Genomic DNA, 144,179 nt, shown 5'->3' with positions numbered 1-144,179 from the left:
AGAGAGAGGGAAGCAGAATTCCACAGGGAAAAACAAAATGTTCACTGGAAACTACGTATTATATAATCAGCATTTCTTTTATTCCCAAGTCTTCCACAAAGTTAAAAGAGTGATATTACTTTCCAACCCGATCTTTGGATAATTTAAGTACTTCACATTTACAGGGCAAACGCTAATATATCAGGAAAACGGAGTGTGTGTGCACATTAGGTGGTACAAGCCCTTTGTAACTGATAAACAGCCAATGTTGAAAACTTTCTTTGCATTGAATTTAGACCTTAGGAGATAACTGATAAATTTTTCCATTTTCATTTTTTAAAATTCCATTGTGCCTCTTACAGAATTAGTGGGGGGGTGGGAGGAAGTGCTGTGTTCTTCTGCATTTTTTTTTCCCCCATCTGAAAATGCTGGTCGGTTAACAGGCTTCTCCCTCCCTTGGAAAGTTATCTCAAATAGCACAGCGCCCTCTGTCGAGATTCCTGCCACACTGCTTCTCAATGGCCTCTGCAGCCACCTGGGTGGTTTTTAAACATTCTGCAGCCACAGCTCTGCCACAAGTGATAAATTATTGGCTTAAGAAAAGTGCTGTTAGGATTGAACACAAATCATTTGATAAACAAAAGGAGGAAGAGATATAATGGACTCTAAAATCAAGCAGTAAAATTACTTATGGTAAGGTCAATGATTATGTCATTTTCCTCTTTCAAAACAGATTTAATTTGATTTTTCTTAAAAACAGCTTTGTTCCATAGCTGAATTACCAATAATTGTGGCTTTACATGACTTGCCTCAGAAGAAGACAATGAACTAACTCAAATCTAACTAAAGCAACCCAGCAAACAGGGAAAGTGATGATAGACTGTCATGCCAGCCCATAAGGGGAAAACCTAATTTTCTCCAGGCTTACATCACCTTTAGACTGATCTGGGAATGAGCTTAGGAGTCATCAGGTAAGGGGAAGAAGCATTTCAGAAATCAAACTCCTAGAGAACCATTTCTTGGCAAGGATCCTTAACCCTACAGTCCTTGACCCTTTTACTGTTTTTTAAATAACATTCTATGATGGCCCTTGTTGGGTTTTTTTTTTTTTTTTTTAATTTTCAGTAGAAGACTTTGTCCTCCATACAAAGATTAATTTTACTCCCATGTGTAAAAATCAGAACTTCCAAATTTTCTGCCAAGAAAAAAAGAAAATAGAAAATAATCCAAGAGTAATTTCAACCTGGGACCAGTTAGGTCTCTGTGTAAAACAGAGAAAGGGCTTCACCACAGCCTCTCTTACCCTCCTTTTTCTGATTGATCTGTTCCTGGGGCTGGAGACCTCATAAGTAAGATTCCCTCGCAACACAAGACAGATCTCAGGAAATGGCTTCTCTTGCCACTAAAATAGTAAATTGTGGTGGTGCCTCAGCAGTGTTGAATCATTTATGTGCCAGGCATTGGACAGGGGTTGGAGGAACAAAAATAAATAAAACACATTTCCTACCCACAAGGATCTCAGTCAAGCAGGATACAAAGGCAAGGGAACAAAATTAGAATATCACACTGTATACTCAATGATAAAAATATGCACAGAGTGGGAGCAGAGAAAGTTCTAGCAAGACCTGTGAATTCAAAGCAATAATTTGTATTGCACACCTCTAAATTCCTCACTTTTATTCAATGAGGATTTGGGGACCATCTGGATTCCTCTAATACATCTCTGATACATGGTTGCCAAGGAAAGAGCTGGTAATAAATTTATTAACTGAAATATAATTTACTTATAAGTAGAGAGGTATCAAACATAAAAAGCAAGCTACTCAGAAACACAGGAGAGGGAGTTTGAAGCTGAGGAGAGGAGGCTACATCAAATAAAGATGGAGTCAAGGAAAATCCAGACTGAAAAGATCGCTGTGTTTGGCAGTAAAAAGGTCATTGCTGAGTTCAAGACAGCCACTTCAGCAGAGAGATGAATACAAGAAGCCGGCTCAAGGAAAATGTGTGTAAAAAGGAAATAAACACAGCAGGCCAGACACTATTGTAGGTCACTGCAATAGGTGCATTTATTTTAAGTGAAAGCCACTGGAGACAGTACAGGGGAGCGTTTTCCTTGGGGACAATAGCCCTTCCTGTGCCACTTAAGGTAATTGAGCCACTCCACACCTCTAAAATGGGATCATCTCAGCACCTACATCAAAGAACAAGTATGCAGCATAGAGTCAATACTCAGTGTAGAAACTGAAAAGGGGGTCAGAGAAACCACCATATTTCTTCAATTCTAAAACTCCTTTTTAACATTTCTGTAATCAGCCTGCATCATAGTTTAATTGTCAGCATTTTTCCCTCTTAGCAGCACATAATGACTCATCTAACAGTCGATGGCATCTTAGACTTAATAAAATAGTTAGTCCCTAACCCTGGAGCATTTAAGTAACTGGCCTTGCTTTATGCAAATTGGCTTATGAAAAAATGTTAAAGTGAACATTTGCTTAAATATATAAGGGTTTTAAGAAAGTCTCCTGTGTCCTTGCTATTCATACCATGGTTGGCAAACCACGGCAGCAGCATCACCTGGGAGATCAGTAGAAATGCAGAACCTCAGGCCCCCACCCCAAACCGATGGAATCAGAATCCTCGTGTTAACAAGGTCCCCTAGGTAATTTTTGTGCACAATCAAGTCTAAGAAGCACTTCTAGCTTTTTCTCTACTGTTACAGATATCATTGTAATTCAACATTTGGATTCATTCCCTTAACTACTCACCAAAATTTTATTCTTTCATTAAAATATAATGAAAAATTGTGGCTAAGTTGATTCTTTAAAATCTTTTAAGAATTATGATGTATTGGGGGATTATTATAACTATACAGAAATTAAAATCTCTGGAAATCACAGATAATATTGATAACAAAGTTGGAGAGATGGAAAATAGAGTATTAATTTTTTTCCTGTGGCATTGCTGAATTTGGTTTTTATATGATTCACAAATTGACATAATATCTGCACTGTTGACCAAACGAGTCCCAACCAGACGACACTAATTGTGCACAAGGACTGAACTCTTTGGGGCTCCAATTAACCTGGCTTGACCAACCTAGATAAACAATAAGCTGCCAAATATTTGATTGAACATCAGATACGATTAGAAATACTGGATTGTTATGAGATTTTCTCTTTGGCAATATCTACTACAGAAAACATAATCGTTAATGTGGCCTTTTGTGATGTCCTGATTGAATACAATCATGGCCAGAGGTAGCACGGCTTTGATTATCCTATTATTCTCCATGGCAGGTTCAATCAAAAAAGAACGTAAAATTAGGAAGCATAACTCTAAAACAGAATGGCTAATCCTCGGCATACAGGGTCAGGATTGGCTTCCAGAATGCAAATAGCCAGTGTGATGAATGTGAAAAGATTAGCAGTCCAGATAAACCCCTGGACACTGTTACTTTATAGTGCAAATAAATGAGATTTTCTATAATTAATGTAAGTAGAAGGAATTGGATTTGGCCTTTTTTAATCTTCTTGACTTTATTACACTGAGTAGTCACATGTGCCTCCTTCCATAGCCCCCAGGAATCTGACATCCATCCCCAATTTTTTGCTGCAGGGCTAATTTTGCCAGCTGTACAAGACCCAGCCAAGTCCATACAGACTCTCTCACATCCAAGGCCCATCTCTACTCCATGGAAAACATTTGTCCTCTCTCCTTTGCTTTCCTGGGTACAGGCTAATCCCTAGGCAGTAACCCCTCTGCTACCTCCATCGCCAAGCAGTCTATCACTCTCCCTTCAGATTCCCCGGGCAGGAGTCACACCCCTCTTTCCTATGCCTGGCAGCAACAGAGGACACAGAAGAAGCTCTCCAAGCAGTGCTGTTAAAGCCCTGCTTTAGCAGTTCTCCCGTAAACAGATGCTGAGACAAGGTGTCAAGGCGAGTTTGAGGAGATGACCTGAGAAACACTGGTGGAGGAGTGGGAGCTGGGTGTAGTGGGTGCTGTGATGCACTGCCCAGGCCCCTCAGGAGGGAAGGCTGGGGTGTTACCAGAAGAAGCCCAGCTGTCAGCCCTCTTTGGAGATGGCCTTGGCCCATGATCAGGACTCCTTCCAGGTACAACCCACAGCTGGTGATTACTCATTGTGGGGTTATAAACACCTATTGCTCTGGAGCTCTGGAGCTTCCCACAGGGCCAGCTGAGGACTCTATTGGCACTGCATGGTGGCCCAACTTCTCCCTCTGCCACTCTGCTTCCTTCCCTTCCATTTCACAGGTGTTGATCCCAAGAGAACATCCTAAACATCCTGCATGCTCCTTCCTGTAACTACAGGGAAGAGAAGGAAGCCAGTGCAAGGTGTGTTATTGAGCAACTTACCACTGTGGGTAGTTAGAGCTCAATCCCACCTGAAAACTTTGAGAAGCAACATAGAACCTGTGACTCAGAATTATCCCACCCAAGGGGTAAAGGAGCAAAAGAATGTATTGGTTGAAGACATAATTTCCTCACTCAACTGGCCCCGTGCTCAGGCACAGCCGGCTGCAGCTGCCAGAGAAAGCCTTCAGGCAGAAAGTCACAGTGTTGGTGGTTGGGAGCTGGGCTGAAGCACATGGAAGTGAGAAGTGCCAATGGATATGGGTAGTCCCCAAGGGTGCCCGCCTCTAGCCACCTGCTCCCAGTTCGGCCTGAGGGGGATCAGCCTCCCAGACTGGTGACGCCATGGACCCTGAAGGAAAGAGAACCAGATATGAGAGAGCAGTAGAAAATCTACCACGTACTAATGGGATTTGGGTTTGGAACACAAAGAGTGGCCATAAGGCAAACATTTATTTAGTGAATTATATGTGCCAGACACTCTACCTAGCTTACTCACTCATGAACTCGTGTAATCTTCACAAAAATTCTAATTCTATGAGATATTTCTATTTAACAGATAAGAAATGTAAAGTTAAAGGAGGAAAACTTCCCCAAGTTAGTAAGTTAATCCCAAACCTAACACCACGTCCACATTCTCAACCAGAATATAACTATCCCACCTCTCTGGGAGCAAGAAATAGATTTCTCTGAAAAGGGATGTCTTTAGTGAGTCTTGGAAGCAAAGGTCACTGTCCACAATGCTAAACATCATTCACTTTTGTTGGGCTGAATGTTTTGTTGCTGTGTTTATTAGTTTGTTTTGTTTTGAGTCTTCTCTACTAAGAAAGTTAAATTAGACTACACAACAACATATCAGTGTACCTCAAAGCATCCAGCCATCCAGGAATATTTACATATTTGGCATTTAATTAATGCAATTAGCCTAACATAAGCAAGAACTTTGAGAACTGGTCCATTTGCAATCCCCAGTCTTTCCCAACGTACTTACAATCAGAGTTTACATTTACATTTCCAAAGGGGCACCAAAATGCAACAGTTATTAAATGTTGAAAAGCCCACACCAAAAGGCAAACTTTCAAAGAAAGTGATAGAAAGCCAATTGAAAAGTTCTAAAGCCCACAAGGAGAATATAAAAATGCAGGAAGGATAAGAAGTAAAGATTTGATAAATATTTTCTTGAAGAAAACTGTTCTGTGAAACCCTTCCCTCCACCTTGGGAAGTAGGGGGTGCTCATGGTAAACTAACCTCAGGCCTGTTAAAGCAGGAGATTTAGCAGGACCACTTGAGGAGCGGCATTGTGTCCCCTGCTGGTGCCCAGCCAAATAAAGAGGGGTCTAACCCCTGCCCAGGAAATTTAACGGATGAGAGACAAGCTGATGTTTCTTTGCTCATGGAATTTGTGCAGAAAATGAACAGTGGCATCCCATGGGCCAGAGGTGGTCCACGGGCAAGAGACAATTGATATGGCCCCTTCTTGGGTCAAGTCCAACAGGGAAACAGAAAGTAATGAAGGAAACCGCAGCCAGAAGCTGAGGATGCACACTGGCTCCTTAGGGGCTGTGGAAGGAGGCACATGTGACATTAAGACTAGAGATGCATTGGCAGGGACCAGGAGGCTGAAGACAGAGACAGGCTGAGTCCACTGAGAGGTCCATCTGAAGAGCCAGTATGAATAGCTACACAGAGTGTCTGGCAGGTGTGGTTAAACATCTGGCACCGGAGGGCTCAACCTGAGCTAACAGCAGCCCCTGAGTCTCTTTTCCCCTAAGCCTCTCACCTGCCCCCACCCCCACCTCCAGATCCTACAAGCTGAGGTTAGGGAGAAAAGCAAAGCAGAAGAAATGTGAAGAACACGTCCCCTTTTCCCTCCGCAAGTAGCCAGCATGGGAGGTGGGGAGAGGAAGTGTAATACCATGATAAGAACGTAATGGTAGTAGGTAAAATTATTTTATATTTTATATTGTCAGAGTTTTGACTGATTCCCTAGCACTAAGCATTCTAACCGCTAAATTGAGATTGTGTTTGCAACTTAAAACAACTGTGACACTGTCATTACCCCAAAGAAGAGCCACGGGTCGGCCAGACTTTTCATCTAGTGGCAGGCAAAGATTATCCCTACTCAATAAATGCTATAAAGAAGATGGGAGACAACAGTGAAGCTGTGTCTCTATCACAGGCCACATCCACAAGTCATGCCAGTTCAACTTACCAGTTACATACCAACTTGCAAAATTCACACTAACAGTCTCCCCAACTTCAAAGAACTATAGAAATAACCACTACTAAAATACTCAGGAAGGGTAGCTGGGCTTCATTCCCAAATATTACTTTCTTTTGACCTTAAAAAGAGATTCAAACTGCCACTTGTCTAAACTGATGCTGCTTTCAACCACTTCAAGATCTAGAGAATGGACACAAGAAGAAATAGCAGAAGACCAAATCAATTTTCAGACTGAGGATGACAAGCCAAGCCAAGGGAGGATGTCTCTCTCCCTCGGCCAAGGTCCCCGGACTGCAGGTGGTGTGTCAGTCTCCACCAGAAGCTCCGGGGAACAACCTGTTTCTTTCTTCCTCCTCAAGCTTCAGATTGAGAAAATTCTCAAATGTTCTCTCATGGGGAATAATCTAGTGTCAGGACTGGGGTTTTAAAAACATCAAAGAAAAAAAAAGTGAGAAAAAAATGTTTTACGTAGGGCCACTAACCCAGAGGGAAGAGCAGGATGTCAGATGATGGTGAGCTGGTGAGAACAGGAAAGGGGAAAGAGACATCGAGAGTCAAAAGAACAGAAGTAAAAAGTATCAACTCACTTTCAGGGTTTTTATAGACGGAGAGAACATGAGATAGACAGAAAGGCAGAGATTTTAAAAAGGAAATAGACTGAATTCTAGAATACGCATAAGCTACTACAGATCCTCTGTGAAGATTCTAAATGCTCGTCATCCTTTCACTTTGAAATCCTAGTTAATTGACATATCACAGTTCACAGCTTATCAGCTGTTCATTTAATCTGTGAAGAAATGTTAGCTCATGGCTGTTAATGGAGCCCAAACAAATGACACCTCAGAGGCTAATCAACTTGCGGGGGGAGGACATGCTCCCTACCCCACTACAGAAAAATTGCTAACTTCATGACCCCAATAATTATTTTGCAAATCATGGAGTGGTTCTTTGTTATGTGATGCACAAAACCTCACCATTTATCTACATCTAAATCTGGGATATCTGACTACCCTAACCTTGTCTACTAGGAAGAGCATAAATCACAGGCCAAGGAGCCATGAACAGTGAAAGGCACAAAGTTAGGAAAATTTATGGCCTTCCAAAGAAAACCAAGGGACTACTTTTATATATACTGTTTTATTTTTAGATCATCTCCCAGCCACCTTTGCCTTATGGTTTGAATTTTGGGCAAGGCAAGTTTGACACATCTGGTTACTTATAGCTAAAGCTCGTCTTTAAAACAGCACTCCAAAAAAGTGACAAAAACCTCACTGCTCCCAAAAACAAATATTATGTTTCAAAGCACTGTTTTGTCATTAAAAATTTTTTAGAAAGTTAGTCCTTGATCCAGCTAATTGACCTACACACTCATAAAAGATCAGAAGTGGATGATTGGAGGGAATAGTAATAGGTAAAATTATTTTATATTTTAAACTGTCCAAAAAATAATAAACTGTCAAAAGAGAAAAAGGAAACAGATTATGAATATTAAGTGGGAAGGCAAATTGCAGAATTGGAGATACAGTGATTTTTCTTTTTTAAAATAAGTATACACACACACACACACACACACATACACATACATACATATGAGCAGAGAGAGAGAGACTGATAATTGCCTGGAAGAATACTTATTAAACTCTTAATAAAGGTCACCTCTACTGTGTATACGTCTGCATGCTTGGGTTTTGTGCCTTTTTTTAAATAAGCAAGTCATTTTTTCTTTAATTTTTTAAAACTGATGAAAATACTTTTTTTAAAATCTGCTTCTTGAGAGTTGCTAGCATGCAATCTTTGGCAGTTTTTTTTTTTTTTCACTATGGTGATAATAGGACATGCACACAGTTTATAAAGAAAATTAGGCAATTTATTTAAAGCACCTAACACCCCACTTAGCACAGCAGATGCTGTATGATCGGAGACTACTGTTAGTCGTCTCATTGTCTTGTAACATTTTCTAAAACCAAGGATTCAAAATTTAGATTTATATTGAATAATATTTCAAGTTGTCGTTTATTTTCATGTATATATAAAAACCTTTACAAATCAAAGATAAGAATCTTTTAAAAAGTGTTTTCATTAAACAATCTTGCACTGTGTAATAAACCCCATTCATTGTGATTGAGTGTTATAATACTCCGCTCCTCTTGACATTTATTGAATTGTTACCAGCAGATCATTATACAAAATAAAATTTTGGAAACACTGTTTCCCATGTCATAATCCCAACTCAAGTACAGCGAAAATCCATGGTGTGAAAACTGAAGCTCCAAACATTATAACCTAAATGATAGCAGAAGACACAGAGAAAGATGGACACATGGGACATGAGCTCCCTCGTCTTCTCATCCCCATCCCTATATACGCACCAGTGTCTGCAGTCTGCTCACCATGCTTCTTCCTCCATTGCTGGTGGAAGAGTTTTCTCTTCTCAAATCTTGCTTTTTCTCTAAGCAAGACTTTTTAATTATCCTCTACTTTCCATTTCCCTAGTTCTCTTCCTCCTACCTCCCTCAAGATCTTTTTTTTAAAAAACTCTCTTTCAGCCACGTAACCCTCTCAACCTTCTTTTCTATAGCTCTTCCCTGTCACTGCCAACTTTTTCAAGAGAATTAAATGATCTGTACTTTCTTATGCCAATTCACTCCTGAATTTATTGGAGCAAGGCTTTAAACACCCATGCCCAACACTCCCACACCACTTAATAAAGGTTATTGGTGACCTCTGTTGTCAAAATCATTGTACGCTCTCCTGACCTTGCTAGAATTCTGGACCTCTCTGCTGCATGTGACACCACCAGCCTCTTCATTCTCCCTGCAAATCCTATTTCTTGACTTCTCTATCACAGCTTTCTCCTTTCATCTCCCTGAGTGCTTCTTCTCAGTTTTGTGTGCTGACTCAACCCCCTGCCTCTGACCACTCTTTTATGTTGACACTTCCCAAGGAAGTCATTCCAGCCAATGTCAGTGACCCACCAGATTCCCTTTGCTGTTTTAATACACTCTCTCAACAGCCTGCCCCTGCTTCTCTTTAACAAAGGGGCCTATCCCAGGGGGCTGGAGTCCACTTGGCCTGTCTTATACTAAGACCTAGAAGTGTCCGGGAATTAGCATCCCCTAAAAGCATCCCTTAGCCAGTGCAGATGGGGCAGAGTGTAAATACCTTAGCCCCTTGGCCCCAATTGGGACATCTCTGAAGTGGCACCTACACTATCTCCAGAGCTCCCCTTGGGTTTGAGGCAAAGTCAGCCTCTGGAACTTTGCTTAATATTGCATTCTTTGCTTGACTTCCTTCCTTTCCCTGACCCACTTTCCCCCTTCCCTACCTGTCTTGTTTATTAAGTCACTCTTACAGGAATCCTCATCTCTAGAAGTGCTCCTGGGGAACCCAACCAAAGGCAGACATTGGAAATCTTCTCTCTCACTGCTCACTTGCTCTGGGTGATTACCTTCATGTTCACAACTTCATCTCCTACCTAGATGCTGATGACTTCTAAATAGTCGTAGTGAGCCCTAACCTCTCCCTTGAGCTTACACCTGTGTTCTCAGCTGTCTGCTGGAAAACCTCAACCCTGAGTCCACCAGATAACCCAAACCCAGCTCATATCCAAAATTGAACTGATCATCTAGCATGAGCTGCCTCTTTTTGTATCTTCCCTTTATGACTGAATAGCACAAACATCCTCCCATCACACCAGCCAGGAGCCTAGGACTCTCTTCAGGTGTCTCCTTCCCTCACTCTCCACATCTAACTGAGAACAAGTTCTGTCAATTCTAATTCCTTAATACCTGTGTTGTCAATCACCTTATCTCTGTCTCAACTGCTATTGCCTTGGTCAATTAGCTATTTTGTAGATTCTTGCAATGGAGAGATAATATAGTGTAGTGTTATACATTAGAGTGAGGGACAGCTCAGGCTCTGTAGCCACACTGGCGGGTTCAAATCCTGGCTTCCCATGTATTACCTGTGGAATGTTAGGCAAATCACTTAACCTTTATGTGCCTCGATTTCCTTGTCTATAAGAAATGATATAATTATCTATCCCCATAGGACTGTTGTTTGGTTTAAATGTAAATTAACAAAGGTAAAGTGCTTAGAAGAGTGTCTGGTACTTCGTAATTAAAAATATACATATTCATATTATTATTACAGTTGTTATTGTCTTCCAGCTAGTTTATGGAAGCAAGACTAGTTTATGGCAGCAGTGAGGATTGGGAATGAGGTTCTGAGTGTTTCCCAAACCAAGTTGGGAGAGGCCCAGGACCTGGGCCTGGGTGAGTCTCGAAAGCAGGACCTCAGCGAGTCTAACAGAGATCATTCACAGCACCCCTTTAACCTTTCAGGACGATCAGAACGTCCTTAGGAACCACATAAAATTGACACTTTTGTACGTCAAGAAAAGCTGAATTATTGTAATTTCACATGGTGCAATCTGATACTTTAATATAATATGTGGAAATGAGATGTGTTTACTCAAGAAAAACACTATCTTTAAACCTACTTTGTTAAGGACCTTTTAAAAGTGACCCCCTTCAAATAATTTTAATATTTTTCAAAGCCATATTCCTGTAGCCATGTGTCTTTTTTTTTTTTTTTTTGACCAGTAAGGGGATCGCAACCCTCAGCACGGTGTGGTCTGCACCACGCTCAGCCAGTGAGCCCACCGGCCATCCCTATATAGGATCCGAACCCGCGGCCTTGGTGCTCCCAACGCCGCACTCTCCCGAGTGAGCCCCGAGGCCGGCCTCATATGTCATTTTTCATCAAGATCAAGACACTCATTCATCAGCATCATCAGGAAAACTCAGGTCTAAGCTTTTGCTTCTCTAGTCTTCACTGAACAGGTTCCTTGGGTCTCTGCCATGATACCTGTAACCACCAGCTGCTTAATTTTGACTCCTAGATCACAGAGTTTCTCGCTTCTAAACTCGACTTGAACATTAAAATCCTTGATTTTAATCCTTGAGATGTTTCTCCCTGCAGGTGTTCTAAGAAGCTGGTGATAGTGTCTGTTTTCACCAGCATAGCCATATCAGCAGGTTTTCTGGTCCATTTGAATGGTGTATGGCAACGGTGGCAAACGTTGCTGCAGAAATATCTCCATCTCACGAAAAGGGAAGAGTGATCAAAAAGAGCTTCTAGCTGAGTGCGGAAGACGCAGGGCATTCAAACAAGCAGATGTTTTGATTTTGCAAAGACAGTTTAGTTTTCGTCATTATGTCCTATAAGCTCTACCCCAAGTAGGGGAGAGAATCAAAAAATTCAAGTTTAGTTCATGGCTTCTGGTTGACTGTCAGGGAAGGGGAACATGTTTAAATGACTTCCTGTGCAGCATCATTCAGCCTTCTAAACCAGGTCCCTAGACACTCACAGCAGATTCAATAAGAAAAGGCGTTTCAGGAAACTGGAAGAGTAAGCCAGACAAGAGGAACATGTCTAAGGATGACACTAATACACTAAGAGGTAAAGCAAGTTTGTCAAGCGGTAAACAGAGTTAGGGTGAGGAATATTTCCTCCTCCATCTAAGGTACTGATGAGTTGGGCTGGAAAGATAGCCAGGTTAGAAGGGGTAACATTAATGTTAGTGGCCCAACTCCAGTGTCTAAGTAACAACAGCAGATCGAGTGGCAGCAACAAACCCTAAAAGGTTTGGCCTGGTCAGCCCGTGTCCTCAGAAGAAATGGCATCAGTAGAATCCTTGAAGTCACACCATGACATCGGGGGATTGGCTTCACCATGGGAACCCCTGTGGGGAACATGTGCACCACCTGCAGGCCAGGGGGAAAGATGCAGGCAACCCAGAGACCAAGTGTTCCATGTATTCCATGGGGAACACAGAAGACCTTTGTTTTTTTTTAAATCAAAAATAGAAACTTATTAAGGCAATGTGACATAGTGGCATAAAACACTAAACCATTGACAGTGCATTTTTTCAAAAGTGAGCACCAGTGTGTAATCACGTAGCTTCCCCACTAAATCTTTTTTTTTTTTTTTTTTTTTTTAATATATTGTTCTCTGGGTACTTGGTGATCTTTTTTTTTAATTTTATTTTAATTTAATTTAATTTAATTTAATTTCATCTTATTAATATTATTTTTTACATTCTAGGATGTTGTTGCAGAGCAGTTGGGATGGAGGGGGAAACAGGAAGGAAATGGGATGGAAGAAATAGGAAGGAGGAGGGGTGGGATTGAGGCCTGTGGCACCCCCCCTTGTTCTCACACGGGAGACTGGAGGGCTTCCAGCGGTGGCTTGGTCATTGCCAGGCTGCATGCAAATGTCCCAGGGGTGTGGCAAAAGCCCATGCCCCCCACATCCCAGCTCAGGAACCCTGGGGCCCTTCTTGCTGCAGCTTGGTGCTCATCACTGTGCTGGTTGCATGTGTCGGGGGAGCATGGCCAAGACCCTCGAACCCCTACCACCCCAGCTCAGGAGGCCCAGGGCACTTCCTGCAGTGGCTTGGTGGTCACCACTGGGCTGGCTATGGGTGTTGGGGGGTGAATGGCCAAGGCCCAAGACCCCACCACCACCCTGGCTTGGAAGAGCCCAGGGCACTTCCACTAATTCCTATTACTAACAGCTACATAATCCAATCCTAAAGACTGAGTACAATATTCTTTCTACAACACACTGAACAGATTATTGTAGAAGATTTTCTAAATGCACCTCTCTTTTCTGACAGGATGCACAATTCATCAGAAAACCTACAAATGGGATCTTGTGCTTGGCTGATAGTCTCACACCTACCAACAGCCCCAGACCGATGGAGCAGCCAGGGACAGGCCAACTCCACATCTGCCAACAGGGAATTCCTGGAAAGGCTCTGCACTCAAGACAAACCCCCATACCACCCCAGGGAGGGAGACTATTCCAGGACTGGGGAGAGGCTAAAAGAAATTGAACCTAAACTCTTCATCATGAGTGTCCAGGATGGTCTTGGCTCTCCCTGCTGGGCAAGGCCAGCAGACCCTTTAGCTCTTCTTTCTGATGGCCTCACCTACTGGCTGAACCTGGACTGAATGGGCAGCAGCCCAAAAAGCACGCAAGGCCTCATGCTGCTCAGCTGCATCTGAGCCAGATAGTCCCCAAACAAGGAGTGCATCAGCTGCCTTTTCCAGAGCGGAGAGGTTCTTTCGCTGTGCAGACTTCAGATTGCACCAACAGCCTGCTCATTCTCTTTTGGGGTGGGTTTCTGCACCTTGAGGCCCAGGTCCAGCTGCTCCACGTACCAGGCCAAGTCCTGGGCCAGCTGCTCCACCTGGGCCTCAGCACTTAGGGAGCTTCCTCTGAGGCAGCCTTTTCTGAGGCCCTCACACCTCCATTGGCTGGAGAATCAATTCCTGGTTTTCTTCTTTTGCTTCTTCGGGGCTTCGTTGCCTACAGCGCCTAAGGGGTACACTCTGGAGGCGGTGTCACTGCACATGGGCTGCACTGAGCAGAGACAGACAGTGGAAGGATTCAGGGTGCCAAGAACTGGGCCAGGGAGCCAGGGTATGCAGGATGCAGGTGGTACCCAGGCATGGGGCAGCCAGTGCCTCTGAGCAGGAAAACTACAGTCACAAAGACTGTCTTTATCACTGTTTTCTGTTTTACTAATTTCTTCCCCTTCTGATTCAAAGGAGCTCCTAACTCCTACAGTTCCAACATGTGTGCCACACAACACATTGATGTGCCACAAACAGATTGCATGGATGTCAGTAGATTGGTCATCTCAGCCTTCTGGGCAGAACCTGGGCTGCCAGAGCCTGCAGGCCAGTCACCTCTGGCTAGAGTGAACAACTGTCCTGATTTGTCCTTCAGTTTTAAAATTAGAAATGTCCCAGGAAAACCAGGTCCAGTTGGTCACCCTACCTACCTCTGGCCATAAGAGTGTCGATACCCTAATGTGCAAAACAAATATTATCTATATGTTCCAGGACAAGGAAAAGATTGGGAAAATTTGATCTAGTTTATAATGAGACATACAGCATATCAGCTTTAAGGTAAAAAAAAACGTACAAAATCTGTACCCAGACTAGGATCACTCAAAACACAGAGCTTTTCATCTTGCAAGTAAAACTGCTTCTGGGGCTGCCCTGAGGAGCACAGCAGGGCTGGCATGTCCCTATTCCATGCACATGGTAATGCCACTTTTAGGACAGCAGAGAAGCAAGAACCAATAGCCTCCTTGGACAAACACAGAGGAAAAAAGTTTTCCTTAGGATAAGCATAAGAACAGCCCCACAAAACAGGATCTTCTCCCTCCTTTACTGTCTTCTTCTCTCCTCCTACACTGAACCCGAAGCTCTACCAAAGCAGTGGCAGGATGGCCTCAGGTTATGGCTACCAGAGCCATTCACCTACCTTTTCAGTAGCCTGTTTTGTTTGAACTTTATCCCATATGCCCTGCAAGTGTTCAATAATCATTTGATGATTAAATGAATACAAGCAGAAATGAAGAATATTAGATTTTATTGTCCACATGGTAGCTGCGGTATTTTGAATGTCTAACAAAATGCCTGTAAACCACAGCCCAAGAGGATAATTTTTACAAATATTATACAATCCCAAATATTATAATTATCTTCATTCTCATCCAGGTAGCTGATTCTTCCTGTCAACACAGCAAAAAGAATAAAATGGCATGGCATCAAGTCAAAAAAATCAGCACTGCATTTTGAAGATCCCAAGTTCCCTTTACAGATCAGTGGAGCTGGATTCTATCAGAAAGATTTGTGTGATAACAGAGATAACTAATCAATTATGTGGGAATAAATAGAGCTATAAAGAATGTATTATGCTAATGTAACTCATATGTTATTCATAGTAATTGTGATGGTCAATTTTGGGTGTCAATTTGACTAGATTAAGGAATACCTAGAAACCTGGTAGAGCATTATTTTGGGGTGTATCTGTGAGGGTGTTTTCAGAGGAGATTAGCATGTGATCTATCTTCTGGAGCTATATTCTCTCCTGTCCTTGGACATCAGAACTCCAGGCTCCCCGGATGTTGGGTTCTGGGACATACACCAGTGGCACCCCAGGGCTCTCAGGCCTTTGGCGTTGGACTAAGAATTACATCATTGGCTTCCTTGATTCTGAGGCTTTCCAGACTTGGACTGAGCCATGCTACCAGCATCCCAGGGCCTCCAGCTTGCAGACAGCCCTGTTGTGGGACTTCTCAGCCTTCAGGATGGTGTGAGCCAACTCCCCTAATAAATCTCCTCTCATATATCTACATACATATTCTATTGGTTCTGTCTCTGGAGAATTCTGACTAATAGTGTGATCTACCTTGAGGATATTTTTCAGAGAAGTCAGATACAGGACCATGAACCCCCCAGGAGTTCAAAAATGTTTTCCTGTCTGAAATATTAGAATTCCTTCTTATCATTGGTTTTCAACCAGGGGCAATTTTGTTCCCCAGGGGACATTTTGACAATGTCTGGAGACATTTTTGATTGTCACAAATAGGAGTAGGGGGATGCTAATGGCATCTAGTGTGCAAACATCAGAGATGCTGCTAAACATCCTCCCACAACAAAAAATTACCCAGCCCATGTCAATAGCATGGAGGCTGAGAGTCCCTGCCTTATTTTCAGTCACAAGTCTTGATAGCATCCGTCTTCTGCAGTCTTGATTTACTAATGTCATGAGATGGAGAGACTTGTATTCACCAGAATATCTCTTGGTGAGACCACAATATGAGAAAATATTTTTATCAACTGGAATGAAACCAAGACCTCAAGAAAGCAAGTTTAAATAACTACTTTCTTACTAGGAAGTGTGGGACCTATCGACTGGGGAACCTTTTGTTTTACTGGGCGTCTGAATGAGCTGTGCAAGAGGTCAAGCCAAATGCTGCTCAGAAAAGGGCAAGGAAGAAGAAACCCAAGGGGCAAAGCAAACGAGGAAAGAGTTTTGAGGAGAGAAAATCCATTTAAAGGGGATTTTTTAAAAGTTGTTTATGATGGAGTATGTGATACAAATCCCCTCTTCCATCTTTCCTACAAAGTTTTCTACCTTGATCACTGATTATTTTATACAATCACAAAGATTTTTGTTAGTTTGTTTCTGAGTTTGGCATCTAGGTTGGCCCAGAGACTGATCATGGAAATGCTGCAACTGAGCTACAGTGAATATCTCGGCAAAAGTAATATTCTTTAGCACTCACACGAAGGTCTTACTAAATCTTGAACCTCTCCCCTCACTTGGGAAGAGACTCTATCAGCCCTGGAATTATCTTAACTCTGAAAATATTGGAGATTTCTTACAAAGCAAACACTTGCTCCTATGTTACATTTGCACAACTGTTCCAAACGCAAAAGCCAGCAAAAAATGATCCCCTGAATTATAAAAGGGAAAGGCATCCAGGGTGATGAAATGATGTTGCAATTACACCATAACAAAGTAGCACAAAAGGTCAATGCCAGATGGCTACACCACTCCAGAGAGCTGTCGGAGCATAATACAGCTCCAGTACAGCAGGGCTTTGGAAGAGACAACCAGATCCCAGTGCAAGGAGGCTTCAGCCAGAGCTGAAGCCCACGGTGCCTGTCTACCTTCCTAGACTCAACACTGCCAGTCGCTCCCAGCCTGGAGGGCTACCGTCTGAAAAGAAGCAGAAATGGCATCTAAAAGAAGCCAGACAGATGAGACTGATTTTAACATTTCTGTCAAGTTTCACACAAATGTGTTTGCAAGAACAATCTGAGTGGATGTAGTTAAAATAATATATGAAATTTAATACAACTGTTTACAAAGTACATCCAGGCAATAATTGGAGACAGATGTTATCTAGCAGTTCTCACTGTAAGCTTGTCTCTGAGCAAAATCAGTAAGGTGGGTAGGAGGCTGGAGGTCAGAACAGTGGTGACAGCACCTGACACACGTGTCAATAAGCCAGAGAAAACAGTTGCACTCTGATCCTTCTGGAATGTTAACACCACCCCCACCCAGCTGGTAGACCTATGAAAGGAAGGAACCATCTACAATCCCAGGATGGACTTGCAGGGTACAGAGAAATGCATGAGAAGAAGGTAAATGAGGACAGTAGATGAGGGTCTGTTGACTTCCCCTTGGAAGATGTAATTCATACGAACTCAACCACTGACATCGCCTAATAGACTTGAGCAGGTGCAAGAGATTGTTATGTAACTGATTCACCAAGCTAGCTGAGCCCTCAGAGCTGTTCAAGCTAAGAGAGGAAAAGGGGGAATCCTACTAAATAAAAAAAACCTTAAGTCATGAGGTACATTCAGTTGTCAACTTTTAGTTGTCAGTGTATTAATAAGTATGAGCTAAATACATATTTTCTGCCGTTCACTAACCTGAGGCACCGGTTGATCTAGCTAGTTTCATCTTCTAACAACACAGATGAGAGGCTTTACCCACTGAAGGAAGTTTCGAACTTCCTCTGGGGTACTGGTAATACTTAGTCTCACCAGCAGGACGCCCCTGTGCCAGGATGTGGGAGAAATTGCAGGAAGCCACTTCCTCACGTCAGCCAAGTCAGCATCCTGCAGGAAGACTAAAAGGCATGCATACAGAAACATAACTTCAAACCCCAGGAAAACCTGAAATGTAAGAGAGGGTTTTTTAAAAATATATAACAACCTCTCTCAGTGCTAATTGATCATTCTTTTTCAAGCATGAATGCTTCAGTGCTAGAGCTCTCTGTTCATGTGGAATAGAACAAGCAAGTCTGGTTGGTTATTTAAAATTCAAAAAGCTCCTGAGATAGGAAGTTAAAAAGACCTGTGATGCTGCCTGGATCTGAACAAATGCAGTGTACCGCCATAGACCAGCTGTCAGGAGACCTGGGCGCTATGTCTGTGTCTGTCTTTAATTCTGTGAGTTCTGGCCCTTGACTTCCTCACCTGTGAAATGAGGCTGGGATGGTAAATGTTGTATTTCATCTCTTATGAATGCTCTCGTTGACTGGCAGTGGCTACCTGGATGGTTGTTTATGAGAATTTTGAGGCTGAGATTGGGGTTTCAATGGAAGTAGGATTGTGATTGATTAGTGGTGTCTGCAATGCACACAGGAAGTATTGACACACAATCGACCATATGTGCAAGTTCCTTTCTGGGGTTGCAGATCTTTTACATGCTTTAGCATTACTGAATCAGGACAGCTTCCTTCTGGTCTCCATTGTTTCTGATGAGAAGTCAGCTATTAATCTTATTGTGTTCTCTTGTGCATAACAAATTATTTTTCTCTCAAGGGCTTCAAGATTTTCTCTCTTTTAAAAAATTTTTTTCAGTTGTTTTGCAGTATAACTGACATATAACAACTGTATGTACTTAAGGTATACAATGAGATGATTTCATGTACATACACATTTTGAAATGATTACCACAATCAAACTAATTAATGCATCCATCACTTCACATACTCATCATTTTGTGTGTGTGTGGCAAGAATACTTAGATTTACTCTCCTAGCAAATTTCAAGTACACAATGCAGTATTAGTAACTATAGTCATCATACTGCACATTAGATCTTCAGAACTTATTTATCTTGCAACTGAAGGTTTGTACCCTTTGACCATCTCCCCATTTCCTTCACCCACCCCCCAGCCCCTCGCGACTATGATCCTACTCTCTGCTTCTGTGATGTGATGGTTAATTCTAGGTGTCAATTTGATTAGGTTAAAGAATGCTGGGAAACCTAGTACAGCTATCTTTTTAGATGCGTCCGTGAGTGTGTTTCTAGAAGAGATTAGCATGAGAGCCTGAGTGGACTGGGTGAGAAAGATCTGCCCTCAGTGTGGGTGGGAACCATCCAATCCATTGAGGGCCCCAAGAGAACAAAAATGGAAGAAAAAGACAAATCTCTCTCTCTATCCACTGTGGCCAGGGTACACTCTGCTCTCCTGTTCCTGGACATCAGAACTCAAGACTCTTCAACTTTTGGATTCCAGGACCTACACCAATGGCATTATTGAATTCCCTACTTCTGAGGTCTTCAGACTTGGACTGAGTCATGCTACCAGCATACAGTTTGCAGACAGCCTAGCATAGGACTCCTGTTCACAATTGTGAGAGCCAATTACCCTAATAAATTCCCTCTCATATATTTATAAACATATCCTGTTGGTTCTGTCTGTCTGGAGAACCCTGACTAATACATGTGAGGTTGACTTTTTTAGATTTCACTTATAAATGAGATCATACAATATTTGTCTTACTGTGACTGGTTTATTTCACTTAGCATGATGTCCTCCAGTTTTATCCGAGTTATCTCAAATGGAAGTATTTCCTTCTTTTTATAGCTAAATAATAGTCCAGAGTGAGTGTGTGTGTGTGTGTGTGTGTGTGTGTGTGTAACATTTTCTTCATTCATTCATCAACAGATACTTAGGTTGTTTTCATATCTTGGCTATTGTGAATAATGCTGCAATGAACATAGGAGTACAGATACATCTTCAACATACTGATTTCATTTCCTTTGGAAATATACCCAAAAGTGGAATTGCTGCATCATATGATAGTTCTATTTTTAATTTTTTGAAGAACCTCCATACTCTTTCCTCAATGGCTATACTAATTTACATTCCCACCAACACCGTACAAGGTTTCCTTCTCTCCTTACCCTCACCAACACTGATTACCTCCCATCTTAAGATTTTCTCCTTAGTCTTTGACTTTCAGCATTTTTACTATAATATGTCTGGGTATGAATCTCTTCGAATTTATCCTAGAGTTTGCTGAGCTTACTGAATGTGTAGATTAATGATTTTCATCAAATTTGGGAAATTTTCAGCCAAATTTCTTCCTTTTTTTCTCTCTCTCTATCTGGTATTTCTATTACACGTATGTAGGTGTTTTTGTTTTCAACCAAATTTCATTTTTCCTCCCTCTTCTCCCCATCTGGCATTTCTATTACAGATATGTAGGTGTGTTTTCGTGGTGTCTCATATTTCCCTGAGCCTCTCTTCATTTTTCTTTATTCTTTTTTCTGTTCTTCATATTGTACAATCTCTATCAATCTATCTTCAAGTTAACTGATTCTTTCTTCTGCCACTTCAAATCTACTGTTGAGCTGCTCTAGTGAAATTTTCATTTATTTATATTTTTCAACTTCAGAATTTCCATTTTTTTATAATTTCTATCTTTTTATTGATATTCTTTATTCGATGAGACGTTGTTATCATGCCTTCCTTTGCTTCTTTAAGCACGGCTTCCCTCAACTCTTTGGACATATTTATAATGGCTGTTTTGAAGTCTGTTTAACCTGACATCCAAGCCCTCACACAGGGAGTTTCTGTTGCCTGCTTTGAGGGGAGAGGTTTTATTTGGGGGGGGGCTATGTATGGCGCACAGTTTCTTGTTTCTTTGCATGTCTCATAATTTCTTATTGGAAACTGGATATTTTAGGCACATATTTTCACAACTCTGGATACTGATTCTCATGCCCCCTGTCTGGGGCATATTTTTATTATTGTTTGCTTGTTTATTTGTATAGTAACTGGGATAGACTATTCCAGTGAAGTCTATTTCCTTGCCAGAGATGAAGGCTTTAGGATGACAGTGAGTTTAGCAGGGTTCTCCTTGACTCTTTCTCTGATCTCTCCATTAAAATGCCTGCTTCATTGCATATCAAACCCCAGCAGTTAGGCTGCACTAATTACCAGCTGATGCTTCTACTTCAAAAAGTTCATGGAAAAACAGAATGCAAAGATAACACTAATCCACCCATGAACTTTTTGGAGTTCCTTCAATGCAGAGTTTGAAGGAATAAAAAGTGCAGAAAGCCTGCCCCTCCTGGCGAAATACTATATCCCTTGGTCAGGAGCTGAGGGGACAGGGAACTTGTCTTCTTGGCCACACCCACCTGAGGCCAAGAATCTGACAAGCTGATCTGTTAGTTGGGAAGGAAGAAGTCAGTCGTGGCTCAAGTGCCACAGACTCTTGCTGCTCTTACCAAACTTTAGTAGATTTTCTTTCTTGTTTTTTAAATAGAGTTTCTTGAATAAGTGTTTCTTCATTTGCTGTATGTTTTTAGGATAATTTCCAGACTTCAAATGGTTGGGCTTTTTTTTTTATCGGTTTCAGTGGTTATTCTTGTTTCACAGAGGAGCAAGTCTCCGGAACTCCTCACACTGCCATCCCAGAAGTGGTACCTGACAGCTGCCTTCTTATCTTAAAAAGCAAACTTAAATTTGCCGTAGTTGAATACTTAAGCATGTCACCTCTGTCTTTCTTGACTGAATGTCTGATTGTCAGGAACCTGCTGTTATCCAATTTAAATTGACGAGTGAGTAAGTACAGACCTATGCTTATTTTCCATTCTGTAGAAACAATCTGTATCACCTGACGCTCTTAATCTTTGCTGAAACATATTCTGGCAGAACCAGGGAATTCTTGCAGGAACACTTTATTGCATACAAACCACCTCATCTTTTGTAGGATTTTACTGCTGCAGGTAATTCCCAGATTTGGCTCTCTCCAAAATGATTGACAGTTTTAGCCTCAGGAAAAATTCCAAGGAGTCATTCATGGTTTCTTCTACTACTTTGTTTACGAATAAATGTTGATTAAGAAAGCAAATTGCAAAAGTAAAGCTATTTTTCATCCTTTTCAAGCTGCCTTTGAGTCAGAACTACCATGAGGCCAAAAGGTTCTGTGAGTGCATACAAATCAAACACCACAAGGCCAAGGTTAAATAGCATTAACCAATCTGATAGAAATATTCAAATGAATTAAGGACAAGAGCAATGAGACTGGGAAAGGTAATAAAACAATACAGTATCTTCCACTGATTCCTCTATCATTCAGCAGAGAAGCACCCCATATAACAACACAAAACACACTTGCACTATTTCTAAAGGACTTCCAAAATAAGTTTAGACCACCTCCAAACTTTGATTAAAGTGGTAGGAGAATTGTTGAAGACTAGTAACAAACCTGCAGTCAAGTAACAAGGTCACTGTCTGGTCACCACATCCATAGTCCATCCCAACTCTGTGAACAATAGTCTGGGTTCGTTTGCACCGTCAGTAAAATACTCTGGCAGAAAAAACAACCCTGAAATAACTGACAAAAACTAGTAAACACACATTGTAAAGAAACTGTTTAATTCTACTTATTTGATGCCATGTGCTATAGACTGAATGTTTGTGTCCCCGCAGAAGTCATATGTTGAAACCTAATCCAAGATGTGATGGCATTTAGAGATGGGGTCTTTGGGAGGTGATTAGGTCATGAGGGGGAACCGGTATAAATGGGATTGGTGCCATTATAAAGGAGACCCCAGAGAGTTCCCTCGCCCTTCAGCCATGCAGGAGCACAGCAAGAACAGCTGTCTAAGATCCAGGAAGCAGCCCCTCACCAGACACTGAATCTGCTGGCACCTTGATCCTGGACTTCTCAGAACTGTGAGAAATAAATTTCTGCTGTTTAAAAGCCACACAGTCTGTGATATCTTTGTTATAGCAGCCCAAACAAACTGACACCATGTCTATTTCGTTAGGCATATTTGTATTGTTTTGTTTTGTTATTTTAACTTCTCAATATACATTGTAGTTGATTTTCGTGTCCCTTCACCTGTTCCTCTTTCCCCCCTCCCTGTATATCATATCTGTTCACTTCTCTTAACAAGTTCAAGGAATTGTGATTGTCATTAAACATTTGAAGAGAAAGAGGACATTAGGTATTTCACTGGCTTATCTGATCATTGCAAATCACCACAAATTGCAATCTTATGTCTGAAAGGATTACACAACTGCATCATCACACAATAATCCTGCTGGCTTCTTATAGGGCAATTAGTTCTGCTAGTTTCTGCTGTACCAATCAACTTGAACCTGCCTTTTAGCCAATCAAAGAGAAAATGAGAACCAGCCAGCACAGCAGAATCCTATAATCCCCTGCAGAAAAAATCTAGGAGCCAGCCTTTTCTCCATCAACAATAAAAGACTGGTCCTAATTTGAACCTTCCTTGAGAAGCACCATTTCCAGCCTCCCATGAGACTCTAAGTGGGACCCCTACTTCTTCAGAAGGGTTGTGTATGACCCTCTGTATGACTCTCTGTACTTAATGCCTACAAATGCAAAGAATTTGGAGGAGGCATATTTTGAGTTTAGATCCTTCCTTGAACAAATCACTTAACTTTGTTGGTAAATGGAGAGAAAATACCTGTTCCCAGAGTTGTAAAGATTATCAGCAATGCATATAACTCTCCAGGCACATAGGCGTTCAACACATTAGTCACTATCACTGTTCCCCACGGCTTGCAAGGTGTGCCGCTTCTTGACTTTTTGTTTCTTGGCCTCTAATGCTACCTTAGTCCTCACTCAGTAAGATGCCTGCCAGGCTCAGCACTTCTATTTTTCATCCACTTATGTTGCTTCTTTCTATCTTGACAAACATAGGCATATATACTCCTGAATAGCTCTTCTTGGAAAAAGATGATGTGGAGGTGGGCAACCCTCATTTATTTCTTCAAATCTGTGTACGCCCTCATTCTATACCAGACACTAACCCAGGCCCCAGGATGCACAGCAAATCAGATACAGGCCCTGCCCCCAAGGAGCTCCCAGTCTGAGGATGAAACCAAATAATTACATCTTCATATTACGAGAGCTACAAATGAGACGTATGTACGTAGTACAGTTGGAACTCTTACAGATGTTAAAATCTCTGGCTGAGGAGAGGAGACATCTTCACAGACTAGATATTATGGAGCCAAGTTCAAACCTTTTAAGATCCGTTGATACGTGTCCCTCTCTAGCTCCATATCATTTACCTACAAGAACCATCCAGCTGTCCACAGGTGGTTACTCACCTCAAAAGCAATGGGTTCCCAGTCCAGGAGGCCAGCAAGTGCTATCACTCTGCTGCTAGATGACTTTTGGGGGTTGAGATAGTTTGTCATTGTTTTGTCCCTCAGGGTTAAAACACCAGAACTCAAACTTCTGGTAACATCGTCAACCTCAGCTTTCCAAAATATACCCTGCCAAATGGCAGTAGAAATTCTGTTAATTGACCCCCATTTAACCACTTCACCAGATTAACTGACTGTGTTTATTCCCTCTATAGAACAAACTGACAGATGCACACGCATACTGCACAGTCACAGCATGTCAGTGAGTCAGCTACTCCCTGGTACACCCATACACTCTGCTTCCCTTCATAAGTTCGCTGGATGTTTCCCGAGAGTGACTTGTATTTGTTCTCAAACCTGTTTATGCCCTGTGATCTGAATGGGGACGTGGTAGGCAGAAAAATGCCCCACAAGGATGTTCACATCATGATTTCCAGAATCTGTGAATACTTTACCTTACATGGTAACAGGGACCTTGCAAATATGATTAAGGTCAAGGACCTTGAGATGGGGAGATCAGACTGGATTGCCCAGGTGGCCCAATCCAATCACATAAATCTTTAAAAGGTGAGAACCTTTCCTGATTGTCAGTCAGAAATGTGATGGGGAAAGGGCCAGAGAGTTGCAGGCTTAGAAGATGGAGCAAAGAGGCCATAAGCCAAGCAATGCGGGAGCTGGAAAAGGCAGGAGAACAGCTTCTCCCCTGGAGCCTCCAGAAAGGAATGCAGCAGCCCTGCTGATTGATTCCTTGATGTTAACCTAGTGAGACCAAGTCAGACTTCTGAACTACAGGCTATACGATAATAAATTTGTGTTGTTTTAAGCCGTTATATTTGTGGTGATTTGTTACAGCAACAGTAGAAAACCAATACAGGGATTAAAAGCCTCATCCTCTCCACACACACACCCCCACCTTAGCCTGAATCCTGCAGGGTCAGAACTCAGTAGGCAGGCAAGGAATGCCGGTCTCCAGACTGAAGGTTTTTACAGCAGATTTGCTAGATCAAAGCCTGCATACATTTCTAAGGTGGGAATTACAGGGCTGAGGACTAAGTTATGAAGAACAGAAAATTTCAAAACTAGCAGTCATACTTCAGACTCCCCATACTACTGCCTATGAATGTACAAAGAATTTGGAGGAGGCATAGACCGAGTTTAGTTCCTTCCTTGAACAAATCACTTAACTTTGTTGGTAAAATGGGGATTAAAATACCTGCTCCCAGAGTTGTAAAGATTATCAACAATGCGTATAACTCTCCAGGCACATAGGCGTTCAACACATTAGTCACTATCACTGTTCCCCATGGCTTGCAAGGTGTGCTGCTTCCAGACTTTTTGTTTCTTGGCCTGTAATGCTACATTAGTCCTCACTCAGGAAGATGCCTGCCACTCGCAGAGATTCAATTTTTTATTCACATACTTTGCCTCATTTGATCTTGACAATACCTGGAGAGGTAGGCAGAGTAAACTTTACTGTTTTATAGAGGTAGAAGCTGAAGTGTGGAGAGATGAAGTGATTTGCAGACTGCGATTAAGCAGTCAAGAAAAGTCACGAAAGCAAACTCTGACTCCTCCTCCTCCAGTACCCGTTCCACTCTCTCCACCTGACGTCCTCTGATCCTGTCTCTGGCTTCCATATGCACTGTGGTTCTTTCTGTTTGTGTGGCTTCTCAGCAAGCCCCTTAGTGCTGTTTTGTCTGAGGCAGTGTCACGATGTTCTTTTTCCCACACCTCTCACAGTGACAGCCTTACTCTTACTCCCTGTGCAGTATCTAACAAGCTGTCTTTCCCACAGCCATCCACTACACTCATCCTCCCACCTGTGTTGTGCAGCAAAAGCCCTAAGTCCAGGTTGGTAGACAGCATCCAGGTTTAGAGTCATGCACTTGCTGTAGGTTGGCAGTAGTGGTCAGGGCCGATAAGAATTTTCAAGACATTTACAGCGTCTGCCCCATAAATAAATGTGATTGTCACCCCAATCACTCCACAGATCTATGGACTAGATATGTGTTTTGCTGCCTCAGTCTCCCCAAAGGGGATCACTTTTCAGGATGCCATTAGAAATATGGTCCAAAGGTACCCAGCACAAGGTTTGATGGCTAACTTTTGGTCTTGCCTCTCTGGATGAAGTCTCCGTGTTTCAAAACTTCAGCACTGTGTTGTAAACATATGTGAGTATATATCTTATTCTTAGAGATATCCAGTTGTAAAGCTTCTCTTTTTTTAAGGGATGGATTTTTATTGGTTATCCAGGTAAATATTTTTAGTTACAACTCACAGTATGCTTTAATTTTCTGATTCATGGGGTGAGAGAAGAGAATGTGTCCAAAGAAATGTGTTCTTAGATGGTGCCTAAAATTTTTAGATGCACCCATGGGGTTTTTTGTTTTTGTTTCTGTTTTTGTTTTTCTATTTATTTATTTTTGATTATACATATTTATGGAGTACAGAGTTGACGATCAGTATTAGTGTACAGTATGTGATGATCAAATCAATATTATCAGCAAGTTCATCATTACAAATCATAATTATTCTTTGTGTCCCTTACCCAATTACTCCCTAACCCCTTCCCCCTTCCTCTTTCCAACCTCTAGTAACTACAGGTCTGTTCTCTCCTTCTAAAAGCCCAATGTTTTATTGTGATCTTTCTTTTTCTTTCTTTTTTTCTTAGTTCTCCACTTATGAGTGAGAACATACAGTACTTCTCTTTCTGTGTCTGGCTTATTTCACTTAACATAATTTTCTCCAAGCTCATCCTTGTTGCTGCAAATGGCAGAATTTCATTCTTCTTTATGGCTGAGTAGTATTGCACTGTGTATATATGCCACATTTTCTTTATCCAGTCATCTGTCAATGGACATTGAGGTTGGAAACTCACAAAGATTGCTCTTATGTACTCCTATAGCCAATCCTGAAAAGTTCTCCTTCTCAAGGTTTATGGAGCTCACAAGAACTCTGTACTGGGAAAGAGAAGAGAATCTGTACCAGCAAGTCCACCTGTCTGAGGCACTTGGTCCTCCTGCTTTCACAGACCTCCTTGGGGAAGGTAAAGAGAGAGGAGAGAAGAGTGGGGGACACGCCTAAAAAAATCACACAGCAAATAAGTGACAAAACTGGGATCCAAGCTCAGATTTGATGTGCTCCAAAGCCCATGCTCCTTCACCCACCCGATGCTACTCAGAGGTGTCTAAACTACATCAAAGAGGACTGATTATATCACAACTTATTGGTCATTAACTACAGCTATATTAACGTATGACAGTAGTTCTCAACAGGGAGCAATTTTGCCCTCCAGAGACATTTGGTAATGTCTGGAGACATTCTTGGTTATCACAACCATGGGAGATGCTATTGGCAACTAGTGGGTAGAGGCCAGGGACGCTGCTAAACATCTTATGCACAGGACAGTCCCCACAACAAAGAATTATCTGGCTCAAAGTGCCAGTAGAGCCGAAGTTGAAAAACCCTAACCTGTAAGGTTCAATCTCAACACTGACAACCCACCAGCCTTACTTCATTTATTTAACTTCTTTTTGTTGTTGCTCCTACATTTCTGAAAAACTGGCCAGAGGACTCAGTACCACATCATTGCTAATAAAAATTATAACAGTTAACATTTACTGTGTAATAATCAGTTCAGGGTAGTTAATGTATCAATCACCTCATGCATTTATCATTTCTTTGTGGAGAAAACAGTCAAACCTCTCCTCTAGCTATAACATAATCTACGAAACTTAACTGTTAACCATAGTCACCCTACTGTGCATCAGAACATCAGGACTTATTTCTCCTATCTAATTATTGTTTTGTACCCATTGGCCAACTCCTCCTGTTTTCCCTCCCCCTATTATAACTCATTTCAACTAATCAGCAGACTGACCAGTTTTCAGGGCAAACAGTTAGGAGTTGCTTTTTAGTTTTCATCCACATTATATCTGTTGCTTTTAACTAGCTATGAAAAGTTAATTCCCACATCTAGATCAGTAACCAAAACTGAAAGCAGTAAAGATAATCACTTTCTCTACACTCTGATGGCATCCTCATGTTTGCTATAAATTTCTTCAAAATTTACTTCGAATAAGTCATTATTTCCTATTCTTATATAGGATGTGATGAAGCCAGAACACCTGGGTTCCAAATGCAGCTTCACCATCTACCACTACTCACTAGGGTGAATACCTTGAGTCTCAATTTTCTATTCTGTAAAATAGTTTTCTAATCTGTAAAAAATCGTCTTTACACAGGATGATTTTCAATGCTCCTTTCAATTCTAACACTCTATGATAAATTGCTTGCATAAAAATTCAAAAGTAGTCCACAGCTGATGTACTTTGTACTAGAACCAAATGAAATGCAGAGATTATGAAAAGAGGAGAGAGAAGCATTATTGCTGAAAAGCCTGTTCTTTTTTTTTTTTTTCTTACTTATTACAACATAATTGATTACACATATTTGTGGGGTACAGAGTTGAATATCAATATCTATATGCAATATGTGTTGGTCAGATCAGGATAATTAGTATATTCATAATTACAAAACATAATCATTCTTTGTGACCCTTTAGCAATTTCTTGCTAGCCCCTTCTCCCCCTTTCCCACCTCTGACAACCTCAGTTCTGTTCTCTCCTTTTGAAAGCTCAATATATTATTGTGATTGTTGTATCTTTCTTTCCTTTTTATTTGTTTGTTTTTTAGCTCCCACTTACAAGAGAGAACATGCAGTATTTCTCTTTCTGTACCTGCAAAAAGCCTGCTGTTTTCTCCTAAAGGAATATTGATTCAATCCTTCTGGGCTTAAGGAAGTTCTGCTGCAGGAAGCAACAAATGGGGAGACATTAGAAAGACCCGGAGAGAGACAGCTACCTGCCTTGCTGAAGATTTGGAACCACTCAATCTTTTATTGCACAGCAACTCCAATCTGGAGAGTTTTTGTCTAGAGAAACCTCAAGCCTAATTTTAAAAATTAAATCCATCTTTTAAATTTTTCACATCTTATTCACAGAGCCTGATAAACAAAAACACTTAGGCTAATTTCTTTCAGTCTATCCAGAGTTTGGTTTCTTGTATTTGCGCTTCTCCAGATGGCTGGTGGCAACAGACTCAGAAACAGTGTTTCCCACCATCCTGGTAGTGGACTGTTCACTGTTGAGCCCACGCGGGAAGTGTTTCCTAATCTTCTCCTTAGAAAATGTTGTTTTCACTGATACCACAGAAATATGGAGGATCATGAGAAATGACTATGAACAATTACACACCAACAAGTCAGATAACCTAGAAGAAATGGATAAATTCCTAGACATACACAACCTACCAAGACTGAATCATGGAAAAAACAGAAAATCTGAACAGGCCAATAATGAGATTGAATCTTTAATAAAAAGTCTCCCATCAAATGAGAGCCCAGGACCCGACAGCTTCACTGCTGAATTTTACCAAACATTTAAAAAGAACTAATATCAATCCTTCTCAAACTCTTCAAAATATTGAAGTTGAGGGAATACTTCCAAATTCATTTTACAGGGCCAGCATCATCCTGATACCAAAGCCAGACAAGGACACTACAAGAAAAGGCCAATATCCCTGATGAACGTAAATGAAAAACTTCTCAACAAAATATTAGCAAACAAAGTTCAACAACACATTAAAAGGATTATTCATCTCGATCAAGTGGAGTTTAGCCCTGGGATGCAAGGATGGTTCAACATAAGCAAATCAGTAAATGTGATGCACCTCATTAACTGAATGAAGGATAAAAACCATACGATCATCTCAATGGAGGCAGAAGAAGCATTTGACACAATTCAAAACCTTTTCATGATAAACTCTTGACAGATTAGGTAATGTACCTCAACAAAATAAAGGCTGGATATGACAAACTTCATAAACAACAGTGAAAGATTGAAAGCTTTTCCTCTAAATCAGGGACAAGACAAGGATTTCCACTCTCACCACTTCTTTTCAACATAGTACTGAAAGCCCTCACCAGAGCAATTAGGCAAGAGAAAGACATAAAGGGCATCCTAATAAGAAAGGAAGAAGTTAAACCATCTCTATTTGCTTACAACCTAATTTTATATATAGCAAACCCAAAAACCTCCACGAAAAAACTGTTGGAATTGATAAACAAATTCAGTAAAGTTGCAGAATACAAAATCAGCATAGAAAAATCAGTTGTGTTTCTATATACTAGCAACCTATCTGAAACAGAAATTTAAAAAAACAATCCCATTTATAATAGCAACAAAAAAACTAAACATGTAGGTGTCAATTTAACCAAGGAGGTGAAAGACCTGTATGCTGAAAACAATAAAACACTGATGAGAGAAATTGAAGAAAACACAATTAAATGGAAAGATATCCTGTGTTCATGGATTGGAAGAATTAATACTGTGAAAATGTCCATACTACCCAAAACAATCTACAGATTCAATGTAATCCCCATCAAAATTCCAATGTCAGCTTCACAGAAGTAGAAAAAACAATCCTTAAATTCATGAAGAACCACAAAGACCCTGAATAGCAAAAAACCATCTTGAGCTAAAAGAGCAAAGTTGGGGACATTACACTCCCTGATCCCAAAATACATTATATTATGTAAAAACAATGTAAATATATAATATAAAATATATTATAAAAATATAATGTAGATATATAATATAAAATATATTATGAAGCAATCGTAATCAAAACAGCATGATACTGGCATAAAAACAGACACATAGACAAATGCAACAGGATAGAAAGCCCAGAAATAAATTGACACATTCACAGTCAATTGATTTTCAGCAAAGGTGCCAAGAGCACTCAATGGGAAAAGACAGTCTCTTCAATAAATAGTGTTGGGAAAACTGTATATCTATATGCAGAGGAATGAAATTGGATAAACAAGGGTCTCACAACACATACAAAAATCAAAATGGATTAAGGACTTAAACATAAGACCAGAAACTATAAAACTACTAGAAGAAAGCACAGGGAAAAAATCTATAACATTGGCCTGGGCTATGATTTTTTTGATATGACCCTGAAAGCACAGGCAACAAAAGCAAAAAATAGACAAATGAGATGGTATCAAACTAAAAAGCTTCTGCACAGCAAAGGGAACAATTAACAGAGTGAAGAAGCAACACACAGAATGGGAGAAAATACTTGCAAATCACATATCTGATAAGGGTTTAAAATCCAAAATACATAAGAAACTCAAAAAAGTCAATAGCAAGAAAACAACCCATTTAAAAAATGAGCAAAGGACCTGAACAAACATTTCTCAAAAGAAGACACACAAATGGACAACAGACATCAAAAAAAAAAAAAAAAAATGCACAGCATCACCAATGAATAGGGAAATGCAAATTAAAACCTCACACCTGTTAAAATGGCTTTTATCAAAAGGATGAAAGATAACAAGTGTTAGCAAGGATGTGGAGAAGAGGGAACTCTGGTATGCTATTGGTGGAAATGTAAATTAGTACAGCCATTATGGGAAATAGTATGGAGGTTCCTCAAAAAATTAAAAATAGAACTACCAGATGATCCAGCAATCCACTTCTTCATATATATCCAAAAAATTGAAATCAATAGGTCAAAGGGATATCTGCACTCCCATGTCCATTGCAGCACTATTCACAATACCCAAGATATGGAATCAACCTAAGTGTCCATCAAGGAATAAATGGATAGAGAAATCGTGGTATATATACACAATGAAGTACTATTCAGCCTTAAAAAAATCCTGTCATTTGGACAACGTGGATGAATGTGGAGGACATTATGATAAGTAAAATAAGTCAGGCACAGAAAGACAAATACCATATGATCTCTCATATTTGGAACCTAAAAAAGTGAAACTCACAGAATTACAGAGTAGAACTGTGGTTACCAAGGGCTGGATGGGGAAAAGGGAAGGAATAGAGAGTTGCTGGCCAATGGATACAAAGTTTCATATAGTCGAGAGGAATAAGTTTTGATATCTATTGTACCGCAGGGTGACTACAGTCAATATTAATATATTATATATTTCAAAATAACTGAGAGTAAACTTCAAATGTCTCATCATAAAAGTGATAGGTAAATGAAATGATGTATATGTTAATGAGCTTGATTTAAGTATTCCACATGGTATACATATATCAGAACATCATACCATACCACATAAATGTATACAGTTATGATTTATCAATTAAAAATAATACTAACTTTTAAAAAAGAAAATGTTGCTTTCTTTGTTTTGATTGCAATTAGCCTTTGCTTTGAACAGGTCAGTACGCCCTTCTTTAAGATGCTTCTGCAGGCTTCCAGAACCTGGCCTTATTCATTTCCTCTATCTTTAACCACACACCTCAACCCACCTCTCACTCAGCCAGCCAAGCTACTCCCATTCTACCAGCTTCTGACTTTGTTCCTGTTTATGGTATAGCTTCACCGCCTGGACCACTTCTCCAGCTCCAAGACCCTGTTTCACTCGTGGACCATCATTCAGCACTCAACTCCTAGTTAAGATGCTTCATGCCAGTCTCAGCAAACACTCTATACCGTTCAGCCTGACCAGAGGTGGCCTGTAGGTCCTCGTGACCCATGTCCCCACCAGGCCTGCTCACAAGCAAAATCCACATCACTCTGAGAACACAGCCAAGAAAAGGGAGTTCCTAAAGCTTCTCCATTAAGCCACAAACCACGTGAGGGGAACATCTGAACCCTGGTTCAGAACAAATGGCTGAGGTAGCGAGGGCCCTATCCCAGGTCTATGTTGCTGGTGGAACAATAATATAATTATTAATAATAATCAAAGGGCCGGCCTGTGGCTCACTTGGGAGGGCGTGGTGCTGACAACACCAAGCCAAGGGTTAAGATCCCCTTACCAGTCATCTTTAAAAAATAAATAAATAATAATAATAATAATAAATTCCTGGTCTTGAGGAAAGGAGAGAGTCATGAATATTGTTCCATGTAAACAGCTCCCCAATGCCCATAACAGTGGTTACTACAAACAAATGTCCCTTCATGGGTATGAGTGGCCTATGACATTGGTTTCCCCTATGGCAAATGGCGCATGACTGGAGAAAGGAATCATTAATTCTACTGCAGCCTTATAAAAGTAAAACAAAACAAGAGTCCTCAAAAAAAAAAAAATAGTCTTTGCTTTTCTCAGGGAGATTATCCACAGGAAATAGCACCTAGTGAATATCTTTTGATGCCAAAAAGTTAAATATCTACAAAGGGAAGACAAAATGTTAGTTCTGAACTGCCTTTGCCCATTCTCTTATATACTTATGTTCTGGGTAAATGTATTTTTATTTCACTAAAAAACATTATTGCAATTTAGATCCATAAAAGTAATTGGAATTTGATTTGTTCATTTTCTACTTACTGATATTTCAAGAAACCTTGGTCATTTAAAACTCTCCAAGCATAATTTGGGAGAAAATAAAACTACCCACCAAGCGCTCAGTTGATTCAAGCCATTCTAATTATCTCTGCACTAGGCTGGTACCAAGTGGTCTCTATCCATACAAAACAAAGATTTTGAAGAGGAAACGGTCCTCTTGCAAGTTTGTTCAAACCGTCCTGTCCTCCCTTGTGGAAAGCAGCACAAACCTCCTCCTGCTGTTAGCCCCGAGCTGCTCCTCTGAACACGATGATTTGCTGGAATTGCCCGCTGAAGATGCTCCAGCAACTCTCCCTGAAGGTTTGGGTTATCTAAAAACTGGTCCAGGTCAAAGCAGGAAATGGCATCTGCTGGTCATGCTAAAACAGAGACAGCGTTGTGTGATGACATGAAAACAGCTTAGAGTGTAGAGACCTGGGTTTCAGCCCCAGTTCTGTTTTTAACTGGATATGTGACTTTGAGCAAGTCTGTTGGGCCTTTGCCAATCACAGTTTCATTATCTGTCATAGGAGAATAATAATCTGGGCCCTACAAACCATGCGGGGTTGTTATGCACCTCAAATGAAAGAAGTATATAAATTGCTCTGAAAAGTTTAGATCTCTGTACAAACACCAGGTGACAATCACCTCTGAGTGAAATCTCATCGTATTTAGGGAGACAGTTATTTATTCTCAAAAATTTCCATAACCTAAATCATACTTGCTCCCTTCCACGGTGAATAATCTGAAATAGCTTTTTGATGCTTCATTGATGGAAAATATCCCAAATCATCCTTATAAACAAATTCATTTCACTATTATTTTCTTTCACAACATTTTTCCATTCACATCAACAGCTGAGTAATTCAGCCCACTGCCTTCTGTTGGTAGAGCTAAAAGTAGACATGGGAGGATACAGGGCAGAAGAAAGAGGGAAGCTTTTTATTTCCATTAGAGACCTTGCCCAGAATCTGCCTTACCTCCTTAGCTTCTCTTATTGGCGAAAATATTTTCTGTTCCAGCTTTTGCCACTGCCTTGAGGACACATCACATTGTTACCAGTAGCCTCAGCAGGCTCGCCCACCTCCATGCAGTGTCTTTCACATCCACACACATTGCCACAGGAAGGTCCGCCCGAGAAACGTGCAGCCTTTCCACTGCCCTTTCAGCAGGAGCCTATGTCAAGTCCTCCTCCACCCACCATTTCTCCTGGGTCTGGAGCCTCGGGCCCTTATTTTCTGCCCAACACATATAAGTCCTATTATTTATTTTTCTCCTCTCCAGCAGTGGAGCAAAGATAAGTTTCAGTATTCAAACACAATTCCCCTCCTGCAGTTCAGACCTAACAAATGTCTAATCTTCCCAGTGGAAGCTTTCTGATCTTTAAAAGAAATGTTCAAAGTGACTTTGGTTGTAGTCAGTAATTAGCCGTGAAGTCGCCAACTTCATTTGTCTGTTTTACTCTCAAAATCAGGGTGACAGGAGTGTTCCCTTGGCAGCCGGCCAGCCCTTCTAGTATCATTGCTCTTTCTTCAGTAAGCATGCAGTTTGGGGGTTGAGATGAGAATCCTGGTGACCCCATAACACTTTTCCAAGGCTAGAAGTTCTGATCGCATTTTGGGAAGGTTGTCTCCCCGTGGGCAAAAGCTCCAGCATACCAGATTCCTGGGCAAATATAGGATATCAAAAATGAGTCCCTCAACAGCATGCAGAAAAATATATACCATGTTTCTCTTGATCACTATTTCCCAAAAGAACAGCTTGTCTTTTTAAATACTTGTTTTCCATGGCAACTTCCTCCACATTGAGAGTCACAGGAGTTGTACAAAATCAGCCTGACAAAACCCATAGTGTTTATCTCCAAATTGTTCTTTTAAGCATCCCAGACAATCACAGGCCAGGTCAGCTTTCTCAGTCCTTCTCTAGTGGGGAAGGGTCTTTGGAGAAGTCAATGAGAACAGGTCTTTTGCGGTCAGTCTGGGGAAACAGATCAAAATATTTTATAAGGTAACAGAATAAGACATGAAAAATTCTGCAGTTCAGCACAAAGCCAGTACTGTAATCCTAGCACACTGACAAGTTTCCCTGCAGGAATGTTGGTGCACATTTCAGAAAGCTGAAATGAGGGAAAACACCAAGAAACAATTTTTTTGTTCAAAGAATAATTTGTCCTTTGGTAGAGCTGCAAGTCTGAGTAGCATTTCATAATAGAACCCCTTGGGAATGATTTGAAACAAAATAAGCTACTTTTATTCCCTCATTCATTATTCAACAATTATTTATTGAACACCTACTACATACCAAGCTCTTTGGGGATTCAGTGGGGTTTCCAAAGATAAATCAACCCTGCCTGGATCCCAGACTGTAGGGATTTGACCAAACTGGTTGAAAAGGAAAATATCATAAGCAGCATCAACATAAAAGTTCCTATTCATTAAGCACTAGGCACTGTGTTAGGTATTCTCATTTAACCTTCCCAACAGCCCTACCAGGGAGGTACAAATGAAGGGAGATTCAGAGGCTTCTGGCAAATTGGGCATCATATACACAGCTCATGTGTGGCACTGTCAAGATGCAAACCAAGGTCACTCTGACCCCAAAGCCAACAACTTGAACACCATGAGCTCCATTCAGAGGAAGTCGACCGGAGCTTCTAAAGAGGGCGGAACTACGTCCCAGCTTTTCTGAACTTTGGAGTATCAGAAATAATGTTCACCGAGACTTGTTGGTATCACCTTAATACACATTTAACATACCACTTTCCTCAGCCTAGGAATGAACCTGGCAGCTTACTTCACTTTCTATGCCCACTTATAATTTTAGTAAGTTACTCACTGGAATCTGGATCCTAACAGCTTTGGATGAGACACTTTGCCCTGACTGCTCCTGTGGCAATCAGTCCACTCTCACCGAGGCTGCTACGTGTTCAGTCTGCCCTTCCTGTGTCCCATTCCTCTTACCTGGCAGAAACTTTGCCATGTGGTTCCCATGTGTTTAATCCATGCTCTCCCTTCCCCAAGCACATAATTAATCCAAGTAACCAGAATATTCGGATATGGACTTGGCACCCACCCAGGCCAATCTTCCATGTGACTTTGCTGCTACTGAGGAAGAGAGGCTCTTACCAGTGGATGTTAAGCTGGGAGAGTGTGAGTTCAAGGCCCCATTTGCCATCTTTCAACACGAAGAGCTGAGAGACAGAGTGAGCGCACCCTGCCAATATCTCTGGGCACCCGGACCCCAATCCCCAAGGCTGGCTGTGTACCTGGTCTTTTCAGTTTCCAGCGCCAAGAAGTGCCTTCTTTCCATTAGCTAGTTTGAGCTGGGTTTCTGTCACTAGAAATATCAAAAATTTCGACTAGTACATTCAGGCAGTTGTCTACAGACTTCTTTTTGCTCACCCTCAATATATATTTATTTATTTTGTTTATTTGTTTATTTATTTATTATATACTTATATTGCTATACTAACATATTACATAATTATAAAGCATACACAAAAATATATACATTATAAAAGGATGATTAAAAGCTAACTATATCAGATCCCCATACCAGCCAGCTGCCAAAAAAAAAGAAAAAAAGCTAATCAAAAACAAAAGCTTTAATGTTTTCTTTCTGAACCCCACTAATTATCTTACAAAGCCCCTAAATGGTTACATCACTCTTTAGAGACCACTTCATTAAAGAATAGTATCAACCTAATAGTTTACAAACCAAAGCCATATTGGAAGGCTTTTTTTCAGAATGCCAAATGTTCTGTCAATAATCTAACTGCAATCCAACCTAAACCCTCAGAATCAAATACTCCTACTATAAGCATATACCAGATCATTAGTTTTGAATTACATATTTTTTTCCACTAAGAGTTGTACAAAGAATTACATATTTAAATTGCAAATATTTCACAAGGAACACCATTCCAAAGAGCAATATCTAGAACTGCATGGAAAGGGAAAATGATCTAAGGAATAATTCTGGACAGAACTGTGTCTACTATCTTCTACGCAGAGGGAAAACAGGAAGAAAAGCTATCCAATCTCCTAGAGTCCACGCTAGAGACAATCGGCGCATTAAGAAAAACTGTAGCAAGAGTGTCAAGGTCCATGCCTATGAAGAAATACCAATCTTCGCACATATCAAGTGCTCAGTAAAAGTTTTCTGAATGAAGTTAGGAGGATTGGGTGGTACTGAGAGGAATATCAGAGCTCAGGTCTAAAAAAATGGAGCAGTTTCTATTGGTGATGTGCTCCAGGGTGTCACTTTGCTGGTGGGTGATGGGGACCATTGAGAGAGATGAGGTCATTGGACCTTAGGAGACTGGGTGATAAGTAACTCGACAGTGTCCTCTCCTTTCCATCACTGGAAGTTTCTCCACCCTCCCCATGGAATTAACAACTTTCTCTAGACTCAATTTTGGCTCCCATTACACTCTATCATAGCCAGGTAATGACGATCTAGCTCTTTTACCCAAACTGTAAGCATTTTAAACACATTTCACTCATCTCTGCATAGCCAATGCTTGCTTAACACAGGACAGGGCCATTCCCGTGAACAAATGCACGCAGGACCCACCTTAGAGCCAGAAAGAGGAATCAACTTAAGGCTTTTGCTCGGTGAGGGGTAAGACAGTAAGAACGCCAGCGTATGACTTCTCAGCTGAGAGAACCGTCTAAGTTCTGCCTAAAGATGAAAAGAGGGTAGAAAGTGCTGAGCCTTATGGGTCACGTTATAACCTTGGGGGGTAAGACGTGCAGCCAGGTCTACTGCTTCAAGAGGAAAGATGTTCCTTCTTATGCTTTCTCAATGACTCATTAAGATAAAAACAATACCAGCAAATATTCAATGTATACGATAAGCTCTTTACTTGCACCAACAAGACTAAATAAATAAATAAGGACCACCATCTCCAGTTTCCAGATGGGAGAACTGAGATTTATAGAGGTCAAATAACCTCCCCAAGTTGACAGTCAGGATTCAAACACAGACTTGTGTGACTTCAAAGCTGTGCTATATTAGAGCTTTCATTGTTTAAGCAGCCTTCTCTCCTCTAGATTGCCCCGGCTCTGTTCCCTCTCAACCAGAATCCAGGATCTGATCCTTGGTCCTTGCCTACTATATCCCCATTTACCACCTTTGCTGACATCCTGCCCTTCTGAGCCTCTCAGCTTGGTAGGACACCCTTTAAGGACTTCCTACATGGAATCCTGATTCTGGCAACTCTCTGCTGCCCCCGCCTGGCACTTAGAAGTACAGGCTCCATCACTTCAGCCTAATCAATCATTTACCAGTGCTGACCAATAGACACAAAGTAACTTTAAATTTTCTAGAAGCCACATTGACAAAGTAAAAACAAACAGATGAAACTAATTTTAATGCTATATTTTATTTAACCCAATATATACAAAAGTTATCATTTCAATATCAAAAATGTATTAATGAGATATTTTACATTCTTTTTCCATCAAAACCCGGTATGTCCTTTACACTTACAATGCTTCATAATTTGGACTAACCCCATTTCAACTTCTCAGTCACCACACATGGCTAGTAGCTACTGTAATCAACAGCTTAGCCTTAGACCTAAATCTACTCTTCAAGTCTGACGAAAGTAGTAAAGTGATTTTTGCCTGGAGATGAAATGGCATTACCAAATTTTAATGCTTAGCTAACGTGTTCCACCAAATCAAATTGAATTAGAAGTATATCACAGAGAGGCAATTCTATACAGCAGGGAAAGCTCGGGCTTCATCATCAGACAATCACAAGTTCAAAGTGTTTGTACTAGTGAGAAATTAAGCATTTGTTTAAATTTTCCTCACCAAGATAATAATTAAGAAATTATAGTACAATTCCATGATGGAATACTGTACATCATTTAAATTAGTAAACCAAATCTATACATATGCACAACATGGATATAACTAACAACGTTTAGCAAAAAAAAGTATGATACAATAGGATACCTTCAGTACAAGACCACTTTTTAAAAGTTTAAATATATGCAAAATAATGTAATATATATTGTTCGTGAAATATACACTAATGAAAGTGAAATTATAAAAACATGCCTGGAAGGATAAACATCCCTTTCAGCCCAGTGGTTCTCTGGGGGTGGGGGGAGGGGAATGGAGTGCAGTGTGGAAGGGGCAACTTCAACAGCATTTCCCATCATCTGTTAAGAAGAGGGAGGAGGAGAAGGAAAAAAATATTTTTAAGTTTATTTATTAATATTATTTTTTTACATTCTATGATGTTATTGCAGAGCCATTGAGGGGGCGGGGGAGAAGGGAAGGGGAAGGAAATAGGGTGGGAGAAGGAAGGAGGAGGAGCAGGATTGAGACCTGTGGCAACCCCCTCCTTCTTGCAGGGGAGACCAGGGGGCTTCCAGCGGTGGCTTGGTCATTGCTGGGCTGGGTGCAGATGTCAAGGGGGTGTGTCTGAAGCCCTTGCCCCCCACCACCCCAGCTCAGGAGCCCAGGGTGCTTCCTGCAGCAGCTTTGTAGTCGTTGCTGGGCTGGTTGTGGATGTTGGCAGAGGGCATGGCTGACACCCTTGGTCCCCCACCACCCTGGAGGTGAGCCCAGGGCAAGAAGGAAAATTTTTCTAAGACCGAGACTTAGGCAGTTAACAAATGACTACACGTCAGGAAGCTGCTTGCCTGAAGAACACTATTTGTTCAGGCTCTCCCTTGCTAGTTTTCAGGTAGCAAACCCAGCAAGTGCAATTCTTAATCTAGAGGGTTTCTAGACAAGCTCCAATTTGAAAATTTGTTTTCCAAGGTAACCGTCTTCCCATAAGGCAAACCTGTACTTCGGTGCTGGCTTGGAGAAGGCCAGAGGAACACAAAGGGACAGCTACTAAATATGAAACTTATTTATAAGTGACTTTCTGAACAATCTAATAATTTAAGTTAAATGGAGCATGAAAGGGAGTGCCTCCACAGTTTGCTCCATCTGTAGGATTCCTACTCAGAGCTGTACACACGATAAGACATTTTAAAGTAATTAATGCAAAGTTACTTGTCCTGCAGGCATTTGGATTTTAATACAGTGCTTATAGAGGATTTATTCCTAGACATAGTTTTTAATCAACATCTCCTATTCCATCTGTGCTTCTGCAGTGAGGTTTCTAATGCTGAAGTCCTGTGACTATTTCCATTTGCTCCATTACAATTATGCAAAACCGTGTGTTTTGTTCTGCCTGATCCTAGTTCAATTTAAACACGGATTAAACGGGAAATAAATTAATGTGATACAAGTGTTGATGGAATCATCATAAACTGGCACTTGCCCCTGGAAACAAACCATCCACTAATGAATTAGTTGTACTCTTCATTTGGAGGAGAACATTAGATGTAATCAAACGCAGTACACACACATTCATGGAGCCCCATAAATAGGTATATTACAGGAATGACAGTAAATTAAGTTAATTTCAAGAAGCTCTCCAGCACAGGATACACAGGCTCTAATTAGAAAAATAAGGAGTCCAATAAGAAAGAAAACATAGATCTGTCTTGCCCTCTTGATAATACCTTGTCCTTCCAAGGTACTGTGACTTCTAATCAAAGAGAATGGGGATGATTAATTCCCTAACAAATAACATGTACACATTCAAAGCAATAGAAATCCTGGATGGTCACCTTAAAAAGTTTCTGCAGAGACAATAGTCTTCAACAAACCAGTATAATTTCATTGGCCCTAGGTTCCCCAAATAAAATTTGGGGGCTCATTAAAGGTATTTTATGGCTACCCTTCATTTCCATGGTGGACTCGAGAGATAGATAAATTAGCAAGCCTATTTAGACCCTTATAATCCACAATATTCCAACCTAAATATTGAGACAATTAACTACACCCCAACTTTTCTGGAGATGAGTCTGGACTGGACCTGCCAGGGTGGACTCCTCAGCAGTTGAGGCATATGCTGAGTACCCTGCCTGCCTTTAGGGACCCGTGCTGAAGGATTGAAGGGTCCCTCTGGCTTCCTTAGACTAGAATCCATGAACTTCTAAGAACATGTATGCAAAATACAGAAAAGATGAATTCCCTGGGTGGATATAGCTCATAAGGAGGCAAGTGCATCAACACATGTTATGGGAGTAAACAAGGCCCATCTGAATAGAGGGGTCACAGATACAGGCTATCAGTGTGTGCACAGGCAAGAAGAGCAGTAGGAAAAGAAAACAAATGCCTGAACCTGTTAGAGTGAGCAGGACTGAAGCCATGTTTGGACCTAAAACCACATGGGCTCTCAAAGAGTTTTAAAAGACACAGTTTTTTTCATGGTGTGCATTTCTCTGAGTTCCTTATTTTCCCATGGTCATTTGATATCCTGGACCTTGGTTATAGGACAAGAAGACATTATTTACATGAATGCAAAGTTGTTTTCCAGCCAGTCTAAAGCTGCAGACTTGCACATACTACCCAGACCCTGAGATAAGGATGGGAGCAGAAACCAGATGGAGTCTTGGTGAGACCTCACACCTGAGACTTGGCATGAAGCCCTCGCTGCTCACGTGCCCCTCGCTCCTGCTTTCACCTCCCACGTTCCATTTCCTCAGCCCCTCCTTTAAAAACCCCTCAGTAAATCTAAGCCATTGAGATGGGACAGCCTACCATCTCTTTCAGCTGACAACATCTGCTTTTCTAACACAAACCATTTGACTTCTGAGGTTTTTGTTGTTGTTGTTGTTGTTGTTGTTCTGTTGTTTTCTTCTCAAGGGAGCGGGCAGCTGGACCTGAGTTCAGTAAAAAATCTTCTCAGAAAAAAAACATTCCTAGGCTGGCTGAGTCCAAAATTTAGCACATTTTTTAATAGTTTTTGTTCGTTTTTAATTACAAAGTCAATGCTTCCTGATTTAAAACAAAATCTGAATAAACACACAAAGAAAAATAGCACTTAAACCTCCCATGATCCTATTTATTCAGAAGATAATTGTCCTTTCAGCTATATGCAAGTGTTGAAAAGCAGGGTTTCTCAACCTCGATACTATTGACATTTTGGACCAAATAACCCTCTGCTGTGGAAGGCTGTCCTGTGCATTGTAGGATGTGCAGCAGCACCCCTGGCCTCTATTCACTAGATGCCGGTGGCACCGACCTCCACCCCAGATGTGACAACCTTGTGTGTCTCCAGACATTGACAAATGGCCTCTCTGAGGCAAAATCACTCCTACCTGAGAACCACTGTTTTAAAGGAATCATATCATACAATTTTGAAACAAGCAATTTTCATTTACTATATTGTAAACATCCTTCTATGTCGTTAGAAACATTTCTGCCCATCCTTTTTAATGGCTTCAGAGCAGTCCATTACATAATATATAACCAGTCCTCAATTTATTTAACCAGTCCTTGCTGTCAATGTTGTGCTGAAATATAATGAACATCTTTGTGCATGCATATTTGGGCACATAATCATTTATCTAGAATATATTTCTGAAGTAGGACTTGAGTCAAAGTTTTTTGTTTTGTTTTTTAATATAATTTATTTTAAAACTTTTGACACACCTTTTATCATTTTCTTTTTGTTATTGGTATCAGCCTTTACTGTCCCACCCTACTCCATGCATGCAGAGCTTTCCATCTGTTCTGTCCACTACAATATCCCCATGCTGTCTAGAAGTGCCTGGAACATAGGAGCAACTCGGTAATATTTTCAGAATGGGTGAATGGATAAATGAAAGAATGGCGGTTAAAATTTCAAATACCTTGCAGATTGCTAGAGTTTTGTAACTTACTCACCTTATCCAAAAGAACTTATTTGAAGTTAGTCCTGAAGTAATAAATAAGCTATAAACATATTTTGCCTTCAGAGAAGAGGGAAGGGTATTAAGAAGAGGTAGATTAAAATTCCAAGACTTGAACACCTTCTAATTTCAAGTTTGCAGTTAGAGTGAAGAGATTTTGGTGGAGGTAAGGAAGCAATGAATTATTTATTGAATCCCCCTTGCTCTGGGGCTTCTTTAGAAGATAACGCCTATTCAATGCCCTCATGACTGTATGGCTTCCTTCCTAGGAAGAAAATAATAAAAACCAAATTTTTTATGTCAAGATTAAGAAATTCAGAAGATGCTGCTTTCACTAAATCATTCGTGTTCTGTGATGGAAACCCTCAAAGTGTGATTGAATAGTTCATCTGCATTAACACTCTGTACTTTATATAATTAATAGATTTTGAACCGCAATGTCACTGTAAAAACACAACGTAACAACCTCTTATTAGAAAGAGGTTCTGATAAAATGCTTCAAGTAATATCCCATCTTTCTGCTATGCCCACCCACAGATGGTACAATACAATTTTCCTAGAATAAAAACCCCAATTCTTTCCACGCATACATCCTGTTCACCCTTCTGTAAAGTTAGGTGAGTTTTATTGTTTGTGATAAACTACACCATGACAGGAGCAACCAGTGGAAGGACAAGATTATGGTGAGTGCCTCATTTGGGATTTGAGCAGGAGTCTTAGCCAAGACTTTCATAATTGGGTAAATTAAAGAAGATAAAATATATAGATCCTGGCAAATGGACCATGCAGTCCTCACTGCTTAATTCAAGGTCACATCAATCCAGACAGAATATTAATCAAACTCCAGTAAAAAATAGAAATTATTGTCTTTGTATCCCAATTTGTTTTAAAACTCAAGAAACGTCCAGGTAGCAATCATGGTGTGGTCACTAGTTACTTGGAAAATCATGTAACTGCTGCTGAAGTTATCCAGGCATCATACTAAAAACGTCTCTGTTATTTTGGGGAGTCGCTTGATAACATAAAGAAACAAACAGTGTTTACTAAAATGCCTCTTGAAAAGACCCTGTTTGCAAACACCTCTGCATTAATTGACTAAGAAAGTCTAGATGTTATACAGTGGTAGTTCTCAGCTTTGGGAACATATAAAATCACTAGTAGCTTTTTAAAAAATACCAACAGGGCTGACCGGTTGCTTGGTTGTTTAGAGAGCAGTCTTATAACACCAAGGTCACAGGTTCAGATCCCCATACCGCCAGCCGCCAAAAACAAACGAACGAATGAACGAAATAACACCAATGTGTGGGCCCCAATCCCAGAGCTATTCATTTAGTTGGTCTGGGGTGGGGCCCAGGCATTGATAATTGTAAAGCTGCTCCAGATTCTAAGGTGCAATCAGGTTTGATGCTGCTCTCTCAATGCTACTATAGCTCATCCTTGACTGTTTCAACCCAAATCTTCTTGGATGCCTGATTTCTAACGGAGACTTCTTCAATAGATTTGCTCAGTTGGGCCATTACTTCTGAGGTTCCGTTTAACTAACAGTAGGATGCAATGTTACATGTGTTGTGTGCACTGTGAGAACATGATCTTAGATTCTTTGCCACTTCAATTGCTGGAAAAATGACTCAAATAGCACACTGGGTGTCTTCAAAAATACCTCTCAACTTATATGAACCCTGAAGCTTGTTGGCATCAGAACGTTCATCCCCTGGGATGAAGACAGAATTCTTTTTGGTAGTAATTCTAGTAGCCCTGGAGAACTTAAGAATTGGCACAAGTACAATAAATATCTATTAGATTTAAATAGTCCTATAAGACATGAACTGTAACTAGAAGAATACACTTCCCAATAATTCAAATTTCTCAAATATAACATGAACTAATTATTCATCGCTAAATGAGGTCAACAATGCCTCACACATAGATACACAATAAACATCTTAAAACCTAACTAATGAATACTGAAATTGCTCAAAAATAAAAGCAGGTGTTGATAAAATTTAGAATTCTTTGGATAACAAGATTAGCATGCATTTCAGGGCTAAATGTAAACAGTTCGTCCAATAATTATACTGATAATGCATTGCTGTATTAATTTTTTTAAGAACAGTAAGTTTCAAAAACCTTCATTTCATTAAATTTGCTGTCTTAATTACACTCAACCTTAGACAGATGTTCACCTGTCAGTCCCGGAAGAACTGGTAAGAAAAAGTATCCAATATTGTCTCAAGGAAAATTCAACTACTCTGTAAAATCTATCATTTTCTCCAAAACACTTTCTTTTACTGCTAGATTTTTTTCCTTGAATGAATAAACATATATTGAGCACCAAATATGTGCCAGGAGGGCTGGCCAATTAGCTCAGTTGGTTGGAGCATAGCCTTATGACACCAAGGTCACGGGTTCGGATCCCCATACTGGCCAGCCACCAAAAAAAAAAAAAAGAAGCAACACAAATATGTGCCAGGCATCATGCTAAATGCTGTTATGATATAGACATATGATTAAAAGTCAGACAGACTGAGCTGGAACCTAAGCTAAGCTCTCCTATTTGTTAATTAGTAACTTGGATCAAGTTATTCAGTTCCTCTTACCTTCATGTTCTTCATCTGCAATACGGAGAGAACTAACTTGAAGGTTAACGTTGCGTACGTTAATATGCCATGCTTGGCTGCAATTACTACTATATGTCACTGGATTCTCACAACTCCGCGGCTAGGTGGTACTGTATTCTGTTTGCAAATATGTAATCAAAGCGCAGATTCAAGTTGTGACCTGAATATTTTATCTTTTGAGAGTTTACCCCCATACCACTTTCATTTCTATTGTATATTCTTCTAATGCATCTTCTGGTAATTCTTTTGTACCTTCTGGAAATGGAGAAATTGTATCGCTACAAAGCCAAAAAGCTCCTAGCTCTGGTGTTTTGGCAACACGAAGAATCTGAGAATGTTGAAGAGAAACTCAGTGGACATGCAAAGTAGGCACCTAAAGTTTAATATAGTATGAGCAAGTATTAACAAGTATTTTGTATCATTATCTGCTTTGGAATGGCAGATCCTTTTTAATCAGGTAGACTGCCTTTGATACTTGTTTGCTGCCTAAATTTCATTCCCTGATATCAGAAAAGGAAGTATGTGACACTATCACTAAGTATAGACTAAAAAATTGTATGGGGCAACTCACTGACTTAGAATGGCATATTTCTCATTGGTGGTGCTTCTCTTAAGAGTCAATGGCTTGGTGTTAAACCAAATGTATATACACTTAACTAGAAAATACTAAACAAGTATTTAACAGCTGGCATTCTGAAAACAAAGTTTCTCAAAATACTAAGAGGCCAGTCTACTTTACTTTTTGGTTAGTTAACACTCCTTTAGAGCAGTACTCTTTATGTCTTAACAGATTCTCCCCAAATAGTTCTCATTATTTCTATTTTTAGACTCTGTGACCCCAAAAGTAAGAGACTATTTCCATCAACAAAGCAAGTTCTGGACAAAAGTGCTTTAAGAAACCTGCTAAAACACCTCATTCTGTCTTTCCTGGGGTTCCTTGACATGTGAATGCTCCAGCCAGACCCAGAAATGCAACTTTGATCGGTCTATCACTAGTAGACAATGATCTAAGCAGCAAAATCAAGTATGCAACCCAAGGCCAGCACTGCTCTCCAGCAAGCCTTCCCAACAGCACAGACTAGATTAACATCCGAGTCACAAAAAGGCTGCTTCCACTCTTCGTATATCTCTCTGCTGTTATTCTCTATATCTTTCAGGTTACTAGTTAATTAAAATTAAAATAGACTGAAGTAAACCTAGCATATGGCTACACACTCATTTTCCATTTAGCCACAATTCTTGAGCACCTGCCACACACCTGGTACCTAATATGTGCCTGGGATAAAATAAAAGTCCTCACACTCTTGGAGATTCTGATGGATAGGCTGCCTGGATTTGCTGGAGAGCAGGGAATGTCTGCCAGTCAAGATTTTTAGTTGGACAATTCCTTCAACCTGTTAAGACGGGTGAACAGAGATGATGTTAATGGGGTAGGAGAGGGAACAGGGTGGGGGGAAAAGGAGGAATTGGCAAAGGCACATGAAAATCAACTTACATTGTACATTGATAAATTAAAAGAGAAAAGAAAAGAAAAGATTTTTAGTTGCAAACTGTGGCAAAAAGGAATATATCAGTAGGATCATAGGAGCCACAGAATCAATGAGATGTTAGAGAAAGAGACCAGATAACTAGTACACCAGGGAAGATCATGTGGCAGAAGCCTCTCCTCCATCCCTCACATTATAGCTTCAATTGATTAAGATTAAAAACCTAGGGAGAGTGTTCACTCAGAAGATCTTAAGTCAAAGGCTCATCCCGTGGCATCTGAAGGTAGATTTTTACATTCAGAGCACAAAGAATACGTTCTTAAAGGAGTCATTTCTGCTTTTGTAGAAGGGATTCAGATCAACATGAGACTGATTAAAACACTCAGTATAAAGACACGCAAGGTAAAATTTGTAGGTCACCTTTTCAATCCTGCTGTATATTAATAAAGGAATGTAGACTTTTGAAAATTCTTCTAGAGTCCTTGAAATTGAGGGGGTTTATTTTAATGGACATTTCCCCTTGTCTTTTCAACACACTTAATTCAACAAGTTGCCATGTTAACTTCTACAAGGTGTTCGTTCAATATTAGAATTCACACTATATCTGATGTCTTTTTCCAGACCGCCATTTAAATTGTAAGCTACAGGACAGGAAAAATATAACTGCCTTGGATTGTTTCCTCAAAATTTGACCCCCACTGTGATAGTGTTAACAGAGTAAATGAAAGGTGGGGCCTTGAAGAGGTGATTAGGTTGTAGGACCATACTGTAGTGAATGGATTAAAAATGGTGGTCATGGGCATGGTTTGGAGGGCTTTAAAAGGAGAGTGAATGAAGTTAGTCTTTCTCTCTGCTCCACCATTTTCTGCCACGTAAGACGCCTGCATTGCTGTAAAGCCACCACAAAAGACCCTCTCCAGATGTGTTCCCTGCACTGTGGACTCTCAGCCTCCAAAACTGCAAGCAATAAATTTCATTTTCTTATAAATTACCCAGTTCCAGGTATTGTTATAAGCAACAGAAATGGACTGATACACTTCCCTTATACCACTTAAATTATCCCTTAAAATTATAAGCAACTACCCATGTTTTAAACTACTAGCTGAGAGAAACCAGAAATTTCCCTCTCCCTCTCTTCACAACAGGGAATGTCTGGGGAATGAGATGTTCTTAATAACTAAATTTTCTATCTGACTTAAAGGATAAATAACATTTTAATCATAAACGTACCTGTCTTTGTGGATTAAGCACACTGCCCTCAATTTAGCCACAGCTATCCCCAAACCCTAGCACCCTCCACCTTTCTCCCAAGTCAAAGCCCACTGCTGTTGGTGAGTTTTGTGTGATCACACAGCCAATCCTAGTAGCTAACATTTCAATGCTAGTTTATTATGGTGGTGGCCTTGAAATTAGCATTTTACATGTACTGACTGATTGAATCCTTACAAACAGTTGGTCCTATTATTAACTCCATCTTTCAGATGAAGAAACCACATCATATTCGAGTGCCACTCAAGTAAGTAACTTTCATGGTTGTCTCTCCTAGCAATCATCTGGGCTTGTGAACACTGAATCCATGAGGCTCTAGATAAACCCCTTCTACATACAGCAGGACAAATTTGGAAACAGACTTGTATGAACACAAATCCCTACCCCCTCCCATCTTCTATGTGGTAAAAGGTCAAGTCACCTAGACCTCAGATTTTTCCATCTATAAAATGAGAATAATGCTATCTACTTCAAAGGATATTGTGAAATAGGCCAGTCCTTCTCAAATTCCTATCTAAAGGATAAACATGTTCCTAGGGTTTCAAGAAATAAGAATTCTTTTTAATGTGAGAGGTTTTCTGCATTCTTACAAGGTATTGTGAGGTATACGCGTTAAAGATATCTCTTTCCATGATTTCCAATCCTCTATTATTCCTAAACAATTAGAGAATATAAAAGCTCCGTGTACTGAGTGTGTGAAAAATTTCATGCTTTTGTGTTATACTAACCGCTCAGTATGGGTCTCAGCCAGACAGGCTGAAGTAACAGTAGCCTAAAAGCACAGTACCATACCACCCCTCAGGCAACATTTTAAAGGGACAATTCATCTCAGTGATCCAACCCAAATTTAGAGACGTATTGAGGGATAAAACTGTGGCATTTCTATCCATATAGTTTAGAATGAGATCTGGGTTCTCAGAATACTACAAAATCAAGAAAGTAAAGAGAACTGTCTGGATGCTAAACCTAAGATACATCAGCTCTTTAATTCAGCCCAATGTCACCAAATTGACGGTCTCAAGGCAAGAACAGTTTGCTCACTAGCTAGCAAGATAGGAAACTTGTTTCCTAATAGTATGTAATTTTAAACATGTTTACATTAAAACAAACGTGAATATAGTATGCAGTGAAAATTTCAAGAAATCTTACAAATGTCTTTCCTTGCACATATCATTTCCCCTAATCTTCACATCAATAATGTTGTTTACAAATAAGCCATATTTTATAAATAAGAACATAAAGAGAAAAAAAAAAAAAAAAACACTGAAATTCAGGTCTTTCAACACTTCTTCCAGTCCACTTTTTTACTATTTGATACTGAAATAAAGAATTAGCTATTACTTTATAATCATACATCCCTAATGATTTGGAATTTATTCTAAATTCTGACCTAAAATACCAATATACAAAGCGATAGTTACTTATTCTTAACACACTTAAAGTTGAAAATAATGTAAAAATATAGAAACATGAAGTATTAAGAATATGTTTATTTTTAATTAAATATATCTCCTACTTAAGTAGTCCATGTGGAGGAAGTTATTTTCTACCAAGTAATCAACACTTCATACCTCTGTTTAGTATCTTTAAATAATACATGTGTAAGCACTTACTTTAGAAATGATTTTATTTTGTGTGCAAATAATAGACAGATGTTCTACCTATAAATTCTATTTTCCAAAAATAATAAGGAGCTTTTTTAAAGAAAACCACCGAACAAATTTTAAAAGACCTCAGGATTCCTCTGGTTTTAGATCATTTCTAGACTATAAAAATAAAGTTTGTTCTACCAGGAATCACAAGTTAGAACTGAATATACTCCAAAGAGGAAATTACACAGTGCCATTTCAGGCACAGATTATTCAGCTCTCATCCTCAAAATCCACAAGAGTTAACAGAACAGTTAAACTAAGTCAAAACAGTCCAGCATAATTAGCCTTCATTATACAAGGCCATTATACTCTTCTAAGATGCAAATAAGCCAAAACAAGAAATACTGAAATCAAAATAAAAGGTGTTATTTGAGGCTGACATACAAATTGTTAGTTCTTTGTTGTATTCCCCCTTCTAGATTAACATTAATAAAAGGAATATTTTACTCAAAAAAATTTTATTTTATATATCACTAGCCATGAATTTTTGTCATTAGTTATGATATAAATGTTGCCTGGTGCCATTATCCAAATGGCCTGACCATTTTATATCCACAATTCACTTCTGTATTTACAAACAGAATTCTCATAATTTACATGAACACATCTATCGTGAAGATTTAACACTGAGATGCAATCTAACATCCATAATATCTCATATGTTGCAGGAAGCAATGCAAGAGAGACGTATATTTAATTGCCTTTCATTTCAGTGACATTATGTAACAAATAAATCAATAATTTAAAAGTTCTGTCTCCAAAGGAGATATTCAAACGTACAACTAGAAATGGTTATAGTGAGATTTTTAAGAAACATCTTCCATGTCCACATCTTCTTGTAATTGCTGTACCATTTTTTCTTCCAGCTGCTTTCCTTTGCCTTTACAAATAAATAAAAATAAAAAACACAGTCAATTCAATGTGACCTTGCAGAATTTATATCAACACTTTATAAAGAATCTTGGCTGTTTTAGAATAAAATTAGCCATTTCTAATGAATTTAAGAGTAATAATAGCTAAACTTATACAGGACTTATGATACATCACACATAAGGTAAGCATTCTACATCTATTTGCTCTTTTCATCCTTATAACAATCCCCATGTTAAAGATGAGATAACTGTGGCACAGAGACAGATTAACTGGCCAAGGACATTCAGCTAGTTAAGTCCAGTAAGTCAGAAAGCTCGGATTTGAACCTTAGCCACCTGGTCCAAGGTCCCTGCTCTTAACACTGTGCTACCTGCCTCAAAGAGGGTTACCCAAAAAATGAGGTAACAATGGTTCATTTCTCTTGCTTTTTGTGTGTCAGTTTCTATTACCTACATGTCAAACAAATGCTCCAGGATTTTGCTTATTTTGTTTCAACAGCATTTGGTACAAAAATAACCTAGGTAGGAGTTTTACACATAGTAGTTACAAAACTTGATCTTTACTAAGGTTTAGGCAAAATTTCTCTCCCTTTAAGTAATTTGCATAAGTAAATTACATAAGACTGTACTTGGTGCCAGCTGAGTAAAAGACTGACTATCTAGCATCTCACAAACTATGTACATGAACAATTGCCCAAATAAGTGACTACCAGTAAGTTTTCAATACAGAAGTTTTTAAAACAGAAGATTTTAATATAAAACAGTAGTCCTCAAACTTTAACACCAGAATCACCCGGACAGCTACTAAAGAACTGAGGCCCAGACTCAAAGAGCCTGGGCCTTTGTATTTATACTGTTCCCCAAGTAATTCCAACACCAACCAGTGTTTGAGAACCACTCATATAAAACATTGTCCTTTAATCAAAGCAGGTGTGAGGCAAAATTCATCCAGGAAATTACTACTCAAATCATTCTGCTTAATTTGGAAAGACATCTTACAGAACCTTATAATGGGGGAAAAGAAACACCACATTTAATAGATTTGACTGCAACTGGGAAATACGAGGGTACTTCAAAAAGTTCGTGAATAAACAGAATTAAAAGACAATATGAATCTTTCCATGAACTTTCTGAAGTACCCTCATACACTAAATAAATTATATTTTTATAAACCAAGTTATATCATAAATGTACTATCAGAGATAACATTTAAATGAAAAAATACACTTAAAAAGTTTGCTGGTATCCAATTATTACCAAGACCACAAAAATCTAGATTTTTCATCTCTCTACTTAAAGCAGAACTCCTATGCAGTGCAGAACTCACCTGCAACAGGGGCCCGGATAAGATGAATGTTTTGCTTGACTTCTTTGATGTCCTGAACCTTCTGTAGCTCTTTATCTTTCTTCAATCTAGGACAAAACACATCAAAGCCAAAATCTCAGACACTAAAACTTCTTTATGAGACATTAATTCACAACATAGCTACTAAATTTTTTTAATTAAATTAGCCACAGATGGGGAATAGGAACTGGATGGTTGCAGGAACATCACCACTTAGTAAACCAAGAGCCTCTAATTTCTCTCAAATTATTCCCAAATGGCAAGTGGTGTACTTTGCCATCCACTTTACATTTATTCCCAAATTTAAGGTAAACTCTCTTGTTGAGGCCTTACAGATGCACATTTTATGCCCTAACAACTCAAACTCAAAATGATTTTCTAGTTCCTGATTAGCTTCAACAAGATTCCTATACTTCCAACTTGTTCATTAATTGTACCCCTTGTGCTAAGTCTAGCATAAAATGGGGACTTAGTATTTATTTGCTGAGTGAATGAAGAATATGACTGTAGAAAAGAATTAATAAATCTCAGAAATCAATGTCTATTATATACATATAGGGCTCTACTACATAAACAAGCTCTAATTGTTGAAGTGCCTAAATCTTTTCTCCTCAAATAAATAACATAGACTCTGTGTTATACAAATTTTTTTAACTAGTCAATTATAGCAAGAACACAAAACACATAAGAGGTTTAACAGAAATGCTAACAGACTAGTTCTCAAACATATAGGCCCCTTTTCTGTAATGCTTTAATATTTTGTTTAAGCCAGAAAACTGCTTTTTTTCTATGACAGATTTCCATAGTGATTAGATTAAAAGCTAATGCTCCTGCTCTGAAGAAATAGCTAATTCCAGACTGAGGAAGGGAAAGTACAAGATGAGGCTTGAAACATCTTTTTAGCCATAAAACAAGAAAGCTCTGAAAGAACGAAGAGAAACTGTGAAAATGACATGGGAACTGCCTGAAGAAACTGCCTCTGGCCAAGCTTGGACCACTTAGAACATCCAAATAAATCAGGACAATAAAAAATTATAACCCACTGTGGGAATGTAAATTCGTACAGCCATTTTAGAAAACCATATGGAGGTTCCGCAAAAAAACTAAAAATAGAACTATCACATGATCCAGCAATCCCACTGCTGGCTATTTATCCAAAGGAAGGGATATTAGCATAATGAAGAGATATCTGCATCCCCATGTTTACTGCAGCACTATTCACAATATGCAAGATATGGAATCAACCTAGGTGTCCATCGACACATGAATGGAATTCACACAATGGAATACTACTGAGCCATAAAATAAGAATGAAATTCTGTCATTAGCTACAACACGGATGAGCCTGGAAGACATTATGTTAAATGAAATAAGTCAGACATGGAAAGATAAATTGGCATGCACTAATATGTGGGAGCTAAACAAATAAATAAGTTGAACTTTTAGAAGTAGAAAGTTGAATTGTGGTTACTAGAAGCTAGGAAAGGGAGAGAGGAGAGGGGACAGTGAGAAGTTGGTTAATGGACACAAAATAACAGCTAGATAAGAAAAATAAGTTCTAGTGGTGTGCAGTAGTGCTAGGCATCAATAACTAACAATAATTTATTGTATGTTCTCACTTGGCAAGAAAAGAGGAGCTCAAATGTTCTCATTACAAAGAAATGATAAATTTTTGAGATGATGAATTTGCTAACTACCCTGATTTGATCATTACATATGGTATACATGTATTAAAATATAACTCTGTATCTGCCCCCCAACAAAAAGAATTATAAGCCATTGAATACTACATGAATCCATGAATACACAAAGATATGATATAAATAAATGGAGAAATGATTTTAAAGTTGGGGGAAAAGGGAAAACTCTTCTTACATGAGAAAGCCAACTAAGAAATGTAGAAGAACTGGTGGAATTAGAAAAATCACCACTTGGTAACTAACAATCACAGTAGTAATGGATTCAGGCAGTTACTCTCTAATGAATGCTAAAACTAGTAGGTCCAAGTTTGAGGAGTAACATGGTCTTTGCAGAGTCTCAATATATCTTCCCTAAGATGCATATTGATTACAAAGGAGGAAAAAATAGTAACTTTCCAGTTGAGATATCTGGGAGACACCACCTTAACCAAGTGATCAAAGTTTGTTTGTTTGTTTGTTTGTTTGTTTTGTCGTTTTTTCGTGACCGGCACTCAGCCAGTGAGTGCACAGGTCAGTCCTATATAGGATCCGAACCCGCGGCGGGAGCGTCGCCACGCTGCCAGCGCAGCACTCTACCAAGTGCGCCACGGGCTCGGCCCCCAAGTGATCAAAGTTAACATCACAGTAAGGTGACATCATGTGCCTCCTTACATAATGTACAAGGAGGACACAACCTCCCTTCTGTGATACTCCTGCCAAAGATGCCTAACTTAAATCTAATCACAAGGAAAATATCAAATCAACCCAAATTGTGGAACATTCTATAAAATAACTTGACCCGTATTCTCCAAAAATGCCAATGTCATGTAAGACAAAGAAAGATGTGAAACTGTCCAGCTTACATATCTGTTCAGCTTGCCTGAAGAGATATAACCACTAATGCAATGCATGATCCAGGATTTTCTGTTGGTATTAACGATATTATTGGAACAACTAGTAAAATCCAAACGAGGTCTGTCACGGATAGAACAGAATTGCACCAATGTTAATTTCCTGATTTTGATTACTAAACTCTTTATATAAGAGAATGTTCTTATTTTCAGACAATATACGCTAAGATATACATAGGAGGAAATAGCATTATATCCTCAACTTACTATACACAGCAACAAAGATTAAGTAAATGTGGTCAAATGCTAACTACTCTTAAAAGTCTTTAAAGTCCGAAGTTATGTCAAATAAAAACAAAAAAAAAAACACTAATGCCCTTAGATATCTACTAGTAATTATTTTTTCAGGAGTTACTCTATATAAATATTCATACCTGTTCATTATAAATTTAGCTTGGCGTCTCTGTTTGATCTCTTCAACTCTCTTCATTGCAACAACTACAAAAAAATTCATAAAATTAGCAAATTTATACACAAACAGTATAATTATAAACAAGTGCTTTAACAAACACTTCTTTTTTTTCTGATTTAGAAATGAATTTAAATGAAAAAAATTCATTGCAAAAACAATTTCTACTGAAAAAGCTGAAGAAGGTATGTACTCTTTGGTGACATCACTGTCAACTTTCTCTTTTACAAATACCAATTCTCTGATTTTTATTTTGCAAAAGGCTTTATTACTGTTAAGTTTTCCTTCAACTTTAAATCAGTCCAATGCTTTTCAAATTATATTATATAAAGAACTTGAATTATTAGCAAGTAATACCATTCTTGGCTTGTCCGTAAATAAACAGCACCTTTCTGGTCATGAACAATTTTTTCTCAAGTACCTGGGATACGGTTAAGCACATGATGAATACTGGTAGAATGAACCACTCAATCAATATCACCATGTTCTCAACCAGTAAAATCCAGCTGTTTTGAAAACTGTCTATAGGACTTGGCTGTAAGGGAGCTGAATCCAACTATACTCTAGAATCTATATCAGCAATGTCCAATATAAGACAAACCACATATGTAATTTTTAGTTTTCTAGTGGTCATATTTTATTTAAAAAAGTAAGAAGGAACAGGTAGAAATTTAATGATATGTTTTGTTTAACCCAACATATCCAAAATATTATCATTTCAACACGTAATCCATGTAAAAAATTATTAATGAGCTATTTTATTGCTGTTTTCATATTAAGTCTTCAAAGCCCATCATGTATTTTACATTTATAGCACATCTCAATTCAGACTAACCACATTTCAAGTGCTCAGTAGCCTCTATGGCTAGTGGTTGCCATATTGGACACCATGACTTCTGATCTAGCTTCTTAAAGTGTAGTCTGTGGATCTGAAGAATAAGACATTCATATAGTCCTAAAGTATCTCCCAACAATACTATACACTCATTAATTACAAAGAGTAAAATAGTAACATAACTTCCCAGTGGAGAAACATGGCAGGTATCACCTTAACCATATGATCAAAGTTAACACAGCCAGTAATGGGACTGATGGACAGCATGTGCCTCCCGACAGGATACACTAAGAATCACATCAGCATCACATCTATGGTGTTCTTGCCAAACATACATTACCCGAACTTAATCTTCAGTTAGCATCAGACAAAACCCTCTTAAGGGATTTTATAATAAACACATGGCCCATATCATGTCTTCAACACTGTCATATCATGAAATATAAAGACAAACTCATGAAATATTCCAGATTAAAAGAGACTACAGAGACATGACATGTACTAATTCTTATAACTTCTGCAAAAAGGATAATTTTAAGACAACTGGAAAAATCTAAATAAGTCTGAGATTAGGCAATAATATTATATCAATGTTAATTTCTTGATTTTAATAACTGTACTGTGGTTACATGAGAGAATGTTCTCACTTTTAGAAATACATATTAAACTATTTAGGGATAAAGGAGCATTATGTATGCTTAAACGGTTTAGAAAAAAATTATACACTGAAGGAAGGAAGGGGAGGGGGAAGGGAGAAAGGAAGAGAGGGGAGAGGAATGGGAGGGAAGGAGAGAGGGGAAGGGAGGGAAGGGAGAGACAGAAAGAAGAAAAGTTAATTTAGTAAAATGTTAACACTCAGGAAATAGGGATGAAGTATATCAGAGAATTCTACTCCTGCAACTTTTCTGTTAAGTCTAAAATTATGTCAAAATAAAAACTGTTAGTAATGCAGAATCTTAGGACCACCCAGATGCACTGTAACTGAATCTGCATTTTCACAAAATCCCCCAGGAGGACCCATGAAACCTCTGGAATTAAAATGATGTTTATATGAATAACTAAGAAAATGTCGACTATAAATGTGGCACATGCTATAGCTTAGCATTAATAATATCCTGGATATGTAACTTTTTCTTTCTTTGTCTTCAGCAATAATGATAAGGCCAAATTCTAGTACTCAGCATTTCCATACCTTAGAGTTACTCAGAAGGGAAATAAACACAAGCGGCAGGAAAATCCTTTCCAAAGACTAATACATTGTATTTCCAAATATTCCAGAAAATCAAAACATTTTAAATGTAAGAAGCACCTGAAAGACTTAAAAATTAATCTGTAATACAGAGAGACATGAGGGATAAAATACAAACTATTTTTCCTAGTATTCTTGCTTTTGAAGTTTCTCCTACTGCTGTTCCTATGGACATCAGCATCTTAACAAAGGTTGCTCAATCCACATCCTCACACAATTCCATAATGTAAGCAATGAATATAAAACTATTGTCAAAAGACTAGTTCGTAGTCAAGATGATATTGAAGTATGGGGAATGTGAGGAATCAACGAATCTCTAAGAAGAGTAATATATTTTTCTGGAACATTACTGACAACTACTATTATTAATTGTGTAAAACAGCAGGAAGCAATTTTAAGTTCCAAAAGAATCTTACACTATCTAAACAATAGATTTTCTTCAAAAAGTCTATTTTTAGAATCCCAAAACAAAAAGATAACAGAATCTGTGCTGGGGGAAAAAAAAAACCAATAGAGCACTGCTTCTTACAGAATTTACAGATGTATAAATGAGTGGGGCAAAGGTAAGAGACTCTGTGATAATAGCTGAACCAATTACTATCTAAAAGAAACGAATAAAATGGGAGTACTCAGCAAAATGCACCTAGAGGGCAGGGATTGTGCATGACCTGTTCATCTTTGTATGCCATAGGCAGTGCTTAATAAATGTGTACTGAACTGAAATTAAGAACTGCAGAGAACATTACCATTAAAGTATATAAAATCTTACAACACAGAGCAGTATTTCTCACATGCAATGTAAATAACATGAAACCAGCATGGAGGGTCACAGTAACTGAATATGCACATGACTAAAATGGCATATGCACCTCAATTTCAGTATCAAGCTGAATACCCACCAAATAAAAGAACTTATAATCCCAACAACATCAACTGCTCTTCAGAAATTACCTCTTCCTCTACTTACAAAACAGATCTTATTTTTTAAAAAAAGAAAAAGAAGAGAGAAAACAAAGAGGCAGAATATGTGGGCTATGCAGAAAAGGCTCTTCCAAATCTGGACTCTGATTTCTCCACACAGTCCAGGAAGATGTCCACAACTTTTCCCCTCCTGAAGTCCTGTGACTGACTGAGGAAAAGGTGTTGAAAAGGATGCCCTCCCTATAACATATATGGAATTCTAAGCCTTAGGGACTTCTAGTTAACAAAGCACATCATTGGCACACCCAATACTAGAAATGGCTAAAGGTTGCATAAAGGCAGCCAAGGAAGGGAAAGACAGCACGGTCAAGGACCTCAACCACACACATGAACATACTGGAATCTATAAGCTAGACTGTTTTATTACATATGGGTGGGACTTTTTTCATTAAAGTCTCTGCCTATTTCAGAAAGAAAAAAAAAGGACAAGAACTAGATATTTATCACTTTTAATTTCAGTCATCTATAAATTCACTTTTACTTAAGTCAAGCACTTAGAAGTTCTCTTTAAAAATTTATAGTGATCACCGTAAGTGCTACGCTTTATAATTTTAAAAAAGCACTAAATTTTATAAAGTATACAGACTACAGTTTATATCCCTAAACTAAATGATCTAAACTTGTAAAGTATATTTAGGTTTTAAGTATATTTTAACTATGCCTCACTCACCCCCAAAAGTATGTTCAATCTCTATTTTTTTTAGGTTTTGGTATGCTTTTATATCTCTGTGTGGGTACTTCAAGTAGCATATTAAATTTAATAAATACATTATTTTTATAATGGATACATCAGCCAATTCTGAAAAGGATTAGAGATAGCTTATAATGGAAGACACAAACACAACAGAACCATTAAAATGACAATAAAAGAATAAAGCCAAGCAATGAAAGTGAGAAATTTAATATTTAAATAATGAACTGACATATAAAGTTACAGTAATATCCCAAGCCAGTCTCTCCTGAAAATTCCTGGTATTCCCTCGTGACTTACTAGTTTTATTCCATAGCTCTCGCTGGTATTTGACAGGTTCATTTCTACGTTTTTCAAATTCAAATGAATTATCCTGTAAGAGGGAACATGGGTGTAAATATGGTTTTAAGAGAGGTAGAATGGAAGCATTTCTTATAACATCCTCCTTTTAACAAGAGTTCTGAGTGGATACATTAAGATTTCCCCCAGGATGATCCCAGAGAATTTAGGTTTTCAAACTTTTTCTCCTACACACCTCCACATACAAGACAGCCCTACTGAAAACATCTATTTATATACAGGCTATTCTCAAAGGGAGAGGAGGGGACAGTACCACCACAATCCCTCAGAGAGGCATATAACAATAATGGAGATTATATCAAACTGAAAAGGCTTCCCCAATTTCCCATCCCCAGGTGAGACTCACAGTCAGAAAACTTATTAGGTTGAACCATATGAAATCGCCACTTTTCCCAGATCAAAAAGAGTGAAACATCAAGACTTTCATATGGCTCAACCTAAATACCCATCTGTTACAGCAAAAAAATGTGGTCTTTATCTTCAAATAAATGTTGTGCTACTCTGCAGGATATAAACTTTACACTGCATTTCTTCAGGTCCCCTCTAAATGTTGATACCACTACTAGTAGTTGGTATTTTGACAGTCTGTAATCTTATCAATCTTAAAACAATTTTGGTAAAGCAACAGGTATTTCTTGGTTTTCAAATCTGTCTGACATAGGTATACAGAACAGCACTAACTCTGTATTCAGATATTTCATGTACACACTCATACCCATGTTCAGACCACAAGGTAACTGGTAACCCACAAATGACTGTGACAAGCTCCTTCTTCACGCATGCAGTTGCCATTTCCATTTGAGGTGTTATGCTGCTTCTCGTCCACACTGAAAATTGTTTTTGTGACAATAATTGTGATTTGGCCTTGCATCTTGCCAAATAATATTCTTCATGTTCATTGAAAAGCTCTGGTATTAAGGAGGCCAGGAAAGGAAAGGGCTTCATGGCAAATGCTTATTGATACTGCCTGTAAGCGGTGGAGCAACAGAAAAGAAGCCATGGAGGGAGGAGACAGTTTAAAGATCTTCCTCCCTCAGAAGGAGCCTGTATTGCAGCTTTCGTCTCCTCTCTTTACAGGGATCAAATGCAGACAAGCTTCAAAAGACCCTTATATCAATTCAATAATAGCAATATGATGATAAGGGCTCACCACCATTTTTTTCCTCACCCCTTGACTTCCCACTATTCCTCCTAACACCAACACTAGTAATTCATTTCTCTGCTCTCAGACATAAAATCCTGCTAAGGAAATCTAAAAACTGATAAACAAGTTTATTACAAATCTCATCTGAGCCCTCGCTGCTGTTCCAGAATCCTTTAATTAATCCCTTAACTTCCTCTCGAAATCCCTGAGTAGCAATTTCCACCTTCACCCCAATCCATTTAAATGATTTCCCTCTTTGTATGAGCTAAAAATAGCTTTTTGGGAATAAGAAAAATCACTTCTACAAAACTAGACGGGGAATTTTTTCTTTTTAGGAATTCTACAGAATTATGGTTTTCAGAACCATGTGAGAGTAAGATTATATCCATAGCCAAATACAAATAAACCACTCATCAATCATGTTATAGTAAGCCTTGCTATAGTTACTTAAATTACATATTCCCCCCAAAAAATTAAAATTTTGAAAAATTTTGTAAAAACTATACTGAGAGCTAACTGTACTCACCACTGTAAGCTCTTTACCAGCTGCTTTCCGGAATGCTTTAGTCCACCTGACCTTGCGAGGATTGCGCTTCTTTTTAAAGTTTCTATGACATTTAGATTTACAGAATCTAAATACCTACAAGAAAAGTAAGTTAAGATACTGAAAAGTCAACATTAAAAAGTTTTGTATGATGTTACCACTCCAGACAAAAAATACTGTAAATTCTTAAGAAATGACAATGGTTCTCATTCACAATTCCTTCTACTTACACCACCATCTAGAAATGTGTGGAACATTATCATATTAAATGGAAATTAAACTATCTTTTGACTATCAAATGCCATACCAAGTAAAGGCTAAATGCCCTGAAAATATGGTTAAAAACTACTAATCATTTTCATAGAATAACAGCAAAACCTTATAATGATCTTGACTAAAGGGAATAGTTTTAAAGGCATTTACTTAAGTCCCTTCTCAATTCAGAATAACTCTCAAAATTCACTTTCTATATTCCTCAGTGGGAGTAAAAGCTTCAGACAACCATTGTGAAACCTCCTTTCTTTCCATCCTTCCTTCTTGTTAAAAGCACAAAGTAATTTATAAAGCAGCTAACACTGGCAATAGATGTTTTCTAAAGAATTTATTCATAGATTTACTAATAAAATCCTTTACTACTTTAATTCTCCACCTTCAACCCAGAAGATGTAAACCTTTAATAATGCTAACTTACAACTTAATGATGCTTCAATATGTTCCTGAAATGGCTTATTAGAACTCATTTTTGAACATTATTTTATTACTTTGTAATGTCTAAGAACACACTGCAATTTTTGTAGGTCACTGGAAGAAATGTGAGGAGAAAAAGTAATTCTTTGAGGTTTATGGATCTTGGCAAAGAAAATTAAGTTGAATGCTGAGGGCCGCCCCCTCCAGCCATAACCAAGCAAGCAACAGAGCACACCCAGGGTCCTGAGGCAGGAGGTGATGGCCGCCTCCCCACCTGCAATCAGGCAAGGAGCACACCAAAAACACCATTTCCACACAGGTGGCCCCTCACAGCCGCCGCCATAGCCACAGTTGCCACAAAAGCAGCTCAATTCTACAACAGTAGCCACAGCCACAGTGCAGGTGGCCCAAAAGACACTCGACTGCATTGACACAAGGAGAGTCACCAGTAGAGACCAGAAAAAGAAGACGACATGTCTCTCCACAAAGCCCACTCCAAAGTAATAGAAGAAGCATCTGCTTTACAATAATAATGGAAGACCTGAACATCCTTCTCTCAGCACTGGACAGATCATCTAGGCAACAAATCAACAAAGAAACTGTTAATCTTTCAGGAGAGAACAAATCTATGGTTATTAGAGGTGGAGGGAGAGGGACGGGGGAGATGGGGAGAGATTAGATAAGGGGTATAAAGAATAATTATGATTTGTAATAATGAATATGCTAATGATATTGATTTAATCAACATGTTGTACCCCCAAAATATGTATAATCAAATATGCTTCAATAAAAATATACAATTTTTTTAAAAAAGAAAATTAAGTTGAATTATCACACGTAGAAGGTGTGACATATAATAAAATAGGTCAAAATGAACAGTAAAAACATTTTGAACTAAGTATGCCTGTGTATGTATCACAAATCATAATAGTTTTCACTTTATATACTTTGTTCTATGGAGAACTTCAAGCAGGTCACCATACATAGTGACCATTTTCTTAGAAACTATCAAAATGGTGACCATTTTCTTAGAAACTATCAATATCAGTTTAATCTGATCTAGGCCCACACCTCCTGGAGAGCCCCCTCCTAAGAGACTTCAGTGAAAGCATATGTGTGTCTTTGAGTTAATTTCAAATCAACTAGAAAATATGAGAACTACTGTAGTCTCCTTGGGTATCCCACTATAAAATCATTATTGGTAAACTCTGACTATTTTCAGCCCAAAATTCTATTACCTTTTTAAGTAAAAGCCTCCTAAGTTTAATACATACTAGATAAACCCGAAAATAACCCCATTTCTGAGATCAATCTAATGAGAGGGTTGAACTTGATCTGGGTCTTCTCAATTCCAAATAGAGCCAATGAGAAGTCTACTTGACTCCATATCTGATAGGTAATATCTGAAAAGCACGATGAAGTATCTGAAGAGACTGGAGTCACTGGTGATGTGAAATGGATTTAATCAGCAAATAAACAGCATCTACTATGTACCTGATGTTGTACTAGGTGGTAGGCATGCAAGAATTAAAAGATGGTACCCTATCTTAAGCAGCTTATTCTATCAATGTGATAGTCACACTTTGCAAACAAAGACTGACATCAGACTAGGATATAAACAATGGGATAAAGCTATATACAATAACCATATATAAAGTTAAATCTATGGTAGGGTAAGTGGTGGGTGGATTACATGTAAGGCAAAGTTTCCTCAAGTTTGCTTGTTAATCTAGTCCCCTATCATCCTCAGTCTTCAACATGTGAACAAACAATCCATCTAATACCTTGGCCTCAAACTTCTTCAAACTTCTTCTTCTTCAACTAATTCAACAAACATTTACTAAGCCCTCATTAAAGCTGTATGTATTTTTCCTGTTGCAAAATATGGAGCGTTAGCACTAATCGTACCCTTAAGAAGCTACCTAAGAATAAGATGGGAGGTTTCTATTGTAGTCTCAAAAGCTAAAAGAATGAAAGCAGAAAGACTAGTTAAGAGACTATAAATGTGGCAAGTGCCTAATGGGAATCAGAGCAGGAGGGCAGAAAGAAGGCAAAGAAACCACTATCTTTTCAGAGGCAGGATGGCTAGGACTTGATAATTAGATACAAGATGAAAGATTCAAAGATGACTCTCACATCACTAGCAAAGCTACCTAGACACATATGGGTAGTATTAATTCAGACAGCAAAAAGATTTGAGGTAGTAAGACATTCTCTTTCAGTAGAACCACTGTTAGACACAAGTAGATTTCCCCATCCAATGTAAAATTCAGTCTTGGAGCTAAGGAGGTACAGATTTGAGAATCGTCAACACAAAAGATGACATAGTAGTTATCTGTGAGTGCTTCAGGCCTCTATCTCGTCTTACTCCTCAATCAACTCTGTCCTGAATCCACTTGTTTTCCTTAGGCTAAGCGGACTCCCAGGCAATTCAACACTGTTCTTGCTAACAATATACACTTCTTCATCAACTTGAACTTCCACTGTCTCTTCCAAATCAATACCCAGCCCTTGACAGCTCCCATGATCTGTTGTTCTAATTCCAATATCCAGCTGACAAGCACTACTGGACAAAAACCATAAAATAATAATAATCACACCATCTCAAAACCATACTGCCCACTGTGAATTAGACCCCCAACCTGTCAATCTTTTGGTTCATTTTTATAAATTTCTTATCATGTTCCTGAGCAAGTACTCAAAATCATCAACATGCTCTTTCAAGTTCCCAAACGTAGCTTTCAACAGGATTCCTTGCTCCTAATTTTAAAAGATCAATACCTTTGCTGTATAACAGAGAAGTAAGGCAATAAAATAAGAACTGCAATGCTTCAGCATGTCAAAATCATCCCGTTAAATATACGGATTCCTCAGTCCTCTTCCCCTCCCCCGAGAGATTCCAACTTGATAGATCTGGTGGTAACCATTTTAACAAGAGCCCAGTAACTCAGAAGCAAACGTAAGAGAGATCAAATTCTGCAGTCAAATGCTCTACCCCTGAGCTATACCCCCTGGCCTAGAGAGATCAAACTCTGAGAAAGAATGTGTTAAAGAAAAGAGAGAAATGCGGTTCATTCTGATGACAGGACAAATTTATTTATCACTCACAACTAGACCTCTTTATCTACATTCATGTTCATAGACTTATTTGTGTTTGCAACCCTACCCAAGCCTCTATTACCAGTTACAATCCAGTCACTTCCTCAAACTGAGATGTAATTGCCCCGTTCTGTGCCTTTGCTCAAACTGTTCGCTTTCTTCCTACCTAGAATGCCCTCTCCTCCCTGGCGGGAGCAGCGCGGGGAAACCGGAGCAAACCCAGAAGGCGCAGAAGAACCTGGCGCCGAGCGGGCGCGCCCCGGACCCGCGGGAACGCGGCTGGGCGCCGGCTGGTCTCGGCCGCCTCACCTTGCAATCGTTGCGGACGAACATCATGCCGTGGCCGGGATAGATGGGCCCCGAACAGAAGTAACACTTTTCGATACGCATGTTGAACCCGCGTGGGTCCCCACCGAACAAACGCCTAGCCTGAGAGGAAGTGACGTAGGGCCCTCACAGGAAGTGATTCTCTTCCCCGTTCCCGACCCGGAAAAGGGCGTCCTTCGCTCCTTTGAGCCCCTGAGAAGCGGTGCGAACCTGACGGCGCCTCCTGGCGGCCGCGCGAGCGAAAGCCGTGCCGTGTTCGCAGGCGCAAGCTCAGGCGCAGGCGCAGAAGTGCAGACTCGGCTTGGCCGCCTTTTACGCTGGGAAAGTGACGCGTGGTTTTGCCCCGCCTTCAGAACGCTACCTTAGAGCCCTTGTTTTTTCCTCTCTGAGTCAGCACTTGACGCGGGTGTTACGTCTTATCTTTGGTTTGTGCTTTACCCCAGAGGGCTCTCCGCACACTGGGCTAACTCATCCCGTTTTTCCACTACCTGCGCTAGGCCAGCCCTTGATTCCCGTCGCAAGCGAACTTGCCGGTGTAAGCGGCGAGAACCTTCTGCCTAACGTACTTTGAACACTGCAACGCAAACACATAAGTCGCCGAGGCTCCGAGGACTTTACTAGCAATTTTTTGAAAATATGAAGTGGTGTTCTCCTTTACCCCCCATTTTAATTAATATGCATGTGCAGTAAACAAACATTTTCACAGGAAACTAAAGTTCCCTCCCAAGCCTCCAGTCCTCCCCAGTGGCAAACGGTTCCTTTTATTACCTACCAGAGATTTTCCGTGCGTAGACAAACGTGTACGTGTCTCTACTCCCTCTTCTTTAAAATACTTATGAACATACTGTTCACCCTTTTCTGCATTTTGCTGTTATATGTTTTCACTAGAATGTGAGCTCTATGAGAGGCAGGTACTTTTGTCTGTTTTGTTTACAGGTGTATCCCCAGTATCTAGAACAGTTCCGAGCTCATAAGAATCATTCAATACATATTTTATTATGAATATTCTTTTTCATAGTTACATGTGTGCCATTGTATGAACGTATAATTTTAATTGGTCACTTATCAATAGGCATTTCTATCTTTTGACATACTAAGCATCCTTACTGACTTTTTTTTTCAAAGGAATTTATCTGTATAGAACCTCTAGATCAGATATATACAGTTTTAAATTTTAGTAGAGAATACTAAATTGCCTCCCAAAAGTTTTTGCCAAATAATACTTAACCTGTTTCACCACACACCTGTCAAAGGTGATCATTGCCAACCTGAGCTGAAAAGTTTTCCCGTTATTTCAATTTGCATTTATTTATGAATGAGATTAAGAATCTTTTGCGATGTTTCAAGTCTGTTTTTTTCTGTGAATTGCCTGTTTATGTCCTTTACACAGTTTTCTATTGTATTGTTGATTCTTAAAGGCAATTTACATATTAGGGTTATCCCTTTGCTGACATACTTTTAGAATTATTTCCCAATTTATCAATATTTTAATCTCTGTGTATAGTATTTTTCCATGCAGAAATGTTTTACTTGTATGTATTCAGATCTATCCAATCTTTTATGGTTTTGAATTTGGTATTTTGCATGGAGCTGCATTGTTCACTGCAAAATTGTTATTCAGAATTTTTCTTTTATATTTTGTAGTGTCATTTTTTACATTTACATTTCAACTGATCCAGAATTTAAGTATAAATAATGACATAGGAATCCAGTATTTTTCTCCCAATACTATATAGTGTATAAGGCATCCTTTTCTCCACTGATTCAAAATGTTATTTCTCTATGGTTCTACCTCTGAATTCTGCTTTGTTCCATTGTTTTATCTATTTATGTGCTAGTTCCCAAATGTTTAAATTACTGTAATTTTTAAAATAACTTGTTTATCCTCTTCTCCCTTTCTTCCTTGTCTTTATTATTCATTGTTTCTGTGGCTAATCTTCAAATTTTATTCTTCCATTTTAACTTTAGAATCAGTTTGTCTAGCTATAACGTGCATATACACGTTTTCTCCTTTTATCTGATACTTATATTTTTCTTGTCTATTCATTTGGCTAGTAATTCCAGAATGATGTTAAACAGCAAAGGCACATACCAAAAATTTTAGTAATAAACATCTTCCCAACACTTCATTCATTGTCCACCAAGAAATGGAAAATTATTTTACTCCTTTTTAATCTCCCTCTCCTATCTTCTTCAACTATTATGGAAGAGCCTTATCAGTCTGCCCAACGTCTTTACACAGTTCCTTCCAACTCTCAGTTTTTTTCCTGCTACTTCAACAAGAAATTTCCTATTCTTCCCACCTACACGAGTACCCAGCTTTACTCCCTTACCTTTGATGTCAGAGGCCACCTCTCTTATCCATGTTCTTAATTCCATACCTTAAGGCATCACCGGAGATTTGTTCCCTTCAGCCTATGAACATACTCAGTGCTTCACTACAGGTTGAATTGGTAACCAGCCTTAGAAATTTTTCTTTTCTTTGCAACTATTTTAATGGAATATAAGAGGAAGGGGAGAAAAACATGTATTCCACACCCAACAAATTGAAATGAAATCTTGGAAATACTATTTCTTTTCATTTATCCTGCTTGGGATTTAGGATTCCTGGATCTGAGAGTATGTGTCTTTTATAATTACTGGAAAACTCTTAGCTATTATCTTTTCATATATCGCCTCCTGCTCCAGTTTCTCTAATTTCTTCTTCTGGAATTCCTAATAGGTTTTTTTTTGGGGGGGGGGGTTGGAATATTTTTCTTTCCTCCATATCTCTTAACCTCTCTGATACTTTCTAATTCTTTCTCTCTCTCCTGAATTCTGCGTAATTTCCTTTGACCTACATTCTACTTCACCAATTTTCTCTTTAACTCTGTCAAACCTTAACGTCTAACCATTAAGTTTTGAACATCAGTGGCTATATTTTTTATTGCAAAGTTGTCTTTTAATTCAAATCAGTTTGGTATCTTTAATATTGTCTTCCCAGATTTTTTAATTCCTTTAATATTTGTAATTATTTAAAATATTTTTCCTTTATGGTCTCCATGTGGTAAGTATATTATTTTAAGTTCTTAAATGCCAAATCCTGCTATTTGGTCTACTGGACCTTGCTCGTGATTGGGGGTGATGAGGGTGAGGAAGAAATGGATTGTATTTTTAAATTGTGAGCTCATCCGTAGTTGGGTGTTCTCTGTAGAAATTCTGTAAGGTCTGTGTAGAGATGCTCCATCTGAAAAGATTTTGCTTGGCTTCTACCAAGTAATCCATAGAAAATCTTTTTTTTATGTTAATTTTTATGTTAATTTCTTGGCTTAAACATTCCCATAAAAAAAAAATAGGTAGTGTAAACTTGAATCTCAAACCTGTGTAAGAGCAGACTTATGGTGATAAGTTATCACAGCAGACAAAAGACATAGACCAGGTCCTGGCTTAGTGTATTTAGGGATGGAGGGCTCTCGGTTCTGGCACCCTGCTCCCAGCAAATGCAAGGTTTTCTCTAATGGTATGTAACCATTAAAACCTATTACCGTGATTACTGATACTGGCAAAATGAAACCATAAAGCAAGCCACACTAAACGTCAGGTTGTTGTAAGTTCTCTCTCTTGTTATTAGTTCCCTCTGTTGCTGCTACCGTTTGGGGGAAAAGAGGGGTGATCTTAGGGTATTTCCCCTACTATCTTGAGAAATCAGCAGTACATTTTTTAAAATATGTTCATTATATTTTATCCAGCGTTATCTAAGTATTTTATAATGGGAAAGCTTTCTGGTTATATAGTCCCCCATATTGCCAAAAACAGAAGACTAGAAATTCTACTATAGAGATTTACAGTTTATAAAAATGCCAGTGAAACATTCCTTATAGAACATTTCTTAAATAGATTGTTACCCATTTTGACATCCTCTTCAAAAGATAAGAATGTACTTCTCAGATTTCCTAATTTCTTATAATGAACCAATAAGGATTTATTATATATGAGCATTTCCAAACATTTTTGATGCTGTACTTTTCAAATTCTACTCCTCTGTCTTTGAACATTAATAATGACTCCTATTTTGAAAGTTCTTTCACTTGCCCCTGCTGCCTCTATTCAATCAACAAACATTTGAGTACCTATTTTGTACCAGGCCCTTTTCTGGGTGATAGCAACACAATTTTAAAGAAAACTACCCAGTCCCTGTACTTGTGGAGCTTGTATCTTAGTGGATAGAGACAATCATGTAAATATGTCAAGTGGTGATGAGTGATACAGAGAAAAGCAAAGCAGGATAACAGGTCAGGTGATGACAATCTGGTTGGGGCCATGAAGGGGAGATACTGCTATTTTATATAAAGTGATCAGAAAAGTTCTTTCAGACAGGGAGACACTTGACAGTCTTTAAGGATGGCAGAGGGAGCCAAGCAGATATACAGAGATTAGCATCCCACGGCAGGGGACCCGAGGCATGGAGAAGGGGATCAGACTCCACCTCCCACAACCAGGCACACCACACCAGTGCCTCAGGACCCAAGGGATGGAGCCAGGGATTGGATCCCCCTCCCACAACCAGACACACTATGCCAGCACCCTGGGACCTGCCCGGGGACCCGAGGGATGGAGCCAGGGACCGGACCCCCCCACAACCAGGTACACTGTCAGCACCAAGGAGTATGCCAAAAACATCACATCCATGTGGGTGGCCCACCACAGCTACCACGATAACCATGGCTGCCACAAAAGCGGCCAGATGCCACAACCACCATGTAGATGGTCCGCCAGCCACTGGAGTGCATTGACACAAGGAGAGTCATCAGCAGAGATAAAGAAAAGAGGAGGATGTCTCTCTTCACAAAGCCCATTCCAGGGTGACAGAAGAGGCATCTGCTCTACAATAATATTGGGGGACCTGATTACACCTCTCAGTATTGGACAGATTATCCATGCAACATATCAACAGAGTAACCATTATTCTTTCAGAAGGAGAGAAGAAATCTAGGGTAATTAGAGGGGGGAAGGGGAGGGTGATGGAGATGGGGTGAGATTGGACAAGGGGCATAAAGAATAAGTATGATTTGTAACAATATATATGCTAGTAATATTGATTTGATCAACATATCTCAACGTTGAACCCCCAAAATATGTATAATCAATTTTGATTCAATAATTTTTTTAAAAAGAGATGAGCAGCAAATGCAAGAGCTCTGAGGCAGGAGCACACTTGACTGCTCCACGGAGACCAGTGTGCCTGAGAGGAGTGAGGTGGAGAGTGGTAGAAAATAAAATCCGAGAAGCCATCACTCCACACATTCCCTCCTCATCCAGTCAATGACTATACCTTTCCCCTTGTCTCTTGCAATGTCTCTCAGCCCCAATCTTCGTCTTTAGTAATAAAGTCTAAGTAATTTAGTAATAAAGGTCTTAATTAGGTTTGGTTTGTCTGATTGCCTAGTGCAATAATTCCCACAGGGTGGGTACACAATAAATGTTTGATAACAACATTTTGAATTACTTTTTTCAGAATATGTTGTCTTGGCTGACCCCTCAATGAGCATGTGATGGAATCTATTATCTCTGAATTTGGTTTCCTTGAGCTTTACAACCCCTGGTTTGAAACTTTATTGTGATGGGAAATGAAGTTATGTTCACACACAAACTTGACAAACTAAACCACATTTTTATTATCGCTTAATTGGCACAAGGTTCACTGATGTTACAATTCACTTTTACAAAGGCTTGTAAATAGGAAAATACATTGACACACAAAAATATAATACTTCAATATCAAATTTAAACAAATGATTTCCAAAGAAAATACAGGTTATTTATTTCAATAATTAAAGGTGGTTCTTCTGTATGTACTGAATCATGTATACATTTAATTGTATGTTTAAGGCCAATGGAATCTGTAGCTAATTACTTACTTGGTTCTTAAAAACTGAAACATGCAAAACTGTCTTATTTATTTTTAACTACAAAAATATGCCATATAAAATGTGCCCTGATATGTAGCTGTAAAATTATAATGTATTCCACTAAAGTCTTATGGCAAAGTTGGAAGGCACTGATGTATGACTATGACCCAGCCTTGAAACATTTGAATCTTTTTTCCTCACTGGAATATACAATTCAAATGCATAGGCTTCAATGACTTCTTTGGTATTTAAAAGATGCCCTCATTTCAAGGATAGAAATACATAAAATCTTAGTAACTATCACTAAGTTTGTTATGGGAGTCTTAGAAGGGCAGTGGCAAAAAGCATGACAAGCGCTCAATAAAAAAGCTGTTTAGAAATTATCATAGAAAAGTAATTATTTTCCATCATACTCATATTTTTATAATTATAGTTCTGTCAAACATTTGCTGCCACAAAATACATTTATTTTTATTCTTGATTTAAATTATAATGAGTAGTATTTCTTCCTAAATAGCCATTAAACTCTTTGGAAAATTTAAGCCACTTTAATAAATAAGAATTTTCCCCTAAATGATCTTTGAACTTTATAAACAACTTCCATGGAGCATACTTTAAAACCACCTTTAATTTGGTATAAAGACACTTTGGCAACACAGCAGAATGCATAATCTTGGCAAGAACCAGCAAGTACAGTAGATGTCCATGATCTCAATGAAAAATACAGGCTAGAGAACACTTCAATTTTCTCATATTGAACTAGAGTACAAATGTGACCACTTGAATATAAACATCTAGCTTCCACCAAATAGCAAACAGATATTTTATGTAATTAAAAACCAATTCCTTCAATTCTACCAATGAAAAAATAATACAAGGTACAGATCTCAATGATACAAAGCCTGATGGTGAAGACAAAAGATTAGTAGTTTATAAGCCAAGTGAAACTGCAGCCTGAAAATGCCATACCACCTTTATAAATATGAAGAAAAAAGAAGCTAAATATTCACCAGTCACAAATAACTTCAGCATAAACATTGGCTATGTTCAGATGCAGCCAACACATAGGTCAAGTACGAATGCACAGATCACTGTGAACTAAAGACATAAAATCCTTGACCCATCAATCAACCCTTCAGAGCAATGGAAATACAGTGGAAAGCCAAAAGCCCTACTTCAGTTGCCCATATTACACTAAGCCACCCCTGTCCTCACACCTTCCTTTCCCACCAACAAAACAGTGAGTATACAATTGGTCAATCCAGTCTATCCAAGGTCTGTAGCTACAGCAGTAATTTGTCCTATTTTCATATTAAAAGGAATGTGTACATAAAATTAGCACTCAAAGACATTGAACTGATGTGTGTGTATATTCTTTTTTAACATTCAAGGGATTTTGATAGCATTTTAGAAGGTCACCTATGGCACAAGTTTTTAAATTTGGATTCAAGACTGTGATAGTTTTATATTTGCATCTAAGATCTTAAAAGTGAGACTCTGGGCCTATCTCCATTAAGGCGGGTGACAGTATCCTCAGTCATTCTATGTAATAAATATACTCTTCTCTGGCTGCAAAATCTGGAATCCTTAAATTATCTACTGCCATGTGATAAGGTTTTATAAGGCACTTTTGGCTCTGTGAAATATTTCTCTTAATTCTCGGGCTGAATCTTAAAGACATATTTACAAAGCTACAACAAATTAATTGTAAAACTGGATGCTTTATTTACAGGCCTAACAGGGATGGTAAGCAGCAGTCTATACACAATGCCTGTTGATCTCTCACTGTGCCACGTATCAACCATAGAGAAGATCACAGACATGGGCCACCTGAAATACTGTGTCACTCACTTGACTTTCAACAGCCACATGCCCCCTTCTCCTTTTCTTCACTTAACTGATCTGTAGAGGTGTGACCATTAGACCGCACCACTCCTTCAGGAATCCAGGATTTGTCCACACACCGTTCCATTCGCTTCATTATCAGGTCCAGGAGCATCTCAATTGCTTGGCTTATGTTTGTCCCATTGGCAGCACTAGTTTCAAAGTAGGGGATTCTGGAAGACAGAGACAGCTCAGGTAACAAAATGTAGAGGGAAAGGACAGTGATCTTTGCCCTTGATAGTTCAAATTAGGGAATAAGTAAATTAAAAATATACAAGATGACAAAAACATTTACCACCCCAGGGAACCTTAAAAAGTGAAAAAGACAATAAAATAAAATAATTCACACTTCATTCCCAATAGAGATGCAAACTGGAAATTTTAGACATTTAAAAAGACCAAGTTCTCTTTCTTTTTCTTTTAAGGGAGTATATTTACCAATATATATTTTAGTAACATTTATAGAATTAAGACTTCTTTGGTTTAAGAATTTAGAACTTGATTCTTGGCATTAAAAACTATTTAAATTTTTCTACATGAAGAGTAAAACTTGAAAACTTTTAGAAGAAAATCTGAGGCTATCTTTATAACACTTGGATAAGGAAGGATTCTTAAAGTAGTTATAAAACCTCAAACCACAGAGAACATGTTTCATAATTTTAATAATATTAAAATTTTAAATTTTGGTGCCACAACATATTTCATAAGTTAAAAGATAAACTACAGACCAAAATAAATGGTTGTGCTGCATGTAACTGACAAATGGGTTAGCATCCAAAAAAATACAAATAATTTCTGAAATTAATATAATAAACAAAATACAAAAATAGACAAAGGATAAGTAAACAGGAAATTCTCAAAAAGAAACAACATTTATGGAAAAACATTTAACCTCACCGAAAAGATGGGAAATGCAAACTAAAATAAGGGCACATTAACTCACACCCATCAGATTAGCAAAAATATAAAAATCTCCCAATACCAAGTGTTGCCAAGGATGCAGGAAAAGCAGAACTTGCGTTTACAGCTGGTGCAGGTATAAACTGTGCAGGTATATGTGTAATTTTTAAATAACTCATAAAACATTATTTTAAAACTATAAGGCTATATTTCACATAATCTTGAGAAATCAATCTTATTGTAGTAATCACCTTTTATACATTTCAGTTAGTCTTTACAACAGGATTAATCAACTGGCAAAACCTTCTTGCTTCTTAATAAAGTCAAAAAAGTGGTAATAAAATTGTACTTCCTCAAACTGTTGACTTCATTTCCACCACTTGGTAAGGAATCTAACCAAAATGCTCTTAGATATAAAAACTACAAAAGAAAGTTGTTTTAGCACCTCAGGGAGTCCTGCAAATGAATTCAGTAACCCAGTCCTCACATTTATTGGAACTTTAAAATCCTCCATGATTACTTTTCTTGAAGAATGTCTTTGTTTTCCTGTATTCTCACAGCGTGTTAACATTACATCAGTGACTTTGATTACAATTTCTCTTATTTACTGTTTCTTGGCTGGTAGCAGCTTCCACATAAGAGCTTTTGTAGGTTTTTAATGCTTTTACAGATCTTTTCAAAACTGCCCAACTTCTGATATCACTAAGAAGCACTCTTAGGGCATACACATGTAGGGACGTAAGCCTGTTTCTCCATTATGATTCCTCATGATGCTGTCTTACTGTCGCACAATTCCTCCAGAAGCTAACAGGCCTTGCCGCTGAACTTCTGCAATTCTCTCCTGTTTTAGTATAGCTATTAAAAACTACTTGAGGAATGATCACCTCATTTGAGCATTTATCCACCCATCAGTGAGTTCTGCAAGACATGGATGCTCCATTGATTCGACCAGCCCATGTTCTATTACCCCTTTATTTGCTGACTTGAAAATATCTTAATCAGAGAGAGTTTTTTGGACAAATTACATGGTCTTAGCAGTTTTTAAATCTCCTGCCTGACTACCTCTTTAGTGACTCTCAGTCTTTATTCCCCCATCTTCATCTGTCACCTTGTCCACAAAATATAGTGCATCTAAATAAAGATAGTGCATCTATCCTCCTCCCCCCATCACATGCATTATTTGACTAACAGCTGTGAACAGGGCATCATTTGTGATTGGATTCAATAAATTTTTATATATTGAGTATCTATGATATTATTGAGCTAAATCCAGAGGACAGTTTGTAATGCTGCCATTGTTACGGGAATAGAATTTTGGATTGAAAATTCTCAGAGCATAATTCCTTACATTTTCTTCATTATGATCTTTTTCAATTATACCCATGAAGAATCAGTTAACATCTACAGAACATTCTTAAACTTAAGGAGAGGGCTTGGCCATTCTATCACCATTTAGAAATGTATTACATGGAAATGTATTACTGAAAAACTCACACACATGCCCAAGAATAAATTGGAAATACCAAAAAAAAAAAAAAAAAGTAGTTGAGCAATAAACTTCCTTTAAATACTAATTCACAATAATGTACAACTAATTTTTAAAATTCCTTTAAGCTCAATTATAAATATTTTTCCAAATCTAGAGTCCTCAACCAAATCTTCATTAAGCTGTTTCTATTCTCCATAGTTTCTCCCCTCTCAGTTCCTCAAAATTATATCATGGTCATTTTTGAAGCATAAGTGAGAAAACATAATTGAAAGTACTTTGAAAACTATAAAACTTATGCATGGAAATTATGAAGGTATGGGACAATGGTTAAGAGCCATAACCCCTAGAGTCGGGCTGCCTGTAGTCAGATCCTGTAATTGTACTGCATGTCACCGACTATGTAACTCTGGCAAGCTATTAACCTCCATGACTCAGTCTCATCTGTAATACCAAATGACATCAGTATCTTCTCGTAAGGATTAAATGAGTTAATGTTTAAAGCACTTAGATAAGAACCTGACATAGTAAATACTTGATAAATGTTTATTTCCAACACAGAAAGTTTATTTGTAATTTTGTTGTTTAAAACTCAGAACACATCATTTTCAAAGAAACAATGTCACTGAATCATGGAAAACCATAGCTCCAAGAGACCTTAGCAACACTGTAAACGTTAAATTCCCAGAGTAGCCCACAAATATTGGTTTAATCCACACTGTAGCTGATCTGTAAAATCTACAGTACTGCTCTATTCTGGTACCTGGGACCGTGCTTCCCTACATCAGGGGTGACTCACTCAAATCTGTCTTAACTAAAGCATTTGCCTCCCTCACTCCTTATTAAACCCCTCATTCCCCAAGTGGTCTTCACTAAATGCTGGGAGAAAATGGATGTTACTTTACTGATTGATACCAAGGTTTACACGCTGATGCTTCTAGCAGAGCTATGAACTATTATCCAATGATTATTAACTTAAACAAGCATTTAATTTTAAGTCACTCATATTAAAAGATGTACAATATTAGCAAGACATAGTTTGGATTTGTAACTCCAAATTCAAGTAACAAACCTCTTCTATATTTCAATTAAAAGTATATTTTCCTGATATTTGTGAACCTCCAGGTCATATGACCAGGAGTGAGGTTAACAACTTTAAAATCTTTAAACTAATCATTCAGAGTTTTCCAAGTAATCAGGGCTTTTGTTTTTACAGGAATAAATGAATGCTAGAATTCACTCCACTCCACTCTGAGCTCTTTGAGCTACCAGAGGAAAAGCAAATTAGATGAGATCCACGGAGAAGACCCTGAATTAAGACTTTCCTTTCATAAGAAAATGATGCCTAGGGACAGAAATGTGCCTTGTTCTAACATTTGAAACTTGGACTGTACAGCCAACCCTGCAGGCATAAAAAGTCAAGTGGATGGACTAGAAATATTTTTATGTCTATATATTCTTACAGAGATCCGAACCCTTGACCTTGGTATTATCAGCACCACAATCTAACCAAGTGAGCTACCTAGCCAGACCTACCTAAATACTTTTATTAAATGTGTGATAAATTTTTAAAAGCAATATAAATATACCTCAAAGTCTGGCATTGGGGAAGAAAGTGAAGATAAAGGAAGAAATAAAGTATAGCTCTTAAGATTCTCAGTTCTAGAGCCAACTACTCATATCCCACTTCCAGCTCTGGCACCTCTGCTTCCATATCTGTAAAGGTGAGTAACAGTGGTTCACAGGTTCATGGTAAGGAGGAAATGAGATAATACATGTAAAATGCTTAGCAGAAGCCTAGCACCTAGCAAGTGCTCAATAAATGTTAATGTAAGGGAATTTTTTCTTCTCTCAAAAATATTCTACTTTTCCTAAAACTTATTAGGCAAAAATTTAGTACAATTAGCAGAGAGATTGATATTGTTCTTTCTGTCCACGTGGTGGTGCTAATGTAGCATTACCACGGAGCAGTATTGCCCAAGGTATGAAAAAATTCTGTGCCACTGATCATGATATCAGTCTGTAAATGGCCACCCAACAGCCATTTGGAGTACATGCAGAAAACTAACTTTAATGCACTTTTTAAAAATACATTAATGACAAATTTTTAAATTAAAAAATTAAATGAACAAAATGATAGATTCAAATTCATGAGGGGGCATGATAATTTGCAGTTTTTCACCAAGATATCCATATCTCACTTATGTCATAGGTCAGAACCCACATCAAGATGATTTCTTTCCCATTACTTATTCCCACAAAACTAGAGGCTCCTAAGTCCCAGTTAGAGATTGCCAGAAATGACAAGCGTGTTTGATGGTTCTATGAAATGGTTCTGGATATTTGGCTCACATGTGGATCTAGACATTATGGAGAAATTTCTCACTAACATGAGAAGTGAGTCTCACTACCTTTCATAGTCTGTTGGATACCAAATGAACGACATTTATAGGAAAGGGCTGGTATGCTGACTGTTTGAAACTGGGAGATTGTGGCAAATCTAGATCCTTTCCTGAGTTAAATGGGGCTATGCAAATTAGTCTTGTATGTTTGGTTGTGGCTTATTTGTGTGGTTTTTAAACATGCTCAATGATACTTCACTAATTTATTTCTCAGATCAAGAAAGGATGTTATCAAGTTTGCAAAGAATAAAACTATCAGAGATCAAGTTATTCATCTAGTACAGGCTAGGTGAGAGACACTGAGCATTCCGCTGAGCTAAGCCACTTGAAATCCCAGAAATAGTCTGTACTGATGTTATTAATGTTGTAAATGTTTTCAACTCCTCTTTCATTCCAGAAAGTTTTCCACACCTTTCTATCACTAGCCATCAGCCTTCAGTGGGGAAAAAGGCACCTTAAATGTGTTGTCCATTTCTTTGCACAGCACACAAAATACATACATTCCGTTTTCATGCTTTGGTCATATTCACAATTTTCTCTATTTCCCCCGATTCCAAATCAAGAACACTTATTATAACCACCAGCTATCCTCTGTGAATAAAGCAATGTGGACAGGTATCTCAGTGCAACCATTTTACTCAAAGAGTAAAGTCCTTGTCTACTCCCTCAGTACCAGTCTCAGTGTCCCTTCCCAGTCTGTATTATAGCTGCTGTAATTAACTGTGCAGGATAAAAATCCTCCTCTCTTTAGCATGGATTTTCCAATGATGGGTCATTGAGCACATTTCCCTCATCCATGCATGGCACAAGTAGACAACTGTTCATATACATTCCTTTAATGCATGTGCAACCAATGAAAAATGTTATAATTACTAAGAATAAACAAGAGTTCTGTGAAAATAATCATTAAACTTATATGCCAAATTTGTGAAATGCATGTGAACTAAATTCCTCCATCGTATTTTCCTCTGAAAATGCCAAACAGCCTACAGAACTACACTTCGTGCTTCCAAAATCCTAAGGGAATTCTGTTTTCTTCCCTTTCCCCTCTTTTCCAAGAGTTTCAATTATTCTTATCTGATAATCCCTGTCTTTTTTTTTCTTTTTTATTGAATCATAATTGATTATACATATTTTGGGATTCAATACTGACATATGTTGATCAAATCAATATTACTAGTATGTATATTGTTACAGATTGTGCTTATTCTTTATGCCCCTTGTCCAATCTCTCCCTATCCCCCTTTCCACCCCCCCTCCAACCACTGATAATCCTAGATTTCTTCTCTCCCTCTGAAAGAGTAATGGTTACCCTGTTGATTTGTTGCCTAGATGATCTGTCCAATGCTGAGAGGTGTGTTCAGGTCCCCCAATATTATCATAGAGCAGATGCTTCTTCTGTCACTCTGGAATGGGCTTTGTGGAGAGAGACATCCTCTTCTTTTCTTTGGTCTCTGCTGGTGACTTTCCTTGTGTGAACGCACTCCAGTGGCTGGCGGACCATGTGCGTGGTGGTTGTGACATCTAGCCACTTTTGCAGTAGCCATGGTTACTGTAGTGGCTGAGGTAGGCCACCCATATGGATGTGATGTTTTCGGCATGCTCCTTGGTGCTGGCAGTGTGTCTGGTTCTGGGCAGGGGGTCCGGTCCCCTACTCCATACCCCAGGCCCCTGGGCGAGCCCCAAGGTGCTGGCAGTGTGCCTGGATATGGGAGTGGGGTCCATTCCCCAGCTTCAAGCCTCAGGTTCCCAGGCTGGCCCTGAGGTACTGGCAGTGTGTCTGGGCCAGAACTAATTTTTTGTCCTTTGCTTACTTCTAAAATGGGGGAACTTCCTGTGGGAACCAGTACTTAAACTGTGTGGTTGAGCTAAATTGCTGCTTTGCTCTTTCCCTAGGGAAGGCTTTTTGTGCAGCTCAGGGTTTAGTGGTTGACCTTATAGGTACTTCCAGCTCACCAGAGACCCGGCGCACCTGGATTTTGTAGAAACTCTGATCTGGGCCTGAGTTTTTTCATCAAACTGCACCCCATGCAATTCTGCATTCCCAACCAGTCTCCTCTGAGTGGTCCTGCACTGATTGGGGGACAGATCAGCTGTCCTTGCTGTGTCCCAGTGTTCTCCTGGTGGGCCTGTCTCCCCCACCGCCCGTGCTCCAAACACTTCCCATGGGATAAGCCCTGCCCTGGTCCCTTGTGATGATTCACTGGCCTCTGAATGGCTCCCCTTTTACAGCTGTTCTGGCTCCTTGCTCCTGCGTGTCTCCGCGGGAACCCTATTAGTGGTCTTGCTGTCCTGGGGGCCACCAAGGCCCTCTTGTCCCCTGCTGCCTCCATGCAACTCCATCCAAAGGGCACAGCTGCGGCTTCTGCTGGCTCATGCTCCATGCACTCAGCAGTTCCAGCCTTAACGCAGCTGCAGCCCGAAACACTCCGAGCAGTTTTTTCTTTCTCTCATTGTGGCTTCTCCCGCCATCACGCACTCTGTAGGTCTTTCCTCCTCTTCCCCTGAGCTCTACTGGCCCCAGCTTGGCTGTTGTTACATTTTTATAGTTGTAAATTGGTTGATTTGTGGGAGAGAGTGATGCTGGGGACCGTCTATTCCACCATCTTGATCAGAACTCCTGTCTTCTTATTTTAACTCAACTTGAAAACTATAGATTGAACCCCTATTAAATACTCCACAGACATTGTGAGCTGGGCACAAAATGTGAAAAAGACATTGTGAGCTGGGCACAAAAGGCGAAAGACGGTCCCCACGTTCCTCAGAAACCAGATATGACAAGAGATGATGTCAGGCTCTCTGACACCAGGCAGCTGTGGAATCCTGAGAACTGGAACACAGGAAACAAGCAAAGGGCTGAAGCAGCCCAGAGGTGTCAAAGTCAATCCTGATTCTTCCCCAGTACTTGAGAATATACCTGTTTGATCTAGCTGACTTCTCTAACTGCCCTATTTCTGGGCATTTACATATTTCTCAAAACATGGTCTAGCTCCGTGGTTAATTGCTTCATCGTTCACTTCCTCCTTACCGCCTTGCAACACAGCTCCCAGCTTTGACACTTAGTAGTCTCTGTGGTATCTGATCTCTCCTTGTTTCTTGTCCACTGTGTTACATGCATGCCTCTTGAGAGGAGGGGGCATATTAGAACCACCTGTGGGGCTTTGTCAACTCCACTTCAGAATCACCTGTCAGTGGTTCTCAACCACTACACATGGAAGTCACATGGAAAACTTTTAAAGATACCAGTGCCCAGGTTTTGTAATATGTCAGTTTGGCTAGGATAAACAACATTTCCCAGAATTCCCCCTTCTGGTTAGTGGGGACCACAAGAGAGACTGGGGGTGGGGAGGAAGAGGGGAGTGAAGCAGCAGCCATTTTATAGCTCTCATATGCTGTGGTCTATCTACTGGCTCCTCTTGTTGGCATAAACCAGCAACCAGACCTGCCCCTGATCCACCCTCCCCCAGATCCTCCTTCACCTGCTCAGACTGCTAGACCAGGTGTGTGTGCTTAGTCCTGTGACAAAGGGCCTTGGTTTCCGCGGGACACCAACACCATCCAGGTCACAAGCAACAAGAACTGACATGAGTTTCAGTCCATCATTGTGGGTCCCAGCTGATCCTCTATTTTTACACCCATCTCCCACTTTACATCCATTTTCTCTTCCTGACTGCCTGTCCTGTGGACTTCAAGCTTCAGACACAGACAACAACTTGCAGAGACTGCATGGCCCACTCGCACAATTGCATATGGTCAAATCCCTGTAACAGATCAACTTCATATACAGGTATACTTCTTCAATCAAACCCTGCCTGATAAAATCCTCCAGGCCAATTATGTCAGAAGCTCAGAGATGAGGCCCAGACGTGAGTAGGTGTTGAAAGCTGCCCAGGTGATTCTAACATGGTTAAACACCATCTACCCCAGAGTGAAAACCTTCATATCCAGTTGCAAATCCTTGCCAGAATAAGCCAGTGTGGTTGACAGGAATCCCCCAGGTGAGCTAGAATTGAGAAAGATGTAAAGTTCTGTTCTGCCCCACCCTATGTGTTTTCTCTGATTTACTCTTCCTTTTTCTTTTCCACAAATCCAGCCTCTACCCACCTCACACATCACTTCTATCTCCCTCTATGTAGTCTTTCCTCCCTCTATATTTCCCCACCTATAGCCCCCAGACTGATCTTGAAAAGTATGCATGACATCCCTCCATGTTCAAAGGCTTTCAGCATCTCCCTGTCACCCAGGAATCGAATCTAATCTCCGTAGCTGGTATTCAAAGTTCTTCAGAGTCTGGCTTCTTCCCACCTGGCCAACTTATCCCTCCACTCCCTTCCCAGTGAAAACACTATCTTTGAGTGTTTCTGAACCTCCATCAACCCAAGGAAGAACAAAGCAGTGGTCACACAATGAAAAGGGAAAGGTCCTCCCCAGGTGTCCCTGGAGTCTGCCTAACCACCAAGGCCACTAGCTGGGTTATTTCCTATCATACCACACCATCTCTATCCCCCTCCCCTCCCTTCTCAACCCTGCTTGCTGCTGCCCACTTTTAATAGTAAGGGTTTGAACTTACATTTGAGTTCTCACTGTATTAGAGGTAAAAAAGTAAAGTACAAATTCATTTGTATAAGTGCCCTTGACACTTTAATACTTTAAAAAGCAGCAGCTGACTCCCTTCATGTCCAATTCACACTGCTTCTACTATAATCCTATTCCTAGAACTCAAGGAGAAAGACAGTATCCTGCTGACCCTCTACCAAAAAAACATAGCCTAAGCCAAAGGGGATCTTCACACTCCTCTCCTGTCACAGAAATTTCAAAACCAGCACCTGGTCTGCAATACCCAATAAGGCCTTCTTGTATGCTAGAGCTCTCTATGACAGTGTATGAACTGGCTTTGAATGGTCCTGGCTGAACATAAAGGATTTCCTTATCCCAGAAGTCTCCTGTTTGCATCTTGGAAAGAAGGCTTTACACAGTTAGTACATTTGCATGTATAGCTGCCTTTCTGCAAATGCCAAGCGATTGAGAAAATAGAACCAGAGCACTGAAGGATGCCCTCAGCCCATGCTTTTTCTATGGCTCCCACTATCACATACTATTAATATGAAAAGTAGATCATTTGACACCTCCCAAGGCCTGCAGCTCAGTTTTTTAAAACATTTTTCACATTTGTCTTTCTTATTACTCATTCATGTGCTAATGTTTATACTGAAAATGTGTTCTTTATATTTCTCCACAGAAATACTCACCCATATTTCTCTGCAAGTCCTCTGGCTTCCTCCTCTTTTACTACTCTCTGGTCTTCCAGATCACTCTTATTTCCACATAACACTATATCTGGGTTTTCACAATATGCATGCATTTGTAGCTGGCCTATTAATATAAGAAAGTTTATTATAGGTAAATAGATCATACAATAAAAAACTGTATGATCAATGGAGAATACATACAAAAGTGCTTTGAAAACTGTAAATGTAAACACAATATAAGGAAACAATATAATGCTTTCAAAGCATCAATAATCCAATCTGTAAAACAATGGATGGGGAAGAAACGTAAAACTACTCCTGTCCTTAAGCACTTACCCAAGTTCATTAATATCACAGAGTGATGGAAGAATGTACTAACCCTCAAAAGTGTGAGTGCTCCCCAACACACAAAATACCTGACTGTCCTTCATTTGAAAAGAAACTTGAAGGATTTCCTAATTACTTTTTTTCTTTTGGCAGCTGGCCAGCATGAGAATCCGAACCCTTGACTTTGGTGTTGCAAGGCTCTGCTCTAACCACCTGAGCTAACCAGCCAGCCCTTTACTGCTACTCTTAAAGCTCTGTTTTCATATATATTCTCTCATTTTTCATACATATTCTCTCCTTAGCAATGACATTTTTAAAAGAATTGTCTTCCTATAAACTAACCTATTTCTATCTAAAATATTTTTCACATTTTTCTATTATCCAAGGGCAGAATCAACTCATTTAAAACAAATGAGATATAGGATTTAATGAGGAGAAAAGACCCAGAATAAATAGTAAATGATTCTATCACCAGAACTAAGAGAGACTAAAATTCTTACTTTACAGCTTTTATTTCTTTTCACCTGAAAGCCTGTAAATTGTCATAATTATAAAAAGCAACTGAATCAAACCAAAAGAGCTTTAACTAAGCTAAATAGTTTAACTTCTGAAAAAAAAAAAATCCTCATATTTGTTACTCATTGCACCCCAGAATGAAATTAAAGCAACCTAAACTTTCACAGTAAGACTTCAAAGTTTATGGCCTAATTTATTTTTTATTAGTTAACCAGAAAAGTATTGACATTTTAGTTCCTCATTATGAAATTGTGTTCATCATATCTTATCAAGAGAAAGTCAAGTTGGTGAGCATTTCCTGAGCATTAACACAGGTCTGATACATTGCATGGAGTTTTGGGACACTGTCCTTTGACCTCAAGGGGCAACTTGGGTAACAAGCCCTCCATAGGCAAGACGAAACCATGAACCATTTCCAGTAGAAGCTATGTCCTTTCTTTCCTGTCAGTTGTTACACATGTTGTTCCCACACTCTTGAATACCCAACCACAACCTTCCTTCAAGACTTGCTTCATGGTTACCTCTAACGTGAAATGTTTCTGGTCTCCAGAGTGGCTCTGTGCTCTGTTAACACCTTATATTTATGTTCGACGTTGTGGCTGCGAGCATGGACTTAAGACCCAGTATGCCTAGGGTTGAATCATGGCTCTGCCATTTACTAGTTGTGTGACCCTGAGGAAGTTATTTGACCACCTAAGTTTTCCTATCTGTAAATAGTGATAATGACAGCACTTACTTCATAGGGTCAAGGTGAGAATTAAATGAGTTAATTCAGTGATTCTCCAAGTAAGGTCTGTGGACCAGCAGTCTTAGCATCACCTGAGAACTTGACCTGCTGAATTAGGAATGCTGGGGGTGGGGCCAGTGATCGGTGCTTTAACAAGCCCTCCAGGTGATTCAGATGAACTCTCACATTCGAGAACCACTAACTGCATATACTGAAGCATTTATAAGAGCTATGAAAGTATTACCAGTAATGATGGCTAATAATGTTTATTTTGGGAAGTCTAGGAGGTGTGATTATTGGTGATTTTCTACAAAGATTGTGAATTACTTATATAAAAAGTAAATTAGTTATTTTTAAAATCTCACTAAGGAAAAGAGCTTATATGTATATAACTATAGAATAAGATGGTATGTGATAAAGATCTTTTAAATGGTGCAAAATGTAACAGGAGTTAAGAGGACAGGAAAAAATCTAATCCAACTAAAGTTATCACAGAAAATTTCACAAAGGTCATTTTTTGCCAGGTTTTAAAAACTAAGCAGGACTCTAATCAGATACTTAAAGATTTAACTTCTCTAGGCTTCTATTTTCTCATCTATAAAATGGGGACAAGAGTCCCCTCTGTTGAATAGCCTTATTAGGAGATTACATGTAAAGTGCTGCCTTGTATCTGGAGCATGGGAAGCAGTCAACAAATCAAAGTTAACGTTACTAGGAAAAGCAGAATATTTCAGTTACCTTTGCCCCGAAACAAAAAACCTTGCTCCTTTAGACAGCATGTGAACTAGGAACTCCTCCAAAAACAACTCATAACAGCAGTAGAACATAAGGGCAATCTGTTTCTGGGAGTGGGGATTAGGGGGCAGGGAAACAATAACACTTACTTATCCAGTTCCTGACATTGAGGAAACTTTGCTCATTTGTCAAATCAAAAAGTAGAAGAAAACCCATCGCATCTCTGAAGAATGCTGTTGTCAAGCTACGAAACCTAGGAATGTAAAAGCAGATCAGTCACTCCTTAAATATAAAGCTGCCAGCAATGCCTTCAGCTTTCTTAATAATAACAAAATATATGACAATATTCCAAAATTATTTATCATTTACATAAGTTTATGTGTTAACAGACCATGTAATTTGACAACCCATCCTGCTGGACGTGGATGATAAGAGCTAGTTCGTGATCTTAGTCGCAGCCAAGAATTTATTGTACAATGAATTAATTAGGTCAGAAGCAATGGTGCTTACTGTTTATGTTTTCCTTCTGTGAAACTTGACTTGACATTACAATGTGTTCCATGATCTTTTAATTTCAGTCTCTACAGAAATCTCTTATTACTGATAACCATTTCTTTGGCTTTAATATGGGAACAGTATTGACTCAGACCCTATCCTTTCTTAGTACTCTGCCTTCCAAGGCTTTATTCTTCTCTCTCTCTCTCTCTCTCTCTCTCTCTCTCTCTCTCTCTCTCTCTCTCTCTCTCTCTCTCCCCCACACACACACATTGCCTATACACAAAGTCTGTGACTATAGACAGGCTCCAGAGAAGAAAATATTGATATGAATTTGTCATCTAATCAGCAATATTAGGTTTTTCTAAAATATTTGTGATCAATGTTTTTACAAAAAGAGTATCTTTTACAGATGCATACCAAAACAATTACAAATGAAATATAATGTCTGGAATTTGCTTTCAAATAATAATGAAGAGGGGTGAGAAGTGATAGGACATACATGAAATAAGATTGGCCACAACTTGCTAATTGTTGAAACTGAGTAACGGGTACATGGATTCATTATACTATCCTCTCTATTTTTGAATATGCTTGAAGTTTTCCATAATAAAAAGTTAAAAGCAAAATCCTTCAAGGTAGCTGTGAGAGAAAACAGAGGCTGTAGGTAACTTAAAAAATCTTTATATCAAGATTTCCTGTGGCTTATTTTAGTCAAGTAACCTCTGGCCATATGAATTAATTCAACCAGATTTTTTACTAGGTTCTAACAATCAGCTAAGACTAATGTATATAACTTTGCAGCTTTCTTGTGGTTGAATAAATAGCAAAGTAAATGGAGAAAATGGAGAAAAGTGTACAAGTATGAAAAAAGAAGAAAAAAGTCCACAAGTAAGAAAGTCCATTTTAAAAAGGATTCATTTTTTTTTGACCTTGTGTGAAATAAAGCCACCATTATCGACTCAGATTGATAAATTTCCTGCTAATTTGCCAGCATGTCTTATCCAGGTGCAAATCAAGTAATCAGCTGGCTTTTTCCTGCTCAGACCACTGTGTGATGAGAATAGCTGTTTTTCCCTTTTCCCTCAGTAAGAAACACGTAACTGAAGATCTGATACCTCTCCTGCCCTGCTGTGTCCCATAACTGCAGGTGGATTCTCTGGCCTCTGCCAATGGCCCCATCTGGCCCGTTGGCTCTGTACACCTGAAATAGCAAAGTAAAAAAGAAAACAAAAGAGAACAGAACAGTGAACATTTCGCATCTTTCTATTTAGTACAAACCCTCAAAGTATCCAAACTTCAAAAGAAAATACCATTTGGAATACAATCTTGTTTGTATTTTATGTCAAAATTTTTTATTTGGATAATACAATAATTTGTATTAAAAAACATATATATATTATGTAATTTATAAATTTATAAAATATGTAAATAAGACAACAACTTGTATAAAAAATAATAATTGGCTTGCCTTTCCTCAAAGTTCCCTCAGGTCATTAGTTTTACAAAATATTACTTTTTTATGTCTTGTCCCCATCCATCTCTAAAAGTGCTCTTAAAATAATTTGATAGGAAGCACTCCTGGAACAGCAAAGGAAGGACGTCCAAAAATCTCTTCCTCCATAAAAGCAACTAAACCATTGGCGGAAATTGTCAAAATCAACTTTTTCAGAACTCTGGAAATTAAAAAAGGCTTGCAACATTCCAAGGAGTATTTATTCAAGAAAAATTACTGATTATTAGTAAAAACAGTAAGTTTTGTGGTGTTTTTAACTTGCCCTATTTCCATCCTCCTTGCCCCAGCTATGCAGTTGCCTTAAAAACCAGCAAATGTACACAACTATGATAGTTGTGAAAAACCATCAACCTAGCAGCCACTGCAGACAGTGGAGACAGAACAGATTTAGAGCTCCCTAAAAGTCCCATCTTCAGAGAACTGTCAGGAAGCTCTGTGAAAGGCTCCATCCCCAGGCCTTCTCTTTATTTGACTGCACTAAGAGCTTGCTCTATGAGAACAGCCCTATCCTTTAAGGCATTTGTTGAAAACAATCAACAGCAATTATTTAACATCACAGCTACTAGAGGTAGCAATACCAGTTGGTGCTAACAAAGTCTAATCAAAAAACATTTAAAAGAATAAATGGGGAAGGAGGTGTCCATAGAGAGATTTTTAAAGCTCCCAAATATTCCTTGGAACCTACAAGGCCATGTTCATGTGCAGGGCTCTACAAATGCCCAATAAAGACTTGAAAAGGCCCTAGTCTCTTCCTCTGACCAACCTTGAGGTTCTTCTCAAGCAGAAAGTTGTGAACTAAGGCAGAGTTGTGAACTGCCTGAAGTAGCATTAAACACATGTCCCAACACACACACAGAGCCCCTCAAAAAGGCCAAGAGACTTATTCATTCAAAAAATCTAAGAAATTCTGTTCACTCATTAGCTGTCTTAGCAGAGACTAAGTTGACTCAGCAGAGACTTCAGTAGCTGCGTACACAAATGATACAGACTTTACAGAATTAGCCCAGAAAGTTACTAAACAAACAAACAGCAACCACAAAAATAAACAAACAGAAAAAACAAGAAACCCAGGGGTGGGGGAGAAGAATCTGATTTCTAGAGTTGCCACCTTATATTATTTTAAGTGTACTATTTTCAAAAAATATATAAGATACACAAAGACACAGGAAAATATGACCCATACATAGGGGGAAAACCAAGCAATAGAATCTGTTCCTGGGGCTGGCCAGTTAGCTCAGTGGGTTAGAGTCTGGTGCTGATAACACCAAGGTCAAGGGTTCCATCCCTATACCAACCAGCCACCTAAAAAAAAAAAAAAAAAAAATCTGTTCCCAAGGAAGCCCAGATACTGAACTTACTAGACAAAACGCTTTATATTAGCTATTATAAATATGTTCAAAGAACTAAAGGAAAACATGTATAAAGAATTAAAAGAAAGTATGAGAACTATGACTTACTAAATAGAGAATATCAATAGAGTGACAGATATAAAAGACAGAATATACAGAGTGTGTTCTCCAACAACAATGAGTAAAATTAGAAAGCAATAACAGAAAGAAATTTGGAAAATTCACAAATATGTGGAAATTAAACAGTATACTCTTAAATAACAAATAGGTGAAAGAAGAAACACAATGGGACCCAAGAAAATGCTTAGGTAAATAAAAACAAAAACATAGCATAAAAAGCTTATTGAATACAGCTAAAGAAGTGCTCAGAGAGAAATTTATTAGCTGTAAGCACATATATTAAAAAAGAAGAAAGATTTCAAATCAACAACTCAACCTTTCACCTTAAGAAACTGGAAACATAAGAGTAAACTAAATCCAAAGTAAACAGAAGGAAACAAATAATAAAGATTAGAGTAGAAATAAATAAGTTATCTTTTCTTGAAAAGATCAACTAGATTGATAAAACTTTAGCTACACTGACCAAGGATAAAATAGAAGACTCATATTTCCAAATCAGAAATGAAGGAAAAGACAACACTACCAACCTTATAGAAATAAACAGATTATGAAGAAATGCTATGAAAAATTGTATGCCAACAAATCAGATAATGTAGAAGAAATGATGAAATTTCTAGATGCAAATGACTGAAACTGATTCAAGAAGACACAGAAAATCTAAATAGACCTATAACCAAGAAGGAGATTGAATTAGTAATCAACTTCCCACAAAGAAAAGCCCAAGCCCAAATGTCTTCACTAATGAATTCTACCAAATATTTAAAGAACTAAAACCAACCCTTCCAAAACATTCCAAAATACAGTAAAGAAAAAAAACTTCCCAACTCATTTTATGAGGCCAATATTACCCTTATACCAAAACCAAACAAGAGGCAGAGGGGGACTACAGACCAATATCCCTATACTTGCAAACAGAATGCAGCAACATATAAAAAGGATTATACACCATGACCAAGTGGCATTTATCACAGGAACAACAAGATTGGTTTGCCATACATAAATCAATTGCTATAATACACTACATAATCACCTCAGTAGATGTAAAATAAGCAATTGATAAAATCCAACATGGTTTCATGATAAAAACTCTCAATACAGGAATAGAAGGGAATGAATGCCTTCAACCTGATAAAGGGCATGATAAAAAAAACCCACAGTTTATATTATACTTAATGGTGAATATCTGAATGTTTTCTTCATAAGATCAAAACAAGGGTGTCCTCTCTCATCATCTTGATTTAATACTTTACTGAATATTCTCTCTAGGACAATTAAGCAAGAAAAAGAAATAGAACATATCCAAATTGGGAAATAAGAAGTAAAAAAGCAGATGGTATGATACTGTATATAGAAAATCCTAAGGAATAAATACATACACACACACAGACTATTAGAACTAATAAGTAAATTCAGCAAGACTCCAGTATCATCAATTTACAAAATAAATTGTATTTCTATACACTGGCAATAACCACTTTTAAAATGAAATAAGAAAACAATTTAATTTACAATATTTGAGAATAAATTTAACAACAGAAGTACAAAACTTATACTCTGAAAGCTACAAAATATTGTTGGAATAAATTTAAAAAGATATAAATGAGTAGGGAAAAAAATCCCATGTTCCTGGATAAGAAGACTTAATGTTGTCAATGTGGCAATACTCCCCAAATTAATCTACAGATTCAATTCAATTCATATCAGAATTCCAGCTGGCTTCTTTGTAGAAACTGACAAGCTAATCCTAAAATTCATATGGAATTGCAAGAGACCCAAAACAATCTTGAAAAAGAACAAAGTAGAAGGACTCATACTCCCCAGTTTCAAAACTTACTACAAAGCTTTAATAATCGAATAGTGTAGTACTGGCAAAATAAAGATGAATGGAATAGAATTGAGAGTCCAGAAATAAATAACCTTACATTTATGGTTAATTGATTTTCACCAGAGTGCCAAGACCATTCAGTGGGAGAAAGAATAGTCTTTAAACAAATGGTGCTGGGACAACTGGATATCCATATGCAAAAGAGTGAAGATGAACCCCTACTCAGGCCATACACAAACACTAACTCAAAGCAGATCATAGACTTAAATGTGAGAGCTAAATTTATTTGCATATCATACTCTGAGAAGACACAAAGACATACATACACACACAGACACACACACACACATTCTAAATCAAACCCCAGTCTAACTCTTTCACTGGCCTTTGATTCTTTTTCTGTTTATAACTGATATTTATAAACTTGCATTTATAGTGCACAGCATAGCATAATCATATATGCTATGTATTCATATAATGTATATAAGGATGGCTATAGCCAAATAGAAAATAACAAGTGTTGGTGAGGATGTGGAGAAATTGAAATACTCATACATTACTGGAGAGAATGTAAAATGGTGCAGCATCATTGGAAAATATGGAAATTCCTCAAAGGTTAAACAGAGTTATCATATGACCAAGCAATTTCAGTCCTAGGCATATGTTCAAGAGAATTAAGAACGTAGATCCACAAAATAAGGTATATACAAATGTTAAAGAAGCATTACTCACAATAGCTAAAAAGAAACAACCCACATGTCCATCAATAGAGGAATGGATAAACAAAATATGGTATACCGATACAGTGCAATATTATTCAGACATAAAAAGGAATAAAGTCCTGATACAACATGGAAGAACCTTGAAAATATTATGTTAAGTGCAAGAATCCAGACACAAAAGGCCACATATCATATGATTCCACTTAAATGAAATGTCCAGCATAGACAAATCCATAGAGAGTAGAGTGGTGGCTAGGGGAAGGAGGTAGGGGGCAAGACTACTAACAGGTATCGGGTTTCTTTTTGTGGTGATGAAGATGTTCTAAAATGTGATGGTTGCACAACTCTAAATATAGTGAAAACCATTGAATTTTACATTTTAAATGGATGAATTTATTTTTTGTGAATTATATCTCAAATCTTTTTTAAAAAATAAGGTATAAAATGAGAATTAATTAACAAAAATAATCACATACATATATGTAGATTCTATCAACTACATGTCAATACTAAAAATTTCATTAGGACCCCATTCTTACTCAGTAAATGAGTCTAATCTCTATAAGACTCTCTGGAAGTAAATAAAGACCTAGAGTGGATAAAAGGAAATGAATTCTTCTGTCCTGGAAGTCAGGGACTGTATCTTCCCCTGGTAGAATACGCTCTATTAAAGGGCCTTTGTCATTAATCTCCTGACCACTTATTAACCTGCTTCAAGGTGACAGTGGATTTTTCAGCAAGAAATGTAGACAATGGAGAAGGCCATCTTTCCTCTGCAACTGTGACACAGTGACCTCCTGTCCTTCCCTCCACTAGAATAACTTTTGGTTTTGAGGGCCTTTAAAAAAAAAAAAGGAGCCCCTCCTGATACTGCAGAACATCACATCCACTACCAGCATTCCCCACTCCTACTCCAACCTCACCCTCCTGGCAGCAGTGATGAGTTCTGCCACTTAGAGTTCCATGTGAAATTGCTGAGACTTTAATGAAGAGAAATGCCATTAAAAATGACCAGACACCAAGGGTGGAAGATATAGCTGACAAAACAGGGGTATGAAGGCAGAGTGGATGGCAGGCTTCATGACAAAAATAGACACTTTGTGGAGTTCAGAAGGGAAGACACAAGCCAAAAGGGTACCACAGGGAAATTTAAAAGAACAGTGCACTTTTACTTTGTCTGGTTGGTTTAATACAAAGCAGCATAGCCTTTCCAATCACCTTGCCCGGACTGAACATAACACACTTTTATATATACCCTTTAATTTTAGATCCCGACCTTTGTCCTCTTAATTCTTAAAAAGTAAACTAACCAGACAGGCAAATGTTGACTTAGAGATTACATTTTTATATAGAAGGATATAGAACTTACCACTCTCTTTTCCCTGAAATCAATGCCCACTGTCGTGATAAACTTGGAATTAAATTTACCATCTGTGTACTGGTAAAGTACACTGGTCTTCCCTACTCCAGAGTCTCCCAAAGCTAAAAACTTGATGAGGTAATCATAATCTCCATCAGACATAATGAAGAACTCAGTGGTTCACCTGCAAAATACAAACAAATGCATATTTATTAAAATCCATTAGAAAATATTAGTTATTAATTAATAAAGTGACAACTTAATATTCAGTTCAACAAGTACTTCCTTTATTTATTTATTTATTTTTTTTTATTTTTTTTTTTAGTGGCAAGCCTGTATGGGGATCTAAACCCTTGATCTTGGTGTGGTAACACCGTGCTCTAATCAACTGAGCTAACCAGTCAGCCCCCAACAAGTACCTTGATGTAACACCGATATGCCGAGGAGTTCTGTGAAGAGTGGGTTACATACTGTTCACTGTCTCTGAGGATCTAATAATTTGCTAGATACTACTGAAATAATGGTCAATAACTAATAGTGGGTTACATACTGTTCACTGTCTCTGAGGATCTAATAATTTGCTAGATACTACTGAAATAATGGTCAATAACTAACAGTTTAGTTTTAATGTACTATTAAGACAAAAATTCCAAGTGAGAATTATAATCGACAAGAAGATAATAGTCACCAAATCTTATCTGCAGACCACACAGAACAAAAACTAATCAAAGAAAGGAGGAAGGAGAATAATAGTAATTCTTAGAGTGCAAGTGGTTTCAATTCTCCCTCCTTTTTCAAAGTCTCCTAGTGCTGGATCCTTGGCTTTTCTCTCTTTTTACTTGGATATCTAGGTAATTTCATTTATCCTATTCATCTTCATGTTGTTATATTTCCTTTGAAGACATTGTTAATTTACAAGTAAAATTTGGCTTGCAGCTTCCTTATATATTATTATTATTATTAATATGTGCTACATATTATATTAGACTTCTCTGGAATATCACTGCTCACTTGGGAACTGGGTTCCAGATTTAAGCAGTCACCACTCAGAGACCATTGTTCCACAACTAAGGGCTTCATTTACCTATACTTATTTTAATATTCTAACAAGAACTGCTGAAAATTCAACTCTTCAGTACTAAAACAAAAGTCCACCTTAAAGAAGAAAAAGTCATTTTTACCAGCAATACCTAACCATGATTATTTTCAGTTCTCTGCAATCAACACTTTTCATGATTTATTTTTATCCTTTCAATAGATTCAAGCTTGAAATATCAGTCCAACTGAAAACTGAGTTTCTTTCCAGGGAAGGCTTTCTTCTTTTTATACTTCATCTCACCTCTATCCTCCCATCTCTGATGACAATAAACTCTCCTAAAAATCAGAAAACATTACCAGCTATCCCATTATCACTGACAACTCCACCTGCCCATTCAAACATATATATTCACCTCTCCACACAAACACCAGATGCCCTATGTTAGGTGATGCTGATTTTCCCCATGTTGTCTGCTTTTCACCCAGCGCCATATCCAGAAACTTTGCTGTAATACTCAGTGCTTCCTATAGGATTATTTCTATAGATCCATAAAATTAATAAAAACTCAGGCAAAGACACTTATTGACTTTCAAAGTTGGCTTCCCCACCTCATCCTCAACTTGGTGACTCACCTTATGCTCAAAAATCCTCAATGTTGAGCCCTAAGAGCTGCTGCAATGTACTTCCTCATAGTGCCTTAGTGCAGATCTGGGACCTCACATTTCAGATATGGCTGGCCAGTCGATAAGGGCAGAGCCTCTACAAACATTCATAGTTCTATTTGCACACTATAAAGAGTGACAATTTAAAGATGATGACTTTCCTATCTTAACAGTGTCTGTATTTGCAGGTGTAAGTTGCCAGTATTAATGATACATAACAGATTTCTCTCCAAAAGATGACCACTTATGCATAAACATTGTAGCATGTCATATCACAGCATCCCACTTACCTCCAAGTTATTTAGAAATGAGCACTAAGAATTTAAAAGCAGATTCAGACAACATTGAATCATTTGGGAGGATTCCCCTCAAATTGAATGAGGAAGCAAAAGGCAACTCTCCAATTCTGCAATGAGAACGATGCAAGAAGACACTGTGGCTACCTTATTTCATCTTTGCTTTTAATTTGGAAAAAGTTGGTTATTTTCATAACTATGTTTTTATAAAATTTAAGGTACAAGAGAAAATGCTGTCACCGATAGCTTCAATATTCTAGAATTTGCTAAACCCACTTGAGTGAAATTCAAAGACTTAGATGAAACTATCTCTGTTGTACCAACAATTCAATGTGTTTCATTTCCATGGGTGAAGAATCACACATGTAAGTCTTTGTGAGTTTTGTTTTCTATTCCTGATAGCAATACTAACAAAGCTATCATAAAGGAAACGTTAACAACCCAAATACCACAAACTGAAGGTATAGATACCACCATCAATATTAATCATAGTCTGCACTTTTAAGACACTTATCTGATTTCTTGATCTGAAAATAAATGCTCAGACCTGTCACTCTCTGGGCTCAGTTTTCTTAAGGATAAAACAGAAGCCAGAGTGGTTAACTGATTTGCACCGTCTAGATCTAGATTTCCTAACTCCAAGTCCAATATCTATTCTACCCAAAATTTTATGTCCATTACTCAGTGGTATGATATCTCACAAGGTAGTCTAATAGGAAACACATGAAGTCAAGCAGAGCTGGGTTTGAATCCCAAATCTTCCACATACCAACTACTTGGATGTCTCTGTGTCTTATATTTCTAGATTTCCATTCTATGAAAGAGAAGATAATGCATGCTAATTCACACCATCATTCTGAAGACTGAATAAGATACTGTTTGTCAAGTGCCCAGCACAATGCTTGACATATACTGGGTAGCTGGTAAATGTTAGCTCGCTCCCTTTTCCCCATTCAAGACATTCAGATTTTCCCTGAAGATGTAGAACAATTTCTGAAATTGGCACTGGCCAGCTCAAAACATCTCTTTCTAGCACAAAAGATTGCTGGCTGACTCAGACTAAATTGCTGAAACAACAGAGATCACTTTCAAACTAATTCCAATCTTTTTGGGGGGGTAAATGGGGTTGGTTCTAACCATTTGCAATTCATTTTAAATAGACATTTCTATTCCAAAAGAGTTCTGATCAACTTAAAAACAGTTCAAATCCATATAAAATACTCCAACCCATTTTAGCAACCTCATACCTGTTCAAAAGAATCTGACTAGTTCATACAATTAGAGTGAGTTAAAAGAGTTAAAAGAAGTTCTACTTATAAACTATTTCAGACTGATCTAAAACCACTTTGGCTAAAACCAGAAGTATCAAACCAAAATTATTTGAGTCTTATTTTAATAGTTTTAATTGCCTCAGATTGGTTTTAGCTAGCTCAAATAGGTTCTAACTTGCACAAGCAAGTTCTGACGGGCTCATAAATTTTGACTGGTTCAGAGTATATTTTACTGAATCAAACCAGTGGTGACCAATTAAATCTACTTCCTGTTGGATCACCCTTGCTCTGATTTTATCAAACTGTTTATAACTAGTTCAAGTCATCTAAGAAATGATTTTTACTGGCTTAGACTGGTATAAAACTGGTCTGAAAATAGTCTGAACTGTTTCAAACTGATTTCAGATATTCAAATAGTTCAATACTAGAAATGACAATTAGAAGCTCCAAATCAACAGTTTGGTGCTTTAAACTTGTGCTGAACCAACAAACTTAAAATTTTACCTATAAGTTACCTCAACAGTAGATATTCTGTACCCCAAAATTTACATCCACCATAGTATAGTTTATTTCCACACTTGAACAGCTGGTATGTGTTGGCGTACAGTAAAGGGGGTGGGAGAAAGGAGAACTGGCAAAAGAGAACTTGACAAACAACAGGGAAAGGTGTGGTGAGTGATATAGGCTTCCTTGGTTGAGCATTCACCTCTCATTTTACCGCAAGGACCTGGCAGCAAAACATCAATCCATGAGCCAGCAATGAAATAGGAAATTTCAGTTGGGGGAAACCTTTAGCAAATTTGGAGGCTGTGTAGTTTGTTCAAAATTGGTCGCACTGACCAAGTCGGTATGGGTTAATGGAGACCAGAGTTCTAAGGAATAAGGAAGCTGCAAGGAAATAAATAGACTCAGGGGGCAGGCATGTTTTCAAAGTGATAACAGAGAAATTTTTCAAGGTTTGGGCATGGTGTTGATGGTGACGGGCTCTTTATCTGAGCTTGCTGTTATTAGTCAAAGCCTAGAGTTAATGGAATCATCCCGTCTTTCCACAAAAGTAATTCTAGCTCACAGCAGACTACACTCCCAACCCCATCCTGCATTCCCATGTGTGGGTATGTCACCACTACTTACCACTACTAGGTGAAAACAACGTAATGTTAAGTCTCAATTAATAGGTTTTCATATTTTTAAAATATACATATTTTTTTGTTTTCTTATTTGTTACTCAAGCCCAGAGTGGTGTTCCTACGGCCTGTTTTCCAGAAGAAAATACTCCATTCCTCAAATATGGAAATTTAATAACATAAATTATTTTTATGTTGGCATTTTGGAGCAGGAAGAAAAATAGTAAGAAAACACAGTACCAAAATTTGGCATTTGGGACACATTTTATGCACACTATTTTTTACATGTACTCCAGGCTTCCTTCGTGCACAATTCTTGCTGAAAACGGGTCTGAAGCCTGGGTTAGATGCCCACATGTCAAGCATTTTACCTGCGTTAGTGCAAAAATCCTCAACATAGAGCTAGAGGCAGGATCTTGGTGCTTGTCTACCACAGGTGCCATAATGAAGGGATAAGTAACTGGGTCTTGGCCAGTCTATCCACATGTTAGCAGGAGCTCAATTATTGTGTTGTTGAGAAACAGAAAAAAATGGAGGTTAAAAGCAGGGACTCTAGAACCAAACCACCTGGACTGAAATCTAGTCATGTAACTTTGGGAAATTTATTTAATGTCTTTTGCCTCAGGATCCTCATCTGTAAAATGGAAATGATATCCTACTTGATTAATTCTAACATACATGTGCTTTCTTATTTTAACTTTTTTTAAACTGGACTTAGGATTTGCCGGTTAGCTCAGCTGGTTAGAGCGTGGTGCTGATAACATCGAGGTGCAGGGTTCGATCCCTATGCCAGCCAGCGCCAAAAAAAAAGTTTAAATTGGGGTGCATCTTATATATTTCTGTCTTACAACTAAAGACATCTTCCAATTGCTATCATCTAGTGAGAGATACAGTTGTGTGAAAATCAGGGGTCACTAGAGATAGAATTATGTGAAAACCTTTTGTTAGCATCTTCTAGCAAGATCAAAAAAGGCCATCAACACAGTTTAGATTTGACAAAGCACAACAGTAAAGCTATCTCAGAGGGCTGTTGTGAGGATTGAGTTAGTGTATACACATAAAGTTTAGAACAATGCCTGGCACAAAAAGCAAGTCCTATATAAGAATTAGTTGCTATCAGCAGCAGCATCTAACAATCTAGCTTCTTAGGATCAATATGCAGAACTGGAAGAAAGTACACTGAGCCCCTAAACTAAAAATTAATAAAATAAAAAGTAAGGATCTGTTAAGAGCACTTGTACCTAAGACCACATATTTAAACTCTGTGTCTCCTTGAGGTACTAGTGTCTAAATACTTCAAATACTCGATTCTTCTAAAGAATCAAGAATGTCTCCAACTTGGAACATGAAAAAGACTTTCTCATTCAGCTCACTTCTCTCTGTCCTCCTTACACAAATATTTTTTCAAAGTGCTCTCCACCCTCATGCTCACCAGATTAACAATAGAAAGCAAGGAACACCCACTTCCTCAACAGGTACTATGTAGCGATAATTGCCCAGTGAGAGAAAGTCCATGATCTCCTTCCTCATTTAAAAAAAATATATATATATTTTAATTGTTTTTCAGGGATAGGATAGAAGAGAGTGGTTTTATTTAAGAGCAAAAGGGAAAGATCTATTTCTCTCTCTCTCTCTCTCTCTCTCTCTCACACACACACACACACACACACACACACACACACACACACACACACATACACACACACACACACACACACACACACAATAGCCCAAATTCTCCCTGAAGCTTCATATTAAAGTCAATCTTAGATTCTAACCTTAGGATCCTCTATCATTAGGCAGAATCATTCTTAATCTACTCTAAATGGGCCAGCCATTTTTTAAAAGCTAAATTTTCCCTCTATCACCCATATCAAGAACAAAGAGTAAAAGAAAGGGGAGGGGAGTAATACTAACTGGACAGCTACTGTGTGCCACAAACAGTACCAGACATACATGATTTTATTTTATCTGCTCATCCCCTTAAAGAGAGCTAAATATCTGCACAAGACTTATACCTTAGGCAGAGTGATGTTTTCTCAATGTAATGACAAGTAGGATTAGGTTCAAATTCTGACTCTTGTTTCTACTTTGTATGACCTGATCCAGGTTCCTTAAACTAAGCCTCATTCTTTCAACTGTAAAATGGGAATAACAACATTACTAACCTCAATGGGTTGGTTTAAGGACTGAGATAATCCACAGAAAGCTTTCAGTACCTTGCTTGCCCTGTGTTTGTTCAATAATTGAAATTTATCATTAGCAATGCTATTATTATTATTAACATCCTCATCAAGTTCTTTATTAGCAAGGCATGTAATTTTATAACTTTTTTTTTTTTGGCGGCTGGCCGACACAGGAATCCGAACCCTTGACTTCAATATTATCAACACCACACTCTAACCAAGTGAACTAACCAGCCAGCCCTATAATCTTTCCTTAATGTAACCAGTATCTGAACCCTCAGAAAAAAACATACAAAGAAACTCAGTTTAGGTGCAATCACTTTTGGGGTCTCTATCAATCACAAAAGCTACCTTGACATTCCAATCTAGCAATGAGTTTTATCTGTGTAGTTTTTGGTAACTTCAGAGCTGGGAGTGTTCATCAGTTGAATGCTCTAATTTCCAGAAGAGGAAAGTCAGGTCCAGAGTAGGCAAGTGAATGGTCTGAAATCAACCACCTAGTTAGATACGGGGCTGGGCTAGATCCACTTCTCCTAGATTCCGTCCTATATCCTTCTCTAACATATTTTTGTTCTCTCTCTATTCCTGTCTTCAGAGCTAGAAACCTCAGTTATAGTTGTTTTGATTCAGGCATCAAAAGTTGTCTTTGGTGCCTTTATAGTGATAAACTGCTCTATGACTCAGGCTTAGACTCAGATATGCTGGGGTGAGGGATCTGTGCTTCTGCCCTTACAGCCCCTCTATCAAAAAACCCTTCCTTCTGATGGGCTCCCTCAAGGAGAGAAGTCATAAACCAGGGGCTTTTCTGCCTCTCCTTGGTCATAGCAAATCCAAGAAAAAATAAATCTTCCTGATACTTGTAGCATGTCTCATAAATCCTCTCTTTATGTCTTTCTTTCCTATGGTTTCAAATGGAAAGAAAACAGAAAAATCATGAAATTTTTCACTTCCCTGAGGACTGGCTCAGTCCCTTAGATTTTTTACTCTTAAATTAGGATTATTTTCTCTGGCACCACCTCAAGCTCTTTGTAAAGATACTTCTGGCGCTCTTGCTCATTCCTTCATTCGGCAAATATTTATCGAATGCTTATTATGTGCTTGGTGCCAGGGTACAGTGAGGAGCCAATTCAGTTATACTCACTGTGGAAAATGCATTTTCTTACTCCTCCCTACCTTAGACCTTGCACCTTTAGTCATGTCCCAATCTGAGTTCTCACAGTGACTATACCTGCCTTGGGGTTTTCAAAAAAGCCAATCCTTATGAACATTTTAAACCTCTCTCATTCTCTCATAAACATAATGCAACATGGCATCAAAATTCATTTCCCCAGGGGCCGGCCCGTAGCTCACTCAGGAGAGTGAGGTGCTGATAACACCAAGGCCATGGGTTTGGATCCCATATAGGGATGGCTGGTTCGCTCACTGGTTGAGCGTGTTGCTGACAACACCAAGCCAAGGGTTAAGATCCCCTTACTGGTCATCTTTAAAAAAAAAAAAAAAAAAATCATATCCCCATATTGCTTTTTCCCTGCAGATATGTGCACAAGCCACATGTTTGCCATGCACGTGAAGATGCCAAAGGGATAAAAACATGAAGCTCGATAGAAAATAAATAAGGAGAAATTTTTAAAAAGAGAACATGAGGTAGATTGTAAAGAATGTTTGTACCTGAAAAAATCTTGAATTTTTTAGAATGGTTAATAAAATATTTCTATATTCCTATGTAGCTTATGGACTTCACTTTCCCCAGCCCAAAATGATTTCTACGTAGAAATAGGAACAAGAATAGGGGTAGCTTGTATTTACCAGCTGAGCCCTGGTGACAACTGTCTCAGAAGATTACAATTCCTGCACCCTGAAGTCAAACACTGCTACTTTCACTACAGAAGCAAGATGCATACCACCCAACAGCAGGGACCCCCATGTCCGTAAGAGGAGACAGCTTGTGTCCTCTGTGCATGAGAGTTTCCTCATCTCGGTGTCTGGTCTACATGTGAGTAGATATGCCTCCACCCTCCTGAATCGGTAAAGAGTAGAACAGATGAAATTATAAACAAAGAGCTTATCTTGCTTGTGCAATGATCTCAGGCAGAGAGAAGTAAGTAGAAATCTAACGGCTTTGAAAAGTAGAAGGAAATTAGAATCTGGCTCTTCCTTGTCTCTTTATTGAAAGATGAGTTTGATTTTATTTAAATTCACAATATTAGATTGTAACTGTACATGTATTCACTTATAACCTATGATTCATAAATGCATCTCTATGAATATGTATAGTAATAACAATATAGTAATAAATTCATCCTTAATCATGAGGGAGATGTTTTGGCTAAAACAGAATCCAAACAGGATCTAAAGTTACATATCATTTGGCTTAATATTTATAAATGTACCTGCTACATAGAAATATTCTGTTTTCCTCATTTAAATAAAGTGAAAAGACTAACTTCTAGCAAATGGTGGTATTTCAACATAGCAAGTTCCTCAGGGGAAAAAACAAAATTATCTGCAAATACTGTTGAATTAAATATACATTTCCAAATGCTGCTAGGACATCCAAATATATCCTCACTTGCAGGAGCTTCCTCCAGACATTTGCAACTTCTCTTACAGAGAAAGACCAGGATGAAGAAAAAATAAGCAGTCTCAATCCAGGAGTCAATCTACTATTTCTGAAATGTTACCATCACTTCAGAGGGTGGCCAGCATAACCTCCTAGTAAGCAAATAATACAAGCAACTATATGTTGGGAAAGAAGAGGGCACTGGAATGATTTCTGGAAGTAAAAAATGTTCTAGAAGACCATTGTCAATGATTCATATGAAATACTGGCTTTTTTTTTCTTTTAATTTATGGAGACTATTGACTCATTTACCCAAAAAACATTATTTGTAGCTCAGGTCTATTAGTTGCCCAGGATCAGAATATGAGTGTTTTAGGGATTTATGGAAAGTAAGTTCACCAAAACACTGGATGTTACAGTACTTATAGTTTGTGAAAAGTACCTCTTTTTTTATAGATGCAGGGTAACAGGAAAAAAGACACTTTAGAATATGTCACCTGTAAAATATAGGCAATACAGTAGAAATAGGAGTGGCTATTTGGTTTGCTGAGTAATATCTTAAATAATGTGAAAGCAGCCCCATAATGGACACAACCATATGTCACTGCAATGGAATCCCTAACCCATGGCTGAAAATACCTCTTAACAATACCCTGAAGCTCAAAGAATCTGATAAAAGTGCAAAATCTATAAAGTCTTCTTCCACTCAGTGCTTGCTTTTTGTGAGCACATAGAAGACAGTGGAAGATAGACTTTGGATTCAGGGTCTCCTAAATTCAAATAATCAGACACCACCACCTACTTGTATAAAGTAAGCAGCAAAATGCTTGATAGAGATTAATAAATCACTGCTGTTTGTATGACAATAACAGATTAAGGCTTGAACACCAATTTTATGGCTTTAAGCCTGGTATTTTTTCCACTATATCTTAACAATGACATTGAAACTATATAAAATTCTCAAGGAAAGGAGTAAAAATATTTTCCAAAAATGGAAAAGAAGGAGCAACTTCAGCTACCAGGAAGGTGGTATATCTGCAAGTCTGACTGGTTAATAGAGGGAATTATGCTATTAACAAGCTTTAAACAGGTAGAATGAAGAGCTATTGGTTAGGTCAGAGTGCCACCAAACTCCTGGGCCAAGCCTCAAAGTCAGAAATATTAGAAATGGCAGTTCTGCTCCTGCAGCCAGGACTAAGAGCATTAGACACCAGGTAGCACTCAAAGGACCTGAAATTGGAAAGAGAATTTCCAAGGTTGCCAAACAAAGAACACCTTTGCATTTTTGACCTGGAAATAGAGTTGCGGATTCTGCCAACACTAGTCCTCCCAGAACCTAGAACACACATGGTAAGGCCTTTGACCAAAACAACCTGACTTCCCTCTTGCGTCTCACCTGCATCAAGTTGTTTTTCATATGCTTGCAACATGGGAAAGATGTTAGGGAAAACACACCAAATCGAGAGGCAAACCCTTCACTTTGTGAAGGAGCAATGACGCATCGTTCATTCCAAGAAATATTTATGAATTAGAAGAAAGACTCGTTGAGGATGACTATCCAAATACTACAAACAATTAGACAAATATCCCTGAATTGGCAGTAGCTGGGGAAAAGGGGAGCTCATTTATCACTGCCTTTTTTAAAAAATGAGAATATAAGTGACCTATATTTATTCACCTCATAGAGAAATTGTGTCCAGAATACATAACAACACCCTGCCTTTTCAGACCCAACCATTCACACACAAGGATGCTATTTTCACTGTTTCATAAGAGTGATTTTTACAGTATACAGTAAATCATTCCCCTGACTTCTCTTAAACAAAGGGCACAGACCATACTTTCACTTTTTTGTGATGAGATTTGGTGTAACTGCTTGCAGAACTGTGAATGGTGATGGCTTCCATCCCCACACACCCTACTCCCAAGGCTAAGCTGAACCATGAGTTAGGCACATAGATACTTAATAATGCTACTAAGATGGACCAGACGCAGCTTCACTCCTACCTTGTCCTGCCTACCCCATATCTTCATCCTCACCAACCACACCAAAGCAGAGCTGTTCTCTGCCCCCAGGAATATTCTCTAGGTACCTAATGGCTTACTAAAGCACACAAGACTTCAGTCCCTTCACAGCTGGTTTTCATTTCCACAAACATCCACCCTATCACACTCATACCCCACGTTGCGTTCCAACAACCCCACTTCTAGCCATCAACCCTGCACCATGACCTCTCTACTCTCCTTTTCCTCTTCTGGCTTCTTATCCCTTATCTCCAGGTACTCTTCCCAAACTCCAGTTTGTGCATGTAAAAACTGACCTTATACTAACAATGCCAGTCAACGAATAAGTGCTTTCCTTGTAACACAGTGAGCTGCTATGTTAACTTCACGATGTTCAACCTTCCTCAATAGGCTGATATGCTGTTGTGTCTCCAGGGACTTCTACACACCCAATAAGGAAAAGGGCTTTCCCCAGCTACATCTGGGAATAGAGCCTTTACAGATACCCAAGAGCTGGTCAGTACTGTGCCTGTTTTTATTTCATCACAATGTTAATGAAAAGGCAGTATATTGATACAAGTTGGTCACAAATTTAAAACATTAGTATCTGTAAATATTTTCATCATACACCATCTCAGTGCTTTTAAAAACAGCAAAATATGCTCAGAAAATCAAACGATTTTTTGATGTTTTAATACCACTAAAACAATGATGCTAGGATTCTGAGCCTCACCCATTAGGGGTCAATAAGCTGTAGACAGCCAGATATGGGTCTTTTTGGTCCTCGTCAGTTCTACTCTCTCCAGAATGTATCTACATGTGTTTAATTGCTCCCTAAATATCACATACTTTAACAGCTGAATATAAATAAATAAATAAATAAATAATAAAGGAAAGAAACTCACCTAATGGACAAGGTCTGATCAGATATACTTCTTATTGCTTCTCATGAAGACTTTCCTTGTTCCACCTATTTGGTATGCACTCTTAGAATTAACTGTTTGCATTTCTATCAGCAGCTGTTTATAGAATGGGATGTGCCCTGTGCTTACTTACATAAAAGGACTGAGGAACAACAATGTACAGCCGTTCAACCAATTTCTAAATCAGCCTGCCAATCACAGTTGTCTTTTTTGTTACTGTTGTTGTTTTCTTTTTTTTTTTTTTTTCTTTTTAAAAAGATGACTGGTAAGGGGATCTTAACCCTTGACTTGGTGTTGTCATCACCAGGCTCTCCCAAGTGAGTTAACTGGCCATCCCTATATAGGATCCAAACCCGTGGCCTTGGTGTTATCAGCACCGCACTCTCCCGAGTGAGTCACGGGCCCACCCTTGTTGATTTCTAATTGTACTGCACTGTAATCAGTAAATGTGGTCTGCATAATATAAAATCTGGGTGAATTTGTTAAGACTCTTTAAGTTTTATAAGTGTTTCATGATTGCGTGAAAATAATCTCTACACCCTGTTTGTTGGATGCAAAATGACATACATACTAGTTTAAGCTAATTAGTTGTGGTTTCCAATCTTATATATCCTTATTTATATTTTCGCTACTTCATCTGTTAGTTTCTAAGAAAGGTGTGTTTAAAAACTGGATTATACTTATTTTTGGAAATAAACCCATAATGTCTTAAGAGGATGAATATAAAGCATCATAAAAGAGCAAGGCATTGCAGTTCTTAATCAGAGAGGCATTAAATCTGTGGTTTTCAATTTGTGCTCTGTGGAACCCTGGGATCCATGGAGGGACTTTAAGAGTTTTATAAACTTTTATTCAACATTTCCTTTTTCACCTGTATTGTTATTTTTTAAAAACTGGAATTAAAAAAGCATACAGTCAAATGAGTTATATACCAAATTTAGAGGTCTCCAAAGTGTTCACTTACGTTACTTGACTAAGTTACTTGCTTCTGCCTTTAGTGCATACATGTTACTTGAAGTTCTTATAAACATGTTATTGAGAGGCTATAATTTGCACTAGGCTTTTCTCTATTTTTTCCTTAATCAGAGGAGATTTATGTGTCCATTCTTGTGAAATTATTTAAGGAAACACATGTGAGCCACACTCAATAAATGACAGGCAAGGCTCAGGCACATGTTTTCAGCACGTTTGCTTTCATCCTGATTCAACAGCCAATTGAGCAATAAGGAATGAACATGATATGTTGCATGAAAACATTTTATTACCGATCACTGTAGAGATTATTTTATGTTTGGGGAGCTTCTTGTCTGATTCTATAAATATGATAGAGCTGTTGTAAGTTTGGGTTTCTTTTTGTCCATAGCAGATCAATGTCTTCACTGCCAACTGGATACTCCTGCATAGAGTCTCAGGAAACCTACAATATGTCATTGCAGCAAAACTTTCATTGCCTCAGAAAACTGCTCTGGTGCAGCTTGTTGCAAACTTTCTTTAGCAGTAAAACTATTTCTTCAGATAAAATCTTACACGGTACCCCAACATATAAAACAGATAAAAGTAGAACCATTCTACGTTTTGGAGTGAAGGCTAAGACTCTATCTGGTTAAGACCCCACCCCCAAGGCCTGTGCACCCACCAAGAACCTAACAAGGACTCCACTGTATACTTTTGGAGCATTAATGTGGAAAGCTCTACCTTCAGCCCAGCTCTGAATCATCTCATGTGCCTTTGGCTTTGTACCCAAACATTCCCTCTCTGCCTAAACACCTTAGATTGTAAACATCTCATTTGTAAAGTCTGCCAGGCTTTTTATTCAGCATCTCCTAAAGATGCCACCTCTCAGATCTCCCTCCTAAGACTTTTCTCATCTGAGAAGGAAGATCTGAAATGTATTGGGTGCCCCTGGTGAGAATTCCAAGAGGAGCCAACAGGAGGTTGAGAGAATGAGATGAGACTATAGGAAAGAGTCTTGGGGACAACCATCATTGGGTCACTCATGGGAAAGGAAGAGCTTTGGGTCTAGGGCTGAATAGTCCCGGAAACATCTAGGCCAAACTGGCCAAAAAGAAACCAAGAAGTAGTACCGACCTTGGGATAGAAAACCAGTGTCCTTAAAGAGACAGTAGAGGAAACTTTTGGGAGTATGTTTGTAACCAGTTACATTTGTGGTCCTTTCTTATATCTAAATGAACACATTGAGGCTATCAGAAAATACAACCAGATTAGTCTTGATGGGATCAAGACTCTACACTTGGTTGGAACACTCAAAATTCAACATATGCTTTGAGGAATACACTGAAATGTTGATACAGCAAACTTGAAATAACTGAAGATATATTATTTTGTGCTGTGTCAGAAGTCTCTCTATACTAAATTACGATACAGAATAGCATAAAGAGGTACAAAATTTTTAAAAAATACTGATCAAAGTAAAACTTAAAATTTTCTCTACTAACTTGATGTTTTCTATGAATTCAGAAGAAATTACTAGTATCGCGTTTTATCCACAGAACCCCTTGGCCCGCCTAATGGATCTGTCATGAGGAATGTTTTACGTGAAAGTGCTGTTAGTTAAAACCATTAGAAAGTTCCAGGGAAGGAGAAAAGGGCATGAGGAAGAGGGACAGAGAAATCCCTAGAGTTCCCTACCTAGCCTCATGTTAGGGTGGCACAGAATCACCAGAAGGCCACAGGGATTAAGTACAAATGGAGGCACCAGACGGGTAGTCAAAGCCATACCAAAGTTAAACACCAGGAACCTAAGGAACAGGTCAAAAAGGGAAGAGGTGGCTTATGGATTTGGGAGTCCTAGGGAAGAGCATTCCAGGAATTCGGGAGGACACATATCTATACAGACCAGGGAGACCATATATCTCATCAAAACCAGCAGTGACAGTAACTAGAAAAAGTATAGTAGTCATTGCTTTATCAAAAGCCAAGGAGCATCTCTTACTGTGTAAGTCATAGCCACTTACTCAATCCATTTCCTCTCCCCTGCTCAGCCCATCCAACTTCAAAGGCTCCCTAACTGTGCCAGCCAGGTTCCTTCACTAAGTTTCCTCTTCCTGCCTTGGGCAGACGGAAAGCTGAGCATCCAGGTTAAAACCTGATCCCCCAAGGCCATGCCTTGTCTCTGTCATCAGCTGAGCCTGGGATAAAGGCATCTATTGGAACCAAGCTCCTATTTTCTGAATGCACCTCTGAGAAAGATATTTGAAGCCAGGAGGTTAAGAACATAGGTGCAAACATGGTTAGGCAAGATAGTCACTCAAAAAGAATAAGAGACTTGTTTAAAACAAAACAAAACAAAACAAAAAGAATGGGGGAAAACCTTTATACAGATTTACTCACACTGAAATCAAGATTTTCTTTGGCAAAGGGACTATGAATCATCCAGAGAACAGCCAGGAGGGTGAAGGAAACTGTAGAAAGAGGAGCATGAACCATGAAGATGTAAGTACCTGTGAGTTTATAAGAAATCAGTAAGCAACATCTTTAGAAATTATGTTTGAGTGTCCAGAGGAAATTAAACAAACGTGTTTTAAAATGAGGATGAAATAGATTCTGTACATGAAAGAGATGACTATAACATAGTGAAAAGATTTTATAATCCACACATGAAACTCAATCTTATAATTCTATAATCATGTTTTAATATGTCCACATTTTAAAGTACAGTCACAGACTGCATAATGACATTTCAGTCAACGATGGACCACATATAGGACAGTAGTCAGAGCAAGAGTTTATAACATGTAGCTCAGGTGTGTAGTAGACTATACCATCTATGATGATTGCACAACAATGAAATCACCTAACGAAAGACGCATATCTCAGAATGTATCCCCATCGCTAAGCAATGCATGACTGTATAAAGTCAGCCTCTACATACCAACAAATTTGATTGCAAAGGTTTGTAAGTCGAGTGTTTTGATCTCAGGAAATATTTTCTTGACTTTCTAATACATATTTGTATATCACATAAAAAGTACAATTGTTATATAGCTATCAAGCATTAAAAATAAACCAAAAGTTCTACCAATAAAACCCAATAGTATTAATCAGTTTTCTTCGATACTTTCCTAAAATTTGATATATGAATGTCCAAGAAATAAGTTTTACATTTTAGAAATCTACTGCATAGACCATGATGAAGAAAATTATTTTGCATAGAAATTACACTTTTTAATTAGAAATACTGTCCCTTAATTTCTAGTGCCTCTAAGTAGTTAAAATACACATGCCTTTAGCTCCTATAATATAGTTCTAAACTGAAAAATTCTGACGCAGAATTTTAACATCTGTTCCTTCCTATTACTTCTAATCTAAAAGGACTTCATCTTATGTTCTCTGTAGGAGACAGACCCTCATTTAAAAAAAAAATGTGTAGGCTTCTTCTGTTAGGAAATTGGACATTTTTCACGTGTTATAATGGATAAGATTTTTTGTTTCATTCAGATGCAAAATGTTTATGAACTCAGGGGCAGCCCACATAAAGATAAAACAAAATCTGGTGCATAAGTCTTTCAGTGGATTTTCGTGACCCTTTGGAAATAGACAGAGTTGGAAACATAGGTTAGTTGTCAAAGTATGGGAATTTCTAAAGCATCTCACTGATTTAGGGAAAATTCACAAGAATATGTGAAATGAGGCAATACCAGAAAATGCAGCAAGCTGGTCATCACAACACACCTCCATGCACAGGTAACACGTGCAATTATTTGCATTCCCTTCACTTCTGAACACCTGGGCTCAGGTCTGAGGCTCTATTGATTGCCCATAGCAGACAAAAGGGAAGGGAAGTTGTTTCAATGGAAACATCTCCACTTACTTATGTTCCTTTTCTCACGGACCCAATAATTAACAGGATGACCATGAACTAATCCAAATGCTTCTCTATCCACCCGACTCTCATCCTGGAAGTCTGTCATCATAAATCACACCCTATTCTGGGAATTCCTTTAATCAATATTTTCTCAGTATATGTGAATGCTTTACCTTGCTTAATTTGTACAGGTCGTATGCCACTTCTAAGTACCCCACTCCCATCTCGTGAGTGTGTCTCATCTCTCTGACCAAGTTGCATATTTCCTGAAGACTGTTTTCTTGTGTACTGCCTTTCCACTACCCCTCACCAGTGGACTGACAACTGGCCAGCTGTCACCCCAATGCTAATTGTGTCTACCATCTGGCTTTCTCCAACAACTTCTCCCTTCCTCTGGTTCTTTCTGTTCCCCTCTGATTTCATTCAGAAGTGACTCAAAACTCACTTGGGATTCCACCGATAGCTGCACTTTTTGGTAAATTAAACTATATTTGCATTCACCTCAACAGTACCTGATAAGCAATTGGTATTGTCCAATTGCTTGGTATGGGTCCAGTACTGTGCTAGCAACTGTGGATGGCAGGAAAGAAACATATGATCTTGCCACTCCTCTCAAGAAGTTGTAATCAGGGTGAGAAAGCAAGATGAACTCATTTACAAACAAGGACAAATAAGACAAAATGATCAGGGAGCAAAATGTCTAGTACACCACATACAACACCCAGCATGGGATATCAAAAGTGAAACAGCCTTGCAGTCAGAAGACATGAACTCTCTTACTTCCTAGCTGTGTGACCTATCGTGAGTCACAGAGCCTCTCTCAACCTGTTTCCTCAATATGGGAATATTTATTTAACAAGACTATCAGAAGGATTAAAGCATATATTGTAAGAATGTGTGTTATAAACTGTAAACAACTGGGTTCACATAAGATGTTGGTTTTACAAGACAGGTAGACCCTGGGAGGTCAAAAAGGAGGAGCAATCTTCAACCAGGAACTATAACCTGAGCTACCTTCAAAGCCAGGCAGGATTTAGGTAGACGGTAAGGAAAGACAGCATGTTTGGTGTGAGGGCATGTTTTGGCTTCAATTTAAAAGTATTGAGGGCCGGCTGGTGGCTCACTCGGGAGAGTGCGGTGCTGATAACACCAAGGCCATGGGTTCGGATCCTATATAGGGATGGCCGGTTCACTCACTGGCTGAGCGTGGTGCTGACAACACCAAGCCAAGAGTTGAGATCCCCTTAAAAAAAATAATAAAATAAATAAATAAATAAAGTATTGAGGAGCCCTGCTAATCACTTCAAAGGCTACAAATGGAAATAAGATATAATCTTTCCCCTCAAAATTTATAGTCATATTGAGATAAGACAAATACACTAGTAACTATAAAATTGGCTATAAAGCCAAAGGAATGCTTAGCTGGACGACTGTCCCATCAGTGTGTGGGGTTCTAGTTCCTCCACTACTATCTGCGTATGATCCTGCGTGGGTTACTGACCTTCTCTGGACCTTGTTTTCTCAAATATGAAATAAGAGGTTTGAACTCCATGTTCTATTCCCAACACAAACATTCTACGCTCTGTGATTCTAGTTTATGCTGTGTGATTCTAGTTTAGCCATGAGAAATGTAAGTGGGTTCATGGTGACAGCTGTCCTCTGTATCACCTCTCACTCCTTGTAGAAGAGAATGTAGACAAGGGCAGCCACAGTGGGAATGGGAAGGAAGGGATCCAAGAGACATTAACTTAAAAATAACAGAACACAGTGCCACATTGGGTGGAAACGGAAGTGGCAAAAAGAACTATAGAGAATGAAGCCTAGGTGGCCAGGACTGCAAAATAGTATTGCTACAGACACAGGATATCTGTGGTGGGGAAGGAAGAGCACTGGGGTGAGCATAGGTGTTTAGGGGTAGGAATGAGATTTTTGGAGAGGAAGTAATATGAAATTGAATGGGGCAGGTTCAGTGTTAGAGATCAGCAAAGCCACATCACAGAGAAATACTTGAAAATCATCCCCATTCCCTATGGCTCATTTACCTCTCCATCCTTGGGACAGAGGCAGAGTGGATGACAGTGACAGGTCCATACAGAGGGCATGATTGTACCAACTACAGAAAGGAATCACACCGTTAGTTCAGCGTGAACAAGACAAAGGATCACAACACGGTGTTCTCAGCCAAACTAAAGTACACAGGACAGGATGGGCAGTCCCCGCTGTGCTGATATTGCTTCATTTCCAGACATCATTCCTCTGTTGTAAGGTACTTTATCTGGCAGTGAGTAAAAGGGAAACGTCAGGAAAGACAGCTGGAGGTTTCTCTGCCTGCGCAGCATTCTCTCCTCTGGGAGCCACATTAAGGCATCTCCTCAGAGTGAAAACATAGGTCTTGCCCATCTGACTACATGATAACAAAAACACACACTGGCTAGGAGGAACATTTTCCTCCAGCTCCTTCTCTGCCTCTCCCACTCTCCTTGAAACAGTTACCACTTTTACCACTGATATTAAGAAATGTTAAAACCCATCTCTAATTACTTAACGTCTGTGGGTTTTCTGAGGAAGAGAATTAACTTTACCCTGTCTGCTATGTTTTCATTCTCATTTAAAACAACACTGCTGTAAATATGCATATGTATGTCTCTGATGCATACCAGCAAGAGTTTCTCTAGGAAATTCCTTCCCAACCTTTTATATCATATTTGTATGACCTACGGGGCAAGTGCTCATGATCAAAGGCAACAAGTCTGAGGGATCCAGCAAGACCAGGCCCTGCCCAGGCACCCTAAGAGAAGAGGGGTACCATATCTCAACACATCTGAACCAACGCAGTGCACACCAGGGGGAGTGCTGCTCGAGAGGGGATGTCAAAGAGTGAAACTCCTGGCCCACGGGTATGTGAATGCTCAGTGACACAAGTGCTGTAGCTTGGATGCCCCCCAACCTCACTGAGGATTAAGCCCCCCTGTTAACTGTGGAGGGTGGGAATCCTACATGGTAACTGAAAGGTGGGGCCTTGAAGAGGGGATTAGATTGTAGGAGCATGCTGTAGTGAATGGATTAATAACAGTGGTCAGGGGCACGGTTCTGAAGGCTTGAAAAGAAGAACACATGAGAGGTGAGTCTCTGCTTCTAACATATTGCAATGTGAGACCCTGGGTCACTGTCACCACCACCAAGACCCTCACCAGACGTATGCCCTGGACTTTGGACTTCCAGCCTCCAAAACTGTAAGCAATAAATTTTGTTTTCTTATGAATTATCTTGTTCCAGGTATTTTGCTATAAGCAAAAGAAACAGATAAATATAACAAGATAATGCCAAATTATCCACTATAGTTGTTTTCCACTCCCATTTCATATCTTCACCAACATTTGGTCTTTAGTGCCAGACTTCTCAAAATGGTAACACATCGTGATCTAAATTAGCATTTCTCTGATTGCTAATGACGTTGAGCATCTTTTTTAAAATTTGATGGCCATTCAGTTTTCTCGTATAAAAATTCACATTTATGTCCTGTCCTTTCCATATTTTTCTATTCGGTTGTCCTTTTCTTTTGAACATGCAGGACTTCTTCATATATTCAGGATACTAACTCTTTGTCAGTTACATATGTTGCAAATATATTATTCCTGTTTGTGGTTTGCTTTTCTGCTTTTTTAATAACTCATTGTCTTAAAGTAGTCAAATTTATCAATATTTTTTATACCTAGTCTTCTTTATATCATGTTGAAGAAATCTTTCTTTATCTAAAATGATAAAGATATTCTTATATATTATTTTCCTAAAGGTATTGCTTTTCCTATTGAAATCTTTAATACATTGGGAATTTAAGGTGTATGTGGGTATCCAATTTCATTATTTTTCCCTTAAGAATACCCAATTGTTATGGCACCATTTATTGAATAAAATTATCCTGTCCCCAGTAATTGCCATATATGGGTAGATCTGTTTCAGGACTCTTTATTCTGTTCCATTATTCATTTTGACCATCCCTGGGCCAATGCCACAATGCCTTAATTACTATGACCTTATAATACAACTTCACATCTGGTGGGACTTGTTCCCCATCTCACTATGGACATTCCTGACCTTTCACTCTTCCATCTAAGTTCCTGAAAAACCATATGGGGATTTTTATTGAGATTTCATTAAATCTATAGATCAAATTGAGAAAATTGACATGTTCATGATATTTAATCTACCTGTCCATGTACATGTATATTTCTCCATTTACTTATGTATTCTTTAATGCCTTTAAAAATGTTTTCAGTCATTTTCCTCCGGCTTTCACCCATTCTAACTCAATCCGGTGCCATCAAGCTTCTTTTGAGGCCAAGCCTGAGAATGCGAAGCAGAGAGGTAGAACCAAAATTGGGGAGAATGCAGGGTTGTGCTGATGGGTCTCCAGTTTTCTGATGCACAGATAACATAGGAGCTCTTGGCATGGTTGGCTGTAAGTATGTGATTCCATAGGAGCATGAGTGAGAGTCTGAAATGAGGATACACCAACTTTTAAATCTATGAACACTTTATCTGAAAGACGATTTGCCACAATGAGGGTGTTAAGGAAATAAAGGAATTATACTCTCAGAGATATCAGAAAAAGATACATGGGTCTTGGAAAATAATTACTCAAAATATACATGGAAGGAATAAAATTGAAGGCTGTTTTTCTTAGAGAACATCATTTGTCAGGTTTATTAGATCAAGAATTTGAAGATTTATATAATCAGATACAGGTAGTCCTTTCTTTGCACAGTTCCAACATGCATGAATATCCGTTACCAGAGTTTAAATACTATCAGTCCCTAACAACATGGTTAAAATTTCAGTTACCGCAGTATTAACTGAAAATAGTTGCATAAACTTTGCCTCTAGCTCTTTAGTCCGCAGATCATTACACAGATAAAAGATGTGCATCATGATCAGTGACCAATCACATCTCTTCTTTCCAAGTCTGTTGGTCACTGAGCATCTTTGTTATTCAGTTCACACACACATAGCAAAGCACAAAGTGCATCACTGTGCTGTCTCCTTGTCTCCCAGATATTAAACTCATGTGACAGTGTACAAAAGTGGATAATCAAAACTGGTCAACAAAAATGACAGGGGAGCAAAGAAACAAAAAGTGATAATGCTGGAAATGAAACTGGACGTGATTAGAAGAGGTGAAAATGTGACAGCAAAGCAATGATAGGTCAAGACGTAGGCAGGTATGAAGCTACAGTACGAACCATACTGAGAAACTCTGATGAATATAAAGAACAAGGTAAAGTTGCTTTGGCATTTTTTAGTTTAAACTGCACTAGGAACAGAAAGCCGCCTGTGGTTGAAATAAAGTGTTTACTTCTGCTTTCAAGAAGACTAATCAAAAACAAATCATAGTTTGGCTACCATTCAAGCCAAAACATTCACGTTAGTTGCTTTGTTGAAAGAAAATGGTAATTACAAGGAGACAAAAAGAACTAGTAAAGGCTGGTTTCATAGATTCAGAAGGTATCTGGTGAAGTTTGCAAGCTCATATAAGGATGCTATCATGAACATGAAATTCATACACGGTTTCCAAGAATTACTGGCAGTCCTTGATTTGCATGGTAGTGCAACACTACCATGCAAAAAGCTTTGCTGGATTTGGATGGAATGTTATAGAAGACATAGCTGACTATAGGAATGTTGTCACTGCTGCAGTTCAAAAGGCAGTTCTAGATATGCAGCCAGAGGACCTTAGTGAATTAGAACCTATAGGCATAAATGAGGAAAGTGATTGTAATGTGAAGGATGAAAATGTCTCAGAGGAAGTGATACCAACAAAAAATTCACATTAAGGGAACTCTAAGAGATATTTGATGACATTGAACATGCAAAGGATAAAATTTTGGATCCAAACTTAGGAGTATGACAGTTAGCCAAGGCATAGAAAAGATGCTTGCTCCTTTTGATCAGTTATATGATGAGAAGGCCAGCGCTGTTGAAACTACTCTATATAAATTATTTATAAAGAAATAAAACACTATAATTTTCAAACAACTGTTTTCAAATTTTACAAAAGAAGATATACAGATGACACATAAGCATATGACATGATGCTCAATATCATATGACATTAGGGAGCTGCAAATTAAAACAACAATGAAATATTACCTATTAGAATGATAAAATCCAAAGCACTGACAACATCAAATGCTGGCAAGGATGTTTAACAACAGGAGCTCTCATTCATTGCTAGCGGGAATGCAAAATGGTACAGCCACTTTGGAAGACTGTTTGGCAGTTTCTTACAAAACTAAACTTACTCTTACCATACAAGCCAGTAATCACACTCCTTGATGTTTAACCCAAATGAGGTGAGGACAAACGTGTGTTCACACAAAAACCTGCCCATGGACATTTATAGCAGCTTTATTCATAATTGTCAAAAGTTGGAAGTAACAAGATGTCCTTCAGTAGGTTAATAAATAAACTGTGGTACATTCAGACAATATTCAGACAATGGGATATTATTCAGATCTAAAAAGAAATGAGCTATCAAGCCATGAAACTACATGGAGGAATCTTAAATGCATATTACTAAGTGTAAGAAGCCCATCTGAAAAGGCTATATACTGTAAGATTCCAACTATGTGACATTCTGGAAAAGGTAAAACTACGGACAGAGTAACAGTGGTTATCAAGGGTTGCGGGGAGGAAGAGATAAATAGGCAGAGAACAGAGGATTTTTAGGGCAGTGAACCTATTCTGCTGATACTATAATAGTGGATAGATGTCATTATACATTTGTCAAAATAGTGGACAGATGTCACTACACATTTGTTATACAACACCAAGAGTGAACCCTAACATAAACTATGGACTTTGGGTGATAATGATGGGTCAATGTAGGTTCATCAATTGTAACAAATGTACGTTCTATAGGTCAAATGAGTCCCCCAAAAATTCACATCTTGGAAACTTCATTCCCTTTGTATCAGTATTAAGAGGGTGGGAAATCCAATTCTGATATTCGAAGGTGGGGCCTTTGAGAGATTGGATTGTGAGGACTGTGCCCTCGTGAATGGATTAATCCATTCATGTAGTAATAAGTGTGGGCTGTGGCTTGATAAGGAACACATGAGAGAGCTTTTGCCATTTTTGCCATGTGATTGCCTACATCACCACAGAACCCTGCAGAGAGTCACCACCAAGTGAAAGGCCCTCACCAAATATGTTCCCTGAACCCTGGGCTTCTCAGCCTCCAAAACCATAAGAAATAAATACCTTTATAAATTACCCAGTTTCAGGTATTCTGTTATAAGCAACAGAAATGGACCAGCTAATACAGTATCACTCTGGTATGGTGGTATGAGGTGTTGATAGTGGGGGAGGCTGTGCATAGCGGGGTGCGAGGGAAGAGGTACGTGAGAACTCTCCACACTTTCAATATTACTGTGAACCTAAACTGCTCTAAAATATAAAGTCTATCAAAAGAAATGAAATCTTTTTTTAAAGTTTTCAATAAATAATTTCTCTAAAGAAAGATCTACGTTTTTCAACTTATGAATTGGTACTTTATATTTTTGTCAGTACTGTAAGTGATATCGTAAATTTACATCTTTTATTTGTTACTTTGCCACACTGATTCTAAGAATTTGTTATACATATTAGGTAAAAATAAATTTTGTCTCTTCTTTTCTAATTTTTATACCTTTTATTTATATTTCCTGTCTTACTGTGCTAGTTAAAACCTCCAAAAAAAAAAGTGAACAGACATGGTGATACAGGCAGTGTTGTCTTGATTCCAATGTTTCACTGTTAAGAATAACATTCACTGTAGGCTTTTTCTACACATATTGAGGAGATGATGTGATTTTTCTCCTTCAGTCTGTTAATCTACCAGTTTTTACATTTGTTCTCCTTTTGATATATATCTTTCCTTTCTTCTAGTTTTCTTCTCTCATTTTCCTGGCTTCTGCTATTGATTTATACTTTCTACCCAGGATTTCTCTTCCCAAGTCATTGTTTCCTCCTTGTACATTCTCCATGGAGTAGAAGATGGAGGAAGTAGTTCTCAGAGTAATTAACAAGTATTTCAGTGTCTAAAAAATGAAATACCTAATAAGTGCCAGGTTCTTGAGGTGCTCTCACCCAAAACCAGTCTTCAAATGTACCACATTGCATTTACATAGGTTGCTCTTGTCTTGGGCTAAAAATAAAGGTTAATTGAGATGCAGTCACTTAGAGGCAGAAGTAATTATTACAGAAAGTTTTCAACTAAGAGGGTGTTTCGCCCTTCAAAGAAACATCAAAAGTTCATTAGCTATCTTTTGAGTTTTCTTTTCAATACTATATTTGACTTTAAGCACTAGGGCTTGAGATCCTCCATTATAACACCTAGAAATTAGATTTCAAAAATGGCAAGCATATAAGAGAGATAGGAATGATGCTATGTCTTTTGTAATTCAACACTATCTGTTAAAGGGGCGAGGCCATGTCTCAAAACCACATCTTAATTTTTTTTTTCCTTATGTTTGGTGACTGGCCAATACAGGGATTGAACCCTGAGAACTTGGTGTTATCAGCACCATGCTTTAACCAACTGAGCTAATTGGCCAGCACCTTAATTTTAAAAATTAAAGAAGTTGGTGCCAAATTTCTAAACTCTGGCTATTAATTTAGGACCTACTTTAAAAAAAAAAAATTGCCAAGTTTTTTTCATTAGCCTATAGTATATAATTATCTTAAAGTCTGTATTTCATTTAACTCTATGAAATGCATCTATTGAACAAAGAGTTAGAATAGGCATGATCTAAAAATGAAAAGGGGCACTTACGCAAAACAAGTAGAAATCAGCAAACGACTCCATAACAAAGTTCTAGAATCTTTAGTCCTAAGAAAAGCACATTAAACAGGACAAGAGAATACAACAATGTAGTCCATCCCTGACTCCAAAGAGCCCCCAACTACTACCAGCAGTAAATTTTCTAAAAACAGTAAATCCTCGTTTTGCGAGTTCTACAAACACTTCATCACTCTCAGTACTTAAACGCTTTTCAGAACTCTAAAAACTAGACTAGATGGAAATCTGATATTTTAACAGAACTTAACTTGTTCTGGAGAAAAACAAACTTGGCTACCAAAATTATAAAGCATAGGATGATGTGGGAAAGGGTTTTACTGTCTATGACACACACATGAGTATTCCCAAGAAATATATATGCAAAGTCCTTCAAATATAACAGATATTAAATGCAGAACACATACATACCGATCCAAAAGCTGTTAATAATTTTAAATGAAGTTTGATACGTGAATTGGCCTCTGCTGACAACCTAAAGATATACCAGCAAAGCTTGAAGCCACTGAGGCAGAAGAGCCTGTTTTTTTTTTCATCCAGCAATCCACGTGTCTGTCCAACGCATGAACCAGACATGGACACAGACCAAAACTCAAGCTGGGATCAACAAGGGGTTGCTTTGTCCCTGCTGATATGAGATGGGCACCACCAACCAGATGCCATTCAACCCACATCAGGGACAGGAGAGCCTGGTCTGAGTGGTTGAAATTCAGGCAGCAGCTTAGGAGCACATCATCAAACATCTAACAAACAGGCAATGAGGACATGCCACATACTTGTCACTACATTAAGCACCAAGAATGTGGCTCTAGAACAGCAACAGCCTGATAGATAAGCTGTAAATGAAAAGGAACAATGAAAATGCAGTGAAACAAGAACTGTAACAGAAGTAAGCACAAAACGCTGGGGAAGCAGACAAGCTGGGGGATGGGGCCAGAAGGAGGAGGAGAAGCCCTCTATGCCTGGGCAGAAATCAGAAAAGCTTTAGTAGGGCATCTGAGCCAAGGACTAAATTCAAAATGTGAATGTCCATACCAGCCAGCCACCAAAAAAAAAAAAGAGCATCCAGGCACACCAAGGGACAAGTGACAAATGTGAGTGGACGAAAACTATACAGTGCACAGGATAATGTGGAGAAGAAAGACTTTCCCTCATATGTTAGTCAAGTTAGCATTGTCCTTTAAAGATAACAAAAGCTATAAACAAAATGATCATTGATGCCAATCCAAAAGGTGTAACTGATTTTTGATGAAATTTGGTAAGGGATGCCTGATATTCAAAGTACAAAAAAATAGACCAGGTTTAAAGCCATGGAGATGGAGCACATGTGTTGGGCTGAACAGGGGTGGGTTGCACTGCAAAGGTGTAAGAAGCTAAAGGCGGTCACTTGTGGTGCATCGAGGGGACTTCAGCAGATGGACATGACTAAAGGGGTGCACGGAGATGGGGGAGGGTGTGCCCAGAACAGAGGCTGAAAAGATGGGAGAGGGCTTGGGACCTAAGCCTGAAAGGACTCTGAGATGGCATTAAAACATTTGTGTGTGGGCCGAGCCCGTGGCGCACTCGGGAGAGTGCGGCGCTGGGAGCGCAGTGACGCTCCCACCGCGGGTTCGGATCCTATGTAGGAATGGCCGGTGCACTCACTGGCTGAGTACCAGCCATGAAAAAGACAAAAAAAAAAAAATTGTGTGTTTTCCTCTGGGCGATGGAAAGGCACCACAGGCTCTCACGTAGAAGAGGAATATGAGACTTTGCCTAAGAAAGATCTGTCTGGCAGCCATGAGACATCAGGAAGCTATAGCATTATGGACTGAATGTTTGTGTCTCCCCAAAATCAATAAGTTGAAATCTAACCCTCAATATGAGGGTTTAGAGGTGGAGATTTGGGGAGGTAATTACGTCGTGAGGGTGGAACCATCATGAACTGAATTGCGCCCTTATAAGAAGAGGCCAGAGAGCTATATTTCTACCATGCGAGGATACCATGAGAAGTCAGGAATCTGCAACCTAGAAGAGGGCCCTCACCAGAACCCACCCATGCTGGCACCCTGATCTCAGACCTTCAAGTCTCTAGAACTGTGAGAAGTAAATGTCTGTTGTTTATAAGCCATCCAGTCTATAGTATATTGTTATAGTAGTTCAAACTAAGACATATGGGGAGAGATGGTGAGGGTCTGAATTGTGTCAGTGACAGTAGGGATAAAAAGTAAGAGATTAAGATACACTTAAGAGGTAGAAATCAATATAACTTCTTAACTGACTAGTATAGATGTTAAAGATAATCAAAACTTTTAGTTTGGTAACTGAGTAAATGGTACTGTCATTAACCGAGATGGGAAAAGATGGTTTAAGAAGATGATGATTATTATAACTAACACTGAGCACTTTTCTAAACACTTTAAAGTACTATCACATTTAGTCCTCACAACAACTCTGTAAGGCTCCTAAGGTACGGATACCAATACACATCAGAAAACTGATACACAGAAAGGTTAAGAAACTTGCCCAAGGTCATACAGCCAGTAAATGGCAGAACCAAGATTTGAATGCAGGCACACTCTCAACTATTACATACTCTATGGGACATAACCAATTAAATGTCCCTCATGTCTGAGAGACATCTAGGAACTTGTGTTTGGTATTTGGAAAACAAAACTAGAGCTCAAAAGAAGAATAAGGGTATGAATTTTAGAGTCATCAACATGGTTGTATTTTGTGAGGCCATGAGCCCCATGAGATGGACATCAGAGTGAAGAAAGATCCCAGAAGGAAACCAGGAAGGAGAGTTTGCAAGCAGTGCTAGTCCACAGGCTGGGTTGGCCACCAAAGCACAGAGGTGAAAGCTCAAAGCAGTCTGGACTTTCTCCTTGTGAAAACATGGAATCCCTTCACTATTTGCGTCTGATGAATCCAGTTAAAGGACAGCCACAGATCCCTGCCCAGATTACTTCAGCAAGAAGGGAAGCCTGATAGAGTATGAAATGGTGAAGGCAAGAAAAAACAAACAAAAAATTGGTATTCTCAGCTCTCAGAAGGATGATCTGTATCCATGTCAGAGAAGCAGCAGCAGTGTGAGGTCCTCTCTCAAGTAGCTCCTCACCTCATTCATCACCCGCTGCCTGCCAGCCCCAGTCTCTGCCAGGACCTCTGCTCTGCCCACCCAGCAGGGCCCCAGCCATGCGGCAGCAACGCCAGGGGCATCGAAGAAAGCATCTTCTGGCAAAAACGGTGCAAATAAATAATGGCCCCCGCGATAATCAGCTTTTGTTTTTAATGGGCTTCATATGACTCACCAACTACCACGTATGCTATACCCCAGGCTCTGGCTCTAAATTAACAAGGTTCAGAGGGAGGAAGAAGGAAAGAAGCAAAAGATGGGCAGATAGCCCAGGAAGCTTTAATCCTAAGAGAAAACAGAAACAAGGGTGGCAGGGGAGCACTGGTGACCATTTCCTCTTTGAGCACTCAGACACGGAGGGTCTGGAGAGGGCAGAAGCTGAAACAGCAGCAGAGCAAGGCAGCCCGCAGCTCCCCTGGAACCTGCTAATGTGATCAGGCCTGGTTGCCATGGTGCCATCGTGGGCTGCAAGGTTTCATCAGCCTGTTCTTTCCCTTTCTGCCACAGTTCCTGTCTTGTGGGCATCAGCAGCAAGAAAGAAGAAAAAAATGTTTGTACACTAATGGCTGCAGAGTCACTGAACACTATGTGCAGAAGGGACAAGGAGAAGGTGGTAGAGACAGAGAAAACAAACAAGATGGGAATAAACACCTTTAGAATATATTAAATACAACCTGGATGTATGAATGAGATCCCATCATAAACACTCCTCTCCAAGACTTTTTTTTTTTTGGTATTTATAAACCAAGAATCTTGACAGAGATCATCAGCTTTTACTCAAGGCTCTTTCCTACAATGACTTCTGATAATGGGGCTCTGGGTTCACTCCTACATGAAAAGCATGAGCTTGTGCAAAGAAAATACACACTCACGAAGTTAGATCCATGTATTTGACTAAACCGTGGGTTCATGAGCAGAAACCATGTCTTATTCGTCTTCCCACACTCAACATCCAGCACAGTCCAGGTGCTGGGTTTAACAAACGTTTATTGCAAGCATTTGGAGGCAAATCTTTAAAATGTGATATTATGAAATGTTTAAGACATATCTGGTACAGATTGAATTGTTTTCTCTCCAAATTCACATGTTGAAATCTTAACTCCCAGTACCTCAGAATGTACCTTTTTTGGAGATAGGAACTTTAGACAGGTGATCAAGTTAAAAAGAGGTCACAGGGGCTGGGAGGACCCATGATCCAATATGATTGGTGTCCTTATGAGAAGAGGAAATTTGGACACAGACATGCACAGAGGGAAGATGACATAAAGAGACACAAGGAGAAAATGGCCATCACCAAGCCAAGGAGACAGGCCTGGAACAGATTCTCCCTCACATCCCTCTGAAGGAACCAACCCTGCCTACACCTTGATCTTGGAGACAATAAATTTCTGTTGTTGAAGCCACCCAGTTTATGGTACTTTGTTACGGCAGCCCTAGAAAACTAATACAATATCCAAACGTAGAGAGAATTGTATAATAAAACCTCCCATCATATGCGTCTCCCAAGTCTTTCACTCCTGCATACTTCATGATGCACCTCTAAAATAGGGGACTGGCCGGTTAGCTCAGTTAGTTAGGGTATGGTACTGGTAACACTAAGGTCCAGGGTTTAATCCCTATACCGGCCAGTTGCCAAAAAAACAAAACAAACAAAAAAAATATACGGACCTTTCCTTACATATCCACAATACCCTATCAAACCTAACAAAATTAACAATAATTTGAAGGCAGGCTTAATTCAGAGAAAAAATATACCTTACACTAAAACACATACTTACATTCTTCCAATAAAGCTATTAATAATACTAAAAATGAAATTCCAATAAGCTTGAATTTTTGTAAATAAAATTCTCAGTGGATAGCAAGACTTTTAGAGTAATTCAATTCCTTAGTCAGTTCTCTTACTCAACATGTTATCTGAGAATAAAAACCTTGTTACTTTATTAAAGTACAGAAAAGAAAGGAAGAATGCAGGAAGTATTCACACCTACTCCCCGGTCGTTGAAAATGCACTTTCCAAACTAATCCCAAGAAATTTAGCAGACATTGTGAAGTCTTTGGTTAAAAAAAATAATACTATGTGAATGATATTTTATGCTAAAATGCACGTAGTTTGACATGTGAAAACTGACATGGCAGAGGTCAAAACCACTATAAGAAAAAATAATAAATGCGAAACCATACCTTAAGAGGGTAGAGAACCGTTCGTTGTGTTTTTCTAAAACTTTAGAGACCTGGAGTTGCCAACACTTCAACAAATGACAACTTCCAATCACATGTCCTCTTCAGGAAGTTTACTTTTTGTCTAATGTTAAGATAAAAAGAAATGTTAAAGTCAGAATGGCCTACTTATAAAAGTTTTTCAAAAGGATCTTTGAAAAGCAGTTCGCTCCATCAACTTTCAAAATCAGGCATCTCTGTAAAAACCCACAATCCAGCTAATGAGTCTCAGCTGTTCGTCATATGGCCCTGCAGACCAGTCAAGTGATTTTGCTCCTTTCAAGCTTACTAAGATCCAATTCGACTGGCCTCTCAGACAGAGGGTGGCTTTATTAACCACTTCCAGTGTTGGAAGACTAGTACTTCAACTCTTTCTTCCTCCCCTACCCCTGAATCAAAAAAAGAGGACATTTGTTTTCTTAAGAAACCATCTTGAAAAGCATCATATTCTCAACGCAAAGGTTATATTAATATTGTTTCTTTACAAATGCAGTGCCTGAACCAGACAAACAATTTGGGAGTTCAAATGGAAGGGCCAAGAGGGATAGGGCTGGATTACATGCTACACCTTGCTCCTCGCCTCCAGGCCCATAAGTAAAACTGTCTTCAGGGGGATACACCCAGCTGTCCCAAATTCAGCATGTCCTGCAACTCAGCTTACCGCCTTTGCTCTTCTTCCCAAACCTGCTTCACACCCACTTCTCTTCCTGTGTCTTGAGTAACACAATTCCCACACACACACTCCTACAAATCTGATGGTCCTCACTGACTCCTTCCCCTCCCACTTCCAATTGGCCACCAAGTCCTAAGGGTCTTTCCTCTTCTTGCCTTTATTGCAAGTTTTTATTATTTTTTGTCTGGATGGCTATAATAAACCATTTGGTTTTCTGATCCCCACCCTAGTCCCACCTCGGATCCATCCTCCACACGGCACCAAAGTGATCTTCCCAAAAGGCAAATGGAAGTCCATCAATCTCCTCTGTAAAACCTTTTAATTGCTCCCTACAACCTCTGCAATGAAATTTCTACTCCTTAGGCTTCTTCCTTCAGTATCACTCCAGGTGATTCCAATACACACTAAATTGTAAGAGCCACTGCTCTGCACCCTCCAAGTTTTGTTCACCAACAGACTTAGTTAGCCCTTTGGCTCCTTCTTCTACCAGCAGTGCTGAGTTAGACGCCCCTTCTCTGTGCTTCTCTGTGCTTACTATTTCTAGAACTGGTCACCCCTGTATGATAATTATCCAATTTATTTCTTGGTCTCTCTTGCCAGTTTGTGAATGTCTTGAAGGCAGGGATTGTGTCTTATTTATCTTTGATTCATTCATCCCACAATCACCTATTGAGCACTTATTACTCATTGGGTAAGACTCTGAGCATATATCTAATCAATCTATCCCTTGCCTCTAGGGGAAGCTACCTCTCATTTTAGCTCAACGTGTGACTGAAGACTCAATATGTCAAATCTACAAAATCCAACCACAAACCTCAAGAACTATGGACAACTAAAAAAGTCTGAACCTAACCAGTTTGACATCTCTCATGGTAAGTGAAATGGAATTTTTGTTTCATATGTGATGCTGACTGAGATGTATAGACATGGTTTATAAAGGGAGAAATGGTGACTGAAATTTTCATGAAAATTTATGTATTACTTTTTATTATCTCTCAACAATGTCTAGAATTTGGAGAATAATTTTGTAAGTAAATGTACCAAGAATTTTAAATACTAGATTAAAATTCATTCATGTTAGCTTATTTTAATTGCAATAGAAGTTGAGTAAAATTTTATTTTTGCACTTCTCAACATTCAGTGTGTATGAAAATCTCCTAAGTCTCTTTTAAAATGCTAATTCTTTTTTTTTTTTAATAAAATGCTAATTCTGATTCAATATGCCTATGTGGCGCGCAGGGTTCTGTATCTCTAACAAGCACTGGAGTGATGCCCTAGTAATACTGATGTTTCTAGTCCTAGAACTACACTTGGAACAGCAAGTAAAATTTAGACGATACTATTTTTCATGAAGTTGTTGGTCTTCCCTTCAAATCAACAAAAACTTTTTTGGATACCTTTGCATTGAAAAGCTTTCTAAAATGTCTTTCAAACTTTAGGATAAAGATGGCATACTAAATATGAACATGTAGTTCAGCTACCTCCCAAAATCTCACTAACATAATAATAAAGAGAGTTTCATTTCTTTTAGACATAAACTCACAAGGACAAAGATCAGGTGAGTGGAAGCAACAAAATGTTGGAAGCTAGAAAGTAGATGAACAAAAGGTAACTGGTTAGCAGCCCTGGGAAAGCTGACCCCTTATCTGCCAGTAGGGAAATCCAAGAAGCAACTCATCATAGACTCTCCAGAAAGTGTCAGGGATTCAGAGTTCCAAAATCTTTGGAAATTGGGAGATGGCAAATTTGGGGCTCCAAACAGACAGAATGGTGGAAGTCTGATTAAGAAGCAGCTCAGCACACCAAGAAAAGAAGAAAGGAACAAAAAACTTCAAAACAGAGAACAATGAAGAAAATGGCAATAATAAATCCTTACCTATCAATAATTACTTTCAATGAAAATGGATTAAGTTCTCTAATCAAAAAACATAGACTGACAGAATAGATTTAAAACCAAATCCAACTATTTACTGCACATAAGAGATTCACTTTAGATTTAAGGGCAAACATAAACTGAAAGTGGAAGGGTAGAAAAAGATATCCCATGCAAATGGAAACCAAAAGAGAGCAGTGGTGGCTGTACTTGTCAGAATAGACTGAGTCAAAAACAGTTACAAGAGACAAAAAGATACTTATATAGTGATAAGGGGATCCACACATCAAAAGGATATAACAATTGTAAATATATATGCACACAACATTGGATCTCCTAAATATATACACAGCAAATGTTAGACAAACTGAAGGGGAAAATAGTCAACAATACAATAATAGTAGGGGATTCCAATATGCTGATTTCAACAATGGATGGGTTATCCATACAGAAACTCAAGAAAGAAACTGTGGACTTGAACAACAGTATAGAGCAAATGGACCAAAGAGACATATGCAGAACATTCCATCCAACAACAACAGAATACACATTCTTCACAGGTTCACATGAAACATTCCCCAGGATAGATCACATCTTAGGTTACAAAACAAGTCTCAACAAATAAAAGAAGATTGAAATCATATTAAGTACCTTCTCTCACCACATTGATATGAAACTAAAACCAATAACAGGAGAAAAATTGGAAAATTCACAAATATGTGGAAATTAAGCAACACACTCCTGAACAACCAATGGGACAAAGAAAATCAAGAGGGAAATCAAAAAATATAAGACAAAGGAAAATGGAAGCACACATACCAAAACTTATGGGATGCAGCAAAAGCAATTTTAAGAGGAAAGTTTACAGCAATAAATGCCTACATTAAGAAAAAAGAAAGACCTCAAATAAACAACCTGACCTTATGCCTTAAGGAATAAGAACAGAAGAACAAACTAAGGCCAATATTAGAAGAAGGGAAAAATAGAGCTTAGAGAAGAAATAAATGATACAGAATGTAGAAAAACAATAGAAAAGATCACCAAAACTGAGATTGGTTTTTTGAAAAGATAAACAAAATAGACAAACCTTTAGCTAGACTAATAAAATAATTCCAATGGCATTTTTCACAGAAATAGAAAAAATAATCCTAAAATTCATGTGGAACCACAAAAGATCCCAAATAACCAAAGCAATTTTAAGAACAAAGCTGGAGGCATCACACTTCCTGATTTCAAATTGTATTTCAAAACTATAGTAATCAAAACAGTATAGTACTGGCATTAAAAACAGACACATAGACTAATGAATTAAAATAGAGAGCCCAGAAATAAACCCAAGCATACATTAAACTAATTTTCAATGAGGGGGCCAAAAATACACAACAGGGAAAGGATAGTCTCTTTAATAAATTGTGTTTGGAAAACTGGATATCCACTTGCACAAGAATGAAATTAGATTCTTACACCATATGCAAAAATCAACTGGAGGTGGGGAGAATTGATGGACAAATGGGTACAAAACTATGCTATCTACCCTAAGTGAATCATTGTAGAGTATATGCATGTATTGAAACAACACACTGTACCCCACAAATATATACAAGTAAATGATAAAATTAAAAAATTTTAAAACATGGACTCCCCAAATGCAGGCATATGCGTAGGTGGTTAACATGGTCTTCTCAGGAGATTCTTCTCTGCCCAAGAGGGAAGACCAAAAGATAAAAATAAATTCATGACATATCAATCTAACTAAAATTATAATGTAACTATTTGGAGAGAAGGAAGGGGTGGAAATGAGCTCAATTTTCTTATTCCATAATAAAGTGTCAATAGATAATGCCTAAAACTGGAAAATCGCCCATAGAAGTATTAGTACATCATTTAGAGACTAGGTATGTAACTACCGGCAAAGTCAGCTAACTGCGAGAGTTGAGCAGTTGACTCAGGAGCAGGAAATGGGCTGTGCGGGGGATTAGGGAGTCTGCTGGTTTTGTGTAACAGGCCATGTAGAATTATGTCCATGTTAAAACTTTGTCCTTGATAAAATTTTTTAAATTAATTAATACAAAATAAAATGTAATCCCCATGCTTTTTTTTTCTTGGATGATTCAGGACATCACAATAAGTGTCACTAACTGGCCATGCTATGACCTCCACTGAAGCAGGATGTTGGGGACCTGGGCTCAGTTTTACCACTCACTGGCTGTGTGACCTTGAGCAAGTTACTTAACTTCTCTGCTTCAGTTGCCTCATCTGTGGAACAGAAATAATAATAGGATTATTTTGTAAGGATTGAATTAAGTAACACTTATAAAGTGCCGAAAATCATGTTTGGCACATAGGAATGTTCAATAATAGCTTTTCTTCTTAAGGTATGTTTGCCCCTGTAATAAATGGCTCCCAACCACTGTATTGATTTCGTGCCTTTTATTAGTTTCTTTTTCATCGTCCCTGCCCCCACCTTTGCTGTCAGTCAGGCAGCTGTCCCTCACCACAGTAATCAGTGTGCCTACCTAGAACAATCCTTCCCAGAAACTAAACAACAAAACTTATTAAAACTATATAAAATAGAGAAAATGAGCACTAAGAAATGTTCTGAATGTCCCTCTGTGAGGCAGGTTGGCAAATTTCAGTATATTAACTGTCTGAGTGCTTACAACCCTTTGGGCTAACTTCCTTATTATCAACTGTGGGTCAGCAGGCTGGGTGACACCCCTGGTGACCAACCATCTCAGTCTCCTAGGGACTGGCACTGAAATTCCTGCATCCTTGGAAACCTTAAATCAGCACTGGGAAGATTACTTAGTACTTTTGCACCTGTTTCATCATCTGTAAAAGGAAGGATAATATCTACTTTAAAAGGCTATTGAAGATTAAATGAGAGAACTCCTGACACATGGTAGCTGTAGCTACTGGACTCAGTTGTACATTGTTATTATCAACTCCAATGTCAGGTGGCAAAAGAAAGTATTCATAAACATAACCTGTAATTTGCTTTATCTACCATGGGTCCCCAGAAGCTGAAATGTTTGCTTTCGTGAATTTTTTTCCACCTTTGTCCTACACAATTTGTTTCAGGGACTAAGAAACATTTTAAGTCTGGTGAGTTGGCTCAGTGGGTTAGAGCATGGTGTTATAACACCAAGGTCAAAGGGTCTGGATCCTCATACTAGCCAGCCACCAAAAATTTTTTTTTAATTTATCAGTTGAATATTGCTGATTCTTTACTGGACAAAGGTGTGGCAGTTTTCCACCATCTTTTCATACACATGTCTTTTTCACATTGTGGGAGCCCTGGAGGATTTATGCCAGTAGCTGCTTCTAAACTTGCGGACAGAAATCGGCATGCTACCTCACAAAGAAGGACATCAGGCATCAGATCTGAAATTCATTTTTGATTTGCATCTCACTTTTTTTCTTTGTAATGGCACCAAATCATTCAATCTTCTAATGGATTGCCAAATCATTCCCTAAATATGTCCATTCTATCCTTGAAAAATAAGGGCTCTTATCACCAAACAGATAAAATACTATTTCTGATCCCAAAAGCTGAGGCAACTCAGCACTCCATAGATATTAATTGCAGTCTGGAGGAAGTTGCTCACATCTGTGCAGCCCACAAACACAGGACAAACTTACTTTAAGAAAGTTACCAGGAACTTCTGGTCAAGATGGCAGAATAGACAGTCCCCAGCATCCCTCTCTCCCATAAATCAACAAATTTACAACTATAAAAAAGCAACAACAGCCCAGCTGGGGCCGCTAGAGCTCAGGGGAAGAGGAGGAGAGACCTACAGAGTGCATGAATGCAGGAGAAGCCATGATGAGAGAAAGAAAAAACCATTCTGACTGTTTCAAATCCCAGCCACATCCAGGCAGGAGGCTGCTGAGCTCAGGGAGCAGGAGCTGGCAAAAGCCACAGCTGTGCCCTTTAGATGAAGTTGCTTGGAGGCAGAAGGGGAGAAGAGGGACTTGGTGGCCCCCAGGCCAGCAATACCACTAATAGGGTTCCCATGGACCCACACAGGAGCAAGGGGCCACAACAACTGAGAAAAAGGAGCCGCTCAGAGGGCAGTGAGTTATTGCAAGGGACCAGAGCACGGTCCAACCCAACCCATAGGAAGTGTTTGGAGCACAGACAGTAGGGGAGATGGGCCCACCAGCAGAACACTGTGGCACAGCAAGGACAGCAGATCCGCCCCCCAATCAGTGTAGGACCACTCAGAGTATACTGCTCAGGAATATAGAATTGCAGGGGTGCAGTTTGATGAAAAGACTCAGGCCCAGACCAGAGTTTCTACACAACCCAGGTGCACCAGATCTCACTAGACCCAGAAGTACCTATAAAGTCAGCCATTAAAACCTGAGCTGCACAAAAAGCCTTCCCCAGGGAATCAGCAGCAAAACAACAATTTAGCTCAACCACAGAGCTCAAGTACTGGTCACCACAGGAAGTTCCCCCATTTTAGAAATAAGTAAAGGATAACAAATTAGTTTCAGTGCAGAGTTTAAGTGGTAGGAACAGCAAATAATCCAACACAGAACTAAAAGAAAAAACAAAATACCCACAACCAGAGACAAAGTTTGATATTAACTAGTAAAGGTCTCATTTCACCAAAGAACACCAATAACACCTAAAAGGACTGGAAGTCCCCTGGGCTACCAAGCCAGGAATGGGGGAAGGGCCAGGGGCCTCAGTTATGCCCCCTGACACCCACAACCAGTCCTAAGGGTGGGGGCCTCAGACCGTGGCCACACACCCCCAACATGCACAACCAGTGCAGTGCCAACCACCAAGCCGCCACAGGAAGCACCCCAGACTCTCCAGAGCTGGGGCGGTGGAGGGCCAAGGGCCTTGGGCACGCCCCCCCAACATGTGCAACCAGCCCAGCAACAACCACCCTGCTGCAGCAAGAAGGGCCCGAGGTTCCCAAGCTGGGGTGGTGGGGGGCTAGGGCTTTTGCATACCCCCCTGACATATGCACCCAGCCCAGCAATGACCAAGACACCTCTGGAAGCCCCCTGGTCTCCCCTGTGGGAATGAAGGGGGTGCCACAGGCCTCAATCCCACCCCTCCTCCTTCCTCCTTCTTCCATCCCATTTCCTTCCCCTTTCCCCTCTCCCCCTCCCTTCCAACTGCTCCACAACATCGTAGAATGTAAAAAATAATAATATTGATTAAAAAAAAATAAATCTAGGCAAAAAAAAAAAAGTTACCAAATTTGGGGTAGGTAACAGAAAGGATCACAAGTTACTCAAAGCCAAAACATGGCCTGGGAACCCCCCGAAAGGCAGCAGAGAGAGCAGAATGAGCCAGGCATATGGGACTTCTCTAAAAGGGTCCCAAGCTCCTTCTTCTCATACTCTTATTTCTTCTGCCAACATCCCCACCCAGTGTCCAAAGCCTGTGAGCACAAAACACAAGAGAACCACAGAACCTCAGCAAAGCCTTGAGGGCCATGTGGTCTAACCAATTAGGGAAAGAGTAAATGGATCCAGTAAGAGTTGTATTATCTTTTAATTCTATTTTTCCACAAATCTTTTGTACCCTCATGTATTATATATACACACACATACATATGGGATTAAATGTGGTTCTTTATGAAATTAGATTCATACTACACATCTTTTCTACAGCTTGCTGTTTTTCTACTAAACAATATGCCAGGAAAAACCCCAGGTTGATAGAAACATAGGCAAATGTTTCTAATGAATAGAAGAGAAGAGAAAATAAAAATGTTTATTAAACATGAAAATAGGTTAAAAGTAAAAAGTACAAATTAAAATTACATTACATACCTTTTAAACTGCCTTGATTGGAAAATGAGAATGTATTAATATAAGTGTTGGCAAAGCTGTGGGCGAGCAGGCAGTCTTGTATTCTTATAAAATCAGCTTCTTAATGAAGCCTATCCTGAGTATCTTGAAACTTGCAATCTCTCCTACATCAGCACCTTCCCCTTCAATCAACTTCTGATTCTCTTTACACTGTTGTTGGTATTTTGTGTATTTTATGTCACTTAAAATAAGTTTGTTATGTAAGTTTGGCTTAAAACAATAAAGATGATTATCTTACAGGAAAAAAAAAAAAGAGTAAATGGATCCAGGACAGGATTTCTCCAAGTATAGTCCGATGCCCACTGGCAGCAGAATCACCTGAGCTATTTGATTAAAATGCAACGTTCTGAGTCCCACCCAGGCCTCTGAATTAGGATCTCTGAGAGGGAGGCCCAGGAAATTTGCATTTATAACAAGCTTCCCTGGGACTTCCTGGTTATGCACAAAAGGTCTGAGATCTACTGCTCTAGGGAGACAAAAGATAGCAAAATGCACAACTATAGCTAGGCAAATAACCTGTAGGTGAAGGCCATGTTTAACATTTACCAGCCTCAGATTCCACCTCTGTAAAATAGGGATAATAATATCTACCCAGCAGGATGGCTGTGAGAATTAAATGATAAGTGATAGCCTCAAGCACAGTGCCTCTTAGACAGCAAGTGCTCAGTCAGTATTAGTCATTCCCCAACTTGTATATGGCATCCTAATGAAGACATAACAATAGGTCACCTTTTGAACAAATGTCACGGAGGAAAGCAGATGTCTAGCATGAGTTAAGGCCTCAATGCTACTGAGTCATCAGCAACGAAGGCTGAGGGCAGAAGCTTTAACCAGTGAGTGGGTGGTGAAACGTGCCTGTGGACAGTGGTTCTCAAGCTTCAGTGTGCATCTGGATGGCTTTAAAACACAGACTTTCGGCCCCACAAGAGCTACAGATTCAGCAGGTCTGGGGTGGGGCTGAGGATCTGCATTTCTGAGAAGGTCTCACGTGATGCTTATGTTACTAGTCTCAGAATCACACTTTGATCATCACTGATGTAGAGGGGTTCACTCTATAGCCCAGTGCCTAATATCTAATTCATCTGACACTTTGTAATAAAAAAGGAAAACTGTGCTGTGTATATTTCCTATTGACACCAGACTGGTTGATTGCATGTAAATAGAGAAAAAAATAATAAACCAAAAGTAATAAACCAGCTGTGCTGCCTCTATCCCTGAGAATCTTTCTTACTATGTTTCTGAACAATGCAGAGAAAGAATGGGGCGATTTGAGTTCCATCTCCCTGCTCACTAGCTGTGTGACCCTGAGTGAGGTACACGATCTCTTCAAACCCCAGTTTATTCACCTGGGAGTAGATGTGGGCTTGGTCACTGGTTGCCACATCTAGTGGTGCACCATCAATCACAGGAGCAGCATTTTAAATAAAACATGGGCTCCCCAGCCCTAACCCCAAACCTAACAAATTAGAATCTCCAAAGGAGACTGAAAAATGTGTTGTTTTATGTAGGTATGTTCTTTGCTTGTTTGTTTTTGACAGCTGACGAGGATACAAACCCTTGACCCTGGTGTTATAACACTGTACTCTAAGGGCCGACCCTGTGGCACACTCGGGAGAGTGCCGTGCGCGGTAGTGCTCCCGCCGCGGGTTCGGATCCTATATAAGATGGCCGGTGCGCTCAGCGCGGCCGGTCACAAAAATGACAAAAAAAAAAAAAAAAAACCACTGCACTCTAAGCAGCTGAGCTAACCTAACCGGCCAGCCTTACGTGGGTGTGTCTTAAACAAAACCTCCCTGTGCAATTTTCATGGGCAGCCAGTTTTGAGGAACCATTAATATGGTGATCTTTCAGGCCTCTTCTAGCATTAAAGCTCTTAGATCTTTTTGATTTCTAAGTCCTTGTGCCCTGAGTCTGTGCTTACCAAGCAGCCTTCTCCTTTTATATTTGTTCCCATGGAGTTTTTAAGTATAGGAAGCAAGTAAACAAGTACACTAGTCCTCAAAGAAGAATCTAGTCTGCCTAACAGTTATATCTCTCATGTATCAGTAAACTGGCATTCTGGGTTTATTTTTAAAAGTAAAGTCCATTTTGCAGGAGAAAATATGAATTACATAGGAGTGAGTCATAAAAGCGTCTTCTTTAACGCCAACTGTTTGTTTATTCATTCATTCATTCTTTATTAACTTGAGCATCTGTCATGTACCAGGCATTCTTCCAGGTATTCAGTATATGGCAGTTAGAAAAACAAAGTCCCTGCCCACACAGAGAGAACATTCTAGCAGGAAGAGAACAGACAATAAACAAGTGAACATAAAGATAATAATTTCAATAGTAATAGGAAGACAAAATCACATAATAATAGGATAGAGAGTGACCGGAGGTTACTTTCAACAGAGCAATCTGGGAAGACCTCTTTGTGAGGGTGACACTCGAAATTAAATCTGAGTGATGCCAAGGGACCAGCCAGGTGAGGATCTGGAGAAAAAGCACTGAGTAAGAGTTAAAGGCAAGTGCAAAGGCCCTGAGGTAGGAATGAGCTTGGCATTTCCAGGGAACAGGAAGGAAGTAGATGAGGCTGGAGGGTAGAGGCACAGGGATGAACGGAGTTCAGGAGGCCAGCAGTGCTCAGATCACAGGGACCCTTACAGACCAGGGTTATGCATTTGGATCTTATACTTACTGCAGTGGAAAGTGGCTGTAGAAATTTAAAAAGAAGGACATGATCTGATTTCTTTTTTTTTTTTTTTTTGAAGATCACTGGATTTGGATGAAGAATGAGCTGAAGGTGGGGGGCAAGAATGGGACCAGAAAAGCAAGAGTAAAGGCAAGGAATAATTATTAACTCGCAGCTGGCACATAGCAGGCTCTCAGATATTTCTGGGCTGCTGTAACATACGTAAAAATCATAATATACTTGTTTCACTTCCTATGATATTTTAGAAGCATTTAAGATCTAGAAGTCACTTCCTTTGAACAACAAAACAACACAATTTTGTATTGCCCCTCTTAGCATTGATAACAATCAAGAAATATTAGCATGGGGGCCTAAAAAGAACACACAAGAGAACCAGGAGACCGGTCTTCTGGAACCCTCTCTGCCATCAATTAGCCATGTGATCTGGGCCACAGTTCTGAACCTTCCAGATGAGAGGGGAGGCTGGGCTACGTGGTTTCTAAAGTCCCTACCCAGCTCTTAAACTATACAATTTTCTAAGTGTAACAAATGAGGTTTCCTTATCTGGGTGGCAAAATGGGCTGATGACTCAGGGTGAGATTTTTCTGTTACTTTCAATCTCCCAGAGAAACTCTAGTTAAGCAGGAAACGGGGTGTTAATGAAGAAACTGTCTAGTCTTACTATTTCCTTGGCGCCTCTGGCACAAGGATATGATGGTCAGCTGGAACCTGGGAAGCAGATGCTCCTGGTCAGCTGGGAGCTCATCATGCAGAGGCTCTGCACACATAGGTCCCTGTGTCTCCCTTCAGTTACACTTTGTCTATGGTCTTTCTGGCAGGCTTCCACCCATGTGGAAGTGTGCAACAGACAGGCACTGCAGCCCAGCCTCCCACTTCCTCTTGGTAGGCTGTCCCCACAGGGTCCACTCCTCTCATAGGGCCAACCTGGCACCCCCACGAGGACCGCATTTCACAAGATCCCTAAGGGCTGGGTTCTCAGCCCTGACTATCAATCAGAATTCCTTGTGCAGACTTAAAAAAAAAAAAAAATACAGATGCCTGAGCCCTACCCCATATTTAGTGACTTAGAATTGGAGTGAGTGAAAGGCTGGAAAGAGAACATGGTGGAGTTAGGCTTAGTTAACTCCACACGATGGAGAGAATGTGTAATTCGGGGAAATTGCAAACCAAAGAGGTTCAATAATTTGGTTTCTCGGCCTCAGCACTATTGACATTTTAGACAGGATAATCCTTTGTTGTAAGGCTGTCCTGGGCATTGTAGACTGTCTAGCAGCGTCCTTGGCCTCGACTCGCTAGATGCCAGTAGTAACTCTCCAGTTGTGATGATCAAAAATGTCTCCAGACATTGCTAAACGTCCCCCAGGGGAGGGCGGCAAAATAACTCCCAACTGGGAGCCACTGATGTGATCCCACATAGTTAATTATCAGCAATATTGAAACTAAAACCCATCCTAATGATTCCTGGCTGTGTTGATTCTTCCACATTCAAGTAGGATCTCTGGAACATGGGCATGCGTAAGTCCCTGAAGAAATACTACAACCCACTTCATGGCCCTCGGTGCCTAGAGCAGAGAGGGAGCGATGGAGAGTTGGCCTTGTCCCTAACAAAGAAGCTGAGCCAAGAACAGCCAGCAGCTGGCTTGGCCACATTGGGTCTCCAGTATCTGACTGTAAGGACAATCCCTTATCTTTTCAAGGGCTGTTAGACCTCTTCACCCATTCTTGGGGTCACTCCCTGCAGTGGTGATATTTATTATAAAAATTAATCACACAAAGCAAGAAACAAATCCTGACCACAACCATGGCTTATATTTAACAATTTTTAGGTATCTCAAGTGAACATGTAAGTCATGACCTGTTTCTACATGTCTCACTTCTCCTCCACATTAGGGCTAGTACATCAAGAGTAAAAGTACATTATAATCATGTTTAAACAGCTGATTGAGACATTGGCTTTGCTTTTAATGATACAAATACAGAGGAGATTAGTAGCCAGCCATACCCAGATAGGACCTGACCGGCCACCCAATGTGGTGGGATCAGGCCAGGGTAGATAAACTACTGCAAATAAGAACAAACAGACTTTTCAGTCTCTGGGCAACCAAGTTTATTATTATGCTTTGACCTGGAGGCTGGTAAGGCTTTATATGAATTAACCAATGAAGCTATGAGAAAACAAGATTAATGGCTCTGAAATATAGTATTCTAGTGGCACTTAGAGCTAACATATTCAATTTCAAGGCTGCTTTCTTAAGTAGATACAAATAATTTTAAAATAATAATAATAAAACGGTGTTTTGAAAGGACACATCCCAGAGCGCTGGCCAGTTAGCTCAGTTGGTTAGAGCACAGTGTTATAACACCAAGGTCAAAGGTTCAGATCCCCATACCAGCCAGCCTAATGCAAATTAAACCCACATTGAGATATCACCTCCCCCCAGTTAGACCAGCTATAATAAAAAAGATGGAAAATAGCAAAGGCTGGTGAGGATGTGGAAAGAAGGGAATGCTCCTATGCTGTTGGTGGGACTGTAAATTAGTACAACCACTATGGAAAACAGTATGGAGGTTTCTCAAACAATTACAGATACATCTACCATATGCTCCAGCAATCCCACTTCTGGGTATATACCCAGAGGAATGGAAATCATCATGTCAAAGGGATACCTGCACTCCCATGTTCATTGCAGCTCTGTTTGCAATAGACAAGACATAGAACCAACCTAAATGTCCATCGACGGATGACTGGATAAGGAAAATGTGGTGTGTGTGTGTGTGTGTGTGTGTGTGTGTGTGTGTGTGTGTATATATATATATATATATATATATATACACACCATGCAATGCTACTCTGCCATAAAAAAGAATAAAATTCTGCCATTCACAACAACATGGATAAGCTTGGAGAAACTTACGTTGAGTGAAATAAGCAAAGCACAGAGGGATAAATACTGCATGTATTCACTCATATGTGGGAGCTAAGAGAGCAAGAAGGAAGGAAAGAAAGACCACAGTGGTGTGTTGGACTTGCAGAGGGAGAGAACATACATAGGGATACAAAGTGGAGTGGGAGAGAGGGGGAGGGAGGTCAGGGATTAATTGGGTGAGGGACATGGGGTATAATCGCAATTTGTGGTAATGGGCATGCTGCCAGTATTTCTGGTCATCACATCTTGGCACAAGTGGTGACGGTCGGCTTTGTACCCCATAAATATTCATAACCAATAAAAAAAAATTGAAAAATCCGATTCCATAAATGTGAGTGGTTCTAAGAGTGGCTGGCTAAGGGTAACATATACAGCGGCAAAAAAAAAAAAAAAAAAAAAAACCCAAGAAAGGAGAAACAAAACTTTCAGTATTCTTCTAGAGTAAGTGAGGCATCTAATCTTACTTGACAGTGAATAAAATGTGAGTATTACTAGAACTTAGTCACACAAGAAAAAGAAAGCGGTGTGCCCTCTGAGCACTGCACAGCCAGACAGAGAGGCCAAAACAAGCTGGCACTCACTACTCCATGCCCCTCACCCTGGGGACCTAAAGTTAATTATGAACCCTTTATCTCTGCCTCTAACTCAGTACTGTGTCTGCTCCCAAGGTAATCAGCTTAAGGGAAACCAGACGATAAATTCAAACTTCCGGACCAAGAGTCAGAGGAACAAATATGGTCTAAGCAAAATCTGCATGAAGCATAAAAAGTGAAGGCCATGGGAGGGAAAAACTACTCTCTTTAGAAGACCATTTTGTTTTAACAGCAGCAAGACAATTTTGCTTCTTAGGGGCTCAGACAAAGCCGTTTCATTTTTCAGGAGATATCACACCTATCATTTGTTAGGAAAAAAATATGTACACACACACACACACACACACACACACACACACACACACACACACACACACACACACACACACACACACCCATGTATATGTTAAAACAACTCTTCCCTATTATGCAGTGAAGATATAGATAGAACATAGTCCAAGATAAGTTTAAATAATAATGGAAGGCAGATTCAATTTTTAAAATAACATGTAAAATTAATTACCAAACTCTCTAGGCCAAATTAATTCAATTCTCAATGAGAATTCTCACAATTCCTCATTTAGGAGCAAACCCCACTCAACTGTAGCCAATACTGCTCTATCAGCAGCAGTAGGATAGGGTGGACTATGACAAGATTCTTGAAGCTATTATCCAAGAAAAGTTAAATGTATGGCCTAGACATTTCCAATGATGATAATAAATCCAGGTTTATCCATTAACTTAATTGTATGTTCAGCAAGCATTTATTGAATATTTTTGTCTAAGACACCTTGAAATATAAGACTCAAAAATAAGCTGAAGTCCTATTCTGCCTCCAGGATATTACAATCTAGTCACTGAAATAAGGCCAACCTACATAGAAAAGTTGACTAAAGTAGTTATGTAATTAAATGCCAAAATGAGTCTCAGAGTTGGGAATTTCTTTTAGAAGCCAGAAAAATATAAATTCACTTTGATGCAAAATATTCATCAAGAAACAAATTTCCTATTTTTTTTTTTAATTTTCAAGAAATTTCACTCTCTCTCTAGATCGGCACAAGAGTTAAAAATACTAGAAACAGGCACTGAATGGCCCTGCTCAGATTGCCAGGCTACAAAGCAAAGGACTCCCCTCTGCCACCACGGGAAGGATCAAAAGCCCTCACATCTCCCCTTTCCAAGGAGGACAAGACCACTACCCTGGGGAAAATAGGAGACTAGAAAAGGAGAGACTTAGGGGTTGTTGGTGTATCGATGAACACTGCTTCTCTTAGAAAATATGGGAAGGAACAGTTAAGAAAGAAAGAGCAGAGTGATCCCCGTTGCTCAGTCTTCTATTTCTTTTTCATTCATTCAACACATATTTTTTGAGTGCTTAAAGTGTCAGAAACCATTCAATATGCTATGGACACCACAGTGAATGAGACAAATTCTTGGCCCTCACAGAGCTTGTATTCTACCAGTGGGAAACAAATATCATGTGTATCTGTGTGTGTGACAGTTAGTGCTATAAATAAATACTTTAAAGATAAATAAGGCAAGGTAAGGAGGCATAAAATGATGGCAGGAGTGGGTGAGGGATTCTTCTTTAGATGGGGTAGTCAAAGAAAGCCTCTCTAAAGTAATGACTTTAGACCTGAATGAAATGAGTGAGAAAGCCATGCAGACATCTGAAGGAAGAGCATTCCAGGCAGAAGAAACAGCAAGTGCAAACGTTGAGGTGTGGCTGGACCAGAGTTAGCAAAGAGAAGAGTGATAGAAGATAAAGCCACACACCACACACCATGTAAAGGCCTTATGGGCCACAATGAGGACTTTGGTTTTTATTCTGATAAAAAGCCATTGGAGAGTTTGAGCAGAGAGTGAGTGACATAATGGACTCTGGCTGCTGTGTTGAGAATAGACTGCAGAGCGGTGAGCACAAAAGCAGGGAAGCCCTTTAGGAAGCTTTAGCAGTAATCCAGGTAGCAGAGATGATAGGAACTTGGTGGAAGCAGCAGAACTGGTGAGAATGGCTATCAAGGTAGAATCAGTGAGATTTGCTGAGAGTTTCGTTGTGGGGTAGAAGAGAAAGAAGAGAATCAACAGTGATTCCAGGGTATTTAGTCTCAGCATCTGGAAGAGTGAAGTTGCCGTTCACTAAGATGGGAAAGACTAAGGGAAAAACAGCCTTAGGAAGGGAAATCAAGAGTCTGGTTCCTAGAGATTGATTGTTGCCTGCTTCAAAACCCCCGCATCTATTTTAAAACCAAGGCAACAGAAATTTAGAAGTTGATCTTAAATTTCATATGGAAATTCAAGGGTCCCAGAATAACCAAAACAATCTTGAAAACAGAACAAAGTTGGAAGAGTAATTCACACATCCTGAATTCAAAAACTTATTACATAGCTACAATAATCAAGATGATACAATCCATATGATACTAGCCTAAGGAAAGACATACAGATCAATGGAGTAGAACTAAGAGTCCAGAAATAAACCCTCACATTTATGGTCAATTGATTTTCAACAGAGGTGCCAAGATAATACAAAGGGGGAAAAAATAGTATTTTCAACAAATGGTAGTGGGAGAACTGGATATTCACATGCAAAGGATGAAGTTGGACCACCTACCTCATAGCATATACAAAAATTACTTAAAATAGATCAAAGAATGAAATGTATGAGCTAGAATTATAAAACTCTTAGAAGAAAACATAGGTATAAATCTTCGTGATCTTGGATTTCACAATGATTTCTTAGATTTGACACCAAAAGCTCAAGCAACAAAAGAAAAAAATAGATTAATTATACTTCACCAAAATTAAAAATCAAGGCAAGCCATGGAAATTAAGAAAAAATGGAAGGTAAGAAGGAAGGAAGGGAAAGAATGCAGGAAAGAAAGAAAATAGAAATGAAAACCAGCATAAAATTTTAAAATGATCCTCAGACTAGTTCTTTGAGCATTATATTAACCTTTTTTCATTTCTAACCAACTGCAGAAACTTTGTTTTCCAAACTGTGTTTTCCCCTAAATCAAGATTTTAAGAAGGAAGGAAGAGAAAGAAAGAAAGAAAGGAAAAAGAAACAATGGAACACTAAAAAAAAATTTTTTTTAAAGATGACGGGTAAGGGGATCTTAACCCTTGACTTGGTGTTGTCCGCACCACACCCACCCAAGTGAGGTAACTGGCCATCCCTATATAGGGATCCAAACCTGTGGCCTTGGTGTTATCAGCACCACACGTTCCCACGTGAGCCACAGGACACTAACAAATTTAATGAACAATAATTACAGAAAACTTATATGGCTTAGCACTATACCAACCTGCCCCCCCCCCCCCCCCCGCAACATATGACTATTAGTCACCCATAAAGCAAAAATTCATCCAGTATACAAAAACAGCTGTTAGACCAGAGGGGAAAGGAAGAGGACCCTGTGGCAGAAGATTCTGAAGTCATCTGGGCCCAGGTGGCCAGCAGGAGCCAAAAGGCTGACTTTTCAGCTATATCAAGGGCTCACAGGCCTGACTTTGCTTAATCGGTGATCAACTGGGACAGAGACAAGGTTTTGGCAATAGTATCAAACCCTGTCATCACATGAGCCCTACCACCAGTCATGACCAGAGGCCCTGGCTGCCAGGTAGGGCTTTCTGTCTGCCTCACAGGAAAAAGGTGAATCCCCTCTCGCGCGCGCGCAACTATCTGGCTTTCAGACTCTTATCAACAAGGGGGTAAGGACGTTAAATAAAGTGAAAAGAACAGGAGAGAGGAAGACCTAGGCGGCAGCGCGGGAGGTCTGGGACCTTCCTTCTCTCCCGCCAGTGAAGTTTCCTTACCCCCGATGGGGACCCTTGCACCTGTATGCCACCTGCAGGTAACCTCAGACCCCGGCTCGACCTGGGACTGCACCTGACCGCCCCGGGCCGCTGTCATTGCTGGGGTTTGTGCTGAGAAACTGGGAAAAGCAAAGGCAACTTCTCCGGCGGGGTCAGAGCCCGGAGGCTGGGAGAAGACGCCGCAGCCTCTAGCCCCAGCCGCAGGGCAGACCCGCCACTCGCCCTGCAGGATGGATCTGAACCCGTCCGGCGCCCGGGGCCGGAGCGCGCTCCCCCCACCTGCGGCGCCACCACCCTCACCTGGCTCGGCTCGCTGTCCTGTCCCCACCGCCGCTCTGTGTCCCCGCGCGCCGCGTCCACCCACTGCCAGCCTTTTTTGGGTCGTTGGCGGGTATTTTCCGTCTGGCCCCACATCACTTCCCGTCAAGCAGAGCGAGGTGGGGGCGGGACCTCCTCTCTTCCCTCCACCTCCCGCTTCCTCCTGTCACCTCGGGGAGCACCCCCCGCCCGACTGGGGGAGGGGGATGGGTGAGGGCCCCGGGGCCACACTGCACGCGGCCCCCAGGCCAGCCGCACCTACCCGGGGGTCCTCCTGGAAGCCACGAAAAGGCCCTGCTCGCCTCATTTGTGCCAAGACAAGTCTCCTGTGCCCTGTTCTGGAAGGCGCGAAAAGAGGGGCGGTGTTTTCGTTTTCAGACACGGGGGGCGACGTTTACAAACTGCTCCAGGTAGTGTTTGGTGAGGCTGGCCAAATCTCCTCCTCCAAAAGCCGTTTTCCAAAGCCGTTTTCCAGGGCATCAGGTCGGCATCTCCACCGTAGTTGCCAGAAGTGCGGAGCGGCAGCAAGTCGGCCCCGCCCCTGGTTCCTGAGTCTCGGGGCTCCTGCTGGCGACGCCCCCGGCCCTGCTCCTCCCGGGCCGGCTCAATGCCGGGCGTCCGGTTCTGCCGCCGTCCATCCCGCCCGTCCGGCTCCTCACTGGGGTTGAGCTGGGCAAGGCCTTCCCATGGCAAGAGAAAGTCTGGGATTCTTGGAAATGACAGAGGAACAAAATAAGTAAAAATCCTGGCAGGAAAAAATAAATACAATTCTAGGAGGAAATGACAAACAGAGCCTCTGCTCACATGGTCTAATTCGGATTATAAAATTAAAGTTCTAAGAGTGTTAGAGCAATTCGTTAAAAAGGAAAACTACAGTACATCGGAGAAGAGCCTCTAAGGAGACATCTGCGAGCCTTTGCTGCCACCCGGCGGCCGTCTCTCAGCGCGGACGGGTTTGTGCGGGCCGCAGGGACGCTGAACCCGGCGGTGTGAAGACCTTCAGACTCAGAGGCCTGCAGGTCTGAACAGTGGCCTTTGGGCCTGCCTTCGTGGGCTCCAAGGCAAAGCATTTCTGAACCAAATAATTCCATTTCTAAGCGGAGCAAAATGTTTGGAAGCTTTAGTCCAGCTTGTTTTACCATCTACGCCTTCTCACTTACCTGTCTACCTCCACCACAAATTCCAGCTGTCCCAGGCCCACCTGCCCAA

The 144,179-nt window shown here is 39.2% G+C and overlaps 2 protein-coding genes, 1 non-coding gene and 1 pseudogene across 6 annotated transcripts; all 4 read right to left on the bottom strand.

The window, feature by feature from the left end:
- Positions 1–13,465: 13,465 nt before the first annotated feature.
- LOC134372597 (UPF0488 protein C8orf33-like) lies at positions 13,466–19,548 on the bottom strand (annotated as a pseudogene).
- A 31,424-nt stretch (positions 19,549–50,972) lies between these two features.
- On the bottom strand, positions 50,973–65,794 carry RSL24D1 (ribosomal L24 domain containing 1). Its single transcript, XM_063090984.1, has 6 exons — positions 65,649–65,794; positions 61,536–61,649; positions 59,806–59,878; positions 55,715–55,778; positions 52,733–52,818; positions 50,973–51,413 (listed from the first exon to the last, which is right to left on the bottom strand). The coding sequence occupies exons 1-6, from the start codon at positions 65,727–65,729 to the stop codon at positions 51,340–51,342; spliced, it is 492 nt and encodes a 163-aa protein (XP_062947054.1). The 5' UTR covers positions 65,730–65,794; the 3' UTR covers positions 50,973–51,339.
- A 5,669-nt stretch (positions 65,795–71,463) lies between these two features.
- Positions 71,464–143,335, bottom strand: RAB27A (RAB27A, member RAS oncogene family). 4 transcript variants are annotated; one of them, XM_063089884.1, is made up of 8 exons: positions 142,953–143,027; positions 124,196–124,316; positions 108,584–108,654; positions 93,177–93,351; positions 87,394–87,479; positions 85,930–86,033; positions 83,476–83,599; positions 71,464–73,611 (listed from the first exon to the last, which is right to left on the bottom strand). In XM_063089884.1, the coding sequence occupies exons 4-8, from the start codon at positions 93,327–93,329 to the stop codon at positions 73,413–73,415; spliced, it is 666 nt and encodes a 221-aa protein (XP_062945954.1). In that variant the 5' UTR covers positions 93,330–93,351; positions 108,584–108,654; positions 124,196–124,316; positions 142,953–143,027; the 3' UTR covers positions 71,464–73,412. The 4 variants fall into 4 exon arrangements, with proteins under 4 accessions (XP_062945954.1, XP_062945955.1, XP_062945953.1 ...); XM_063089885.1 differs by lacking the exons at positions 108,584–108,654; positions 142,953–143,027 and adding an exon at positions 143,233–143,335; XM_063089883.1 differs by lacking the exon at positions 108,584–108,654.
- LOC134374431 (small nucleolar RNA SNORA48) lies at positions 119,442–119,575 on the bottom strand. The gene has a single exon (XR_010023277.1). It is a non-coding gene; the product is annotated as a small nucleolar RNA SNORA48 (small nucleolar RNA).
- Positions 143,336–144,179: the final 844 nt, after the last annotated feature.

This window comes from Cynocephalus volans, chromosome 3 (assembly GCF_027409185.1).
Source record: "Cynocephalus volans isolate mCynVol1 chromosome 3, mCynVol1.pri, whole genome shotgun sequence".
NCBI lineage: Eukaryota > Metazoa > Chordata > Mammalia > Dermoptera > Cynocephalidae > Cynocephalus > Cynocephalus volans.
The sequence above is the reverse complement of the archived record's forward strand: the minus strand, read 5'-3'. Positions and strand labels throughout refer to the sequence as shown.

Bases quoted from the DNA above. Each gene is read 5' to 3' on its own strand.
- RSL24D1 (XM_063090984.1), bottom strand. From the start codon at position 65,729: ATGCGTATCGAAAAGTGTTACTTCTGTTCGGGGCCCATCTATCCCGGC. The intron at 59,879-61,535 runs GTGAGTACAGTT...TCCCTCTTACAG, and splicing joins CTGGTAAAGAGCTTACAGTG to GATAATTCATTTGAATTTGA. The intron at 52,819-55,714 runs GTATGAATATTT...GTTTTGTCCTAG, and splicing joins GCTAAATTTATAATGAACAG to ATTGAAGAAAGATAAAGAGC.
- RAB27A (XM_063089885.1), bottom strand. From the start codon at position 93,329: ATGTCTGATGGAGATTATGATTACCTCATCAAGTTTTTAGCTTTGGGA. The intron at 87,480-93,176 runs GTAAGTTCTATA...TTGCTATTTCAG, and splicing joins ATTTCAGGGAAAAGAGAGTG to GTGTACAGAGCCAACGGGCC. The intron at 83,600-85,929 runs GTAAGTGTTATT...TTATATTAATAG, and splicing joins CAATGTCAGGAACTGGATAA to GCCAGCTACAAATGCATGCA.